The 144179-nt window shown below is 36.3% G+C and overlaps 2 protein-coding genes across 2 annotated transcripts; one reads left to right on the forward strand and one right to left on the reverse strand.

The window, feature by feature from the left end:
- The first annotated feature begins 8702 nt into the window (after positions 1–8702).
- Phip (PHIP subunit of CUL4-Ring ligase complex) lies at positions 8703–107802 on the forward strand. The gene is made up of 41 exons (XM_090338536.1): positions 8703–8773; positions 8885–8943; positions 9059–9088; positions 9271–9330; positions 22838–22988; positions 23069–23167; positions 33162–33322; positions 41699–41920; positions 42156–42256; positions 45160–45230; positions 47040–47140; positions 47232–47272; positions 47964–48062; positions 48598–48751; positions 49162–49296; positions 60711–60839; positions 61832–62057; positions 66107–66244; positions 67172–67355; positions 68840–68957; positions 71356–71496; positions 74262–74338; positions 74803–75031; positions 76845–76964; positions 79067–79174; positions 79569–79693; positions 79822–79904; positions 83481–83592; positions 83725–83786; positions 85917–86072; positions 87848–87968; positions 90578–90703; positions 92823–92892; positions 93579–93629; positions 94264–94413; positions 97052–97204; positions 97793–97956; positions 98412–98671; positions 98969–99169; positions 102489–105747; positions 107596–107802. The coding sequence occupies exons 1-40, from the start codon at positions 8734–8736 to the stop codon at positions 103127–103129; spliced, it is 5469 nt and encodes a 1822-aa protein (XP_090194662.1). The 5' UTR covers positions 8703–8733; the 3' UTR covers positions 103130–105747; positions 107596–107802.
- Positions 107803–122243: 14441 nt separating this feature from the next.
- Irak1bp1 (interleukin 1 receptor associated kinase 1 binding protein 1) lies at positions 122244–132223 on the reverse strand. Its single transcript, XM_090338537.1, has 4 exons — positions 131714–132223; positions 131181–131246; positions 123907–124037; positions 122244–123819 (listed from the first exon to the last, which is right to left on the reverse strand). Exons 1-4 carry the CDS (start codon positions 132017–132019, stop codon positions 123543–123545), a joined length of 780 nt encoding a protein of 259 aa, XP_090194663.1. The 5' UTR covers positions 132020–132223; the 3' UTR covers positions 122244–123542.
- Positions 132224–144179: the final 11956 nt, after the last annotated feature.

Below are 144179 nucleotides of genomic sequence, written 5' to 3' on the forward strand. Positions count from 1 at the left end.
CCTGACTGATCTGTTAACACATATTCCAAGCAAAAAGCCCACTGGATTTATGAAGTGCCTGTTAACTATAGTGAATCTCTTTCTATAATAACGATATAATCCAAAGCTCAAGGATTTTCCTTAAAAATTCTCGTTAGCTGGGGAACTCCCAAAACAGAAAACTCTAATATACCTGATTGCTGAACGATCTTGGAGACGCGTAGAATGTGTTGTAAATGTGCAAAAGATGCAAACTTCGCTCACTGCAACCGAGCCCCTTATTCTTTCTTTGAGAAATAATGTGTGACTGTGCTGCGTGTCTTGAGAAGTTCGGAGGAAGTGGCCTGATTTGGCATGAAGATTCCTGAGCAAACTGGATTACTTGGAAAGGCGAGGAAACTATCGGGACTCTGGAAAACACAATGTGTTCACGTGGAATGTGGTAAGATGACTGTGGACTAAAAGCATGGTGTGCAGAGAATCTTAGGGCATTGGGTCACAGGGGACCCCACATTTGTCTGGGGATCATGAAGCACCAGGAGTGGGGTCTGAGTAGTTAAACAATACGGTGCCATTTGTAAGAAGTTCGTATTTCTGGGGAAGAAGGGGAGGAGTTAAAAGTAATACATGTATATATGTAAATATCAAAATGAAACCATTTGTGAAAATTAATTCATGCTAATAATTAAAATATATCTATAAAACATAAAAACTTCCCACATTACAAGAAAGGCTTACATTTCCAATCATTAAAGTTGTTAAATAGGGTCCTTTTATTATTATCTTTAGGTAGTTGCACAAAGGAATTGTCTTTTAACAAAGCAGTTTGTGAATACAATATACCTTAATCATGTGGTTCAGCTAATAAATTTCCAAGGCTTAATACAATATCTAGAATATGATAAATCTCAACAAATGTTTAATATGAGAAAGAAAATGATTCTATTGATCGAGAACTAATTTATTTAGGAATTTCTTTCTGAACTATGCACCAAGTTTTCCTATAAGGGTAATGATGAATTTACATTAATTTTAAGGCAGGCACTGATGCATCATGCCTATAACCCTAGCTACTTAGAAGGCAGAGATCTGAGCATCACCATTTGAAGCCAGCCTAGGCAAAAAAAGTCAGAGTCTCTTCTTCTTTTTCTTTTTAATTTAATTGTCAAGGTGATGCAGAGGGGTTACAGTTGAGTACATAAGGAAGTCTGAGACTCTTATCTCCAATGAAAGGCAGAAGCAGAAGTGTGCTCCCGTGGTAGAGTACTACTCTTGACACGCTGAATGGAAACCTCTTTGTATAACTACTTAATGATTAAAGAAAGGAGAAATGGAATAGGCCACCTGAGTTAATGACTAACAATCTTATTTTTTTCTTTTAAAAATAAACTTCTATCCAATTTCAAATAACCAAATACGCATTTATCCAATATATCAGATAACAAAGTGAAATACTGTAACAATATGAGATAACCAAGGGAAAGCAAAAGAGATGAGAGATAATATAGTACATTAAGGACAACAATCACTCATTATATGGCTTTTGTTTCTATATCCGAGAGGCCCTTTCATTTAGCATCATACTGTATGGCCTTACGTATCTAGGTTTTGCTCTATTGTAAATCTCTGCTAGGACAGCCCAAGGTTTCTACTGATTATGACAAATGAGGGAAACCATTGAGCCTAAGTTCCTTTGAGTCTGGCTTACTTCACTTAAAATGATTTTTTCTAAGTCTTTCCATTTCCTTACAAATGGGGTGATGTCATTCTGACAGCAGCATAGAATTCCATTGTGCATAAATACCACATCTTGTTGATCCACTCATCAACTGAGGGGCATGTGGGTTGGTTCCATATCTTTGCTATGGTAAATAGTGCTGCAATGAACATCATTGTGCTAGTGGATTTAGTATGCCCTTGTTTCTGGACGGTTGAAATTGGATAGGGAAGGGGGGAAAACAAGATGAGGGATGGGGGTAGTGGGGAGGGAAATGGGGACCAAGACATGAGAAAGGGTATCAATGTATGTGAAGTAATGCACCTTCTATCTGGCGAATAAAACATAACCCTTCTATTAATTACAATAAAAAATGATAACAAAAAATAAATTTCTAGGGCTGGGAGATTTGCTTTTAATTGTAGAGTACTTGCCTAACATGCATGAAGACCCAGATTTGACTTCTCTGTACCACATATATGGAAAAAGCCGGAAATGGTGCTGTGGCTCAAGTGGTAGGGTTCTAGCCTTGAGAAAGCTGAAGGACAGTGCTCAGGCCCCAAGCACAAACCCAGGACTGGCAAATAAATAAATAAATAAATTTCTATTGAAATATTTTACTAGCTTGAAAAAGGAAACAGAAGGAAAACAAGCTAGGCGATTGAAAGAGGAAATAACATTCTAGTAGAAGAGTGACTATTAATAGGTATTAAGTAAAATATCCTCTGTCCTGACCCATGGTATTTTCCATCAAATATACAACACAAATTGTTTTCCATTTAAAAAAAGACATATGATTTACTTGAACTAGAAAAATGAAATGAATTTCTCAGTTGAAATATCTTCAAGAAGTTAAACAATATTAACTCAATAATATTAACTCATCAAGAAGTTTTTCAGCACAAGTCCTGAAAACTTTACAAATTAGTGTAATTTATAAAAATCCAGTAATTCCCCCAACTAGTAAAATATAATGTCAGAAGAGGCCACATTTACCTTGCTCTTAGCAAAAATGTTAGAATAAGAAAAAAATAATAGAAAGGGAAGGGGGGAAGCAAGATGATTGGGAGTGGGTGGGAGGGGGGAAATGGGGACAAAAACATAAGAAATATCAATGTGTGAGAAGTAATGCACCTACTATCTGCCAAATGCAACTGTAACCCCTCTATACATTACCTTGATAATAAAAAAATAAAAAAGATAATATACATTTGATAATATGTATCTATAATATACATATATACAAAAGATAATATACATAAACACTGCAAAAACAGAAAATGCTGACTGTTCAGTGTTTCGTTTTCTCTTATAGAAAATCAGGAACGAAGGAATGGAGAACTTTATACCTGTGTGCCAGTGGCTTACGCCTAAAATCCCAGCTACTCAGGAGCTTGAGATCTGAAGATCAAGGTTTGAAGTCAGACAAGGCAGGAGTCTGTGAGACTTGTATATTCAATTAAGTAATAAAACAACAAACAAAACAAACAAAAAACTAAGTAGAGCCATGGCTCAAGTTGTAGAGCACCAGCCTTGTGTGAAAGAGCCAAGGGATAGTGTTTCACCACTGAGTTCACAACCCAGTGCTGGCATTAAAAAAAGAGATATTTTTGACACCAATTGAGCAAATTATTTCTCTTTTGTATAATAACCTGAGAATAATAGATACAGACAATCCTAATTTTCCCTTCTACAAGAAGCAAAGACCAGATTTATCTTTATATGTTTGAGAGTTCTTAAGATATCTCCAAACTGATCATATAAAATGGGATTTGTGCTTCAGTTAATTACATGTCTTAGTTCCTAAATTTGGTTACCATTAGAAACTAAAGTGTCTAATAAAAGAGAAGGAAAGCTTTAAAGAAATTTTACTTTGAAGAAGCTGAAATGCTAAAGTACCAGGAGAATACGGATACATCCTGCACATTTATTTACTAGGAGATCTCTAAAACAAAATGACCAAAACGTATTTAGAGTAGAAACTCTTCAAGCCAGGGGATTGAGGATGGTAGAATAAAATACTAGAATGTCTCACTTTACAAACAAGACCACTGTCTCAAAATTCTTAGAAAAGTTATTCCCCACCAATATCCAGTGACATTCCTTCTGATAACCCCTCAGGATTGAATAATAACCCATTAAAGACTTTGTATATAAATCATATTCAATTGCTAAGCATGGATAGAACTTAAAAATTCACTATCACCATTTTATTTATGCCTATATTTTTATGCACTTAACTGTAAGTATGAAAATCAGCTGCAATGTATGTAGCATCCCAGAATAAAATAAGCTTTTTCTTAAATTTTAGCATACTTAAATCAACATTTATTAGCACATCTCACAAAGAATAAAAGTAACATGTTTTGGGAGGAGTCTTTGCCAACTGTTTACACACATATGAAAAACAAAAGTAATTCACAATTAAAAGTTGTGTAATGAGGTCTCTTAAAGGAATTCTGAAAATAGGAAGAGCATTTCTATTACAAACTCAGTTCGAATCTAGTACCACATACTCAAATTTTATTTAAATCCAACCTCATTCTGAACTTCTAAGTTTGATTTGTATGAGTCTCAAAGTCAGTCTGTTGGGCACTCCAATAGTTCAGGTTTTATTCTCACTCTTCTCCCTGCTGACTTTGGTGCCCTGGATCTCCAGTGTTATTAAGTAGAAAATCTCTCTCTCTCTCTGTCTCTCTCTCTCCATTGTTAAAATAATTTTCCTATCTGGAGGATTCTTGACGTTTATGTATTCAAGTACATGAAAGGCAAGAGACTATATAACTCCTGTCCTGAAAACCTAGATTAGAACATTAATAACTGCATAATACTTAAAAACATAGTACTTAAAACATGATCACCAGCAACTTTCCCCCATGTCTGCATCCTTTTCCACACTTCTCAGTACAGTCTAACCCATTTCAGTCTATCAAACACCTTCCTATGATAGAACATGCCTGCAGACTTCTTTGTATTTCTTGCCATCTGGAACATTTTTTCCTATTTCATCCAGCGTGTTGCTCCAAATCTTGGGAAGAATATGTTCTAAAACTGTTTTTCTTTAATCTTTGTAACTATACTTCAAAATTTATAAGTTCATTTTTTAAAAAGTATACTAATCCGTGAAGATATGTATTTCTTTTGGAAATTAAGATTTATTAAAAATTAAGCTATATGGATCATTGGAGGGGGAAAAGGGTGAGTTACTAACATGTGAATGCAGGGAAATTAGTTATGTCACAGATTAAGAAAAGGAAATATACTCTAAGAAAAATATGTTTCTGAGACAAGAAAGAATTGTTCAATGTTACTCAGCAGAAATGCATTTAATAATGGAATGGCTTACTAAAGTTGCTTATCTTTATTTTTTCCTACAGGAGTCAGATGTACTCCAAATTTGAAAAATACTCACATTTTGTGAAGGATATGTGCACTGAGAAAAAGACAGGCATGGACAAACACATATAATATTGGGGAGCAGGCCATTGGAAGAATGTGACTTATTATTGTTGATATTGTAATTTTTTATTCTGTCACTGGGTAGGTATTTTTCTTAGGGTATTTTGTGGAAAAGGTTTTCTACTTTTCTATTTCTATACTTCATAGGGCAAAATTCTTACTATAAAACTAGTACTAAATCAGAACAAGATTTAACACATCATTTAACAAGCTGTGTTTATAGAAATTTTTAGTATCGTGAATTTTATTTATCACAGGAATAGAGATAACCAAAATTTCACAAAAGTACAATTTTTAAACATTTATATTCTCTTACTTTAGAAAAGTTGTAAATGGCAGAAATTAACTTCTAGAACAGTAGCTGATCAAGATCAAGAGAAAGTTCCGTTATGTGGACATCTTGGTGAAGAATTTCAGCAAAACTTTCACATCTCAAAAAGTTTCTAAGTACGTCTTACGCTTCTCTTTGTTAGATTTCTCCTCTCAAGGGCATGGACATCTTTCTAAGCTGTCATTTCGTTTTTGAAGTACAAGGGAAAGTTAAAATAAAAGCACATAGACAAATGGTGCAAGTGTTTGCTGAGAAAAGATTTTTAGTAGTCACTGCTTTGCAATCTCCATAATAGATTTTTGTTTTGATAGTATATTTTGTGTACATATGTACAATAAATGACTTAATAACCTCTGTAGTTAATGGATGAGCCTAGAATTCATAAGTGTTTTATGTTAAAGAATTAAAAGGTTAAAAGTGTTATTCTTTCCTTTTTTTCTTAAGCATTTGAAGAGCTTGATAAAATTGTATTTAACAGTCACTTCTAGAAATAAGTAGCTTATTTGGCTGACTTTTGTTGTCAGACAGCCTATATTCTCATAATAAATTGAGATTACTAAGTTCAAAAGCAAGATTACCATAATTTTCAAATTAAATATTTTTAAATCAACTAAAAATACTATCAAAGGTTAGTCAAATGATAGGAATATCATATTTTGAAAGGAGACTTTCTTCTTATTTTTTTTAGAGATACTCATAGTACATTTAGGAAGAAATCTTTCATGGCTTCTAAATATAAAGCATGTATATATCATGTTTACATAACACCCAGAAGATATATATTGCAAACTTTATTCTGAGTATTTTATCTTCCATGTCATAATTTGATTTGTTTTCCTTCATAGGATAAGACACCTTGAAAGGATTAGACTAATATATTTCTAAACTAGAAAATCCCAACTAGAATTCTTAGTTCCCAAAATCTGGTTATTTGAAGATTACCACAATAGTGTAAGATAACACATTTATTTGAAGACCACAATACTTCTATAAAAAAAAAAAGACTATAACATCAGTCATTGGAATGGATACAATTGCAAAAAGACATACAAAGTATCTTTGTAAACCCTAACCATCTAGAAGCCAGCTACTATACCTGTAAGAATAGAATTCAATATTCTTAAAATGGCAAACACTGGCAGTATCTGTGCATAGCTATGTCAATAAACAGAAGTGGTTCTGATAGCTACACAGCAAAAGGACCAGTCATGGGAACCTCCCATATTTTATTGAGTTACAAAATGTAATTCTGCCATTCTTTCCCCCCCCCCCCCAAACAGTATAAGGCTTCAGACTTTCTTTCTGACTTGCGTTGACTATTTCTAGATGTTTTAGTGCAGGGCATCGCACCAGTGCAGGCTTGCAATCTGCCCAGGGCTGTTGCAGACATTTCTTAGGAGGAATGCAAGAGGCTACAATACAAGGACACAGGGCTTGAAGAAACAATCTAGAAAAACACCATACAGCTCACATGTGTGATTTCCTCACAAATAACCTTTTTAAAAACCAGACCCATAAAATACATCTTATAAGCTGAAAAATTTAAGGAGACTCTTTTGTTAAGGATTAACAAAAGAACGACTGTCCTACTTCTCTTTTAAAATGCCACGCTTCCAAAACACTGAACTCTCAAGTCTTCCTGGAAAGTGCTTAAATCATCTGGAGATAAATATCACTTGCTGGCCTTGTTTTCTCATAAATGGCTTTTTCCATTGTTTCCGTTAATTTCACCTTTTTTTTTTCCGTCTAAAAAACAAAACAAAAAAAGGGCTCTCATGCTCATCAGCAAAACACAGACGTATGATTGAGCATATAAAACCGGTAATTACATACTGATTTACGAAAGATTATTTTTTTTCCCTCTGTTTTCATCCCTTTTCAAGAAGTCATCTTGTGATTAGCTGTAAACAACAGTGGTTTGCACCTCAAATTAGAAGCCATTAATTGGCATGACGAAGCCAGCTGCAAGATACACAATTTATTTAATCACTAATCACCTTCGCTAAACTGCAGCCTACCCTCAGACTATCCTTAGGCAGCATATCGATCTGTCACTAATTTACCTCCAGACCACGGATACATATTCGTGTCCCTTCCTTCCCCTTAGGTTTACATGATTCTCGTAACCACTTATCAACAACAACAGCTTTAAGGTTCTTTCAATCCCCTCTCCCTCATTCGTCCTCACTCGCCCTTTTGTGATCGAGGAAAAGGCTACCTATAGATGAGGTGTCAACCTGGAGCTCGCCCCTCCCGTTTAATGATCCTGACGAGCACAGTAACACTGAAAACAACTCGAAACCACGCATGCCGAAGGCCGGGCTGTGAGCCGCACAACTATGTCGAGGTGGCGGCCGGCAAGTAACGGGTCTGCAGGAACGCCGGGGCTCGCCAACAAAAAGCGGCGCGTGCGTGGGTCTCGGAGGCACTCACGCCGCCGCCGCCGCCGCCGCGCCGCCGGCCCGAGGCGAGCCACACGGCCCGGCCGCCGCCGGCCTCGCGGGACGCGGCCCGCAGCCTCCGCACACACGCACATGGCACGTCCTGCGGCCCGGGCCGGGCTCGTCCCGCGTGAGAGTGCTCCGCGCGCGCGTGTTGGTGTGTGTGCGCGCGCGCGAGCGTGAGACCCATCCTGCGGGCACTTCCCCTCTCCGGGCAGTTTTGCTTCATTTGTTTCCTATTTCTGCTACAGAGAAAAACTAACTTCCATCTCCGCCGAGCCAGCGTCGCGGAGCGGAGTCGGTGCTGCGGCCCCGTGTGCGTCAGATCCCTCCGCCGCAGTGGCGGCGGCGGCGGCGGCGGCCTACGCCGAGAAGCCGGCCCCCAGCCAGCCCTGGGCTCTGAGTGCCTGCGTCTTCCTCCTCCGATTGGAAACATAAATAACTCGCGGGCGGGCGGGCGGAGGCGGAGGGGGAAGGCGGGGACGCGGGGTCGGTCGGAGGCGCTCTTTTCCACCCCCCCTCCCCCCGCCCCCGGTGGGCCGCGCTCGGCCGGGGCCGCGCAGGCGGGGACTCCTTTCCCGGCGGAGGGATCCGCGGAGGCGGCTGCGTCCGAGGCGGCGGCCTCCGAGTTGTTGTTTCCTCCTCCGCCGCCGCCGCCTCCGCCGCCGTCGCTTGAATGGTGGAGCCGCGGCCCGGCTCGTGAGCTCACGCTGACAGCCACAGGGCGGGCGGCGGCGCCGGGCCCCCTTCCCCTCGCTCGGCGGCGGCGGGCGGCCCTGCCGGCGGCCCCGGAGCCAGCCGGGACCATGTCTCGCGAGCGGAAAGGCCTCTCGGAGCTGCGATCCGGTAAGTCGGGGGGCTGCCGGGGCCGCCGGCTCCGGGCGATGCCGCCCGCGGCGCCCGCGCCCGCCGCCGCCCGCTCAGCCCGGTCTCCGGTCCCCCCTCTCTCCCGCGCAGAGCTCTACTTCCTCATCGCCCGCTTCCTGGAGGACGGACCGTGCCAGCAGGCGGCCCAGGTACGGGGCGCGCGGCGCGGCCGGGCCGGGCGTCCGCGGCCCGGGGGGCGGGGGGCGGCGGGCGCGGGGCCGGGCCCGGGGCGCGGGGCTCACTCGCCCCGCTTTGTTGTCGCAGGTGCTGATCCGCGAGGTGGCCGAGAAGGAGGTAAGGGCGGCGGCAGCGGCCCTGCGCGTCCTTCCGCCGCGCGGCGGGCCCGGAGCCGCTGCGGGGCGGCCGCCGCCGGGGCCGGGGCCGGGGTGCGGGGGGCGCGGCGGGGCCGGGGCGGGCGCGGGCGGGCGCGGGCGGGCCGGGGCCGGGGCCCGGCTCACGGGGCGCTCTCCCCGCAGCTGCTGCCCCGCCGCACCGACTGGACCGGCAAGGAGCACCCCCGGACCTACCAGAACCTGGTGAGACATTCGCCTCTCTCGGCGAAGAAACTTTTCCCCGAGTCGGATAAAAATTGAATTTCCCGCAATTTTTTTTTTTTTTAAACTGAGACAAAAACTTAGCCCCGGAACGTGAGAGCTCGAAAGGCCGACGGGGAGCGTGGGGAGGTCGGGCGGGGGGCGGCGGGCAGCGGCCGGGGAGGGGGCCCGCGCTGCGGGGCCGCAGGGGCTGCGGACAATTTATTTGTGATATTTGGTTAATGTGCTAGAAATAAAGATACGTCATGAGTGTTGTGCAGTGCAAGGCCCGGCGGAGGAGGGGCCGGCGCGCGCGGCCGGGCGGCGCGGGGGCGCGCGCGGCCGGGCGCGGCGCGGCGAGGCGGGAGGGCGGGCGCGCGCGCGCCCCGGCTCTCGCGCGTCCTCCGGCTCGCCGGCTCCGCTCGCGCGGCCGGCGCGGCTTTCTCCAGCTCCACACAATAGCTCGGTGCCCGGACTCGGCGGTCGCTCTTCCCAGGCAGGCAGTTTTCTGCAGCTGCCTCCGAACGGAGGCGTGAGGAAGATTCTCACTTGATCACGATGTGGCCCTCCCTTTCTCTTCTAAAGTTCAAACGCATTTTCTCTGTTCTGGGTTTTTTCATTTCTTTTTCTTTTTTTTTTTTTTGAGTTGGAGTTGAGCTGGTGGATGCGAATGACACATTGGCCTGTACAAAAAAGAAGCGTTTGCAGAAGTGCAGTGCTAGATGTTTTAGCAGGTTTTTGCTAATGGTGTTGTGCCTCCTGTTCAATTAGACCCGTGAATGAAGGACTCGCAAGTCTCATTTTTTTTTTCTATTTTAAACGCACGTTTTTACTGTGGGATGATGGAACTTGGTCAACGGAAGTTTTCCTGTTTATATTGGCATAGATTTTGTCTTAATAGCTTTAAAAATATCCTCTGCTTTTGTGGGCTTTCGAAGTGAGTCTTTTAATTATTTCTAAAATCGCTTTCCAAAAGTGGACCTTACTTTTGTGCATGAAAATGTGTCAAGTTTAAAGGAAATGTTTCCATAACATTCTCTTTGCCTAAACCGATCTTGGTTGGTTCTATGAATGCTTGTGTAGGACCACACCAAGCCTCTGAAATTTAGGTGTGCTTTGATTTTAGGAATGAGTTCTAACTTTATTGGGGGGGGGCGGTACTTAGAGTTACCAGTGTTTCTATAAGGATCAAGGTGTGTCAGTTCAATACAATTGTCCTCTGTGAGGGGCAGGCAAGACAGTAGTTTTGATGGTTTTTGTTTCATTTTGTACATTAGTACGTTTCATTTCGTACATAATTACATTGTTTAACAGGTATTTTATTGATGTTTGTTCATCGCTGATGAAATAAGGGTATCTAGGTTTTATAAATGCAATGGAGACTTAAGCAGATTTAATTTCCACAGAAAAGTTGTTACTTTTCACGTAGTGACTGAAGCAAATTTCATGCACTACTTGGCTGAAGTGAATGGGATTTGAATGTAAACTTCCACAGTTTACTTATATTTGAAATTAATTTTTAGGTTTACAAATACTTGACAAACTTTAGCACATGTTCCTATCTTTGTTATTTCAGAAAATTATAAATGACATGCCATTCCATTTTAAAGTTGGAGTAGGTTTTATTTGCATCTTTTTTTTTTTTAAGCCTATAAACCCAAGTCCTACAAAATTCAAAGATAACATAGCTAGGGGTTCCTTCCAATTCTATAGGAGGAGGATCATTTGTTTTTTTCTAGTCTTACTTAGACTTAATTATCAAGGGCAAGGAAGAGGGAAAAAAGGGATTCTCAGCATTTCAAGTATTAGTAAAGTGAACTTACGTTCCTCATCTGTTTCTCCAATTGAAGATGCAGCGCACATGTTATCTAGTATATTTTTTAATGGAAGTCATTTTTTTCTGGCAGGATTACTGATATACTTAAGAGACAGTTAAGAATTCTTACTAAAACTTAGAGATTCTTTGTTTTTGCTTTGATTTATTCTGCAGCAAACTGTCTACTGGGTATAGTGTACCATTTGAGGCAGTCATACTCACCAAACTATATTAGTGTATGGGTGAACATTATTTGACTTTGTGATAGTTTAGTAGTAGAATACAAAATTTTTTTATGTTAGGGTTTACTCAAAGTTTCTGTGTTTTCTGTTGCCTTTATCTCATGACTGAGAATACTTATTAGCATTGCTTTGAAGATTATTTGATAAGTGAAACTGAAGTTTCAGTGGTTTCTGCTTCTACCTGGAACTAATTTGTTGATATGCTTACTGATCAATAGGGGAATTGATGTGTCAGGTAGCACTTTCTACAAAACATCAAATCATGTACTTAGGAAGGAGTTATGTATTTGCACTAGAGTTTAAAAGTGAACATCAATCAGCATTTATAGTCTTCAAATGGAATCAAAATGTTTAAATTTTGGTCCAGAGGAAAATGGAGCCTTAAGAGTAGTTTTGAAAGTTCATAGATTTTTGGGGTTAGGGATTTGGCTCAGCGGAAGAGCCCTTGCCTGGCAAGTGCAAGGCCCTGAGTTTGGTCCCTGGCTCTGGGGAAAAAAAAATGAAAGCTCATAGATTTCAAAAAATAAGAAAGAGGGGCCGGGGGTTTGGCCTAGTGGTAGAGGGCTTGCCTAGCACTCTTGGTACCACATGCATAGAAAAAAGCTGGAAGTGATGCTGAGGCTCAAGTGGTAGAGCTCTAACCTTGAGAAAGTCCAAGGACAGAGCTCAGACCCTGAGCTCAAGCCCAGGACTGGCAAAAAAAAAAAAAAATGTATTTCAGGTCACTAAAAAAGGAAATACTCATAATCTAAGAGTTACCTTTGTCATTGGTATCATAAAACATGAATTATTACCAATTACATTTAAGATTTCAAATATTTTGACAGTAAAGGGGATTTATAGATTACTAAAATTGTTTTTGCCCCTATCCTGTTAAGTTTGATCATGTATATATACTTAAATATTTTAAAGGACACTTTTCAAGTATTTCAGTTCTTTTTAAATGGAGTAAACTTACTTTTTTTCCCCCCAGTTCTTGGTCTTGAACTTGGGGCCTGACCTCTGTCCTTGGGCTTTCCTAAGGCTAGCACTCTATCACTTGAGTCACAGCACCACTTCTGGCTTTTTCTGTGCATATGGTACTGAGGAATTGAACCCAGGGCTTCTCCTATGTGAGGGGAGCATTCTACTACTAGGCTGTGCTCCTGGTGTGGTACTAAGGAATTGAACCCTGGGCTTCTTGCATGCTAAGTGTGCTCTCCCAGTAGGCTCTGTGTTCCTGGTCCTGAGTAAACTTTTTTGGATAAAGATACTTTGTTAATTTTTTCTCAGAGTTAGACTGGTTAGTAATTCTAGTTTATACTAGTCACCTTTAGTGATGACAAGAAATCCAAAGGTAGAATTTTTTAAGCATTTTACCAGATTTGGTACCACTGATTGAATTTTTGCTTGCTTGCTTGCAAGTCTGTCTCCTTCCCCTAAACTGGGTTACTTGTTTTGCTAATTTGTTAAGATGAAAGTTTTTCTTTTTTAAGCAGTGACATTTGCTTTTGATAAAGTAATTCCATTTATTAGGAATCTTTTCAAATGAAAGGTGATACGGATTGTGACAGCTTGCAGGTAGTCTTGAACAAACTGGAATTTCACTTGCCCCAGTTATCTTATTTGTAAAAGAATAGATTGAATTTTTTTTACTGATCTGAAAATCTGATTTTGCTCTAGAAATGTAAATAATGTAAATAATAAGTAAATGTAAAATAGAAATTAATTTGTAGGCATTGTGGGTAGACTGTAAAAATTTTTACTAATTCTTTTTTTGTGAAACAATGACCACTAAGAAATAGTAGAGTGGGTGAAAATTGTGACTGGATAGAGACTTTGTAAAGCTCTTTTCTTTTGGCAGTGATGGCAAAGCAATGGAGTACATGAAGAGAGTCTTGATGTTGAATCTGGCTACTTTTAAAAAGAAATTTATGGAATATAAAACCATCATATCTTTGTGTTCTTTTTGCAAATTGTCTTTTTGAAAATGCTTTATTTTAGTTGCCAGTTTTAAAGATGCATGTATTCTGAATAGCCTTTAATAAAGATTGTTTTGCATTCCTAGGTTAGTTTTAGAGGAGATAAATTCTGTCATAATGTTGGTTTTTAAGTCCAGTTTGAGATTCTCTGTCAGGTAAGCCACCTGGAAATGCCTCTCACACGGTAACTCTTACTCCCAATAGCCAAATTTTGTGGCTATCTACTCTTTTTTTGGCCAGGCCCGGGCTTGAGCTCAGGGCCTGAACACTGTTCTTGGACTTTCTCAAGGCTAGAGTTCTACCACTTGAGCCTCAGCACCACTTCCAGCCTTTTTCTATGTATGTGGTGCTGAGGAATTGAACCCTGGTCTTCGTGTATGCTAGGAAAGCACTGTACCACTAGGACAAACTCTCAGCCCATCTATCTATTCTTTTGCTGTGGAATTATAGCAAATACAATTATATCCTGCACAACTTACTTTGGACAAACAATTCCGAACAAGTTACTTTTATTCTTGCTGTTCCTTTTTTTTAAATATAAGTTGCGGGATTTGGAGAAAAATAAACAACTTCAATATTAAGCTCGTGGGTAGTCAGCAGGTAATACCGAACATGCTCGTTTAATATACAAGTCTTCAATTATTTACTAGAGTCTCATTTAATTTGAACACAGACAAGGAAATGGGGAGATTTTGATGTTAAGGAAATGTCAAGGACAACATAGTTGATGCATCTTCTGCTTACGTTGAAGTTAAATTTAATGAGATTTATGACATACACCCTAAATCATCTTTGGCAGTATGGATTCCAGCTGTTCTTATCTGGGGTCATGATAGTGTGAGTTGTTTGGTCTCTGTTAGAGAGTACAAGTAATATTATAAAAAATGTAAGAAGTAAATCTTGTGTTATTTGAACCTTACTTAGTTTTTGATAATACTAAATTCTAGCAACTTGGTGAAACATGCCTTATTTGATACAGTGGTCTCAGGTGTAGTAATAGTTACTTTGAATACTGTGAAATGCACACATTAATGAAACTAGTATTAAGTCACATTGATGTGTGCAGTTTTAAAGATCCCCCCACCTGTGGGTGGGGTGGGAGGGAGGCTTGGATTCTATGCCTGGGCACTGTCCCTAAGTTCTTCAGCTTAAGGCTACCACCTACCCCTGGGTCTGGGCCTTGTCCCTGACCTCTTTTCCACAAGGACAATGCCCTACCCTTGAGCCACAGTGCCACTTCTAGAGATTTTTTTGGAGATTAAGTGGAGACAAGAGTCTCACAGAACTTAGTGTCCAAGCTGGCTTTTAACAGTGATTCTCAGATCTCAGCTTCCTGAGTAGCTAGGATTACAGGCATGAGCCACTGCTCCTGGCAAGGATTTTTCTTCTTTTTTTTTTTTTGCCAGTCCTGGGCTTGAGCTCAGGGCCTGAGCACTGTCCTTGGACTTTCTCAAGGCTAGAGCTCTACCACTTGAGCCTCAGCACCACTTCCGGCTTTTTTCTATGTATGTGGTACCGAGGAATCGAACCTGGGTCTTCATGCATGCTAGGCAAGCACTTTAACCACTAGGCCAAACTCCCGGCCCCGGATTTTTCTTCTTTAGGTAATTTTTTTACTGGATTTATGAGTATTAAAGTATACTAAATAAATCCTTTTTTTAAAAGTAAATTTCTTGTTGGAACTTAAAAATAAATGTCAAACTATATTTTAAGAAGTTAGTGTTTGTCTTTTTGATCATGTTGAAGTTTGAAATCAAGGCCTCACACACTGGCTTAGCTGGAACTCTGCCACTTGAGCCACAGCTCCAGTTTGGTTTTTTGCTGGTTAATTAAATATGGAATTTCTTGGACTTTCCTGCCTAGACTGATTTCAAACTACAATCTTCTTGTTAGTTGGAACTAGGACTATAGGCATGAGCTACCATAGTTCACTTTAAAATAGTTTTGATGTCATTCCTGCTTTTCCCCCCCTTCTCCCTTTTTTTAAACATCATGTAATCAGATTTTGACAAGTGAAATTTGGAAGTTATATTATCTTCGTGATGACTTTATGTTTGATAGTACAGATTAAATATATAAGTGATTTCTTAATGTTTTATTTTGGAAATAAGACTTTCGAGTTGTTTCATTTGTTTACTCACAATTACTTATGACTAGTAAACCATCAAGGTTGAATTTGGAACTTGATATTATTTTATATTAATCTGTTAAACCAGTCATACAGAAATCATAAGCATCTTAGGTTTTCTGAAAGTAGTTTAGCTTTAAGAATTTGACTTGGCATCCATAGATCTTATGAAGATTTTAATGCTCTAATGAGGGAAAACAAGTTTTGAGAAGGAAACAGTAATAAAGACAACAGTAAACTTGAAATTGGGTCGCCTGGAACTCATTACTTACTTTTTTATTTTCTAAATATGTCTTTAGATAAATATTGTAGTGGACTTTAGTTTTCCTTAGCTAGGAAATAAAGGAAGTCTTTAAATTTATTTGCTTATGAAGAATAATTGTTGAAACAGTGTATTTGTGTATTTTCTGTGCAAAACTATTGTAGCAGACTAGTGGTCAGGAAATACATGCTGACTTTGAAGATTATATTTGTTAAAACAGATTTATAAATAAGTGAGAATTTTAGCAGCTGGGATTTTAATAAACAGCATAATGAAATAGCAAATATGTTTAAAATTTATAATTTTGTTTATATACTAGAGTGGACATAAATATAAGACCTCCTTCACTAAACTGGTTTTTGGAATTTAAAATACATAATAGAGATCAGAAGTGATTAGACTTTTGGATCTGACAAAATTTATAAGATCAGTCTGGTATTGAAGACAAAAGGTTGAAGTATAGTCAAGACAGATTATATTGGTGCCAGCATTAGGTGACCTTTTTTTCATACAGAATGTTAGAAGAAAGAATGGTGCTTCTAAGCAAACACAAGCAAACCATTAGAGTAAATATACCAATCTAACTTGACTTTGAAAAATTTATGGAAAACATATTCAAAAACTATTTCCCTGGTTAAGTAAAAGGACAATGTATACTTGATAATTTGAAATGTAATTAAAGTAGCATTTAACTCCTATCAGGGACAGTGCTAAGGGCTCATGGTTTAAGGAGTAATAACTGCCTTCTAGGCAGTGACAGTTAGAATTCCATTTGAACAGATGAACACACTGAAGTTTACAATGTTTGCGCTGTGTGTACATTTAGTAAGTTTAAACCTGGAATATTTGACTTGATCTCTTCTTTTAAGCTACTTTTTCTGAAAAATGGAGCAAGAGAAGCTCTTAATGATTAATGATACTATGTCCAGTAGTTTTCAGATTTTTTTTGCAATGAATTTTTTTTATTATGATTAATAGAAGGGTTACATTATATTTACCAGATAAAAGGTGCATAACTTCACAAACAGTTTTCAGATTTTTTTATATATTTTTCTTCTCTCTAACACCTCCTGACAATGGCAGATTTTTCTTGGCTGGAAAGTATAACTGCTTATGTGGAGAAGCTTACTATAAGAAGGCAAGCACTGTAGTTCACATTTTCATGATATGTCGTTCAAGTTGCAACAGATTACTCTAGAAATACTTCTTATATGTGATCTGAGAAAGGAATTACATAGGTGTGAGAATGGACAAGAGATGACAAGAGCTGCTTCTCTTTCACAAGATTCTATTCTGTCAGAAACATTGCTAGTTATTTTTTTTTTTTTTTAACAGGAAAGATAGGTAAACTTTAGCTGCTTTGGATAAATCTTGTAAGAAGCTAGTTTAAGGCTTCTGAGCCAAGGGTTGTTATTACATGGAGATGGTATATAGACATCCAAGACTGAGATACAGTGTTCATCCCTGGAAAATGTTTTCTCTGTGCTGAATAATGTTATGGTTTTTTTGGGAAAGGATGTCTTTGCTAAATCCAGATTTTTAACCATTATGAACAGTTAAGTGATTTTTAGTTGATAGGAATAGAGAAGATACAGGAAATTTGAACAAGTTCTTCCTAACCTTCTAGTGTAGACAATAGAGCAATGAATCTCTGGAGTGAGTGGCAGATTCCAGGCTTGCATTCATGAAGTGTAGGCTCTGTCTGAGGTATATCTTATGGGAGGAGATAAAAGGATTTGTTCATTTCAAAAAGGTCTTAAACATTATTGCACTGGAATGGGCATTTAAGTTTCATATTGTAATAATAAATTTCATGGTATTAGAATTAATCCGTTAATCACCTTATTCATTGTGAATTGAGGATTGATCACCTTGATTTCCATAACCGTCTTGAAAGTGTATTGTTAACCTCATCATTGTAGATCTTGTACTTTTTTTTAAAATAGTTTCAGCAAGAAGTTATTTTAAAATAGGGAAAAATGGAGAAGACGGAAACACATTTCCTGGCTCCCTATAGGAAATGGGAGTTAAAGATTTCTTTCTTTTTCTTTTCTTTTTTTTTTTTTTGTGGCTGTGTGGCTTGAACTCTGGGCTGTCCCTGAGCTCTTTGGGTCAAGGCTACCTACCGCTTTACCGCTTGTGCCACTGGGCCACTTTTTAAAGAGTCTTCCTTTATCCTTAGATTTTTGTTTGTAGGGAGGTATGCTTTTATACTAGTTTTCCTAGTAATAAAAATGAGTTGTAAAATATTTCTTTTATTTTTTGGCCTACTATTTATTGAAAACTGTTCAGTGTCTTATTTTATAATTTATGTCTTGTTTACTAATACATTTATTTGAGGCAGTTGGTAAGTTTCTAGAGCTAGATTGCCTTATTGTCTCATTACTTAGTGTAATCCTAGGAAGTTTGTTACAGCTGTAGCATAATTTCTTTGTGGACTGGAAATAATGATACTACATAATAATTAGGGTTGTTAAAATAATTAACTAGGGGTTTTGTTGGTTTGTATTGAGACTAGATCTTCCTCTGTAGCTCAGGCTAAACCCAACTGGAGGTCAGCCTCTCAAATGCTGGGACTGTAAGGGTGTATGCAGGTAAAATTTACAATTCTTACCATAGGATCTAGCATTTATTCTGCAGCCAATATGTGTTTGCTATGTAAATATTAATATTGATCATTCTTTTAGGTTTGTGATTGGGTTATACTTTATATGTTATATATCTTGTGAGTTTGAAAGCTGGTGATTATTGCAGAAGTCTTTGTAAAAGAGAAAGGGTTCAATAGGGCTGGAGATTAATGAGACTTTTAAATATACATTTAAAAATACTTTTTAAAAGTGTCATCAATTAAGGTGAACTATTTTTCTCCTGTAAACTAGATGTACATTTTAAAGATTTTTTTTGGCACATTAAATGGAACATTGATAAACATGTCAGATAACAGAAAGGTGAATGTTTTCAGTGAAAGTTAATGTAGAGTGGATAGAGGTAGGGAGGAGCCCTTAGACAAATGAAACTGTCAATGGATCATTCTTTAAATGCTACCAGTAGAGAAGCTGTGAGATTAAAGTTGGAAGAAGTGGATAAGAGAATTCTGGTGAGATTTTTCTTTTCCCTCAGAAACAACATGAGGGTATTTATATGTAGGTTTGAATGGGAAGGAGCTGGTTGAGAATGAAGTTGGTTAATATAGGAAGTGTGGAGGACTCATTAATAGGTAAGGAGTTCCGGGAAGTTAGAGAAGATTCAAAGCATAGGCAGAGTCCCGTAATCTTGGGGCAGTTATGTTGATAAGAAACAGGCTAGTTACATGCATGTAGGTGTTTTTCAGGAAACAAAACTTGAACTTCCTGAAGTATGTGGAGAAAATAAGTTGTAGGAAAGGATTCAGAAGAGCTTGTTTTTGATAGCATTGTTAGTCTACTTTCATGGTTTGTTCTAGATACCCTTTTGTCTTGGTACTTTAGGGAATGCTAAGTAGCCATTTTCTTTCTGTCTTGCTTAGATTTTTGTTTGGTCATATGTGCCATGGTTTTAAAGTATAATTTCAATATAGGAAAACATTAAAATGTACATAAGTATTTTCTTGAATCTGTAAAGCAGGGATATGTATGCATATTTTGTGTCACACATTCTTAAGTCCTGTTTGTCTTGCTTTTCAGTTTTTGGATTCTAGTCAAGCACTCTACCACTTGTACCACACCTTCAGCCTTATTTATTTATTTTTGGGGGTATGGTGTCAGAAGTCTACTTCTCAAATATCTTGGGTTACCCACGAGCCACCATGACCAGCCAAAACCCTTTTTTTTTTTCTTGATACTCATTCTGCCAAGACTTAACTACAGCATACCAGACTGCTGTTTTAAATTATCATAGTAGAAGAATGTGGCTGTAAGGTATCTTCATCGTAGGAACAGTAACTTTAATGAGTTAAGCTTGGTTTCTCTTGTTGGTTCTAGCTTAGAAGTGTCTGTATTAACCAACTTTAAAAAAATCTATGTCCTACAATTTAAAAAAATTTAACAACAGTTAACCCATTATGGCATTTAATGTAAGAAACAAAGTGATCTACTCCCTCACATATCAGCTCACTCTCCAAGTCAGTTCCAGGAAGAATTCAGTTTCTATTACTTATTTGAAGTCAATATTCAAACTATTTTTTTAAATCACCCCCCCCCCCTTTTTTATTGGTTTTGTTTGTATGTGTTTGTGCTTAAACTCAGGGCCTAACTGCTGTCCCATTACTTTTTTGCTCAAGGCTAGTACTGTACCTTTTGAGCCACAGCTCCACTTAGAACTTTTTTTTTTTTTTTTTTTTTATAATTACAGAAAAGTGCCTCATGGGCTCAGCTGGCTTTGAACCGTGGTCTTCAGACCTAGCTTCCTGAGTAGCTAGGATGACAAGCTTGACCAGTGCTTGGCCCTTTGTGCTTTTTTTTTTTTTTTGTGCCAGTCCTGGGGCTTGAACTCAGAACATGAGCACTGTCCTTAGGCTTTCTTTAAGGCTAGCACTCTATGGAAACTGCAGCACCACTTCTGGCTTTTCTATATATATATATATATATATGTGGTACTGAAGAATCGAACCCAGGTCTTTGTGCATGCTAGGCAAGTACTTTACCACGAGGCCAAACTCCCAGCCTGGCCTTTGTGCCTTTTTTTTTTTTTTTTTTTTGGGTCAGTCCTGGGCTTGAGCTCAGGGCCTGAGCACTGTCCTTAGACTTTCTCAAGGCTAGAGCTCTACCACTTGAGGCTCAGCACCACTTCTGGCTTTTTTCTACGTATGTGGTACCGAGGAATCGAACCTGGGTCGTCATGCATGCTAGGCAAGCACTCTACCACTAGGCCAAACTCGTGGCCCCCTTTGTGCTTTTTAAGACAGTGTTGCACTATATAGATTAGATGGCTTTCAAACTCTTGGTTTCAAGATTTCTTTACGCTGAAAAAATTAGTAAGGTTTCTTTATTTACATGGTTTCCGATCTGCTGGTGTTTACAATATCAGAAATGTTTAACATATTAGAAACTTAATTAAATAAGCTAATTTTATATTAATATAAGTAGCATTTTATAATTATTGTCTGAAAGAAATTTATAAGAATAGCAGTTTCCATTTTTATGTCTTTGGCATCTGTCTTAAGGGTCCTGTATCTACTTTTATATCAACCCACTGTGACATCACAAGTTGTGTAGGTAGCCTCTGACACTCTCTGCCATATACTCATTAGAAAATGAAAGTGTAAGGAAGTGAAGTCTTAGTGTTTCTATTCATAGTTTTTACTGCAGAATCTCCCCAGAGGTTCCACAGTCATACTTGGAGAATACCTAACTCGAATAATTAGTTCCAACAAGGAGACATATTTTGTTGCTTAATCACTGCATTTCAAGTTGTAAGGCCTGATTTAATTCTATTTACATTATGATATGCACTATAAAAGATGCTGTAAGAAACATTAGCATTTCACATCATGATTTCAAATAATGGGATCAACTAACCAGTGTTTTGAAGTTGCTCCTAAGGTTATCTTACTCTTCTTAGTAGGTAGGCTTATTTTACAGTTGAAGTTTTTTAGAGCATCTGTTAGAATTTGGCTTACTTCTATAAGACTTGGTGGTTACTAAAATTTCGCATAGATGCTGTGTTGTGTTCTTAATGTTCTAATGAGAACATAAACTTGGTATTTGTTTTTCATAATTCTGGAGATTTTATCTTATCAAAGTTTTATTATTTTTTTTTTTGTCAGTCCTGGGGCTTGAACTCAAGGCCTGTGCACTGCTCTTTGGCTTTCTCAAGGCTAGAGCTGTACCAGTTAGTTTGAGATTTCTCCAATTTGTTCATACAGGCATTGGAACTATCAATTTTCCTCTAAGTACTGACTTGGCTGGGTCCCAGAGGAGCTGTTATTTTGTATTTCTGTTAAGTTCCATAAATGTTAGACTTTCTATTCTAATCTCTTCAGTGACCCACTGGTCATTCAGCGATGTCTTGTTCAGTCTCCATGATTTAAGAGAATTTTCTGTGATATTTTTTGATATTGAGCTCTACCTTTATTCCATTGTGATCTGGAATAATCAAGAAAATGTGGTATGCGCTCTCTATGCAATTCTGTGTTTCCATTAGAAAGAATGATATTGCACCATTCGTAAGGAAATGAAAAACTTGGAAAAATTATATTAAATGAAGTAAGCCAGATGCAAAGAAATGTAGGTTTATGGTTTCCCTCATTTATAGTAATTAGAATATGTCTATAAATACATAAGTAAACATGATGGGTGGTGAAAGACAAAATATTACACTTGGGTATGGTAAATTAAACAACTCTAAGCATTCATACAGTGAAACTAGAGGAGAAGGATATTCTCAGGAGAAGACCACAAAGGCTTAATGGCGATGTGCATATATGATCATATAAACGATGTTTATCTATATGAACTCTAAGAAATGGAAACGAAGATGTTTTTTGTTATTTTGCCTTTTTTTCCTCTCCTTTGTCACTTTTTGATTTCTGTATCTTTTGTATATAGGTTATCTGTTTGGGGAGGGTAGAAGGAGCAGAGAAATGGAGGGACAAAGGGTCTACACACGCAGCAGTGATGCCCACTAAAACACTGTACAACTGTAGGGGAGGAAGGTCAGGAGGAGAGACTGGGAGATAATGAGGGGAGAGGGGACTGTTCCAAAAAGAAAGGCACTCATTACCTGATGCCTGTACATCACCTTTACAGTAGAAATAAATAACCAAATGGTGAGGTTCCTAAGATATACAAGGTCCAGGGCCTGTGGTTCCCAGTATCTTCTCCTCAAAACCTAAATGTAAAGAAAAATAGACCATAGATAGTGCTGCATTTAATTGTTCATTATTCACATTGATCATCCTCTGAATTTATAACTTGCTACATGTAGAATACTATTAATAGCCATTTGTTTATTTCTCAGTTTACCTAGTGATGGTTAGGATAACTTTTGAGAGCTAAGTGCAGTGTGAACAAGTGTAAAACAAAATGTTGATTAGCTAGAAGAGATTACATATTTGAGAAGCTTACTGTACTTGAAGAATTACATTGCTTTAGCAAGGTTTTCTGCTTGTCCTTTGATACATAGGTGAAGTATTACCGACATCTGGCACCTGATCACTTGCTGCAGATTTGTCATCGACTAGGACCTCTTCTTGAGCAAGAGATTCCTCAGAGTGTTCCTGGAGTACAAACCTTATTAGGAGCTGGAAGACAGTCCTTGTTACGCACAAATAAAAGTATGAACATTTTCTAGTGGGATTTAGATATTCTGTTTATGTCTTGTTTTTGTATCCATAAAAACATGTGTGTTTAATAGGTTGCAAGCATGTTGTGTGGAAAGGATCTGCTCTGGCTGCACTGCACTGTGGAAGACCACCAGAGTCACCAATTAACTATGGTAGCCCACCCAGCATTGGTGAGTTGTTTTAAGTTCACTGTTGTAGTTGATATACTCCGTGTAAAGAATTGTTGAAAATACAAAGAAAAGCCAGACACAGTGCCTCACCTCTGTAATCCTAGCTACTCAGGAGGCTGAGATCTGAGGATCAAGGTTCAAAGCCAGCCTGGGCACAAAAGGACCTGAGATTCTTATCTCCAATTAACCTCTAGAAAATGGGAAACAGGGCTTGACTCAAGGGGGGGGCGGCAGCTGAAGAGCTCAGGGACAGTGGCCTGGGCCACTGACCCATCAAAAAGAAAAGAAAATACAAATTAAAAAGGTTTTAGATATTGTGACAGTAAAGAAGTACTTATTTATAGATATAATACTTGGAGAACAGAATTCTTTATTAATAGTTTTAATAATGAAGACATAATATCTAATTGTGGATTGTTACATATTGTTGCTTATTCAGGCTGGTTATTCCCTCCTCAGTTTTACAAAAAGTCCTTACTAAAATGGACACATTAGGTTAATGGACATGAATAATGGAAACTAATTTTAGTGATAGAAAATAGTTATCTGTTAACACTGCATGTATTTCTGTAAAGTTTCAAAGAAATAAAAGTATTCCTCTTGATTTGCTTTTCTATACTTACCCTTTTATTCGTTTCTATTATACCCTTGTTTTACTTGGACTAATCCTTTGAACTTGACTTTGCTCTATTGTCTTACCTTTCTTCTAGTTTACTGTGTAAGTTAGCAAATACTGATTTTACTCAATTCTACCTTTGTGTTTCTGCTTATGGACGTATAAAGAAGCTGATTTTTTTTTTTTTTTTTTTTTTTTTGCCAGTCCTGGCTTGAACTCAGGGCCTGAGCACTGCCCTTGGGCTTTCTCAAGGCTAGAGCTCTACCACTTGAGCCACAGAACCATTTCTGGGTTTTTTCTATGTATGTGGTACTGAGGAATCAAATCCCGGTCTTTGTGCATACTAGGCAAGCACTCTACCACTGGGCCAAACTCCCAGCCCCTGATTATATTTTAATGAGACTTCATCTCCCATACTTCATCCTCCATACAACTTCTGCTATTTAATCATAACTTTATCCTCTATTTTATTCTCCTGCCTAACTGGGAATGTTATTTCTTCCATCAATCCAAATTTTATGTCTTCCTTTTCTTGATATTGTATTTATAATCATTGCTAAAAGTTTGTGTATAATCATTGTTAGGTTTTGTATAGTTTTGCTTAGTGTTTGGATTTTTTTTTCACGTTTTTTTCTTTTTTGTTTCAGTCTTGGGGCTTGAACATAGGGCCTAGGCATAATCTCTGAGTTTTATGTTCAAAGTTAGTGCTCCTTCTGGCTGTGTGTGTGTGTGTGTGTGTGTGTGTGTGTTTAATTGTAGATATGGGTCCTTCTCTAGCTCCTTTGGAACTGTGATTTTCAGGTCTCAGCCTTCTGAGTAGCTAGGGTTATAGTCATGAGCTGCTGTCACCCTGGCAGCATTTTGTATCTTTTTATTCTCCATCTCTTAACTAGCATAGAAGTGGCTTTAGAAATACAATATTACAGCCGATAGTCAAGCCCTAGTTCTAGCATACAAAAACACAAAGTTTCCAAATAACATAAATGTGATCATGTCAGCTTATTCTAAAACCCAGTTAATCTCAGCTCCTTTTTTTTTTTTAACTTCTGTTTCCTTGACTATCTTGTGATCTAGCTGTGTATGGAGTTTGTATGTTTTTGGAATCAGCCATTCTCTTTTTTAATTCTTTGTATCTGTTTATTCATCCATTAAAGCTTAGATGTCACTGGGCAGAAAAAAATGGCTGTAGATAATTTCCTTCTTTTTCTTTTGTAGCTATGGCTGTGGATTTTTTTTTTTTTTGTGGCTGTGGGTGTCTGTTTACCTTTATTTACTATAATGTAGATCTTAAGAGATCTATTTAGGCTCACTCCTCAGCATTAATAATGAAAAGTAAAAGTAGGTAATTGGTGCAGTTGATAACATTGGAGAGGAACAATAAAAGTTAAGGGGTAAATTTGGGGCAGATAATTGGTAGGAAGAAGAGAGAAATAGTCAAGAGCAGCATTGAGATAAGAGAAACTGAATTTATAGATGTTGAATTTTATGAGTGAAATCAGGTTATCACTTCATTACATTGAGAATATTAAAACCCATACCTATTAAACTTTAAGAACCACTTGAGCTTGTCTCACTGCTTTTTAAAATCTTGTTTTATCAAGTGCTCGTAAATTCCAATTTCTTTTTTACCTCCTAGTCCTTTGTGTAAATTGTAAAATTCAAACTGCATTCGTTCAATTTAAGAACCTCCAATTGTTGAGTTACTGTCTAGCCTCTTAGAGCCTCCTTTAATACTGTTTTTTTTTTCCCCCCTTTTCTTTTTTTGGGTTGGTCCCAGGGCTTGAACTTGGCGTGGACTCTGTCACTGAGCTTCTCTTTGGTCAAGATTAGGGCTCTATCACTTTAGCCACAGCACCACTTACAGTTTTTTCTATTTATGTGGTTCTGAGGAATTGAACACAGGGCTTCCTGCATGCTAGGCAGTCACTTGACCACTGAGCAACATTCCCAGCCCTTGTTATAAACATGTAAGGCTGTGAGAGACAACGTGTTTGTTTTTCTTGGGGAGGAGATTAAGTTAATGTTCATTATTCCAAGTGTTTCTTTTCAAAACTTTGAAGAATGGTGGTTTTCTTAGGTTCGTTTAATGAGTACTTGCTCTTTGGGCTGTGTTTGTAGTTCTTTGCCAATAGTGGGATTAGATTTAATTTCTGGTATACACATAACGACGGACACCTTCCACCATCCCTTGCTGTGACACTGAGTGAGCAATTATAATAGTGACTACTAGGAAGCACTTATTATTTCTCCTAATCATTACGTAGTTGTGAAATACATTTTTACTATTTTTGAAACGTTTTCCAGTGGGCTTACCATTTCAGGTAATGAGTACACTTCTTTTTGAACAAAGTTCAGATGTTGCTTTCCTCTAGTCCCTTCTCACAGGTTGCGTAGTTCATTTTCCACATAGCATCTACTATCACTGCATTTGTTCACTTTTCCTACATTGCATATTTGTATCACGGAGTTCGATGTTGAATTTCCATACCTTTGTAAGTGAAGCATTGTGTTTTCTTACAAGGTCTCTTTGTCTTTTTCATTTCTTTAGAAATCTTTTTAATACGCAGCTCCTGCCAAATAGAAAGCTGTATAATTTTCTTAACCAATTGCAGTAGAGATCCTTATAACAATTTTTTTCTAGACACCTTTGGAAAATAGAAAGTTGATCTCCCTAAGAGGTTATATAAACAGAATTATAATTCAGAGTTTTAAGGAAGCTGCAGAAAAAAAAAAATGGTATCCCATGAAGTCTTCAAAAGTAAAGAAAAGTGAGTTATGATGGTGATGTGTTCTTTTGCTACTTGGAGTCAGAGTCGGAACTGAGCAAAAGCCTGAGAATTATAAAACAAAAAACAAAAAAAACTAGGTCTGTGGGTGTCCAGTATCATAATATATCTTTTATGGTATCTGCTGAATTTTTAAACACAGGGGGATTTTCAAATAGGAGACATAGTAAAACACAAACTTTATGGGTGAATATTTGGTGAGTAGTTCTATTGTATACTAGTAAGTTGGTAATAAAATAAGAAGGGCTGTCATGGGGTTTGGATTCCTATAATCATTTATTCCCTACTACCTGTCTTTTTTTTTTTTAATATATCATAAGGTGATTATAGGATTATCCTTTCCTAATATGGCAGTCTCCTACTTTGAAGTTGAAATTATTGGCTGTTAAGAGTTTCTATTAGTATTGTGATTTGCCTTACTGCAGTGTAGATGGTCTTGTAGGAATAAACTAATCTATATTGAATTATTTTCTAGATTATTTCTTGATATATATCTTGAGTATCTTGCTATGTCCTTATAATATTTGTATTTGTAACCTCAGGAGAATTTTTATAGAAGGCCTTTTCATTGTGCTTCTATTGAGTTACGTGTTCTTTAACGTAGTTTCCAATTAAAAAAAAATTGCTCCCAAAATACTTTGACCTATTTTTCTAAATTGCTGTAGTACTGTCTTATTATTTTAGGGCTTTTAAATTAAAACAGATGTGGTTCTTTGTAGTATATCATTTTTTAAATCCATTATCAAATTGGAAAGTGTCTTTATGACAAAAAATAGCTTCATATGTTTCATTTGCTTTTATTGTTGTAATTATTGTTTGCTTTTTTAGGACAGGGTTTCTTAAGCGGCAAGGGTTTGAACTATTTAGGTAGCCCAAGATGAGGCTTTATCTATCTTCTGTTTTCTTGCCCCAGCCTTTGAGGTCCTGCAATTACAGATATTTGCTCTTAGTGTTAAGTACTTGTGTCTTACTCTTGAGTCAGTTTTATATCAGACTTTGAATTTAAGGTAATCTCTGTAGACATTAAGATTGTTTTGTATTGCTTTAAGTTTCTTGTTAAATTGATCTTTACCTTACTTATAAAACTAGTAGAATAAATACATGACCCATAGAGAAAGTTTAGGGAACAGAATACTAAAAAAAAATCAATCTTACTGTATATTTATACTTAGAAAGTTTTCAGTGTTGGCCGGGAGTTTGGCCTAGTGGTTAAAGTGCTTGCCTAGCATGCATGAAGACCCGGATTCGATTCCTTGGTACCATATACATAGAAAAAAGCCGGAAGTGGTGCTGAGGCTCAAGTGGTAGAGCTCTAGCCTTGAGAAAGTCCAAGGACATTGCTCAGGCCCTGAGCTCAAGCCCAGGACTGGCAAAAAAAAGAAAAAGTTTTCAGTCTTTTTTTAAAATATTTTTCTTCCTAGTTAGCATGTGGTAAAGAGCACCATACTGTTGAATCAATCCTGAGCTCTACCCCTGGGAGAGTTAAAGTTGAACCTTCACTTTCTTAGAAGTATTAGTTCCTTACTGAGTTGTGATTAAATAGAAGAAATATAAAATGTTTTTAATAGGGTCTGACTTATAGAAAATTATTCACTAGATTTGCTACTTATCATTATAGCATTTTATATACCCTGCATCTTCACTATTGTAAGTTGTATTATATTTTCATATAATGTTATTAATTACATTTTTTGGTTGGTGGTGGGACTTGAACCCTGGGCATTGTCCATAAGCTCTTCAGCGCAAAGCTACCACCTGGGCCTGAGTGTTGTCCCTGAGCTTTTCAGCCCTTAAGCCACAGCCCCACTTTTGGTTTTCTAGTGGTTAATAGGAGATAAGACTCTCATGGAATTTAGTGGCTTTGAACTGCTGGGATTTACACTGGCTCCCTGCCAGGATTTTCTTAGAGAAAATTCTGCAGTAAATTTTCTTCTTTATAAATGAAATGATTTTGGCAGGATAATGAAGTGCTAGAGATATTTTTGAATCTTTTAATCTGTCAGATAAAGGTTATCTTCAACTTTTTGGTGGTAGTTGTTTTGATTTTTTTCAGGTAGCACATGGGCTTTTTTGTTCACAGTGTCATTCTACTACTTGAGCCCTGTCTCTTCACATTGGGCTTTTCCTGCTTCCTTGGAGATAGGAGTCACATACATGTTTAATTGGTCTGGCTTTGAATATGGATCCTCAGATCTCAGCCTCTTGAGGAGCTAGAATTGTTACGTGACCACCATTGCCTGGCGTAATTCACTGAATTTGTATTGATCTGATAAGTATCAGATATAACTGAGCTCTTAGGCCAAGCAAAGTACAAGACAGAAGAAAGTAAGATCCTGGGGCTGGGAGTGGGGTCTAATGGTAGAGTGCTTGCCTAGCATTCAGGAAGCCCTGGGTTCAATTTCTTGGTACTATATACACAGAAAAAGCTGGAACTGGTATTGTAGTTCAAGTGAAAGGGTGCTAGCCTTGAACAAAAAGTCCAAGGCAGTAAAATCCTACCGTATGGAGTTAATGTTGTAGTGGGAAGAGGCAGAAATAAGAACGTTGCGTAATATTTAAATAAATATATAGTACCAGGCAATAAGTTACAATAAAAATGTATTATATAAAGGGGTGTCAGGAACCATAGGTGGTGAGATCGTGGGAAGTACTTTGTTGCTTAAAAGGCTGTGCAAATAAAACAAAAAAAATTAAGATCTAGTAGTGAGATAAGATGCTGTACAAATGTTACATAATAAAAAATGTGAGTTCATTGAGTATGACTCAGAGTCCTCTCTGCTTTTATAAAACCTATGGACTTTACTCAAATTCAGTCTCCTTAGTTATACTTCAGCTACTGAACCATGCTTGCATTTTCTTTCTTTTTTCTTTTTGGCCAGTCCTGGACTGGAGCTCAGGGCCTGAGCACTGTCCTTGGACTTTGGTCAAGGATAAAGCTCTACCACTTGAGCCTCAGCACTACTTCTGGGTTTTTGCTATGTATGTGGTGCTCAGGAATTGAACCCCGGGTGTTCGTGCATGCTAGGCAAGCACTCTACCACTAGGCCAAACTCTCAACTCCCTCCCCCACCTTTTTTGAATTCTTTACTGGCATATATAGGTGGTAAACATGTTTTTTTTTTTTTTTTTTTTTTTGTACTATCCTTCTTCCTTTCTCCCTTTCACATTCCTACTAGTCTTAGTTTTCAACTATTTATTTCAATATCCAGGTACCAGTGGCTCATGGCTGTGTTCAGGTTACACAGATGGCTGAGGTCTGAAGATCAGGGTTCAAAGTCAGCCTGCACAAAAAAGTCTCCATGAGATTCCCCCCTCCCCCAGTCCAGTCCTGGGCCTGAGCACTGTCCTTGTGCTTGCTCAAGGCTCAAGGCTAGAGCTCTACCACTTGAGCCTCAGTACCACTTCTGGCTTTTTTTCCCCTTATGTATGTGGTACCGAGGAATCAAACCCCGGTGTTCATGCATGCTAGGCAAGCACTCTATACCAGGAGGCCAAACTTCTGGCCCCTTGCATTTTCTTTTCTAACTCCTGTAGTCAGAAAATTTTAAACACCAACTTATGGCTTGGGAGCTCTACATATTCTCTTCCTATATTATGTCTTAGTGCTGCCACACTGTAGATCAATTATTGAAAGTAAAGTGCCTCTCTATTATGGTAAGAGTTAGATGTATGGCAAATCAGTAGTTAGTAGCTAAGCATTTTGAAGGGTAGTGTGAAATACAGGTTTAAAATGAATGATTGTTGTTCTTAAGGTACTATGTTATCTCTCATCTCTTTTGCTATCCCTTGGTTATCTCATATTGTTACAGTATCTCACTTTGTTACCTGATATATCAGATATATTTGTATTTGGTTATTTGAAATTGGATAGGGAAAGGGGGAAAACAAGATGAGAGGTGGGGGTGGGGGGAGGGAAATGGGGACCAAGACATGTGAAAGGGTATCAATGTATGGGAAGTGGTAGAGCTCTAGCCTTGAGAAAGCCCAAGGACAGTGCTCAGGTCCTGAGCTCAAGCCTAGGACTGGCAAAAAAAAAAAAAAGGACAGCAGCAATATTTTCTTAAGTGTAAAAGGAATATAGTTTGACTGGACAATATTTTCATCAGCTGAGTTTTAAATTTTCATAGCATCTAGTTTTGGTTGCAAAATAATGGTTTCGATGTTTATGTACAACAGTTCAACAGTGTTAAATATTTTCATGAAATTTGACATTTTGAGAACTTAAGAACTTGAGTAGAAGGAATTGTACATTTTGGTAGCACAGTTAGTGTTTGTGTGATGTGCTTTGTTTCCTTAAAAGACAGAGACATCTGTGTTTGAGATGCCACTGGTCCTTGGTACCTAGATGCTTTGAATTCTCTTGGTAGGACCATTGATGACTGTGGTTTTAGTAGTTACAAAATTAATTGGGAACCAAAAATGTTAAAAATACATTAATCATATCGTGTCATTTCTGTGAATAAGAAGAATCTGTCCAAACCTAATGTGTGATGGCAACTTTGTAATCTCTGTGATTATGTAACTAGCTCTTAATATGCCAATTCACCACAGTCAGACCTAGCCTTAGAGATTTTAAGGTGTTAGCATAGGTTATACAGAATTTATTTTCTAACGAACCGAAACACTGTTGGAATATAAAATGTGTATGGTAGCAAAGCAGGAAAACATAATTTCAGCTTTCCTTTGAAATACTGCTTTAAACTTGAAACCATCTATATTCATGTCTCCTTAGCGTGACCCAAGATTAAAAAAATAAAATTCAGCTTGTAAATGTAGTGTGAGCCAAAGATATATTGGATATAAAGTTTACATTATACCTGAATGTTCTTTTTACTTTAGGAGATAATTTGAGGCAGTAAATCTGAATAAAGTAGTGTTTTTTTATGTATTTGATTTTTTTTGGAATAAATTTAAGTGAGAAACTGCAGTGCTATTCAATGTAGATGATATCTTGGTTGGGGGTAACATCTATTAAAAATAATCCACAGTTTATGAATGTTCAAAATGCAGTTGCTGTGTAGTCAGCCTTTGATGAAATGCACTTTTTTTTTTTTTTTTTTGCCAGTCCTGGGCTTGAGCTCCAGGCCTGAACACTGTCCTTAGACTTTCTCAAGGCTAGAGCTATACCACTTGAGCCTCAGCACCACTTCCGGCTTTTTTTCTATGTATGTGGTACCAAGAAATCGAACCTGGGTCGTTGTGCATGCTAGGCAAGCACTCTACCACTAGGCCAAACTCCCAGCCCCGAAACGCACTTATTCTTTTATAGACATAAACAATTTGCTACTGCTAATAAAACATTGAAATATTACAGTGATTTGCATGTTTAATAAATTACATTTTCCATCTCCTAAAAAAATAACCCAAAGTTTGATAATCAAGTGACAATACATTTTGAGCATTTTTCATAAGTTATCATTATAAAAAATAATTGAGTTGAAGGAAAACATGATATGCTAGGATATACTTAAGGTTTGAAGGTCTCAGCTCTTAAAGAATAGTTAAAACTAATTAGACAGCAGAAGCTTATGGGCTCTAGGGAAGGAAATCATGAAGTTTAGGGATAGTTAGTTTGCTGTTCTTTCTAGTCATGCCTTTACTCAAAGATACTTAAAGAGTGTCTTAAGTTACTTACTGTTCATGTGTTACTGATACATGAAGATAAACATTTTGATTTCATTTATTTCATTTTTAACTCTTTGTAAAAAAAAAATTATCTCCTAGGACGCCCCCCCCCCCCCCCGGCCATTTTTTTGGTCAGTTTTAGGGCTTGAGCTCTGGGCCTAGGTGTTGTCCCTGAGCTCTTCTGCTCAAGAATAGCACTCTACCACTATGAGCCACAGTGCTGCTTTCAGTTTTCTGGAGGTTAATTAGAGAAAAAAGTGTCTGCTGGACTTTTGTGCCCTTGCTGATTTTGAACAAGATCCTCCTCTCTCAGCCTCCTAACCAGTTAGGCTTAATGTGCATGAGCTCCTAGGACACTTTTAAAGAAATAGCATTGTGTATAAAGTACTTTCCTTGTTTAAAGAGTTCTAGACAAAGACGAAGTCTGGATTTTAATCCTAGCTTCACACCTTATCTGCATTTGCTTTCTTTTGTTTTAGTTCTCTTTTTTTTCTATTTTTGTGCCGGCCCTGTGGCTTGGGCTCAGGGCCTAGGCATTGTCACTTAGTTTTTTGACTCAGGCAGCTCCACTTCTTGTGGTTAGAGTAAGAGTTTCATGAACTTTTTTGTCCATATGGGTTTTGAACCTAGATCTCAGCCCACAGATTACTTGCTTTTAAAAGGAAAAGGACAATACTGAACTTAGCTTATTTCAGTTGAAGTCTGCATTTTTATTGATTATTTTGAAGGCTAAGAACCATATCAGTCTACTGATTACTTGCTTTTAAAAGGAAGAGAATAATATAGAATTTAGCTTATTTCAATTGAAATCTATGTTTTTATTGACTATTTTGAAGGCTAGGAACCATGTTACATAAAGATACTTTGTTTTTTGCAATGTGTGACAAATAGAAGTATAGGAATTCTTACATTCTGATAATTTACTAAAATTTATTTGAGTTATATTCATATTCCTGTTTTTTGGCAGCTGATACTCTGTTTTCAAGGAAGTTGAATGGGAAATACAGACTTGAGCGTCTTGTTCCAACTGCAGTATATCAGCACATGAAGATGCATAAGAGAATTCTTGGACACTTGTCATCTGTGTACTGTGTAACTTTTGATCGAACTGGCAGACGGATCTTTACTGTAAGCAATTTTTAAGTATTTTATTTATAGATAGAATTGAAGAAACATTGCATATATGTGAACTTGAAATAAAAGCATTTTTTAATAGGAAACAAAATTTAGGTGATTTATTTAGTATGTCAGAATAAGATTTTGCTTGGACATTATTCAAGTTTGGAAAGGTCATATTATAAATCACAGTTTTATGGGCTAACATTTTAAATAAATTTAATTCTTAACATTAACAAATTTTGTAAAATGTCATTTAATAATCAAAGATTGATAAGTAAATCCTGTACCATTTTATAGAAAGCCACTTGGTAGTTTGAAAAGGAATCCTTTAAAGTGATGATAGATGAAAATCTGAGATTTTTTTTTTTTTTTTTTTTTTTTTGCAATACAGAGCTTGAACTCGAGTTTCATTCACACTTGATATGTAGGTATTCTGTCACTGAGCCACAGCTTCAGCCCATTTTTGTACTGGTTGTTTTGAGGTAACATCTCTCCTTTTGGCATCATCCAGGGCTCTACCATGATCCTCCTCTATGCTTTATGCTATACCTAGGTACACCCACTTTTGAAATGGGAACTCACAAGTGTTTCTGCAGATAGTAGTTTGGAACCAAAACCCTCCCAATCTCAGCTTTCTGAGAAGCTAGGATTTCAGTTATATGTCCCCATACCTGTTTGATACTAGTTTCAAAGTTTTCTGGGTTTGTTCTTCTAACATGTTGGAGAATTTTTCAAGTTTAAATGAGGAAATTATTTTTGCAATATTTGGATTTATTTTCAGATACCTTAACTGTTATGTCTTGTGTATATTTATTACACTAGTTTGGTTATCTCAAACATTATTGTTTAGGCTGAGAGTATACAAGTATATCTTGTTTGTAAACCAAGATCTACTTCTCTTCCCATACATAGTCATCTGTCAAACAGCAAAGTAGAAGAATATGGGAAGGAATTTTTTTTTTTTTCATTTTTTTGCCAGTTAGGGTTTGAACACTGTCCTTGGGCTTTCTCAAGTCTAGCACTTGAACCACAGCACCACTATGTATTTGGTACCAAGGAATCAAACCTGGGCCTTTGTGCATGCTAGGTGAGCACTATATCACTAGGCGACACTCCCATCCCAGGAAGTGTGTGTGTGTGCCAATCCTGGGGCTTGAACTCAGGCCTGAGCACTGTCCTTGGACTTTCTCAAGGCTAGAGCTCAACCACTTGAGCCACAGCACCACTTTAAGCTTTTCTGTGTATGTTGTAACCGGGAATCAAATCTGGGTCTTCGTGCATGCTAGGCAAGCACTCTACCACTAGGCCAAACTCCTGGCCCTGGAGGGAATTTTTGTACATTTTATTACTATCTTTAATCTAGGTATTTGTAAATTTTATTTCATCAGATTTTTCCCTTTCACCTTATTTTAGTTTTCTACTGGTGATATATATGCAAAGGTGAGAGCAATTTTCAAAAAGTTCTACTTCTAAGATCCTTTTTAAATTGTTAGCATGGTAGGGTACATATAAGCTCATTCTTCCTGTTTCCTCATAAAGCAGAATGAATGTCGGATGGATTGTCACTCAACTAGCAGACACTAAATGCTAATGATTAAAAAATCAATTTTAAGCATTGATGGGATAAAGCTTTAGGACAATAGATTATGATTGACCATTTGGTAATATGTATTTCCTTTCAACGTATTTAGGGATTTAAGAAATTGAAATTTTATTTCTACGATACTTGTGTGGATATATTTGAAAAGTTTTTCTAGGGATTAATTGTATTGAGTTTTCTGAGCAGGCACAGCTGCAGGAAGTGTATGACAATGGTCAGGCATCATGACTGTTTGGCTTTCTAGTCGTGGAACGTTAGCAGATTACCTCTTAAATCTCCAGTTTTATTATGTTTTTTAAAAAAACAGGAATACATGATTCAAATAATTAAGCTAACTTTTGTGGTAGTGAATGGCATAATGTATGGTTAAGGTGTATTGAAAGAAATCATGAAGTTTTATCTGCTGTTGCTGTTAACTTTATACATTTATGAAAATTCTATTTTATATTTTTCCCAAGAAAACATTTATAAATGCTATACAAAATTTAAAAAGGCTATCATCCAAATTAGCATGTGAAATTCTGTATTAGGAAAATTTGCCCCTTATTTGTGCCAGACAATCTTATTAGTGAATGTGCCCACAAGACTGATAGGGGTAAGATAAAACCAGCAAAACTTAAAAAGCTTACAAAGGAGATAGAATAATTACGTCAATTATCACCTCTTAATTTTCCCTTAACTTTTAAAGAGTTTTTCACTTGGTTTCAGTATCATTCTCTTAATTTATATTATTTATTTAAGAAAATAGAATTAATGAATTGTCAAGATGAAAGAAAAAATGTGGAAGTCAATTACATCAAAGACAGAGCTTTCTCTTTCTCTTTCCTGGAAGGAAAAATATAACACTTTTAAATTAGAGCAAAGGAACATCAAGTATTTCTATTATTGTAAGAAGTTACAGTAAAGCATACAGTATAGAGATGAAATATTTTGATGGTAAATAGGCAGTATTGTATCTATCAAAAATTTTTTGAGAGTGCTTAAGTACCACAGAAAAGAGTTACTTAATTCAAAGTTCCAGAAAATTTTACAGTAATTTCCTGGAAGTGACACTGCTTGAGTTGGACAAAGCAAACTTAGAGAGAAAAGGGTTTTGATAAACAGAGAATATATATATAATTGAATGTTATTGGGGGTATGACATAGCCTAAATACAGGTCGTCATCTAGAGCTAGACATGTTCATATAGGAAACTAAGTCATTTTTAAGACCTCCAAGTTCTTGGTCTCTTTCCTCAAAGCCAAGGAGAACAAATGGTGGATCGAGATAGCACAGTAAGTAAAATGTATCGTTAATAAGACAGAGTGAGTCTGTTAAATAAAAATGACTTAAGAGTCTCTTAACTCCTTTTGTGCAGGTATGTGCAACCACAACAGGTAGAATGTCTTTAATGATACGATTGTTAAGGATAGGTTGAAATGAAGTCACCAGAGCTTGAACAGTCACAGTTGAAAGCATAAAATTAACACATTACAATATGATCTTTAAGATTTGAGAGAGGGCCAGGTGCCGTGGCCCACGCCTGTAACCCTAGCTACTCAGTAGGCTGAGACCTGAGGATTAAGTTCAAAGCCAGCCTGGGTACAAAAGGACCTGAGATTCTTATCTCCAGTTAACCTCTAGAAAATGGGAAGTGGGGCTTGGCTCTAGGATAGGGTGATTGCTTTGAGTTGTAGAGCTCAGGTATAGAGCCTAGGCTGAGTTCAAGCCCCATGACCCACACACATAAATAAAAAAAGACTTGAGAGAGGGCTTTGTATATGAAAAGAGGGGGAAATAAGTTATGAGATGACATGTTTTAAAGTTTTTCAGCAACTTAGAATGTCTCCTCATTTACTGTGGTAAGTATTTGAGTGGAAGGTTTTTAAAGCTTGAGAAGTGTGTTTAGAAAGGAAAATAGAAATGCTTAGTAGAGTGGGAACACAAGAGAGAGACCTCTTCTTGGCTAGAAGATGTAGCTTAGAATTCACTCATTAGAGAAAAAGGATATTTTACTTTGTGTATATGTAACTTAAAAAAAAACTGAACCTTCAGGCCAGGAGTGTGTCCTAGTGGTAGAGTACTTGCATAACACGCACAAAGCCTTGGGTTCGATTCCTCAGTATCACATACATAGAAAAAGCTGTAAGTGGAAGTTTCCAAGGACGGTGCATAGGCCCTGAGTTCAAGCCCCAGGACTGGCAAAAAATTATAAAAAGGACAAAAAATTGGACCTTCGACCTTTAATGCAGACTAAAGAGCAATTTGATAATAATTGAGGTAGAGTTGCATTAGAGGATTGGAGTAGGAAGTATGTCTTAGAAGCTAAGAGATGAGTATGCTATGAAAGAGAAATCCTAAGGGAGATTTAGGATTTGAAGATATGTGAAGGTCATTGATGAATGCTGTTGTATGAATATTTGTGTCTTTTACATCCCCAAAGTGATATTAAGAGATGAGTCCTTTAATAATCTGCCCTCATTAATGGAATGACTCAACTCATAGAAGAGAGACCCTAGAGAGTGTGTTGACCCTATATTTCATGTTGAGACACCGTTAGATGTTACTCAAGAAGCAGATAGTTATTACTATACATTCAATTGTTAGATTCCTTGATCTTCAATCCTACATCATATACAACTGTAAGGCATAGATTCTTGTTACTCATAAATGACCAAGTCTTTTTTGTTGTTGTTATAGTACTCTGACTAAAACAATGAGCTTGAAAAAATGTCTTATTTTAATATTAGGAATAGGAGTGACATACAAAGCATTGAGAAAAGGATGGGAATTGAGAGAGAGGGAGAGGGAGAGGGAGAGAGAGTGTGTGTGTGTGTGTGTACGTATGTACGTACATACATATACTTAATGTAGTCTAATAAAGCTTAATGATAAACAGTGATAGTCTGTTTTCAGTTGGATTTCATATTTTCCTGTTTTGTAGTGGGTGTATTATGAATTTTTTAATAGTAAAAACATACTTTTAGATTTGTAGAACTTTTGGGGGGGGTTGTGGGGCTTGAACGATTTGTAGTATATGTTGTAGAGTATATGGTGCATACAGTAGTCAGACACACAGATTGCCACTGATGTTTAGGAGAATTTGTGGGGGAAACAGTGGATTAATAAGAAAGAGTAGTGGTGGCCTCCTGTTGGAAAAAGAAATTGACAAAATATACATTGTAAGCAAGTTTAAATTCTGCCAGAAGAGCAAAGCACTTTTTATCTTGAACAAAAAATGAAATTGTGTTATAGGTGACAATGTAAATGATGTCTTTGTCTTGGCTTTCTGTTTCTGATAGGGAGGTGAGATTGATGACTAGCATGAACTATGTAATAATAGCAAGACAAGTTAGAAAGCAGTTTATTCTTCCAGGAAAGTAAACTTAAATGAATTCAGAATTCTTTTATTGATTTGAAGTTAAAACTCATGTAATTCTTTTATTTTTATGTCCAAATAGTAACATTTGATTTGACCATATGATTTGGGTGTATCTCAGGTAGAGGTTATAAATATCTATGTTTAAATTTTAAGATCATCTCAGCAAAGTAACCTATCCCTGAAGTATGCTGTTTTCTTCTTGTTAGAAAGGTTTATTCTTCTGCACTGTCTTTTCCTCATTATTCAACACCACATAGTTGTCATCTGTAATTTTTATTTTTTGCTAGTTCTGGGGCTTGAACTCAGGGCCTCACACTTTCCTAGGTTTTTCTCAAGGCCTGTACTCTACCAATTGACCCACGGCCCCACTTCCAGCTTTTTGTGTGTATTTGATACTAAGGAATGCATGCCAGGCAAGCACATCTACCACCAGGCCACCCTCCTGGCCCCCATCTGCAATTTTACAACTTTGTTTTGTAACCACATCCTTAATGAGCTCAAAATGTATTTATTTCAGTCATCAAAGTACATGTTCAATAAGCCAGAACAAAAAGAACTCTGAACAAGTTACTTTGTAACTTAATTTTCTGTTACATGAACACAATTTGAATTAAGCCATTAAAACTTGCCTTCCAGAAACTAGTTAAAGTATTAAATTTTGGGGCATTGATTTTAAGTTCTCTGTTTATCCATTAAATTTGAGTGATTTGTGGTTCTATGTTTGAAATTGTTTCTTGAGATTTTTGTTAGAAGTTGATGTTTTAATTGTTTTAAGGAAAATTTAGTTTGTTAAAGTTAGAGCCAAATCAGAGCTCTGTAGACCCTTTATTAGTTTTTTTTCAGAACAGTAAAGCCAGATGTAAACATAATTTATAGATGTTCACCTGCAAATATTGTTGATATTTGTGTTCTATCTGTTTTGTTTAACGTGTGTGTGTGGGGGGGGGGGGCTTGAACTCGGCCCCGGGCACTGTCCCTAAGCTCTTCAGCTCAAGGCTAGCACTAGCACTCTACCACTTTAGTCCTACTGCACAACTTCCAGTTTTCTGGTGGTTAATTGGAGGTAAGAGTCTCAGACTTTACTCCAGTCTTCCTTTGAACTACAATCCTCAGATTTCAGCCTCCTGAGTAGCTAGTATTACAGGTGTGAGCCACTGGCACCCAGCTTGCTAACTTTTTTTTTTTTTTTTAAAGAAACGTTGCTGTTCTAAAATTGGAACTAATTTTAGACTTAATAAGAAGCTAGGAATTATAAGATCTAATAGCATACTGGAAGGCATGATCATTGGGGCCATCACCTTTATTATATTAAAAGCTTTTGAAAAAAATAAGTGATCTCACTGTAAATGTTTTAAAAGCACATAAAAATTAATAGTATGTGGCCTTTGAGTATAGCAATGGAATAAGCAAATTCTTAGACAAAGACAAGTTTCGTTGGTTCTACTCATTCTAACCATGTATTCTTGAAAATACCACTGTATTTTCAGGATAATATATGTATATATATTATTTCTAGATAGGATTTTTTGACATTAAGGATAATATTGAGATAATACTGTAATTTTGCCAGTTTGAGGCTTTCTTTAACTCTGGGCCTGGACACTATATTTGAGATTTCTCAAGGGTAGTGCTCTAGCACTTGAGCCACACCACCATATTTGGCTTTATTTGTGTGTGATATCCAGGAATAGATTACAGGGCTTTGTGCACGCTAGGAAGGCATCTACCACTAGGCCCCTTACTTGGTCTTTGGTATGAAACAGTATAAGCAGGGAATAAAGTAATCACAAAAATGAAGCTTGTGTAGTGTTTAACCTTCATTTTAAATACCTCAAAATGGAATTCACAGGGTCTAGGAGCATGGCCTGCTGATCAAATGCCTTCCTAGCATGCACAGAGCCCTGGGTTTGATTATGCATGCACAGAAGAGGCTGGAAGTGGTACTGTGGCTTAAGTGGTAGAGCACTAATCTAGAGAAAGCCCAAAGACAATACCCAGGCCCTCAATTCAAGCCCTAAGATTGGCAAAAAAAAGAAAAAGAAAAAAAAGATGCAGTGTTCATGTGATACCATGGTTTCTTGCGTAACTTAACATAAAATAGTATAGCATTTGTATACAACTACCTACCGTAAATCATCTCTAGATTACTTATTTCTGTCCTAATATGAATGTCATTTAAGTAGTAAAGTGCTTATACATGTTTAGTGCAGGCACACTTATTTTTCAAATGTTTTTAGTCTACATTTAGAAAACTAAATTTATTATGTTACATTTTTGTAGTTAAGCAAATTAAGTGAAGAAATTGACTTTTATTTATGCAAGTTTAAAGAACTTGAGTTGAACAAATGTCTTAAAGCCTTCATTTTACTATTCAGCAGTTACCTGGTGTTCTCACGTGTGCCAGACATTTTTCTGAAATTTTTTTGTGGTCTGCTATAGTTCTTCCTACACACAAATCAACAATTTCTATCTCTTGTTTTCATTGTAACCACCTTCTGCTCAATATATACTGTTCTATCAAGGTTGAAATGTCTAACTTGGGCCCATGTAATAACAGATTCTCCTGGTACTCACTTCTGTAATACCCTTTATTAATTTACATTACCTGTCACATTGCTTCATCCTCCCACTTTTGTACACCTCATTCTGAACTAAACTTCAGGTTAGCAGTTCCTTGAATTATTCCTGTTATTTCATATTCTGATGTCTTTGATCATACTTTTGTCTAGTTTCTAGATGGACTGTTTGTTTTTTCTTACCTTTTTTTGTTGTTGTTTGTACTGGGACCTGAATTCAGAGCCTCTTGTTTTCACCCAGTTTTTTTGCTCACTGCTGGTACTCTACTACTTGAAATATATTTTCAGTACACCCAGAAATACATTTTCAGTAGAACATGTTTCTTGGCCTTTTCTACTTGTTACTTTTTGATACAGCTTCCCCCGTGCATCTCCATAGCTGGCCTTGGACAGCAATCCTCTTTCCCATATTTACTATATACAGCATTACAGACATGTAACTTTTTGCTTAGGTGGGCTGTCTGTCTTGCTATTTTTTTTCCTAGGCTGACTTCAAATCCTGATCTTCCCAATCTCGAGTCGTTTATAGTACAGGTGTGTACCATCACACCATACTTGGGTTCAAATTGTCCTGTAGGTCTCTATATGAGAGCCTCTGTAGGGGGATGGCATAGTGGCTTATAACTAATTGTAGCTACTCGTAAGGCAGGTAGTGGTAGGATTGTGGTTTGAAAGCCTAATGTGAACTTCAGTGATGGATGTGGTGGCATGTGCATGTCCTCTTAGCTGGATTGGGAAGTCTGAGTTGAACCTGGGTCACAATCAGGGCAAAACCATGAGATTGCCTAATAATATTTTGGGAAATAGGCATAACACACATTAATTTTCTTTATCTATTTTATTTCAAGGGTTCTGATGACTGTCTTGTGAAAATCTGGGCAACCGATGATGGGAGGTTATTAGCTACTTTAAGAGGACATGCTGCTGAAATATCAGACATGGCAGTGAACTATGAGAATACTATGATAGCAGCTGGGAGTTGTGACAAAATGATTCGTGTCTGGTGTCTTCGAACCTGTGCACCTTTAGCTGTTCTTCAGGGGCATAGTGCATCTATTACATCACTACAGGTAATTGTTTCAATCCTTATAGTGTTTTAAGGTGTTGCTTTTATAATCTAGAATATTAAAAAAATTAGTATTTTTGGCTTTACAAATTATATAGTCTTAAAATACAGTACTCATACTTCGAGTGTGTTTTTTTAATGTTAATTACTTTTAGTATGGTAAACAGTAGGTTTTATTATCTGGAACATTTCACTCTTATAAAGATTTATTTTTTCCCCTTGTGATTTTTTTTTTTTAGTTTTCGCCATTGTGCAGTGGTTCAAAGAGATATCTATCTTCTACTGGAGCAGATGGCACTATTTGTTTTTGGCTGTGGGATGCTGGAACACTTAAAATAAAGTCAGTTGCTATTTTATTTCATGTGTTTAATGATTAGAATTGCAAAAATAAATGAAATTAAGAATAAATTAATTTATTTTTTAAGTAAATTCTTTTTGTTCTCTTTACTGACCTCTTTTAGTGCTCCCCTTTTTTCATGCTTCACAGGAAATTTTCTTACATTAACTTACATGCTTTTTTCTCTTATCTTTGCCCTAGCTCTGTTCTTTTCTTTTAGAAATAGCTATTATCATTTTCTGTGTGTCCTGTAGTTTTGTTTGAATAGATTTTTTGGTGCTATTATACCTAAGTTATGAATTTCATTATCTGGAGGAATTTTAGTTGTTTTGTTTTTTTTTTTGTAGATCTAGAGAAAAAGGTAAAACAGAAGCCATAGATCAATATAGATATGTACACACATAGATGTGGGTACCTATTAAAATCTTGAGTTTATCAAAAGTTGGCTGGACAAGTGATAAAAGTCTAAATTGCCTTCCTGTAACTAAAGGAATTTTTCTTATCCTGACAGTATTTTCTTTTATTGTTTTGTGTACCATGTTTTTTAAGTAGATGAAGTCAGGTAAGACAGTGCTATATTTGGCCTGTAGGTAACATCTGAACAGGGAAGTACTGTACCTAGTGATTTCAGAGTTTAAATAGACATTTCTTTTTCTACTCTGAGTAGAAAGTTAATCAGGTTAGAAGGTATACCTCAGTACTTGTTTATATTTGTTAGCCCAAGTTGAGTTACTTAACAACATATGTACATATCTGCAATTTCCATAATGCTGTTTACACAGTTGCTTCCAATGGGCAGCTCATGTATCTTGAACTTGGTGTACAAATATTCCTGAAGAGTAGTTCTTAAAGCAGGGGCATTCGAGAACTACTACAGTAGCTTAATGCCATTATAAAAGTATCTTTTATTTCAAAAGATGTAAATACTATGTATTTTGGATTGGGACATGTAAATTCAGGACCTGGGCACTATTTTATGCGGAGTTCTTTAAAAAAAATACTGATTTATTTTTTTGTTTAGCACAAGGCCTGAGCCACACCTTGACTTCTGGGGTTTGGGTATTAATCAGATTGGATAGGCTTCTAACAGTGATTCTCACATCTCAGCCTGCTGAATAGCTAGAATTACAGTTGTGAACCATTAGCACTTGTTTTTTTAATTTCTCTTAACAAACACTTTTATCATAAAAGCTGGGAAATTTGCTTGTGGTATGGATTGAAGCTGACCATTTTTATCTCCTTGTGAGCCTTGATGGCCTTGTGTTTTTTCCTATTTTCTGAAAGTGATTTAGTAATTAGGTTACAAACAAAATGTTTTGCAAAGATTGTCACCTTGTTTGTGCTCCTTGAGGATTACCTTACTCAGTATAATATGTTTCTATACCCTTGAGAAGTTTTTTCATATTCATTAATGGGCTATGTATACTTTATTGAATATTATTATAATATTTATTGGGTGTGTTGGGCACTGTACTGACAACCTTACATGGAATAAACAAATTTAATATTTCCAACAACTCTCAAATGGTTTCTGTTATTATTCCCATTTTTCAGATAAGAGAACTAAGGTACAAAAACATGAACTTGACTAAGATCACATTCTTGATTCATAGAAGGACTGCAGACCTGACTCAGGAGGTCTTGAGTTAAAGACTCCTTTAATAATACTTCTTCAAATGTACATTTAAAAATATTTTTGTACTTGCCTACTTTTTTCCTTATAAACATAAAACCAATGGCAGTTTTGCAGGATTATTTGCATATTTGAAATAAGTTCCAACTAATGGTTACTTGGCTTTAAAGAATATTTCTGCCAAAGTTAACACGAGGTAGAGCTATCGTATTCCATAAGAATGGATGAATGGGCACATTTAGTTCTTTTCATAATTTCACTTTAATTTAGGTGAATTTGCACTTGAATAAAATTTAATCTTGATGCTTACCATTCCTGAATTGTAAGAAAAATATCAGTTTAAATGTTTATGTACAAATGTCTTTTTAAAAACTGTATTGTTACAAAGTATGTTTATTCTTAATAGAAGGATTATTGTTCCTCGTAATATAATTTTTGTGTAAGAAATACTATACTTATACTCCCTCCCCCCCCAAACCATCCCTGTGTTTAAAACTGTGCTGTCTTTGAATGCTGTGGATTGTGAAAGCTATGATATTTCGCTTATGGTTAAAGTCCTAATTATTTTTATACTTTCTTTGCAAATGAAGAAAAACTAGGTGAAAAGTTTACCAGAAGGGGTTAAAATGTAATTATATAGGAACATTATGTATACATTGTTAATGTGTTAGAGCTATTGTCTTAACTGAAATTGAATGTAGTTTTGTTTTAAATATACAACAATCAAAATTAACACAAAAATACTAATAAAAGTAAGCAATGTGAATGTAGTAGAGTATACCTCATTTCTGAAGATCCTTATTTTGAATTAACTTTCCATTTGACATAACATTTTGGCCTTCAGATTTTCACTAGGCTAAGCTAAGGTTCTTTGTTTTTGGCAGACTGTTTTATCACATTAGATAAAAAGAAACTCAATATATAATACAAAGGTGAATGTTAGAAATGACAGTTAATACCTGTTTCTTTAGTGTGTTCTGTTTACAAGTAACTTCTTTATGTATTATATATTTTTATTATGTTATAGGAAAAACCAAGCATGTTAGATTAAAAATAAATAAAACTAGTGTCTAGTGTCATGGTGATTTTGGGATTGTGTCCTATGTGTACATTTCTTTTTTAATCAATAGGCCCTACAAAATCATGTCATATGATATCAAAGTTGTTTACAGGAAGGGAGACATCTGTTGCTTATTATGTTTTTGTGGCTTTTAAAACTGCTTGTTTCTGATTCCTTTAGGTTATTTTTAATGGTCTGTTTTCTTTATTATAGTCCAAGACCTACAAAATTCACAGAACGCCCGCGGCCTGGAGTTCAGATGATCTGTTCTTCTTTTAGTGCTGGTGAGAGTCCCCCAGCCCTAATTTTCCACTTGTCTAATAGAATATATAAAATATGTTGAGGTTTTATTATAAATTACATCCTCATACATACTCTGGAGCTAATTAGTAAATAAGAATGAGAAGTAATCATTTTATTGGAAATAAGGTATTTTCAATTTGGTTGCTATTTCTGTGGATTATTGGAGTTATAGATTCATACATAGGTATTTGTTTTATTCAAGATTATTCTCGCTCTATAAAAAAGTACTGAAAATAAGTCTGGTTCTGGTGCTCACTTCTATTATAGTCAGAAGGCTGAGATCTGAGTCCTTATCTCCAATTAACGACTCAAATCCCCAAAACAGAACTGTGGCTGCAATTGATAGAGCACTAGCCTTCTGTTGAAGAACTGAGTGGCAGCACCCAGACTGAGTTTGAGCCCCACAACCAACAACAACAACAAAAATAAAAATACTAGCAAAGATAATGTTTATGCTTCAAATTGTGTACATCAGCACCTTGAATTGATTGGTTTTTTTTTAAATGATCTCTTAACTATTTGAAGTGGATAAGAAAAATATTGCACAAATGACTAAACCTATTTTTATATGTGTTTATTTTTTCATTGTGATTAATAGAAGGGTTACATTATATTCACCAGATAGAAGGTGCATAACATCACAAACATTGATACCCTTTCTTATGACATGGTCCCCATTTCCCTCCCACCCTCCCCCCGCTTATCTTGATTTCCCTTCTTCTCTATCCAATTTCAAATAATCAATTAAGCACATATAAAATATGTCAGATAACAAGGTGAAATATTGTAACAATATGAGATAACCAAGGGATGGCAAAAGAGATGAGAGATAACATAGTACATTAAGGCCAAAAGTCGGACTAAACCTATTTTTTTACATAGTTCTTCATACCTGTTTCTTTTACCTGTGTTTGAGGAATAATAGTAAACTGAAATGAATTTGCTTTGAAAAGCAAATGCAGAATTTTCTATTTCTGTATCCAGTTTTTGAATACTGACTTTCAGGACTGCTGTCATTAGACCATGTTTTTTGTAGCATTAACACAAACATAGATCTTTTTAATTTATTTTTTTGCCTGTCCTGGGCTTGAGCTTGGGGCCTGAGCACTGACCTTGTACTTTCTCAAGGCTCGAGCTCTACCACTTGAGCCTCAGCACCACTTCCAGCTTTTTTCTATGTGTGTGGTACTGAGGAATCAAACTCCAGTCTTTGTGCATACCACTAGTCCAAACTCCTGACCCCCAAACAGAGCTATTTTAATTTATTCATGATAGGTCAAATTTATGCTCATTCTTTTAAAACATAAGTTGTTTTTTAAGGTTCCAATGAATTGATCATATATAAGAATTTGACACTACCAGGTAGGTATTGCTCTAAAGGAGACTAAAATCGCATTTATAGATGATGATAAGTAGAATGTATGTAAGTCTAAAATGAATTTGGAGGAGAATAGGCTCATTTGATATCTAGGTTTGTACTAACAAGTTAGTAAGGGACCTAGTCTTAAAAGTGTGATAGAATTTTATTAACTAAAATGGGATTAGAGTGCCATCTTTCGGGGGGGGGGTTGCCTAATTTTAACGAGGTAAGATTACAGTTAAGTAATAATAAAATTTCTGAAAATATGAAAAATAGTCAAACCTGTATTATCAAGCTTTTTGGAGTTGTAATTCAATATACGTTTAAGGTAAATATGGTTAAGGGAAAATATTATTAGCATTTGATAATGTGGCTTAAGTGTACTTTTTAGAAAATTTTAAGGTTGTATGTGTGCTATTATTTTTCATAGGTGGAATGTTTCTTGCCACAGGAAGCACAGACCACATTATTAGAGTTTATTTCTTTGGATCAGGTCAGCCAGAGAAAATATCAGAATTGGAGTTTCATACTGTAAGTATTAATGAAAGTAGTTGGGTGAGCATAATTTAAATGAATTTAATCATATATTTGCAGCTACTGATTTTTGTCTATTTAAATGTAGGATAAAGTTGACAGTATCCAGTTTTCCAACACTAGTAACAGGTAAAATACTTACAGTTGCCTCTAATTCCTAGTTAAATTAGAAAATAGAGATAATTCTGTTATAATTTAGGTTGTGTGGGAATTAATGTAATCACATAATGTAAAGCTCCTGACCAAGTAAATGTAGCCTCCATGGAAGCATGTATCTTTATATCTTATTTGTAGTGTTTAATTAAATGCTTTTAATAAAGGAGCTTTTAAAAAGCCTAGGTTTTTTTTTGAAACTATTAATTATATTCAGTTATATTTTTAGGGTACCCTTGTATCTTTTTTGTTTTTTTGTTTTGCCAGTCCTGGAGGTTGAACTCAGGGCCTGAGCAATGTCCTTGGGCTTTCTTAAGGCTAGTGCTTTACTACTTGAACCACAACACCACTTCCAGCTTTTTTTTTCTAGGTATGTGGTACCAAGGAATCGGACCCAGGTCTTTGTGCATGCTAGGCAAGCACTCTACTACTAGGCCAAACTCCCAGCTCCCCTTGTATCATTTTTAAATGTTATTTTTTAGACTTGGTCATAAACCTGGATATATTTTTACAGAGTTTTCAGAGGACCTAATGTTTTAGAAATTCTTAGAACTACAGAGACTAGTTTGTTTATTGGAATACTATGTTTAAAAGAAAATCTTGGAAACGTGCATTTTCATAATAGAGGTGTAATTTTTCTTGAGTAACTGGGCATCTTTTAATGCAGGTTTGTAAGTGGTAGTCGTGATGGGACAGCACGTATTTGGCAGTTTAAGCGAAGAGAATGGAAGAGCATTTTGTTGGATATGACTACTCGTCCAGCAGGGTAAATGATCAAATTTCAAACTTAAATGAGATTATTTTGTGTATTATATGACAGATTGAAGTGGATAAAATCTTAAAATTGCTTCATACCATGTATAACTTACTTTTATGAAATAATTCGAAGTGCTATTGGAGATGGTGTTAATTTTTATTCATTGGCATATATGAAGAAACCTGTGCATTCGCTTGTTTCTTAAGCACAAGTTGCTTTACAGGAATAATATTTTGTTTTCCCTGTATTGGTGTTTTGTTGTCTTAGATGAGAGCACAGCAGCTGGTGTATGACAGCAGTAGCAGAAGTGAGAGGGCCATGTCAGAGTGCTATAGATTCAGTGAACCTGGATAATTTACAGTAGTGATGGTTGCCCCAGGTCATCTTTCCTAATGGCTTTCCAGTGCTAAACTAATGAAAGTCCTTGATTTTGTGACACATTGTAGTAGCTTTTACCACCATTCTGTGTTTGTTAAAAGTTTGTTTCAGTTATTGCCAATTGCTAGTTATCCATAAATGCAGGTATTGTATTTCTTACTTTCAGCCAAAGTCTTCAAGGAATAGAAGATAAAATCACAAAAATGAAAGTGACTATGGTAGCTTGGGATCGACATGACAGCACAGTTATAACTGCAGTCAATAATATGACCCTGAAAGTTTGGAATTCTTACACTGGTCAGCTTATTCATGTTCTCATGGTAAGGGGAAAAGACAACTACTGATTTTGTTTATGTTTATATAACTGAAACTGATGATAAATTATTTTCATTGAGAAATACAGTCTTTTATGTTAGGTAAAAGCCCCTCCTTACTAAGCTAAAAGGCTCTGGGGTTAATGGAAATAATTTTGAAAGGCAGTTTAAACAGTTTGACTTGGGTTGTAGTTAACTTTTCTTATTTTGGTATCTAGTGATATAGTCATGTTTCATTAAATGACATTGATACTGTGGACACTATAACTAGTCCATCTCATTTTTTGTATATTGATATGTTTAGTAGTTGTTAGCATTTAAATTTTTAGAAATGTTGCATTGTTGATAACAAGGTTAATTAAATTTTTCCCCTTTTTAATGTTAGTAAATCTTTTAACACTTCAAAAATATTGCAGGGTCATGAAGATGAAGTCTTTGTTCTTGAGCCACATCCATTTGATCCTAGAGTTCTCTTTTCTGCTGGTCACGATGGAAATGTGATAGTGTGGGATCTAGCAAGAGGAGTTAAAGTTCGGTCTTATTTTAACATGGTAATTATGTCATTTTTATTTTATACTTGTTATTTGGGACATTTTCATAAAGATACTCTATATCATAAAGGAAATCCATTTAAAAACAGCTTAGAACATTGTTTTTAATTTAAATTTCTTCCTTTGAATATTCAGAACCTTTAGTGCAATACTGAACTTAATGAACGTTACAATGATTAGAAATTTAGTGGTAACTGGTTCCGTTCTAGTTTACTTTTAGCCTTGAGACACTGACCATAAATTCACAAGTTTGAACTACAATGTTTAGAGGAAAAAGTATTTCAAAAACCACGTGGCTAAGTTGTTTTTTTTATGGCATTTCTCTAATAGTTTCCCAGAGCAACACAACTGTATTCAAATACATTGGTTTTAAAGTGAAAGCTCATGCCTGGTGCTGGTGGCCATGCCTTGTAATCCTGTCTTCTTAGGAGGCTGAGATCTGAAGATCATGGTTTGAAACTAGCCCTTTAAAGCCAGCAGGGTTAAAGTCCATGAGACTCTTACCTCCAATTAACCACCAGAATACTAGAAGTGGCACTGTGGCTCAAAGTGGTAGAGCGCTAGCCTTGAACAGAAGAGCTTAGGGATAGTGCCCAGGCTCTTGCATTCAAACCCTATAGCTGTCAAAAATAAAGGAGAAAGCTCCCGACTCAGGCAATTCTTACCTTTAATTGATTATTAGCACACTGTGTATTTATTGGGATTATGCTTTTTTGCAAATTTTGCCAAACATTTATTTGTAGTGGTATAAAATCCCATACAGCTTACTCTGTCCTGTTTGCTTTTCTAATCACTACGTGAAATATAAAGGGTTCCTTAAGTACTGTAATTTATATAGCATATATATTTTTATTAAAAATTGCTTCCTAGGAACACTAGTACTTTCAAATAAAAAAAGAAAGAAAAACGGTTCTTCTGTTTCAACATGGTTAGATATTCTAAAATGTAGAAATAAACCAGGCGCTGGTGTCTCAGGCCTGTGATCCTACCTACTTGGATCACATTCAAAGCCAGCGAGGGAAGGAAAGTCAATGAGACTAATAACTAATCACTGCTTAGAAAAAGGCATGAGTAGTGCTGTGGCTCAAGTGGTAGAGCACTAGCCTTAACCCAAGCCCAGATTGAAATATAAAAAGCTTTAAATGTAAATCACTAGACAATAATTTCGAGTCTTGTCATCATTACTTTGCGAGACAAATTATTTCACAAAAGTAGTCATTTATGAGCTAGAGATGTAGCTTAGTGGTAGAATGATTGCCTAATGTTTAAGGCAGTGAATTTGATTCCCAGCATAGTCAGGAAAAAAAAATGTCATTTGTGAAATGTAATGAACGTAATGACTTATTTTAAAAAAACATTGGATATCAGTGGTTCATATCTATAGTCCTTGCTGTATACATAGGGGCAAGCTTCTGAGAATTGTCAAAGCCAGCCTGGGCAGAAAAGTCAGTAAGATTCTTATCTCTAAACACCTAAAAGCCATAAATGGTACTGTGGCTCAAAATAGCAGAACACTCACTAGCCTGGGGCCCAAAAGCTCAGAAACAGTGCCCAGGCCCTGAATTGAAGCCCCAGGACTGAGACATACACACACATAAATTACATGAAAGTGATGCTGTTATATAAGGTCAATAATTAGAATAAATTTTTCCATAGTAATTAATCACAAAAAGTAGCAGTGTCTTTCATTATGGCCATACTTCAGCATAAGAATTCTAAAGTACTTATTTTTCTAGAGTGATACTGTTGGTTATTTGGGCTAAAATTGTTAGTGATAGATGGATTTCCTTTTTGATTGTATAGAGTTGGATTTTTCAAAATCATAAGTGTCCTGTTAAAGATTTTTTTTTCCTCTTCATGTTTTGAATTTGCTTCTTTTGAAAACATATCTATTGAGTAAGGACATCAGTCATTTCTCAGTTCGTCTTTGTAGCTTATAAAAGAAAATAATTGTATTATACACATATTAGTGGCTACAATTTGTAACTTGATATTTCAGAAAGCATTCATATATTGTGTATATGGGGGAAAGTTTTCCCATGATTGAATATTACTTTAAACTGTCAGTTGTAAATGTGGATTTTCCATTTTTAGGTGAGTTGATCACACTACTTAATCTTTTTGAAAGATAAAAAATTGGAACACTTAGAGATTGAACTAATATGCTTATAGTGCATTATAAATTTGTAATGTAGTCACTGTCATAATTAATTTTAAGCCATAATATACTGAACACTTTGAAATTAAGCAGTACTAAATAGGAGTTTGGCCTAGTGGTAGAGTGCTTGCCTAGCATGCACGAAGACCCGGGTTCGATTCCTCGGTACCACATGCATAGAAAAAAAAAGCCGGAAATGGTGCTGAGGCTCAAGTGGTAGAGCTCTAGCCTTGAGAAAGTCCAAGGGTAGTGCTTAGGCCTTGAGCTCAAGCCCAGGACTGGCCAAAAAAAAAAAAAAAATTATTGCTTAATTAGGTGAGCTATTCCTGTTCCTGTGGATAAAACATAGAAAACTCATTAAGGGGTAGTATATATATATAATCATGTAATTAGTAAAAGTGGACAATATCTACAGATCCTTTTAAACTGGGAGAAACAAAACATAAACAAAGATTAGAAAAATAGCATTCAACAAAATCCTGCATTTGAAAAGCAGAAAATGAACTCTGTCATTCAAGATGGGTCTTTTAATGTTTTGAATGATTTTAAATGATTCCTGATTTTTTAAAAAAATGATTCCTGATTTTCTTTGTTTCCAAAATACTTCCAACATTGTCATTTGGGTCTCATAAAACTTACCAAGATAGATTTTATTATTTATAATTTTATGAATGGAGAGATGGTTCATTACAGAGATTAACTGCTTTGCCTACAGTTTCCTAAATCACACAGCTATTAAGTGGAAATTTGTGATTCATTCCCATGCTTTTGTTGATTGCTAATGTGTTAATATATTTTTGTGTCATTTTAATGATATTACATAACTAATTTTCAATTACGTAATTAGGTAAATGCTGGGGTGGGGGTAACTGTTAAATGGATCTTTCTAGGTGATCATCTCTTTTTTTTTTTTTTTCCAGTTTTTAATTTGTAAGTTACTTAAATGTCCTACTTTCCCCCCCTTTATATCAATTGTCAAGAAGGAAATAATGCCTCTGGAATTATTATTAAGAAAATAAAAGCAATCTGCAGGAGGCAGAAACACCTGTGGTCTGTCTCACTGCCCACTGTCATGTGGGGAGCTTTTGGCTAGAGTTGCATACATTACACCATGTATAATGGTTAAAATAAAACTTGGAGTCCGAATTGAATCACTGATAAATTATTATTTTTCAATCATGGATGAAATTTAATAGTTTTGAGTATCATGTGAAATATCTAGTGACTTGATTTTGACAGAAATGAGGATGAAAAATTCCCATAGAATACTGCTTTTAGGTTAAAACTATGAAAGGCAGTAATATTTCAAGAGAATTTTTAATTTGAGGCTTATAAAATAAGTAATATTTTGCCATTCAGCCTAAGAAAATTTCACCATTCAGTCTAAGACAAAAATTAGAGACAAAAACACTCTACCTTTTAAAGCATGAATATTTTACGTCAGATGTGATGGCACATCCCTATTGAGATCTAAGCTGTTTGTCAGACAGAGATAGGAGGGAGTATTTTGGTTTCATGCCAGCCTAGGCAAAGAATTATTGAGATCCTATCTTAAAAATAACCCAGGTGTAATAGTTGGGACCTGTTAATCTCAGTTACTTGTGAAGCATGTAGGAGAATCATGGTTTGAGGCTTATCCTCTGTGCTCCTAAAAAAGTAAAAAAATACACATGCGGTGCACACATACACACATATACACATTTGGTCAGTCCTGGGGCTTGAACTCAGGGCATGGACTATGTCCCTTGGCTCTTTCACTTAAGGCCAGTGCTCCACCACTTTGAGCAATGGCTCTTGCATTTTGAGTGGTTAATTGAAAATAAGAGATTCACTGGGACTTTTCTGCCTGGGCTGACTTTGAACCATGATCCTCAGATCTCAACTTCCTCAATAGATTGGATTACAGGTGAAAACCACCAGTGCCCAGCTTGGTTTTTGTTTTTGTTTTTGAACAGGTTAGGGTTGAGAATGTAATACAGTAGTAGGGTACATAACTAACATATATGGGGCCTTGTGTTTAATTTCTAGCACTGCAAAATATAGACAGAAAGTAAACAATAACAACAAAGATGGGCAAGGGTTGTATGACTTAATGAGGGCTGAGTTCAAACCCAGGTGTATATCCCAAAAGAAATAAACCTGAGGTTTTTATTTAATCAGAACTTGACTTTTCCATTTTAAAATTTGTAAGATAATTGAGTGCATGTAATAATTCACTATCGTGTGCTAATTAGAATTAACACAAAATATTCTGTTTTTAAATTTTTAGATCTTAGATTTTCAAGTAAAAAATTAGATTTTTTAATGCCTGTTGATATTTTGATAAGTTTTAAAATATTTTACTTCATTATGAGACATTAATATTTCATGGTAGTCATTCATGCAAATCTTTTTATCTGTATTTCAGTATAATTTAATAGTTTTTCAAAATTTATTAAACCTTTTTAGGGTAGTCTAAATTTGTGAGCGGAAGATTTAAGACCGAGAATTCAGATAAAAATGTTTAGTTCCTTTTTTGCCTGTATACTTTCCTAATTGATTATTATTAGTGGAGCTTCAAGTTGGCTAGGGATATTCTTCAGGAAAACCTAATGGGATTCTTTTTTTTTTTGTTTGTTAACTTCCTCTTACAAGAGGATCTAAATGAAAAGCAGTTGGGAAATGAGCTATTGGTTTGTTTTTATTACTGACAAGGCATATAAGTATATGGTAAATGGTGTGATGTTTTAAAGACTCTAACATAGGGTATGTAATTTAATAGACTATATATTTTCCTTGCATTCCTCCCCTCTGTTTTATTTAACTAAAAAGAAAGTAACTTTAGCTTTAAAAGGTGTTGTGGGGAAAACATAAAAACCTTTGTTTCTCTCTTTCTGTGTCTCCCTCTTTCCTTTTTTTCGCTACCTTTTTCTTCCCTTCTCTCCCTTTCTACCCCTTCCTCTGGGTAAAGAAGCTAAAGAAAATGTAGATAAAATTACAAACATTAAGAATCATTTAATTTTTTTTCAAAACCTGAATTCCTGGACTTAAGTTTTTATTAGTAGTTATTCAAGTGTTATTCATTTTCTTTATATGACTGGGGAAAATGATATATTTTGATTTATTGATGCACCTAGAGTTTATTAAGAATGCTCCAAACCAGAGAAGATAGTTTAGTAAACTGATGCTTTTGTTCAGTTTTGACAAGCAATAAACTGCAATATATTTTTGTTGGAATTTTCCTAAAATCTGATGACTCTAATCCCCAATTTCAGATTAAAAAGCAGATGTATTATTCCCAGAAATAATCTGAAAATAATTTGAGCAAAATCTGTACTGATGTTTTTGTATTACTATTCCTTGAGAGATATAGGCAGATTTAGGAGTTTCTAAAATTCACATATTCCAAAAAACAAAGTTACATTTTTGGCCTTTTTCCCATATTGAATTATCTATCACATTGTACAACTAATCAATTAATTAACACATTTAATTAAATGAGCACTAATTTGAAAGACATAAAATATTAACATCTTCATTTCTTAGCATCAGACCCTTTGACATTAACAAATAAAAAGACATTTGGAGTGGAAAGTTTAGGCCTCATATTTGTAACTTTTCTCACCTCTTTGGTACTTTTCCTTTATCTCTTGCTTTTTCCTTTCTCTATGGTCCTAGCTGTTTCTGACTTTCTCTCCATATATTTCTATTTCTGTCGTACTATACTTGCCTTTTCTCTGGTTTTGATTTTAATTGAAGAGTACAGTGTCTTTTGTTAGAAAATGGTTTTACTAAATTTGATTTTTTTGTTTCATGGGTAAATTCTAAATAATGTTTTTTTTTGTTTAAAGTTTTCCTTATTTTTATAATTGTTCTTTTCTCTTTTACTTAAAAAGACAATTTTAAAAAAGTGTTCCAGTGTCCACTAATCCAGAACAATATATTTCTCCTTGCAACGTTTCAAACAAGCAGAGGCTGCCAATCTACCACTCAGAATTTTTGTACATGCATACTTCTTCTGACATAGCATGTTCTCAGTGTGACCTGTGTTTAATTTTAGACAGTTGTATCTCTAGGAAAGAGAGGAGGACGCTTAAAATAGGAATAGCACACATCATTTTATCTTTTGTGAATCAGTTAAAGTACCCTTTTTCTCTTCCCTTCCCCTCCATTTTCCCTTTCCGTTTTTTCCTCCCTTTTATATTCTACTTCCTACCTTCATCAATAAAATAGGTTATATGATGCTTCGAATGTTTCCAGTCTTTGTTTCATCTTCTCCAAATAAGGCATTCCTTCAGTTTTCTAGTCATGAAAGTTTCTAATCATTTCAAGTTTCTGGAGTTTCTTAGTCTTTTTTTCATCTGAATCTTGATACCAAACATAGATTTTAGGATTTTTTACTATAATGTGAGTTTGTCTCTTCAGTTTGTAGTAGTGTATTTTATTAATTACTTTGATGTATAATTTGATATTTCATGACCTGACATCACAAGTGTGAAATTATCATAGTAATAATAGGTAGAATTATTTAGAGTGTAAATAGAGACATTTTCATGAGTTATTTGATTGCTTTATTTTGTTTTAAACACATTTGAAGAAGAGAGTGCTGGCTTGGTTTTTAGCTCATTTATTAAGATTTCAGGCATTCAACATGCCTGAAAAATATTGATGAATAGTTTTAAATGAAGCATGACAGGACAATTGCTATGAGATCTGATCTGACTAGATTGCCAGAAAAGTCTGTACAAGTGAATAGAAATTGTGTCTTCAAAGGTAAATAGGAATTGGATTAATAAGACAGAATACATTTTATAAATGTAAGAAACATTGTAAATGTTAAGACATGTTCATAATTAACTTAGAATGTTTGTTTGGAATAGATTTTGGAAACAATGGATCAAAAATTATAAACCAGAAATTGAAGTGGATCATCTATTGCCCTTTACTCATCTTTAAACAGTTAACATTGGAGATTTTGGTTAATTTTAGCTTAGAGAACAGTAATTTCATTGTTACTAGTAATACTTCAGGTACGGAATTGTCAGAAACACTATGTTGGTCATTCAGATACAAAATAACACAGGTAAATAGGAAATTCATGTAACATTAGTGCTTTGAAGCAGACCTTGGGACAGGAGAGTGATAAGCATGAAGCATTTAATAAATACATTGAGGATGATGAGCCTCATCTTCACATCAGTAATATTGAGTGGAACTGTGTAAAAGAGAACTACTTTTTCAGTGTCTATGTTGATTGTATAGGTCTACCTATAGGAAAATGGCCACCCAGCATTTGGAGATCCACTAGAAGTGATAGGAACAGAGAGAAATAATGTTGATATTTTCCATGTAGATTGTTGATTGCTTCTTCATGAAAATAGGGAAGGCAGAATAAAAGGCATAGCACTAAACTTTCAGTAGTATTCATAAAAACAAAAAGGAGAAGAGATAAAGCTTTGTTACTTATATTAGACAAACGTGTGTTACCATGTCAGGTTAAAAGAGAAGGAAGTCTGAAGGGGAAATGTTTTTAGTGTTTTCCTTTGGATGAGAATTGAGCTGATTTTTCAAATCACTTTTATATAATACATGATTTTTTACTTCATATAGTTTAATCTGATTTTATCACATACCCCATCAACAAATACCACCGCCTGATTTATTAACTGCCCTTCATTTATATATAATGTTGTCCCTATAAACTAAAGAATTTTAGTACTAAAAGAAAGATTACGTTCAGTAACAAATCTTACAAAGTAATCATATCCCATAAGATAGTATTCTCTTTTGCTGATGCCAGTGGCTTAGCTACCTGTAAAGCCTAGCTACTTAGTTGGCTACGATTTGAGGATCTCACTTAATTCAAAGCCAGCCCAGGCTTGGAAACTTTTGACAATTTATATTTTTGTTTTTATTTACTTTATCTGTTGTATTGAACTCAGTGCCTGGGTGCTGTTCCTGAGCTTTTTCACTCAAGGCTAGCGCTCTACCATTTTGAACCACCTCCAGTTTTCTGCTGGTTAATTGAAAATAAGAGTCTCATTGACTTTCCAGCCTGGACTGGATCCCAGCCTCCTAAGTAGCTTGGTTATACAGGCATGAGCCACTCGATAGTCTTATTTCCACTGAACAACTAACAGGCTGTAGGGCACAGTACTAGCACAGGAGTAGCATCTGGGCATCGAGTTCAAACTAGTACCAGTTTAAAAAAAAAAAATCCAGCCCAGCACCTGCTTTACGTAGAACAATAGTAAAGATTGAAGGAAGTATATAATCACACATATGCATACTAAATTTTTTTGTATTTTTAGATTTATTTTTCTGGTTACTGAAAAAGGATAATACAAACTTTCCATTTCCCATGTGCATTCAAGCAATGATTATTACTTTTTGTTGTTTTTTTGTTTTTAAGTAAAAGAAAAGTAGCCCTAGTTACAGATGTGAAACTTTCCTAATAGGATGATTCTGCGATGGACTAGACTAGCTTTCTTCTTTGTATTTTGAGTTGAGATCCTCTAGAAGTATATTCTTCTCATCATATTCAGATCTAAACATCTTAAGTTCCTCATGATTGGACATCTGTATTTCTCATGATTGAAATATTTAGACTAGTAAGTGGCACTGTGGTTCAAGTGGTAGAGCCGTACCCCTGTGTTGAAGAGCTCAGGGACAGTGCCCAGGCTGAGTTCAAGTCCCATGACCCATGACTGACTCCCCTCCCCCTAGCCTCTTCACCTCCCCCCTTCCCCCTGATTTTGACCTACAGTTTGAGTCTGCATTCCAGGCTTTTTTTACACTCATGTTCGTATTCATTCAGGTCTTCTGATAAGCCTTTCAGAAACAGCAAATGCTAGGATTTGGAAATGGATTAGACTCTAGTGACTATTTAAATGTTTTTAATTGTTCTGTGGAAATAATAGGTTATTTACCCATTACTAGTAGAGACCATTCTGTGGTCTTAGCATTTTGGTCAGTTCTGGGGATTGACCTCAGGACCCTGAACACTGTTGCTGAGCCTCTCTGTGACAAATGCTAGCACTCTACTACTTGAGCCACAGTGCCACTTGTGGGTTTTTTTGTTTGTTTTTGTTGGTGTTTTTTTTTTTTTTAATTAAGACTGGCCCTCTACCACTTGAGCCATATCTTTCTCTACTCCAGCTTTGTGCTGGTTAATAGAAATATGAGATTCACAGACTCTTTCTCTCTCACTCTCTGCCTGAGCTGATTTTGAGTGACAGTCTTCAGCTCCCTTTTTCTGATTAAATCAGAATGTGCTTTTTCTTCATATAAAATTTACTTTAAATGTAAAACAAAAACCTTAACTCTAAGAAATTAGTAATATACTACTATATTCACAGTAGAATATAATATAGGATTTAGAGATATTAAATGTTTGCTTATTTGAAACTTTATAAGTTGTTTAGCTATCTCAAAATATTCTTTCAATGATCTTTGAACTTAAGTGTAGCTACATTGACAGCTGTGATGTATCCTAAGTATCACACTGAAGTCTGTCAGATTTCCTCTGGCATTACTGAGTTGGGCTACTTTCTGATATTTTTCTCTATACCATCAAACACTTAAAATCATAATACTTAAAAAACAATGTTGTAGATTGGAAAACTATAGATCTATAAATAGTTGCAGTTTTTGTTTTTTTTTTCCTCGCAAAAAAGTAAACTATTACACATAAGAAAACTATCTAGAGGAAATGTTTGTTCCCCTGAGTAGCTATTTGTAATAGCTTGTGTAACTTGGTGAAATCTGAAAACTTCAAAATCTTGAACTCTTAACATTTCTTATAGTCTTTCATTTCGGCATATGGAGAAAAGTTCTGCATCTTTTTCTTGTTTTTGAATTTTTCTTAAGTAGAACAATTCAGATCAATTACCTTCTTCTGCTGTCTTATCCTGCAAACTTCTTTATACCTGAGAAATCCTGTTTCACTTATAATTCATTTTCTTGCTTATCTATACTTTTATGGTTATAAGACATTAGGGGAGTTTACTAGTTTTATTTATTATAATTATATTTTAGGGAATTGGCCCCTTTTCATTATTGTCTTACAAAGCAGTGTTTATAAATACCATTGTGCTTATTTCTTCTTTTTCATTGAGTCACAGGAAAGTTAGCTGTCTGTTGGACAGTCTTCTCTCTGGTATTACATTAACTTCCTAGGCAGAGGCTTTCTTATTTTATAGTGATGCTTTCTCTTTCAACCAAAGTACATACCTTTCTTGAGAAATTGACCATTCTTCTGAATTTTAACTCACTTCTCCATTTGGTGAACTATACTTCCATTCTTACACCAAATTTTTAATACTAAAGAAAATGACTACTTTCTCTTTTAAAGCATTATCTGAGATATTACTAATAAAGCTGAATTTGTTCTAGATCAGTGGATACCGGAACAGAAAGGAGGTATTTCTTACCTGATAATGTGTGTGTGTGTTCCGATTCTGCTAATCCAGAAACCCAGTCTCATTTGTTGAAAATCATCCTTAGTGATTATTTGTTAGGGAGGCAACTCCCTGTTTAGTTGTTTCTGAAATTCAGTCCCTAGCTGTGCTTTAGATAGGGTAGAATTTTTACCTCTTTCAGAACACTGCTAAAGAAGTTTTCAACTGGAACATAGTCTGAAGAAGCACTGAGAGCATAAAATTCAGAGTGGTGATTGGCCACCTCTGTTTGATTGACAGGTTGCAGGGAGAAACCCATTCGTTCTGGATTAATGGAACTGGAAAACAGAAAACAATTATCAGGTAAAGAAACCCTTTTCTTTAACCTTTGAAATTCATCATTTAAAACATGAGTCAGACCACTAGAGAATTTGTTACCAACGAGAAAAAAATTTAGTGTCATATGTAAGAAGTGTTCTCTGGCTACTACTTTGACAAGTGTCGGAATTTGCTACAGTTACTCATTGTTAATATTTACAGAAAGGACATGAATGAGTGGAAATGATATGGATTATAAGGCTCAGCTATGTTTTAAATTTGGGACAAAAATATGAAACAGTTCTATGGGTTGGGGTGATTGGTGTTCTTTCATTTCTTGATTTGTGTCTGATCTGTGGATAGAGTTCTTTAATTTTCAAGTCTAATAATCTGGCACTTTTCATGAATGCTCACTTTTTTTATTATACTGTGCTTTTTGTGCATCATATTCCTTTTATTAAGATGTGTACATTCTTTATCATAAAATTTTAGTAACAGTAGTAACCAGATTTTAAATGTTTTGATGACAGTTTTCTGATTATTGATTAAATATATTTCAGATTGAAGGCCAAGGACATGGTGCAGTATTTGACTGCAAATGCTCTCCTGATGGTCAGCATTTTGCATGTACAGACTCTCATGGACACCTGTTAATTTTTGGTTTTGGGTCCAGTAGCAAATATGATAAGGTAAAGTATGTTTAAATATTATAGTATTTCTTGTCCTTTTTAAAAACTCAAATATTATGAGCTATCAGTTTTTGAAATAACATAAAGCTTGAAATGCACATCATTTTAAATGGTGTAAACTTAACTTTTCACATATAGAAAAGAAGAAAATAGGGCTGTTGAATCTCCTTTTTTTAGTAAACAAGATAATTAGACCTTACTTAAAAATCTGTATATTTGGAATAGCTCTTTTCTTAGCTTGTTAGAGTAGTTGTGCTTAGGATATTGTAGACTGGACTCTTATATAAAATATTGTGCTTATGTAGATAATACACATTCAAACAGTGTTAGTCTTCATGTGATTCTCAAAAATACATGACCTACTGGTGATTTATATTTGAAGATCCTATCTATACAATGATTAAAAGAATTAACTTGCTTATTATAGAAAAGTATAAAAGTTTATAATTTAAAAATATTGCAGATTAAGCAATGATATTTTAAAGTAAGTTACAGATCTGTCATGGTTGAGTTGTTAATAAATTGGTATCACAAAATTTTAGTGAAAGAAATACTTAGTTTTTTAATTATTTGTTATCTTTATATTATATAAATAATGAATAAAGTACATGCTTAGCTAGAGTGGAACTCTTGATTCAATCTCAGCACCCAAAATAGTGAGATACTAGGTAAACCATGCTTACTGTATCTAAGAATCCAAGATAAACCATATGTTGCTATAAAAAGTACCATTGAATGATGAGGTTTAATTATAATTTAAGAAAAGAATGTTTTTTTTTAAAAAGAAATCTTTCAGTGCTGGGGTTACAAGTCCTCGTGGTTATTAAGCTGGCAATATACAACTGAGCTATATCCGCAGACCTAGAGTATTTTTTAAAATTGTTGTTTAATCCTACAACTTACTGTATAGTGTTTGTGTTTTCATTAGAATGTTGTTCTTCATAGTGATAAATTTTTATTTTCCAGTCTTTTATTGACCTTTCTTTTTACAGATAGCTGATCAAATGTTCTTTCATAGTGACTATCGGCCCCTTATCCGTGATGCCAACAATTTTGTATTAGATGAACAGACTCAGCAGGCCCCTCATCTCATGCCCCCTCCTTTCTTGGTGGATGTTGATGGCAACCCTCATCCATCAAGATACCAGAGATTAGTTCCAGGTCGAGAGAACTGCAGGGAGGAGCAGCTCATTCCTCAGATGGGAGTGACCTCCTCAGGTAGGTATAGGGCCACAAGTTTGCCTTTTCACAACTGCTAATTAGTTAAAATTTAGTTTCATTGTTCTGAACAACAGAGAATGAAAGGTGTTGCTTTATACTTTCCTAAAGTTCTTGAAGTAATGCTTTGAAATTTCAAAATGATTATCTTGCAAACATTAGAGATTCAAACCAGTAATTTTGAATTGCATCAGTTTATAACCTGCATAATAATTTGGTCATCTCTGTATCTGGTGGGAGAACAGCTCATTTATTTACTAACTTAGCATTTATGGAGCTATATAGCATTTAATAGGGAGTTAATTATGACCTTTGTTGACAAGAATTCAGATGATCATTATGGTAAAAATTACAGTGAATATTACAGTATGAAAGAAACTAGATAGAGTGACTTCACATCCAAGAGTCTTTCAAGGTCAGAAAGTACTAAGAGCTAGTTTGTTGACGTATTATTAAAATCAAGTGAGTTGAATGAACAGAAATTTAGATGAATTTCTACCCCTTATTTAATAAATGTAGTATATATCATGTGGAAATAAGGAGAGGTCTCTCAAGAAGATGAGGCAGCTATGAGTTGTGTTATATTTTAGAATAGAAAAGTTACGTGGTATTTTATATTTTAGACTGGTGTAATGAACAAAAGAAGCCCTTACAATTTTGTGGTGAATAACCGATTTAGATTAAGCAGAAAATTCGAGACTACTCTTAAATTGAGAGAAGTCTATTTAACATGAAGATTAAGAAAGACATTAGAGAAATTGCCCCTACTGTCCCCAAAAAGAATGATATAGACTAGAATATCTGGAATACATGAAATTATTAGATCTTAAAGCATTGTGACTGTATGAACTAAGAACAACTGTACTAAAGAAGTCTAAGATGATACTTTGACCAGGAAAATTCTTAGACAAATCCTGATTCTAGCACTACATTTAGAAGGAAGGCTTTCGTGTATTGTGGTCTAACAGATAAAAATCAAATGTCCAGGTCTCATGAAAGATACCTTTTTGGATTTTCAGGCACAGGGGGCAAAAGAAAGAGGACCCATTTATTAAAATGACAGTGTTGGGGCCAGGAGTTTGGCCTAGTGGTAGAGTGCTTGCCTAGCATGCACGAAGACCCGGGTTCAACTCCTCGGCACCACATACATAGAAAAAAGCCGGAAGTGGCGCTGAGGCTTAAGTGGTAGAGCTCTAGCCTTGAGAAAGTCCAAGAACAGTGCTCAGGCCCTGAGCTCAAGCCCAGGACTGGCAAAAAAATAAAAATAAATAAAAAAAAATAAAATGACAGTGTTCCATTTAATATTTTGGAGAAGCCATTGTAAATACTCAATTCTCTATTATCTATGATATTTCAGTAGTAGAAGTTAAAAATAATGAAAGTTAAAGGCCTGACGTATGATTTAAGTGGTAGAGTGCTTGCCTTGCAAACCTGAGTTCAAATTTAAGTACCACACACAAACAAAAGAAAAATAGAGATGAAAACTTAGCAGTATTGTGTGACAGAAGTATAAAGATTCTAACTCATTCACTGTTCTTTGCTTCCACAACAAAATGTACTTAGAAATGTAATGTGGCAGAAATAGATACCAGTTATTAGTGTTAGACTATGAAAAAAGCCCTGAATTCTGCCTTCATTGTTACAAATTTTTTTAGTACTAGCTAGGTGCTGGTGGCTCATGCCTATAGTTCTAGCTACTCAAGAAGCTTGAGATCTAAGGGTTACATTTCAAAGCTAGCCCAAGAAGACAAATATGTGAGACACTTACTTCCAATTGACTACAGAAAGCTCAAAGTAGAGGTATGGGTCAAGTAGTATAAAGCCAATCTTTTTTTTTATTTTTATTGTAATTAATAAAAGGGTTACATGATATTTGCCAGATAGAAGGTGCATTAATTCACATACATTGATACCCTTTCATATGTCTTGGTACCCATTACCCTCCCCCCACCCACCACCCACTCCCCGTATTGGTTTTCCCCCCTTCTCTATCAAGTTTCAGATAACCAAATACAAATAAATTCAATATATCAGATAACAAAGTGAGATACTGAAACAATATGAGATACCCAAGGGACAGCAAAGGAGATGAGGGATAACATAGTACATTAAGGACAACGATCATTCATTCTGTGGCTTTTGTTTCAATATCCTGGAGGTCCTTTCAAATAGCTTCATACTATATGGCCTTATGTAACAAGGTTTTGCTCTATTGCAGATCTCTGCTAGTAGAGCCCAAGGTTTCTACTGATTATGACAAATGAGGGAAACCATTGAGCCTAAGTTCCTTTGAGTCTGGCTTACTTCACTTAATATGATTTTTTCTAAGTCTTTCCATTTCCTAACAAATGGGGCGATGTCATTCTTTCTGACAGCAGCATAGAATTCCATTGTGTACAAATACCACAACTTGTTGATCCACTCATCAACTGAGGGACATCTAGGTTGGTTCCATATCTTTGCTATGGTGAATAATGCTGCAGTGAACATTGTTGTGCTAGTGGATTTAGTATGCCCTAGATTCTGGATGGTTGGGTAAATGCCAAGTAGTGGAATTGCTGGGTCATAGGGGAGTTCTATGTTTAGCCTTTTGAGGCACTGCCATACTGCTTTTAAAGCCAATCTTGAGTGAGGAAGTGAAGCAAAAAAGCAACAAGATACTGAGTTCTAATTTTAATAATAACATAAGCTAATATATATATTATATGTTGTATGTGTATTTACACATATATATACTTTTTCAGTATTTCCATTCATAGATTTAATAGTTAACTTTTCTCATAATACTATTTATTTATCTGTTTATCTATATCTGTCTGTCTGTCTGTCTATCTATCTATCTATCTATCTATCTATCTATCTATCTATCTATATTTAATGTCTGGTCTAGGGCTTGTACCCAAGGCTTGGGCATCATTACTGAGCTTTTGTGCTCAAGGCCAGCACTCTCCCACTTCATTAACTAGCTTTTTGCTAATTAAGAGACTAGTGTCATGGACCTCTTGGGATAGCTTCAGATCCTCAGATCTCGGCCCTCTGAGTTACCATTGCTGGCATGAGCCTACTGGCACTTTATTTTACATAACTAATGTGAAAATAGAATAAAACAAGTGTTTTAAAGACAAACTTAAGGATAGCATCATTATGTATTTTATATTCCTGTTTCTGTGTTTAGATCCATCATAGAATTCATTTTGAGAAATCTTATGGAGCCAAGATAAATATGTGTTGATTCTTGTGGGAATAAATGGATTAATATGCAGTTTTGATACGTCACTTTAGCTAAGTAACAGATCAGAAAAGCATGTAGAGCCATTTCAATTTTATTCTTACTGTATTGTAGCTTTGTTACTTTGTAGCAAGTATTTTATCCTAGACTTACAGCTTTCTGATATAAAACAAAATAACATGTGCTTAACACATTTCTTTTACTTGTAGCTTTCTTACAGCATTTATTTCAGAGTATTCTTTGTACCTTCCCAATCTTAGTCTACCATAAAATTCTAATCTGATCAAATCTTACGTACCTCCATGCTTAGTATTAATCCTCTCTTTATTTTTGTGGCAATATTTTCCATATTTCATTCTCATATATCTTACATTTTTATTCACTTAGCAAGATTGAACATGTTTATATGCCTCATAGTGTAATAGATTTAGACTGCATTAAAATTTTTAACTGGGTAATAAAATTAGTTTTCTTAAAGGCTTAGTGAACTTAGTGAAGTAAGTGTTTTGAATTGGAGCACTAAGTAAGTGGTTTGGTTTTTTTGGTTGTTTTTAGCCTGAAGTTACCAAAAGAAGTATGAGAGTTAGAATTATGGTGAACAGTAAAAGATGGCATACATCTGCTTATCATTATTAGTGAATTAAAAATAAGGATATTTTTCAGTTTGATTTGTTTCCATCATTGTTATTTTAATTATATTTATTATTTTAAGTCTTGTATCAAAGAAAGTTGAGGTTTCATATGGATTCATAAATGAGACTATGAGTAAGTTTTTAAATGACTGAAATTTTCTTAGCTTTTTGTGTGGTACTTTACATAGGGTTGAATCAGGTTTTAAGTCAGCAAGCAAACCAGGAAATCAGTCCACTGGACAGCATGATTCAAAGACTACAGCAAGAGCAAGACCTCAGACGTTCTGGTGAGGCTGGTATCAGTAATACCAGCCGTTTGAGTAGAGGTAAGATGAGATTATAAGTGACATTTAAAAATGTGAAATAATGTAAATCTCCAATAATAGAGAACAAATTGAAATATGAAATCATATTTTAGATTACTGATTAATGAGCTAAAAAGAGTTCACAAGATTAAGTTTTAAATTATAGATGAGTTTAAAAACTCTTCTTAAATTCCTGCAGTAAGCATTATTTCCTGTCCTGTCTGTTTTGCATTCTAAGTATGCATTCTGTACCCTCAACCCAGAAAATCCATTTATTCAATAATTTTTGGAACAAAATTATATAGCTACATTTATAAACTTTTCACTATCCCACTTAGTCATATACTATTAAATGTTAAAATAAGTTTATGGGCCATAAATGAATATTAGCTTTTTATTTTTTAATTTTCTCAAAAATAGCTGTAATTTTTGGAGGGCTTAGAATCACTGGGGCTTAATATTCCATACTTATTTAATAACTTAATTGATTTAATAACTATGCTTTGTTTCCATTAAAGTTACTTATTTGTAGCAGTACTAGGGCTTGAACTTATGGTTTTACTGCTTTTAGGCTGGTGCTCTACCACTTGAGCCATACTCCTAGGTTTTTTTTAACTAGTTATTTTTTAGATAAAGTTTTTGCTTCAGGTGGAACTGAAGACTATGATACTCTTATCTATGCCTCAGTAGAGGGGCCAAAGCCAAGTTCAACCATTCCCAACTTACTGGTTGAGATGAAGGTCTCATTGACTTTTGCCCAAATGACATCTACCTCTGACCTCTCGCTGTCTCTGCATCTAGTAGCTGCAATTTCATGCAAAAATTGCCATGTTGTTTCATTAAACTTTTGCTGTTGGTTTAGTTTCTGATTTGGTAGTAAACTGTTTTTGTTACAGATTAATGAAGTGTCTGTAGGATCTGTCCATTTTCGTTATACTTTTTACTTAGGCTCTATAAGTTCTACCCCAGAAGTTCATTCACCACCAAATGTGGGACTAAGGCGTAGTGGACAAATTGAGGGTGTGCGACAGATGCACAGCAATGCTCCAAGAAGTGAAATAGCCACGGAGCGTGACCTTGTTGCTTGGAGTCGAAGGGTAGTCGTGCCTGAGCTTTCTTCTGGGGTTGCCAGGTAAGGAATTACGCATTGGTTTATGCCATTGTTGGTTCTTTTCATTGTGAACTGTATTTTTCAAATAGCTTTTCATTCCTTTTTGCAACTGAAAAGCTGGTATTTAAAACAATTTGAAATTGCTGAAAAATTAAACCTTTAAATGCGGTTTTCTAAAGGATTCAAATAAATTTCTTAAGAAGAGGTATCTTAAGATGAAGGAAAATAGTCACTTCATATTGACCAAATAGATTTTATTGGGTAGCAAATTTGAAATCTTAGTTTGTCTTATTTAATACACTTTTTATCATTTGTTGTAAATGTTCATGATTTTTAGATTTCACTAATGATTTCTACATAATCATCATAAAGAAAATATTTTGTTTATTGATAAATATATAAATATTTTATCTCTATATTAATTATTTTCTCTTTAAATGTACACATAGTACAGTCTGATAGTCCATCTGAGGTGGAAGCTTTATATTTATTTTATTTTGGTTCTTTACCAAGTGTGTAAAAACCTAATGAGGTCCTTAGGAACCCAAATAATCCAAAATTATATACTATTTACTATCAAAAAGCATTTCAATCAAAATATGGACCCGAGCTTTAAATTTTTCAGCTAATAAACTCTGTAGATGATATCACTATATAATATTTTCCAAACTTTTTCTTTGTTTTGTTCTTTGGGGTGGGAGGGACGTGTGGTACTGTGGATTGAGCCTAAGGCTTTTCCTGCCATTAAATTTCTTCCCCTTTAATACAGTTTTTATCATTATGTTTAACCATTAAGCCTAGGGTCAAGCAAGGCAGTGGCTCTCATATAAGAAGGTCATTTTTTAACCTTCCACTTTCATTTTCATACCTGAATAGAGCAAGTTTTGCAATAGTAGAGCCTCACTGGGTAGCATGGAGATATTTTGTAGCTCCAGGAGTGTATTGGCTCAGCCTTCCGCTCTGTCATGCCTCATGTATGGCACACAAGATGAACAAAACATGGCCTATGGTGATGCAGTTGAAAAAAAAAAAACAAACCCAAAACTATAGCAGAAATACTAGTTTCAAGTTGGAAAAATGAAAGTTAATCTCATCTGCATTGCAGTTATTTAATGCAAATGTCTTGAGCATAAGAATTTAGTTTAGAAATCTTTACTACATGCTTCCCTCTGTGAAGAAAACATCAGGAGTAGGAGTCTGTCCCTGATAATTTGCAGTTCTCTTTGGGGAGAAACCAATTGTGAAATTCTAAATTAAGCTAACTGCCAGTGACTCAGTGTTTGTAATCATAGCTTCAGAAGAGGTTGAGTGCAACCTGGAGGATATCAGTTAAAAGCCACTCCATGCAGAATTGGTTAAAACTCCAGTTCCAATGAACCAAGAAAAAGTTAGGCCAGAATTGTGTTACAGAGGAGCAAAGAAGGAAGTGTGAGGTCCCTGAGTACATGCCTCAGTATTGGCAAACAAATTTGTAGATTAACATGACTTTTAATACTGCTTTTCAGTAGGCAAGAAGAATGGAGAACTGCAAAGGGAGAAGAAGAAATAAGAACTTATAGGTCAGAAGAGAAAAGAAAACATTTAACTGTTGGAAAAGAGAATAAAATTCTTACTGTTTCAAAGGTAAATATTTCTTTGATACGTAGTGTTTATTATATAATAAAGGCCATTTTGAAGGCCATTTATTATTTTATAATAGGCCTTTTTAAAATAAATTTTGATGTTGTTGGATGCTCGTGGCTCACACCTGTAGTTCTAGTTACTCACAGGGCTAAGATCTAAAGATTATGGTTTGAAATCAGCCCAGAAAAAAAGTTCTTGAGTCTTTTACCACTAGTTAAGCAGCAAAAATGTTGCACTGGCTCAGTTAGTATAGCACTATGAGCTTGTGAATATAAAAGCTGAGTAAGTGCTCAGGGCCCTGAGATCAAAACAGCAATACCTATCTACTTGCCTATGCACATAACCACATACTACACACAAAGAATGTTAATATTGTAAATAGAATAATAGCAACTTAATCAATTTATCTAATGCTGTTATAAGTAAGTTTTCCAGTTTGGATTTCTCTGTCATCCTAGTCTAACAAAAATTGGACCTAATTTCATTTTGATACCCTGTAATCAGATTTCTCTGTCCTGAGGTCTAGGAATGGCGTATCTCATCTGTTCTGTTCATCATGACCACGCCCCCTTCCTTCACCACCTAAGTAATGAGCTAATCAAATAATGAGTAGCTTTTCCGATCATCTAACAGTGGCTTGAAAAAGTTGGAAATACGTTTTTTGGTTTTCTTTTTCCACCTATTAAAGCCTTGTAGGTCACCCAGTCTAGACTGGTTATAGTTCCCCGTAGTGCTGAGGATGAATATTTTTCTTATCCTTCTGGATTTGACCTCAAGCCTTAAGATACTAAAATCTTTCCTGGAGGTTGTAGGATGAAGAGTCAGTAAAAGAAGAGGATGCAAAGGACATATGTGCTCTCCTGAAAAAGGCACTTTGGTGTTGTTCAGGAAAGTTGTCCCATATTTCCCATTGGTCCAAATATCACATGACACCTCAAGTAAACAGACTTTTATAGAATCGTTGAAGGAAAGAACAAATTTATATGTTTTGGTTGATAATTGATAATCTTCTTTAACTTTATCACTTATCAAAACATTAAAAATATTTGTATTCTGTCCTTTGGAATTTGTTTTCTATAAGTGTCTGATTTCAGTTAGCACTTTATTAAACAAATAGTTGAATGATGTAGATTTGCATAGATAGAAATGATTTTTTCCATGAGTGGAGCAAGATATACTAAAATGTTAACAGATTAGTCTAAATATGGCAGCATAGTTACACTTGTTTCTTTCTTACATCTTTATGTATTCTTGTAAATTATGTGTTTGTATGTAAACATCTATTTTTACTTCCAGTACTAACAATATAATTTAGATTCTAAGGTATTTCCTGTCAAGAGCAATGTTTTTTTTTTTTATTGTCTGATAATGTCTGATTTGAACTTCATTGGTTGAAGATCATCTTTGTATATGTATTTTTGACTCACTGTTATATGTCCAAGTGCATAAAATTATTGTTTGGAGCTTTTTTCAAACTAGTTTTTCATTGAAGTTTTGAATAATTGCCTCTGTTTCGTCTTTCAGGGATTTCTTTCCTCTTAGTTCCCAGCCCCCTAAGGATCTGTAATGGATGCTTTTTTGTTGTTGTTGTTTTTCATTTGGTTTTTCTGTGATAAGACAATTTGTTTCATGGGAATAGTATTGTCATTTATTTTGGAAGTTCTTTATTAAATTTTTTCTCAGGTATATACGCTTAATGTTTCCTGAGATATGGTCTCTGACAATGTCTTGGACTTTGTCAAGTTTTGAGGGCCCATTGATTATATTTTGATCTGGTGCAGGGTATTTTTTCTGAAGTTAACTCCAGCACAAGAAAGACAAGGGTAGTAGATTCATGATTACCATTTCAGTTTCTAGTTTTGCTTTTGTGTATACATAAGGCTCTTAGCTTACTCTTATGTGTATATTTCTGTAGATTTGGTGTTAGAACAGAAACATTTGATTGGCTTAGTTTTTTGTTTTGTTTTTTTTTTTGGTGGGGGGGTGGGTTGCCAGTCCTGGCTTGAACTCAGGGCTTGAGCACTGTCCTTGGGCTTTCTCAAGGCTGATGCTCTACCACTTGAGCCACAGAACCATTTCCAGTTTTTTTCTATGTATGTGGTACTGAGCAATCAAATCCCTGGTATTCGTGCGTGGTAGGCAGGCACTCTACCACTAGGCCAAACTCCCAGCCCTTGGCTTAGTCTTTTATCATGAATCTTCAAGTATGGCCTTAGTCAGAAAACCAATTAGTTAATCTCAAGAGGTAGTTAATATTACAATTCTGGAACTTCCCTTACTATGTTAATATATGTAAATTGGTGCTATAGTTGATTGATGTGTTGAATATGATCTTTATAGTTAAACTATTAAGCCTCTACTCTAAACATGCACTGTAATTTATTCTAATATTTTATAGAATCATACTCATGAACATTTTCTGGACCTTGGGGAATCAAGAAAGCAACAGACAAATCCACACAATTATCGTACAAGATCTGCACTGGAAGAAACTCCTAGGCCCTTGGAGGATATAGAAAATGGCACAAGTTCATCAGATGTACGGTCCTAGCAAATTCACGAATTTCTTTATTAGTTTTTTACAAAAAAAACTCAGGCAGGCGCGGTGGCTCATGCCCGTAATCCTAGCTACTCAGGAGGCTGAGATCTGAGGATCATGGTTCAAAGCCAGCCTGGTCACTAAAGACCAAGAGACTCTTACCTCTAATTAATCACTAGAAAATGAAGTGGGCTATGGCTCCAGGGCTAGGGTGATAGCCTTGAGCTGAAGAGTTTAGGGACAACACCCAGGCCAAAGAGTAGGACAGTAGCCTTGAGCTGTAAAGCTCAAGGACCGTGCCCAGGCTGGGCTCAAGACCGATGACCCATATATATATATATGTGTGTGTGTGTGTAATATATATAATATACATATATATATAACTTGCATTCTTTGTATTCATTGAAGTGTAATTCAGAAATAGCATGTTATGTCTTACAATACCATGATCTATAACTTTGATAGTTTCCAGGCATGGCATATGTATTCATGATTGCTATTTCCCAATATTCATAATCCCAGATAAATATGAATCATTCCCACCTTACATACAGTTTATCAGGTTCACACTTACTTAATAATAGTTACTTATTAAATGGTAGACCTAAGATAACATCCATGCTTCTTTTACTTTGCAGGTAGAATTTTAAATTGGTATTACAGTAATCTGATAAACTGTAACTATAACAACTCATCAGTAGGCATGTGATTGTTTCAGTTAGTTTATAATCTCCATATATTTATTGATTTCTTCATGCAGTTGTCCATTTTCACACATAATTATTTCCATAAATATTGCCCTACTAAATCATATTCTTTGAGCAAAGATGATCAACTAGTAGGCAGAAATCTTTATTAGCCCTTAAAAACATTTTCCTTGTTCATCCCATTCTTTTCGTGATAAAAGTCCAAGATGGATTCATATTTAATAAAGATTGCTATTTGGAATCACTGTGTCTTACAGTGAAATATACCACATTTTTCTTAAGTGTTTTGAGATTGCAGTTTATATGTCTTTCATGGCTGGGTATGATGGAATGACACTTGGGAGGACCATGCAGGAAAGCAGCTGTCCTCAGGATTGTGGGCCAGCCTGAACAATAATAGTGAGGCTCTTAAAATAACTCTGAAATACTAAATAATTTCAGTTCTTGTTTGGCCAGGTAAGAATATTTATTCCGGCAAAACACAGACTGCGTAAACCAGACCAGTAATAGTTTTGTTTAAGATAGGATCTGTTTTATTTTTTGTTTCCGTTTCTCTACATTGTCCAGTTGATCCCCAATTCATGGGCTTGGTATTCAGTCTGCTGAGTAACTAAGCACTTTAGTATAGTTAAGAGTGGTGGGAAAACCATCTAGTAGACAGGAACCATTGCAAGTAAAACACAGGAGGCTGAGATCTGAAGATAAGAGTTCAAAACCAAGTCTCATCTTACTACCTCCGATTAACCGGAAAACAGCCAGAAAGTAGAGTTCTGACTAAAACGGTAGATTTTTAGCCTTGAGCAAAACTCAGGTTGAATGCCTAGTCCCTGAGTTCAAATTTCTGTACTGAAGCATATATACACACAAAGCATAAAGTTTTTAATTTTAAAATATTTATTTGAGTCTTAAATTATAAATACTCATAAAGTATTTTAAGTATGATTCAGTTTTATATATATACATATATTTGTATTTTTTAATAGTTTTTTTATTGTGATTAAGAGAAGGGTTATATTATATTCACCAGATAGAAGGTGCATAACTTTACAAACATTGATAACCTTTCTCATGACATGATCCCCATTTCCCTCCCACCCTCCCCCCTATATTCGTATTTCTAGGGTTTTGTTACATGAAATTTTACTAAATGTTTCAATTCTCTTTATAATGAATTTGATGATGCTTTTATCTTTTCAGAGAAGCTACATGAATTTCTAAAGGAATACCTTGAGTAGAATATATCAAATATAATTTTTATATCTTAGTATTTTGTTGTCTAAAGGCATAACATGAAACATTGGAAATCTATTTGCTAGTTATAGTTATGTTGAGTAAAGATTAAATTTGCTTCACTATGTATTAGTTTTTGATCTTTTTATACTTGGCTTAATTTTCAAAACTTTACAATAATCATTTAGTTCATATTCATTAAACACCAAATTCTTCCCCAAAACATCCTGTTTTCTTTAAGCTACAAAAGAATGTTCTTTATTCTCATTTTGAAAAGTGGTTCAGTGTACCCAGAAAATTAATAGAAATTGAGCCAGGCACTGGTGGCTAATGTCTGTTACCCTAGTTCCTAAGGATGCTGAGGTCCGAGAATTGTGGTTTGAAGCTAAGTAGGAAAGAACATGAGTGTTGTATTTTCATTTAACTACCAGAAAAGCTAGAAGTGGTTCTGTGGTAATGTACTATACTTGAGCATGAAAGTTCAAAGGCAGTTCCCAGGCCTTGAGTTCAATCTCCCACAACTGAAAGACAACAACAACAACAAAAATACAAGTAGTTAACCATTTCTGCAGAAATATTTTAAGATTTTGAAATAAAATGAGTTGGGTTTAACTTAAGCATTGTTATTTATTAGTTACCCTGCCTTTTTTGGCAAATTTCTTAATGCTTGTAACTTTAGGATTTTTTTTTTAATGAAATAAATTCTCTTCATTGCTAATGTTGTTAATTATATCCCCGTATGGTTGACATTATAAGATAGCCTTGATTCTGTAGCCACAGGATATTCTTTTATGAATGTATGCAGTAATAATCTTGGATGTCTCTTAGGAAGGAGAGGTGGTTGCTGTCAGTGGCGGAACATCTGAAGAGGAGGAGCGTGCATGGCACAGTGATGGCAGTTCCAGGTGGGTGACAACTTTTACCTCTCCCAGTTTTGTACAGAAACTCTAGAAAGTGAAACTTAGTTCATTCTTTTTTTTCTTTTTCCTCCAGTTCTGGGGCTTGAACTCAGGGCCTGAGGACTGTCCTTGGGCTTTCTCAAGGCTAGAACTCTCACTTGGGCCACAGCACCACTTCTGGCTTTTTCTATGTATGTGGTACTGAGGAATCAAACCCAGGTCTTCATGCATGCTAGGCAAGCACTCTTACCACTAGGCCAGTCTCCTGGTCTTGCGGAGATTCTTTAGGCTTTCTCTTCCTTCTCCCTCTGCCCTCCTCCTTCTCTTCCTCTTTGTAGAGAATTTTAAAAAAAATTTTAAATTATTGGTTTTGTACATACTGTTTAAAAATGTGGTATTTCTTTTTCCATTTTATAAAAGTCTTAAAGTTGTGTTTTATGTATGGATATATAAAATTCTTTCTCCCCTAGTGATTATTCCAGTGATTACTCAGACTGGACAGCAGATGCAGGAATTAATTTGCAGCCACCAAAGAAAGTTCCTAAACATAAAACCAAGAAAGCAGAAAGCAGTTCAGATGAAGAAGAATCTGAGAAGCAGAAACAAAAACATATTAAAAAGGAAAGGAAAAAAGTAAATGAGGAAAAAGAAGGACCAACATCCCCAAAGAAAAAGAAGCCTAAAGAAAGAAAACAAAAGGTTGTTTAAAAAAATTACAAATTCAATATTTTCTTCTGTGAAAAATCGCAAAGCATATCTTTTATAAGCATAGTTGATCCAAGGTATATTAGTTTTTAGCCAGACCAGATGAAATTTTATGACACTTCAATGTCAGCTATAGGAAGCTAAGTACAGTAGTACATATGGTGTGTGAGAATCATAAATGGGAGCATTGGAGTCCAGGCCAGCTGGCATAAAAAGCATGACACTGTTAGAATAGGAAAAGCAGGAAGGACTGGGTAGTGGCTCAGTAGATAATATCAAGACCATGTAGTTACTTTTTGAAGAATAAACTTTGCTTGGTCATACTTTTATTTTTATCCACGGCAGTTAAATAGTAAAGAATTTGTCTTGACAATACTGCATTTATTTTAAAAAAAAGTTATAAGTAGCTAGGTGATAAAGGAAAGAAGCATTCTTAGGGTATTTGTAACTATGAATGCCTACTTGGTGTGAAAATAACTTCTGTAGTACTGCTTTTGAAAATAACATTAGCTCTTACTAAGAATGGAATTTAAATTTTATTTCTTGGTTTGTTACTTGTAAAAATTAGGCAGTGTCTGAAACCTGTAATCCTAGCTGTTCAGCAGGCTTAGATCTGAGGATCAAGGTTTGAAGCCATCTTGAGCTGGAACATCCTTGAGACTTACCTCTAATTAACCACCAGTAAGCCAGAAGTGGACTGTGGTGCAAATGGTAGAGGGCTAGCTGTGAGCCTTTTTGCTAAGAGAGAGGGCCCAAGCCATGAGTTTGCCTCTGCTATATACATGTGAGCCAGGCCCACCCACATATACATTTATAAAATGTATTTTAAAAGAGTAAGCTCACAGAGCTTATCATTTGGGGTTTGAATTAATATCTTAACCTGTTTGTGAATGTTATCAGTAGAATTTTAGTTATACTGTATCTTTTATCAATGATTTAGATAACTTAAAATAACTACTACTGGCTGGGTGCGGTGATCCACTCTATTTCTAGCTACTCGGGAGGCTGAGATCTGAGGATCTCAGTGCAAAGCCAGCCCAGTCATGGAAGTCTGAGACTCTTACCTCCAATAAATCACCAGAAAACCAGAAGTGGTGCTGTGACTCAAGAAGTAGGACGGTAGCCTTGAGCTGAAGAGCTCAGGGATAGTGCCCAGATTACTACTGCTGCCATATTTTTAGTTGTTTTTAAGTTATTTAATTTTATTAAGTGTCTAAGGAGGTTCCAGAAATAAGGTTATGAGTACAGTGCTCTCTGATAAGTGTCATCTGTTCCATTTTTCTCCATCCTGTGTCTGCCCTCAAGTCACATAGCTCAATATTTATGTAGTGTGCATTGAACAAAATTATTTCAAGTTTGCTCACCCTTCCTCCCTTCATTCTTATGACCTTCTTCCAACTGCGTTCCTTCCCCTCCAGCATGTTTTAGCTTTCTAATATTCATTTTGTTTAACAGTTTACTAGTTGGTCAGAGGCAAACCATTGGACTCCTCCCTTTATTTTAGGTTTTTACAATGCTTAAGAGATCTGGCCAGTGGTGCTGGTATTTATCTGTTAACCCCAGCTAGTTGGCCATGAGGATTGCAAATCCAGGCCACTCCTGGCAAAGTTAGCACAGCAGTATGGCTGTGGGGCAGGAGGAGGTAGTCTCATCTAAAAGAAAAAGGATATTGCACCGATTCTAGAGCCACTTGTCACAGAAGGCCCTGAGATGACACAAATATGAGAAGATTCTTGCTCCCTTAATTATCTCTGCTGTACTATTGTGGTAATGTATTATTGCTTTATAATGTTCCATATTTTCTTAGAGATTGGCTGTGGGAGAACTAACTGAAAATGGTTTGACATTAGAAGAATGGTTGCCTTCAACATGGATTACTGATACCCTTCCTCGAAGATGTCCGTTTGTTCCACAGATGGGTGATGAGGTACTTTTCAGTTTTTTTTTTTTCCCCTTCAGGGAATAATCTTAAAATAATAACATACGTTTTAACTTGAGCATAACTTTTTATTGCTTTTGACACACCACTAGAAAACTACGAAAAGTTTACAAAAGAATCTTATTCTGGACATTCATAGCAGTGTATGGAGAAATTACAACTATCAGGAAAGATGAACTAATAATCTTTCATAAGTCAGTTGTAAAATTGTGATAATAAATTTAAGTATTAGGGAAATATTTTCATTTAAAATTTGCATTTTTTGGATAGGAAGGAATGTTTTCTTGATAGTTCTTATTTCTAAGTTATATCTTAAGGAATAAGTGCATGATATGTTAAACGAAGATAATTGATCGTTTTTCATTTTATTTTGAAAATATTTATAATTCATTCTTAAAACATATAATCTTGAAGATTTTTTTCCTGTGGAGCTGAGTTTAAACCTTCAAGCATTCGATGCTGGGTTATATTCTCTAACCGATATTCCAGAGCCTATAACTCTAGCTGCTTGGTAGGAGTGGTTGAGAGGTCACTGTTGAAGATCAGTCTGTTCATTAAAGTTCACATTTGAATTATGGGCTGGACAGAGATTATGGCACTTACCTGTTATCCCAGCAACTCAGGGAAGCACAGATGTAACACTGAAGCCCTGGCAGGCCCTAGCATCAAAGAAGACCCTACCTTTGGAAGTCAGCAATGCAACAAAGGGCTAGAGAGCATGGATGAAAATTAGAATGGCTGCCTAGCAAGTATAAGGCTCTGAGTTAAGTAAATAGAATTGCAAGAGGGTGTCAGACTGATAGATTAGCACTAGAATTTAGAATGACTTTAAGAATTTAGATAATTCCCTTGTGTGATATCTCATTTGATAAACAATTTAACCAAGATGTTATCTGGTATCCAATAGCATAATCGAAGAATTGAAGTAGAGGCTTCCTTAGCCAATGGTTATTGACCATTTGAAAACCAGGTTTTAACCCAGGAGTGACCAAAAAAACCAGTTTAGAGTTTAAAGACTTATTGCCTAAGAAGATTTGAGTTACTCAAAGCATTGCTACATTGTTGTATAATGCAAGATCTGTCAGCACCTATCTTTGTAACAGTAAGAGATTAAATTACTTCTATTACAGTATTGTAAAGGAGCCAAAAAATTAGTGCCTCTTTATTGAGTCAGTCTTTTGAAGTTGTGTTTTTTAGTTGTTGGTATTTGGTACTTGACTATTTTATAGTCTTATTTTTTATTCAGTACCATTACTATATTTTCCTGTCTTTTTGCTGGGTTTCAAACCCAGTGTCTCACTTTCACGTGCCATACTGAGCTACATCCTCTCTTTAGGCCATTCTTTTCTTTGAAATCCTACATAGGTGGACCAGTAATGAAGTATGTGATGGTGTCTATTCCACAATGCTAATAACAGATTTTAATAAACTGTCTTATTTTTTAATGATGGGAACCGTACTTGGCAGAATGTGTTCAAATAGTAGTTATGTAATTTTTAGCAGATATTTACATTGGTTCTTCACGAAACAAGGATAAATATGATGTCTTATTAAGACTTAGGAGTGTACCTAAATTATATACACATAATGAAAATTAATGAAATTTAAAATGACTCATCACAAATTTCTAATATACTCAATGTCCTGTTACTTAGAATACTTTGATTACAATTAACTGGCTTTTTTTTCTTCTTTTTTTTTGCTAGTTGTGGGGCTTGGACTTGGGGTCTAAGCACTGCCCTTGGGCTTTTCTCAAGGCTAGCACTCTGCCACTTCAGCCACAGCACCCCTTCCAGCTTTTTCTAGTATGTAGTAGCTTTTTCTGTGTGTGTGGTACCGAGGAGTCGAACCCAGGTCTTTGTACTAAGCCAAACTCGCGGCCCAAATAACTGGCTTTTAAACAGCTTGAAGAATGGAGGTATAAAAAGTTAATACAGAATTTCTAGGACTACTTGTACACCAATTAGACCCACAGTTCTGCCACAAAAGGGGAAGTTCTATAGCTCAGAGGATATTGGATTTTATCTTCAGAGTTAGGTAAATCTTAGAAATAGCTACATTTTAAAATTGTGATTTTATTTGCTTTTTAGGTTTATTATTTTCGACAAGGACATGAAGCATATGTTGAAATGGCTCGGAAAAATAAAATTTATAGTATCAATCCTAAGAAACAACCGTGGCATAAGATGGAATTACGGGTATGCCACTGACTTATTCCTTAACTCAAAGGACACATTACTGTTCTTAAGATAAGAAACTATATTGTGAAAATGCCTTATTGAATTAAAATAGCCCTAAGTATAGGTGAAAATTAAACAACACTAATATCTACTTTAAACCTTATGAATTCATTGAGCATGTCTAGATTTATCAACTATTGTTCAAAATTATCTTATTTTTTTAGTTGTATTATAACCTGCAGATTATGAGGTATACCAACATAAGTACATTGTTCTGTAAATGTTTTCTTATACCTATAGTAATTATTATCTAGTTCATGATCAAAACCAAGGAATGTTTTCCCAACTATGTTTAATATTGAGGTTTTGTTTTTAATTTTGTAAAGGTTATGCTTTATTTTCTATGTCTCAGGAACAAGAATTGATGAAAATAGTTGGCATAAAGTATGAAGTGGGATTACCTACCCTTTGCTGCCTTAAACTTGCTTTTTTGGATCCTGATACTGGTAAACTGACTGGTGGATCATTTACCATGAAGTAAGGACTGTTGAAAGAGGCAATGGTCTCTTAGTATTGTAGTATTTTTCAAGATTCTTAAAAATTGGAACATATTTTAGATAATTTTAAGTATATAAACTAACCAGTTTGTTTCTCTTTGTAATTAGATACCATGATATGCCTGACGTTATAGATTTCCTAGTCTTGAGACAACAGTTTGATGATGCAAAATATAGGCGGTGGAATATAGGTGAGTAATTTATTCAGAAGCCATAGATGTTTTTAATCTTTTTTTACTGTAAGAAGTGATTTCTTTTTTTTCCCCAGGGTTTCTAAAATGATAATCAGAACACTTCCATTCATAGTAATGTTCATGGTAAAGTAGTAAGATACAGTTTTAGAGGTAGTTTTTTTTAAGTTTTATTAAAACTTAAAATTATTCAGTTTTTACTTAAGTTTCTTCTGTTACATTTGGTAACTGTCATAAAGCACTTAAACATTTGGTAACTGTTAATAAAGCACTTAAAATTGTTGTGCATATTAAGCTAAATTGATATCTATACACTGCCATTTAAAATTTCATTAATAATTTTTACTTTAGTCTTCCCTTGTGTTTATATGCTATATTATTTTCTTAAATTTATTGTTAAAGTACAGGCATTACTCATTGTGCTTAATCATGAATTATGCAATTAATTCTTTGTAGTTTCCATCTGTGTAGGGTCAAGGGTTTATTCCTGTAATCCTAACTACTCAGGAGACTTAAGATCTGAGAATCACAGTTGAAAGCCTACCCAGGCAGGAAAGTCTATGAATCCTTTATCTCCTATTAACCACCAAAAGCTGTGGCACAAGAGAGAGAGTGGTAGCCTTGAGGAAGAAAACCTCAGGGACAGTGTCCAGACTCTTGAGTTCAGGCCCCAGGACCAGCACCAGAAAAAGAAAAAAGCCTGTAAAAATCATCATTATGTCTACATAAAAGTGATGGTGTATGAAGATTGCTGTTTATTAACCTATAGTTTTAAGTTGGTCTCCAGTCTGCATTTGGGGACCATGTAGAACTTATCCAGTACACTGTATATCATGTTTCCCTATTAACATTGCCTCTTAGAAGACTCAACCTAAAATTTGGATCCAAATGCTTTTTTTTTTAAAATGTATTTTAGTGTTTGGGTAATATATCGAAGGATTACAGTTAAATTTGTCAGGTAGTGCGTTTATTACTTCTTGAACATTGGTACCCCTTCTCATGTTTTTCCTCCCTTTCTCTCCCCCCCGCCCCCTCCCAATTTTCTTGTTTTCCCCTCCCCTTCCCTATTTCAAGTAAACATATATATAATATACTAGGTAATAAGGTTAGATAAACTGTAAGGGGGAAAAAAGAGAAAAGAAATAATTTCACATTGTACATTAATTTCACATTGTACATTAAGAGCAATAATAACAAAGATAAACCTCTTGTTTCCATATCCTAGAATTCATTTCCTTTAGGCGTATCCTATATGACCATGCATGCATAGCTTTTGAACTGTTGGGCTCCTCTGCGTGGTTAATTTCTTACAAATGAGAGAAACCATGGAGCCTATGTTTCTTTGGGTCTGGCATGCTTCACTTAAAATGACTTTCCAAGTCTTTCCATTTCATTACAGATGGGGCATTGTCATTCTTAGTGATGGCAGCATAGAATTCCATTGTGTATAAGTACCATATCTTCTTAATCCAGTCATCTACTGAGGAACATCTGGGTTGGTTCCATACCTTAGCTACGGTGAATAATGCTGCAATGAACATTGTTGTGCTAGTAGCTTTAGTATGGCTTTGTTTCTGAACATTTGGGTAAATGCCCAAATGTTGGGTCATAGGGGAGCTCTACATTTAGTCTTTTGAGGAATCTCCATATTGCTTTCTAGAGTACTTAAAACCAATCTTAATTATATGTATATTTAATTAATCTTAATAGATAATTAATCTTATATAATTAATCTTAATTATATGTGTATGTATATACATATTTATGTATGTATGAGCATTACTTATTTTTGTCCCCTCAGAGATCCAAATGCCTTTAACTTCCAGTTCCAGTTTTCTTTTTATCATATTTCTTTGGTTTTTCTCATTTAAGTCTTTTTACCCATGCTTCTATAAATGTGTGAATTATTTGGTAAAAATGAGAAGGTGGTTTTCTCTTTTATGAGTTTAAAAATAAAATATCGTAGTTTAATTCATTATTCCTTAATGGTGTGTTAAAAAATAGAGTACCATAATTGAAGGCATTTATTAAGACATTACCTTTTTTAAGGTGGAAAAAAATAAATAAATGTAAATTAATGTATTCAAAATCCTACAGATAACTGTATTTGAATCCAAGTCTTTCAGATGAACCCCTATGCTAAGTAGGAGAAAACAAAACCAAAGATGAATAAACCATAACACAATTGAAGACAATGTCTTCTTGTTTCCTTGAGACATAGAGGAAAACTGAGAAGATATAGTTAGAAAATGCTGTAGGATTTGTAGTTTATTTGGGACTTTTTAAAGCACTGTAGTAGAATATAATTGCTTTTTATTGTTGCTGCTGGTCCTGAAGCTTGAACTCTGGGGAGGGGTACTGTCCCTTCAGCTTCTTTTGCTGAAGGCTAGAGCTCTACTACTTATGCTACAGGTCCACTTCTATTGTTTTCTGTAATTATAATTGGAGCTCAGAGTCTTATGCACTGTCCTGCCTGGTTTGACTTCATACCACAATCCTCAGATCTCAACCTCCTACACTTGGCTTGAAATTATTTTTTGATAAGGAAATAGACCAAGGAACATTCTCAGCTTTACAAAATAAATTTTATTTATCTATTTAATTTGTAAATAAAAGGGAGAGTGGAGAGTATGTATATTATGACCTAAAGATGATTTGTGATGAGGAGGGCATGTTGGAGTTTTCTTTTTGAGCCACATCCACATGCTTATAAGGCTGACATCCTGATAGCTGTGTGAAGTTAAATATAAAAAATAAAAAATTAGACTATAAATATTTATTGAGTCGAAATTACCTAAACTGGGTAAACCTAAACATGGGTAAAATGTTTGGATATAGTCCTGATGAAGAAATTAAAATGCCATGTCTGAGCCAGTTCATATCATCAACAATTGACACGACACCTGTAAATCCCACTGTGCTGTGATTCAAGAGACCCTATCCAGTAACCAGCAGAAAGGGAAGAAAAGATAAGGGCTGAGTGACTTAAGGCCTCAATTTAGCCTTTTTTTTTTTTTTGCCAGTCCCAGGGCTTGAACTCAGGGCCCACTGTCCTTGGGCTTTCTCCAAGGCTAGAGCTCTACCACTTGAGCCACAGCACCACTTCTGGCTTTTTCTATGTATGTCGTGCCAAGGAATCAAACCTGGGTCTTCGTGTATGCTAGGCAAGCACTGAACCACTAGGACAAATCCCCCGGCCAAGTTAGCCTATTTTATAGACAAGTAAGGAACTTGTATTACTGCAGTAGTTTCCAATCAAATATTGGGTTTTTTATTCTGAAAAAAAGAGAAATTAAAATGCTGGATTTGAAAAGGTGCTGAAGTGAATTTCCATATGCAACAAAATCTAAGAGATAGAATTTGAAATTAAGTCATTCTTCATGTGTGCTTATATAAGTATTTTCTTACCCTCTAAGTATTACTGATTATCCATATTTATTTATGGAATATGTGAGTTCATTTTTTGTCGTGCAAAATCACATGAAAAGTTTAAATCCTTCCAGCTATATTTTAGGGAAAGGAAGCAGCAGCAACAACACACTTCAAAATAATGATATGGTTCTTGTTCTTGGCTAGGTGACCGTTTCAGATCAGTCATAGATGATGCCTGGTGGTTTGGAACAATTGAAAGCCAGGAACCTCTTCAACCAGAATACCCTGATAGTTTGTTTCAGTGTTACAATGTTTGGTAAGAAAATATTTGCATTACTTTTGGTTAGGCTAGACTTACTTTCAGCATTCCCCCCTTACATTGAGGAAGAAATACAGATACATTTCTCAAACACTAGGGTTTTAGCCATTTTTTTCTTATTTCTTAAAGCTGGGATAATGGAGATACTGAAAAAATGAGTCCCTGGGATATGGAACTTATACCTAATAATGGTAAGTAAATTTGGACCACTACTTGAACCTTACAGTTACTTTCTTAAATAAAAGAGATTTACTAACTTTTACTACCATGTAAGATTATCGAAAAGATCAAAGAAAAATTATTCAGTAAATATTTATTATATACCTGTTACTGACCCGAAAGGCATATGAGTGAGCAACATAGAATAAATTCCTGATCTGTTGGAAATTTTTAGTCCAGTAAAGAAGACTGAAATTAGTACAGTGAAAGTACGTTTACCAGTACTTGGACTTGAATTCATCTCATGTCCATGGTTGACTTTTTTGCTCAGGCTGGCATTCTACCATTTCAGCTACACTTTCACTTCAGTATTTTGCTCATTAATTGGAGATAAGAGTCCCATAGACATTTCTTCCCTTGCTGGTTTGAACCAGGATTCAGAAGTCTCCTCTGTGTTGCTGGGATTATAATCCTGAACTGCCAGTGCTTGACTTGTTTCACTTTTTAAAAAATACCTAAAGTAGATTGAACTGATATATATTATCAATTATTGATGATGATTGTGTGTTTCATATTTTAAAATTTTAACAGTGTATTCCTTTGTAGTACTCAAATCTTTCAAAATGAAGGTTTTTATTAGTAGGAGTTTGCTTGTAAATCATTTTAAAATGGAGTTCTTGTAGCTAAAATTTACAGAAGAGGTAATAATTGGAAAAACTAAATCTATTCTGAGAAACTAGAAATGAAACTTTAGAAATGTTGATGTTTATCTAACATTCATTCCTTACAAAATAATCACTTAAATTTTAATACTAATACATTTTTTTATCTCACTGCTAAATTAGAGCTGATTAAAACTCCAAGCTATCTTGTAACTGTGTTAAATAACTTCTGGATTTTGTCCCATTATGTAAGTTGAATTTGAAATCATTGAGTTATGAGGTTAATACTTTAGGTATTGTAAGAGGAATAATACTAACTGGCCTTGCTATGGTACTTTTTCTTTTCCAAATAAATAGTTACATTTGATTTACCAATTTGTTTTGTAATCTACATGTGTATGTCTATGTACATGCTTGCCTGTAAATGTTGATGGGAAGGTTATTTTGATATATGTATACACAATTTAAGGAAGAATACTTGGTAGTACATAGAACAGTAAATTACCTAGTGTTTCATAGGTTTTTCTGTTTCGTTTTTTAAAAACAGTCCTGGGGCTTGTACTCAGGCCTCAACATTGTCCTTGGGCTTTCTCAAGGCTAGTGCTCTACCTCTTGAGCCACAGCACCACTTCTGGCTTTTTTTCCTACGTATGTGAGACTGAGGAATTGAACCCGGGTTTTCATGCATGCTACACAAGCACTTTACCACTAGGCCAAACTCCCGGCCCCTGGTAATAGATTTTTTTGTTTTTGTTTTTGTTTTTTAAAATAGTAATTAATAGAAGGGTTACAGTTACATTCACCAGATAGAAGGTGCATTGCTTCGCTATAACAATATGAGAATAGCCAAGGGACAACAGAGATGAGAAATAACATAGTACATTAAGAACAACAATTACACATTATATGGCTCTTTTTTCCATATCCTGGATGTCCTTTCATTTAGCCTCATCCTTTATGGCGTTGTGTATCTAATTTTGAGCTATTGTAATCTGCTGCTAGGAGAGTCCAAGGTTTGTACTAATTAACGTAATAGATTTTTATACCTGTCATCACTCTCTTGGTTGTCTTAACTAAAATGTTAAAGATTTAGACATGTGAAAAAAATACTAGCTTCATCACCTAAGCAAAAAGCAAAGGAATCATTTATCTATGTGGCTACATTAGGAAATTTCAGACTTTTCTGTAAGTGTTCCTGAAAATTACTCTCTTCAGTTCAGTTTCACCTTATCTTTTATCAAAGTATAAATATTGCAGTTAGATTTTAAAATGATTCAGAAAATGTTTTTCATTTTAAATTATGCAGTAATTTTTCAGTTGTAATATTGAAGACGTAATTACGTAAGGAATTAATTTTAAATATCTTTTTGAAAATTTTATTCTTGAAACATGTTTTACATTTTGTTATGAAAAGGGATATGTTTAACAAGTCCTCACAAAATTATGCTTTATTTTTGTGAAAGATTAATCCTATCTACTCTAGTCTTTTTTCTATTTTAGCTGTATTTCCTGAAGAACTAGGTACCAGTGTTCCTTTAACTGATGTTGAGTCCAGATCATTAATCTATAAACCTCTTGATGGAGAATGGGGTAGTAATCCTAGAGATGAAGAATGTGAAAGAATTGTTACAGGGATAAACCAGTTGATGACACTAGGTAAGTAACATGACTTTAGATGATGGTAAGACAAAACTAGAAAGGAGGAATGTTAGTCAAATATAGTACCATGCCTATAATCCACCATTCTTAATTGGAATCTTTCCTGATTTACTGTAATTACAATGTGACTTCTCTAGCTGAATTTCAGAGTAAAGCTTTTCCATAAATAATGGTAATATATGAAAAATATCTTCAACCAAATTTGTAAGGCTTTATCATGAGTTGTAAGAAGATTGCTGATCACCAGATTTTAACTATATGGATAGCTTGTTTTCCAAGTTTCTTACATATACACACAGGAGAATCTCAGAGGATAGAAGAAATAGCTACTAGTGTTTTCTTATTTTTCTTTATTTTATTTTTATTATTGTTGGTTGTGGGACTTGAATTCTGGGCCTAGGCACTGTCCTTAAGCTCTTCAGCTCAAGTCTATTGTTCTACCACTTGAGCCAAAGCGCCACTTCTGGTTTTCTGATGGTTAATTGGAGATAAGAGACTCAAATATTTTGTGTTGCCATGGCTTTGAAGGGTGATCCTCAGACCTCAGCTTCATGAGTAGCTTGGATTACAGGCGTGAGCCTACAGTACCTGGTTACTAGTGGTTTCTTGATCAAGGAAAACTGAAAAAATAATGACCACAAAAGTTGATTATCTAAACTCCATGTTCCCATAAAGTAAAATTAATATGAGAACTAGAGACAACAGATTATAGCACGTTTAAATTTGAAGTCTTTAAAACAAAAAGAACTTTGTTGTCTTGAGGGTGCATGTGAGTCAAATCTAGGGTCTTAGATCATAGTTGACATTCTCCCACTGGGTTATATCTAGCCTTGAAGTCTTATGAAGTGGAAATCCTATAAAGAAGTTGTTTCATGCACACATAAGTAAAGAAAAACAGAATGAGTAGTCTTAACTATAATGTAGATTTTCTTCTATTGCTTTACTGAATCCAATAAGCCTGTGATACAGAGTAAAATGTCTAGATCAATTTCCTCTTCCACCTGCCTATTACATAAGTTAACAGTGACATAAGTTTTGAGAAACTGAAGAACTTATGCTTGAATACACTGTTAATGACAGCTTTGCCAAAAGATTCATGAAATGTCTATATGTCCATGGTTGGTTAGTTTTGTATTTAACCTATTATTTCCTTCTGTGATAAATTCATGAACTAGAACAATTTAGAATTTTTATTGTGAAATATAGAATAGATCTTTTTTATGAATAAACAGTAATATAACTACATAGATTATTATGATTTACTGTGGGCTTTTGTTTTTGTGCTGGTCCTAGGGTTTGAACTCTTGAGTGCTGTCCCTGAGGGGTTTTTTTGCTCAAAGCTAGTGCTCTATCACTTGAGCCACTTCTCTACTTCTGGCTTCTAGCTTTTTTTTTTTTTTTTTGGCCAGTCCTGGGCTTGAGCTCCTGGCCTGAGCACTATCCTTGGGTTTTCTCAAGGCTAGAACTCTACCACTTGAGCCTCAGCACCACTTCTGGCTTTTTCTATATATGTGGTTCCAAGGAATCGAACCCGGGTCTTCTTGCATGCTAGGCAAGCACTATAACCACTAGGCCAAACTCCTGGCCCGCTTCTAGCTTTTTTAATAGCTAACTGGACATAAGAGTCTTGCATGCTTGCCTACTGGCAGTTCCTCAGATCTCAGCCTCCAAAATAGCTAGGATTACAGGTTTAAGCTACTGGTATCTAGCAACTTACTGTTTTTTAAGTCAAGTTGAATTATTTCAAAAATAAATTTGTTTGTTTATTTTAGATATTGCTTCAGCATTTGTGGCTCCTGTGGATCTACAAGCTTATCCCATGTACTGTACTGTAGTGGCATATCCAACGGATCTAAGTACAATTAAACAGAGACTGGAAAATAGGTTTTACAGGTCAGAAATGTTTTTTTCTTGCTAATATGAAAAGCCTTTTTATTGTTAATACAGCATTTCTCAATTTGAGTTGCAGGGAGTTTGAGTTAAATTGATGTGAGTAATCTGGTTTGGAGTAGGATTTGGTTTTATATACTTCTTTAAAATTACGTGTAGTGCTCATTTTAATTAGTAGACTGTAACTTTAATATAAACCCTGCAGAAAATTTTTTCTAGTCATGAAGTGATCAATGTTCACTCTTTCATGGATATTTTATAAATCAAGTCAAGAATATTTAATTTTCTTATAAAAATGCCATACTTGTTCACAGATTTTTCTTTAGATACTAAAATTTTTCCGTATTATTTTGCTTATATTTGTTCATGAGTGCTTAATGAAAATGTAATCAGAAAAGATTCAGTTTTTCAAAGTTTAACATGAAATAAGACAGTTTCATTGATTTTTTTTTAACTTCTAGTTAACAGTTTCAGTGCTTATGCCTTGCCTGGGATTATAATGTTATATAATACTGTATTAAAACTTCATTTTGGGGCCTGGAAGCATAGCTTAGTGGTAGAGACTAACATGCACAGAGCCCTGGGTTCAATTCCCTGGTACCACATGCACAGAAAAAAACAGAAGTGGTGCTGTGGCTCAAGTGGCAGTTTGCTCGCCTTGAGCAGTAAGTATCCAAGTTTTCAAGGACAGAGCCCAGACCCTGAGTTCAAGCCCCAGGACTGGCAAAAAACAAAAAACTTTATTTTTGTAGCCAGTTTTATATTACTGTTTTTCTGTGTGTGTGTACGCTATTTTCTGTTCTATTTTACTAGTGTTCCACACTTACGTTTCTGTATAAAATGTAACATTGGTTCTTTCATTACTTAAATCATATCTACAATGTACAAAGAACACCATTTATTATTTCTTACGAACCCAGGGTTCGTATCTGTCTTTTTATTTCTTGCCTATAAGGAGCCAGTAACAGTCCTGATTTGTAAGAAACCAAAAATGCTGAGGCCCCAGTGTTGATGATTCCTAATTGAGAATCATTAGAGTAAATATTAAACCAGATTTTAAATATTTTCTCTGTTCTTGTTAGATGTATTTGTTGGATTATTGATAGTTGGTCAAAAGCATTCAGAAGAAACTCCCTAGGTTGTGATCCTCCTACTATCCTAGCCTCAGAACATATTTCAAATCTTTTTCAGTATCAAATGCTAGAAGATGAAAACAAAAATTGGAGAATGGCAATGATATTTGAAGACCAAAACTGTTAAAGGATAGAATTTACACCTAGAGACATGTGGCACAATTCATGGTTAATTGAGAACTAGAAAGACTTCATATATCCTGATAGTCAGGCCACAGCTACAAAGATAGTATCTAATCATCTCTAACCAACTGTTGCTGTGGATATTCTTTCTCATGGAAACATTGCTGAGCATGCTCATTTGTTAACATATACTTTATCTCAGGATATATCATTGCTTGAGGAGACTTTTTGACGGTGACTTTAACTTCGAAATGAATTTAGGGGAAACAGGAACAAAGTATAAATCCTTCATCTTAACTTAATCTTGAATATCTTCTAAATACAATAAAATGTGTGGTGTTTTGTTTTTTGTTTTTTGGGGGGGGGGGCAGTCCTGGGCTTGAGCTCAGGGCCTGAATGCTGTCCTTGGCCTTTCTCAAGGATAAAGCTCTACCACTTGAGCCTCAGCACCACTTACGGGTGTATGTATATATATATATATATATATATATATAGACACACACACACACACACACACACACACACACACACACACACACACACACACACACACACACACACACACACACACACACACACGGTACTGAGGACTCGAACCTGGGTCTTCGTGCATGCTAGGCAAGCACTCTACCACTAGGCCGGGAGTTTGCCCTGTGAATCTGTTTTAAATACACACTTCTTTTATATGCTTCTGTATTTACAGTTAACATACTTTTTATTCCAAATGATTGTATTTCTCTTTATAAAACATTATACTTTTCTCATACTTCTAAGTGGGCCCATAATTACATGTCGTGAGAAGTAATTGTTATGTTTTTATGTTTGCATTCACAAATCAAATAACCAGGCATGGTGGATCATACCTGTAACCATAGCTACTCATGAAGCTGAGATGGGAGGATTGTGATTTTAAGCTAGCTGTAGAAAAAAGAAAAAAATTAGCCCTGAATATTTTTAGCATTCCCAATTGTTGAGAATATATTTCTCATTTAGGTAGCTTTCTTATGAATTAATATCATTCTCACTTTTTTCATTATATTTGTAAGTCTCATCAGTATGCCATTACTACTTTTTCATATTATATGTTATTTGGTTATTGGTACTATTAGATTACAATTATTTTCTTAAAAGTATAAAAGTCAGGACAGTGATAGAGGAAGACGTATAACAAAAACTAAAAATTTATATCTTTTCTGCCATTTCTCCTGTGCACACTTCTTTTAAAAAGCATTGCTAATAGTCTCATCTGCTTCACACATTTTAAGATAGGGGTGATTTGAAATTTAAGTTGCAAAGTCAGAATGACTTAATTCTAAATGCAATGAGGTGTAAGACTACTGCTTGCTTTTTTTTTAGGCGGATATCTTCCCTAATGTGGGAAGTTCGATATATAGAGCATAATACACGAACATTTAATGAACCAGGAAGCCCAATAGTGAAATCAGCCAAATTTGTGACTGATCTTCTTCTACATTTCATAAAGTGAGTTATCTATTTATACTCATAATACTTGTACCAATTTGTAAACCATTTTCAAAATGTGAAACAATTTAAAATGTAAAATGAGCACAGTGGCTCATGTCTGTAATCCTAGCTACTTAGGAGGCTAAGATCTTAGGATCATAGCTCAGTGCCAGCCCAGGTACTAAAGTCCATGAGACTTATCTCCAATTAACCACTCATCTCCAATTAGCCACTGGTACTGTGGCTCAAGGGGTAGGGCTGTAACCTTGAACTGAAGAGCTTAGGGAAAATGCCCAGTCCCAGATTTCAAGCCCCATGACTGGCAAAAACAAACAAAAACGTGCTTGTTACTGCTGCCATACAACATAGCTCCTGTAAAAGTAAAAAGCCTGTGTTGAAATAAAAAGATTAAGACTTATGGGGCTATAATCTTAGCTCTTCAGGAAGCAGACATGGGATAATTAAACATCTGAGAAGATCAGAGATCTCAGATCAGAGATTTCTAGGGATGAGAGCATGTAAAATCCCAGGGTGCAAGGCCCTGTATTCAAACCCCCAAAAGTTGAATTTGGGGTAGACTGTATAAATAGAAAGTCACAGGGCTATGCTCTAAATTTTGGGGTTAAGGCTAGGTCATGGAATGTCTTAAGTGCTAACCTTCAGAAAGTAGGAGCTCTGGAGCAATGCCTTAAAAATATCAATAGCAGGGGGCTGGGAGTTTTGCCTAGTGGTAAGAGTGCTCGCCTAGCATGCATGAAGACCGGGGTTCGATTCCTTGGTACCACATACGTATTTTTTATAAAAAGCTGGAAGTGGTACTGTGGCTCAAGTGGCAGAGTGCTAGCCTTGAGAAAAGCCCAAAGGCAGTGCTCAGGCCCTGAGTTCAAGCCCAGGAGTGGAGAAAAAAATGACAGTTGGATTATAGTCCCTAATACTTTATAGTAACAAACCAAAAAGCAGAAAAAGCAAATGAGAGCTAGGCACCATTGGCTTATACCTGTAATCATAGCTACTCAAGAGGCTAAAATCCGAGCATCAGGGTTCAAAAGAGTCTATCTGGGGCAGGAAAGTCTTAGCCAGTTAATTATTAGCTGGGAGTGGACTTGTGGCTCAAGTGGTAGAGTGGTAGCCTTGAGCAAGCAAGCTCAGGGATAATTCCCATTCCCAGGACCGGAGTTCAAGCTCCAGGACTGACAAGCATACTAAGCAAATTGGCTGCAGCAACTGAACAAGTAAGAGATGATAATAAGACTCAGTTGAAGTAAATAAGGAAAAGGCAGTTACGAAGAGACACTGTATGCACTAGTACGTGTATATGTATGTGTGTGGGGGGGGAAGGAATGTTGTTTTGAGACACCTTCTGTGTAATTTAACCTGGCCTGAAATTTGTCTGTCCCTGCCATAGCCTCCCAAGAGCTGACATTACAAACTTGAACCACCATACTCACTTTCCTTCCTGGTGCTTTAAGAATGATGCACTGTTAAAGCTGTTTGATCAAGATTTATTTTACTCATAAACTTAACACGGTGAATTGAATCCCCTTTTATAGCTAATAAATTCGAAAAAGAGAGAGAAGGGAGTGATAGGTTTAAACCAAATTTTAGGCGATGATGTCAAGAGAACATAACTAAGAACCAAATCTTATGGAATATGAAAGAAAGAAAAAAACTGAGCTGGGCATAATGGCTTATGCCTGTAATCCTAGCTGCTCAGGAGGCTGAGATTTGAAGACCAAGGTTCAAAGCCAGCCCAGGCACGAAACAATGTGAGATGCTTGGCTCAAGGGTAGGGTGGTAGCCTTGAGCTGAAGAGCTCAGGGACAACGCCCAGGCCAAATCAAGCCTTATGACCTACAAGAAAAAGAAAGAGACAGACAGATTGGAAGATCTGAAATATGTTAACTTTATCTTGAAGACTAAGAAATACAAGCACAGAAGCGAATTGAGCAAAGACTAAGAGATTAGAATTGTTTGAAGTGTACTAGGCCATAATAAAGGCTCTAAATAGAGTGAGAAGTTAATTGTGTTTGCATAGAATAGTTGACATTTGAAGTTATTGTTCATGAGGTCTTAAAGTCTGATTTTAAAGTAAAAAAAGTTCATGAGTCTAATATATTAACATTGTCTTATTCATTAGAGATCAGACTTGCTATAACATTATTCCGCTATATAATTCGATGAAGAAGAAAGTTTTATCTGATTCAGAGGTATGTAATGTTTTATTGTGATTTCTACATTGATATAAGTTGTATATAAAAATTTATAAATTACAGTTTTCAGGTAATGGTTCTTACTAAAACAGATTTTTAAAAAATACCTAAGTTTTTAAAAAAAAAAAAAAAAAACAGGTACCAGGAGCCAGAAGCATCTCTTAGTAGTACAGTGCTTGCCTACCATGCAGGAAACCCTGGGTTTCATTCCTTGGCACCATATATACAGAAAAAGCGGGAAGTGCTGCTGTGGCTCAAGTGACAGAGCTCTAGCCTTGAGAAAGCCCAAGGCTAGTGCTCGAAGCCCCAGGACTGGCAAGAAACAAACAAAAAAACAACAAAAAATACCAGTGGCCCATGCCCATATAATTAGCTACTTCTGAGGATCACAGTAGAAGTAACCCAGGCCAGAAAATACATGAGAGTCTTATCTCTGACCATCAAAAAGCCTGAAGTAGAACTGTAGATTGTTAACCCTACGCAGAAAAGCTCAGGGACAGCATCCTGGCCAAAACCAGGGGGAAAAGAAACCAACCAGGTAAATGAAAAGGCAGAACTTTTGTTTGGCTCAGTACTGTAACTTACTACACATTTTTTTTTTTTGTCACGATATTGGCAAGTAATCTATTGTGTTTAGTGAAATCTAAAATGTTTTATAAATCTGATACATTCTTATCTCAAAGGAAGAAGAGAAAGATGCAGATGTGCCAGGGACTTCTACCCGGAAAAGGAAGGTAATAGTTTGTTTTTGTAGAATTACTTTGCACAAATTAACCAAAATTAAAAATCAGACCAATTTTAAATCAGGATTAACTAAAAATGTGTGTTTTTCAGAACTGGGTGAATTACATTTTATTTGAGTTAGTATATTATTCAGGTTAAGCATCACTATTGCCAAAATTCTATAGTTCATAATTTTCTAACATTTTGAGGACTGATATTCAATAAACTTTGAAATTTGAAGCATTTCCTTAGATTTTTCAAGTTATGGTTACTTAGCTAGTAAAGTCTGAAAATGTTTCAAACTACCAAGTACTTAAGGTAAGGGATATTCAACCCTTTACTTAATTGTCTAGTACCATATTAAAAACACAAATTGTGTGCCAGGAATTCGGCCTAGTGGTAGAGTGAGTGCTTGCCTAGCATGCATGAAGACCCAGGTTTGAATCCTTGGTACCACATACATAGAAAAGGCTGGAAGTGGCACTGTGGCTCAAGTTGGTAGGGTTTTGTCCTTGAGAAAGCCCAAGAACAGTGCTCAGGCCCTGAACTCAAGCCCAAGACTGGCAAAAAAAAAACCAAAACCCAAACACACAAATTGTGTTATTTAATAGCAGTTACAAACATACTAGAATATTTTTGTTTCAGGACCATCAGCCTAGAAGAAGATTACGGAACAGAGCTCAGTCATATGATATTCAAGCATGGAAGAAACAGTGTCAGGAATTGTTAAATCTCATATTTCAGTGTGAAGATTCAGAGCCTTTTCGCCAACCAGTAGATCTCCTTGAATACCCAGTATGTATTTCTGAAACTATTTTTTAGCTGTTTGATATATATATAGTTTATTTCTATAAGTTTGTGTTTCATTATCTGTTGAGTTGTATAGAGAATTTAAGTAAATGAAATAGAACTCTGAATGGTCTCCAGAGGATTATGTGCATTCCTAGCTGTACTTTCCTTAGTTTCACCTTAGTTTCGACTTTTAGCCTATAATTTTTTTCATCTGCATTTTAATTTTACTAATGCTTTTTTCCCCTCATTAATTCTAAGAATAATGCCAATTTTGCTGTAGAATTATGAAGATAAAATGAAAATACAAAGCAGTAGTTCGAAATTGCAAAACACTTTATTGGTGATTATGAATGGATAAATGGATGGATGGTGAGAAAGAGGTGTAGGTTGGTAGACAGATAATATAAATATATGCATATTGATGGACTACATAGTAAGAGTTTAGTAAACATGATCTAAGTATTTGTTACTATATTTAGGCATAGCTGTCTAATGCAGGTTGGGGATTTCCTTTAATAAGTTGCTATAGTTTATTAATGTTATAAAAAATGTACAGATTTGTTGAATTGAAACTTTCTATAAGTACTTAAAAATAAATAAATTTTAAAAATGGGAGAAGAGTAATAAGTTTAAATGATTTATCATGACCCAGATCTTGTATCATCTGACTTTACTGTATCATGTATATTCTAATTTGTAGTGATAAAAACAGAAAAGCGGATCTGGGAGTTTGGTCTAGTGGTAGAGTGCTTGCCCAGCATGCACAAAGACCGGGTTCAATTCCTTGGTACCACATACATAGAAAAAAAGCCAGAAGTGGTACAGATGCTCAAGTGGTAGAGCCTCTGACCTTGAGAAAGTCGAAGGGCAGTGCTCAGGCCCTGAACTCAAGCCAAGACTGGCCCAAAAAAAGGAAAAGAAAAAAGAAAAGCTTTGTCATGAGACGTAAAATGACTATCATTTGAAAAAAAAAAAACTAGAAAATGTAAAAGACAAATATTTAATTCTAGTAGTGTAGTAAATTGAGTCAATTTGAAACTAAAAATCTAAAACAATACTTCGCCGAACAGCATGCTTCAAACAAGTCTGGGGCTTGAGGGCCTGAGCACTGTCCTTGGACACTTTTTTTTTTTTTTAATTGTAATTAGTAAAAGGGTTACATGATGTTTGCCAGATAGAAGGTGCATTAATTCACATGCATTGATACCCTTTCACATGTCTTGGTACCCATTTCCCTCTCCCCCCCCCACACCCCCTACCCGTCTTGGTTTTCCCCCCTTCCCTATCAAATTTCAAATATCCAAATACAAATAAATTCAATATATCAGATAACAAAGTGAGATACTATACCAATATGAGATAACCAAGGGACAGCAAAGGAGATGAGAGACAACATAGTACATTATGTCCTTGGACATTTTTTTTTTTTAATTGTAATTAGTAAAAGGGTTACATGATGTTTGCCAGATAGAAGGTGCATTAATTCACATGCATTGATACCCTTTCACATGTCTTGGTACCCATTTCCCCCCACACTCCCTACCCGTCTTGGTTTTCCCCCCTTCCCTATCAAATTTCAAATATCCAAATACAAATAAATTCAATATATCAGATAACAAAGTGAAATACTATACCAATATGAGATAACCAAGGGACAGCAAAGGAGATGAGAGACAACATAGTACATTATGTCCTTGGACACTTTTTGCTCAAGGCTAGCACCCTGCTGCTTGAGCTACAGCGTCATTTCTGGCTTTGTGTATGTGGTTCCAGAGAATGGAACCCAGTGCTCCCTGCATACTAGGTGAACACACTATCACTAGGCCACGCTCTCAGCCCTCATGAAAAAAATCTTTAAAAGTACATTGAAATCAGTGAAAACAAGCTTATGCCTGTTATCCTACCTACACAAGAAGCTGAGATAAGAGGATCACAGTTCAAAACCAGCCCAGATACTAAAGTCCCTGAGACTCCAATTAACCACTAGAAAACTGAACGTTGTACTGTGGCTTAAGGGGCCTTGAGCTGAAGAGCTCAGGGACAGCGCCCAGGCCTAGAGTTCAAGCTCCAATACCAACATACACGATTAGTGAAAAGATTAAAATGTAGGATTCATGTAACGCAGGAAAGTGTCTCATAGAAGAGTACATCAGTAGTCTTAAAACTATATGAGCTCACTCTTCAAGAAAAAGAACTGTGAAGTCCACCAAAAGTAAGCAAAAAAAAAAAAAAAAGAAAATAATTGGTGTCAGTACTACTGAAAACAGGATAATTTTTTAATTTTCCATTGCTCTTTTTTTGTTATACATATGGCTTCTTTCTATTGCCGTTTTTTTTTTCTCTCTCTTTTAGTATACTTGACTAAGTTGAAACCATGAGCAATTTTTTTTTCCTCTGTAGAAGATTTGGTAGCAGCTGTTTGCACTAATAATTCTTGATCTGAACTATTGTACAGTTCTCAGTTGTGGTACTGAAGTTAATTAAGCCTTCATATATGCAGCTTGTATTTTCATTTTTCTCAGTTTCTCACTTCATAGTTGAGTGATTAGTAGTGATAGTTCTGTGAGTTGCACTCATTATAAATGATTGTGTTGAAGTGTTTGTATCAGGAAGGATATTAATACCACCTATTTTCTCGTAGGACTACAGAGACATCATTGATACTCCAATGGATTTTGCTACTGTTAGAGAAACTTTAGAGGCTGGGAATTATGAGTCACCAATGGAGTTATGTAAAGATGTCAGACTTATTTTTAGTAATTCTAAAGCATACACACCAAGCAAAAGATCAAGGGTATATAATTAAATTACTTATGTTCCATTAAAAGTATTTAAACAGCAAAAATTTAGTTAAAATTTAGCAAATTTAACTTTGTTATGTTACCATTAATGCTTATAAATAATTACTGTTCTTAATGTGGTATTGTTTATCTGAGATTGTGTAGAAATTTTCTTGACAATGTACTAGTGCCATCTGGGTTTAACTTGTCTAGCTTTTTCCACATTAATGGAAAGATGAAATTTTCTCAAAGTAAAATTATAAATAATATTTTATGTTTGGTTAGCCACATGAAACTTGATTAAAGCAATATGGTCCCTGTCAGTGAATTGAGAGCAATTTACATGCTCGGCATAGATAAGGATACAAACTAGGTTCAGACCCTCAGAGAAAGTTTTGTATAATAATTCACAGTAATAACACTTTATATGAGTCACCTGAATTCAGAGTTGCAGCTTACAAATCCTAAAGTAAACACAAAAGTAATTTAATTGTAAAAATAGTTTATTTTTCATTAGAAAGTATTTAACAAAAAAATACAAAAAGCAATACTCAGATTCTAAACCTTTTTAACACAGATATGTGGGGTTTTTCCTTTCATAGATTTACAGCATGAGTTTGCGTCTGTCGGCTTTCTTTGAAGAGCACATTAGTTCAGTTTTATCAGATTATAAATCTGCTCTTCGGTTTCATAAAAGAAATACCATAACGAAAAGGAGGAAGAAAAGAAACAGGAGCAGCTCTGTTTCCAGTAGTGCCACATCAAGGTGTGTAATTTCTTTTAAGTCACATTCACTGATCTATAACTTTTGTCATCTAAATAATAGAACTTGGTGGTTTTTAATACTTACTTTACTATTCCCTATATTGCAGAATGATATATTTGACATGCAAGTTCCTATGGTGTGGAGGATTTTTAATCTTTTAAACTAAAGCTTTACTAGTGTAAGTGCTTAAATTCAAACTGCTAAATCTGTACAGTAAAACAGCATTTTTAGGGTAGTGATGGCATCATGCTTCCTGTCATATAACAGCAGCATTTATGGCGATCCTTCACTAAATAATCACTTTCCAAAGGCTCACAACCATATGAAATTCACTACAAATCTCATATTTTAACATATTTCATAATAGTACAAATATTGAATCCAACAATATTGTAAAACTTTCTCATATCTACATTTAGTGCTGAGAATAACTAATAATATAATCTCTCTTACAGCCCTGAAAGAAAAAAAAGGAACTTAAAACCCCAGCTAAAGTCAGAAATCTCTACCTCTCCATTCTCTACACCTACACGATCAGTACCACCAAGGCATAATGCTGCTCAGATAAACGGCAAAACAGAATCTAGTTCTGCTGTTCGGACTAGAAGCAGCCGAGTGGTTGTAGACTCAGTTATCATTGAGCAACCATCAACTTCATCAGCCACAAAGACTGTAATTTCAAAACCTAATACATCTGCAATGCCAGCAAAAGCATGTAAGACTTAAAATTTCTAAGTTGAAGTGTGTGTGGCAGATTTTTTTTTAAGCTTTTAATTTGCTGTGGATTTTAGTAATCTGCAGGTCCTAGTTTTGCTTTCTTTATATTTTTCTTTTTTCAAATGTGTTTAATTTTTTTAAGTTCCAATTTAGGAGTGTCAGTGTAGAATAGTGCTTTAAAACAAAAACAAGACTGCCTAAATATAAATGTTGAAAATCAATGTCAGACATTTTCTTTTATTTTTTATTTGAAATGTCTTACTAGCTTTTAATCTTTTGTATATGTATATTTCAGTACTAGAGAATTCCGTGAAACATTCCAAAGCTTTGAATCCTCGTTTAAGTCCTGATCAATCCACATTTAGTCATGGCACTAGAAATAACTCCACAAAAGAAAACATGGAAAAGGAAAAGCCAGTCAAACGTAAAACAAAGTCATCTGTACTTTCAAAGGCTTCCTCCACTCTTTCAAAGTCATCAGTTATCAGTGATCCAGGTAATGTATTACTTTAACTATAATGTATTACTATAACTGTACATGATAGTCTCACCTGTAATTCCCAGTACCAGAAGCTACGTATCATGAGTTCAAGGTCTGCCTAGACTATGTAGTACATTCCAGACTAGCCTTAGCTGTTACAGTTGAGCTCCTGTCTCCATATAATAGTATTAAAGGTGCTACTTTTATCTTCCTAGATACTGTAGATCCTTCTTACAAATGAGGCTTTTGTTGGAAATTAGCCTCTATTCACTGTTTCCTCTTTATTCACTTTTTTATTTGTCTGTTTAAAACTCAGACTTTTTACATTGTTGATAAATAAATACAGTGATAAAGACAAAAACAATTCATACAGTGAGCTTCATTAAATTCTAATTTAACATTCTGATTTAAAGGCTTCAAATGTTATAATTAATTACTGACATTAAAGAAAACTAAAGAAGTACATCTTCAGAGGTTAAACTGGGCTTTGTTGATGCAGTGTAGCAATCATGATTTTTCTAAGACAAAAAAGTCATGTAGTAAATGGACCATAGATCACAAACTATATCACACAGCAGCTCATAGTATGGTAATTCATCACATTTGTCCATAGTTAATGCAAAAAGCCTATTTCTATTCAAGAATAAGAGACCTCCAGGTCTCTTAAAAATAGGTGTTTGTCTCCCAGATCCATTCCACATTGCTTTTGTCTCCGAAATATCTCTTAAATTCATTTTTACTGCCATGGCCTAAGTCCAGGCCCCACCATTTCTTGTTTCTACCTGTTCTTCTAGGTTTGCTTGCTGCTTTGCTCTTGCCTAGTCCATTTTCATGTTGTAGTAATGTGATAATTTCCTACACAGAATTCAGAATTTTAGTGTCTCAAAGATCCTCAAAGAATCTTTTGTTGCATGTATGAATTCTTATTTTAAGAGAATGGCATTAACACAAAATATTAGAAAGTTTCAAGGGACTCTTGGTCCTTGAAGCCAATCTGCAGAATTTCTATAGGAGTGTGTGGAATGAATGTTTAGAAGCCTTGTCAATGATAGAAATGTACAGCAAATACAGAATGCAGGCTGAGAGTGCTTGCGTACTATGCATGAAGACCTGGGTTTGATTCCTCAATGCCATACAGCGCGGAAGTGGTGTTGTGGCTCAAGTGGTAGAGCGCCAGCTTTGAGGAAAGCCCAAGGACAGTGCCCATGCTTTGAGTTCAAGCCCCAAGACTGGCCAAAAGTAAAAAAAAGAATGCAGAATTCTCGGGCAGTTCAAATACTATTTGTACAAAATACTTTGGGTTATGCTTACATTGAACCACCATCGTCCCTGCCTGTGTAACCATGAAGGAAAATCCACCCACCCACAATTAAATGAAAACTCAGAATGGAGGAACAAAGGACTTACTGGTGTATCTGTGGTACGATTATGATATTTCATGTGAAATGGTCATATATCATCTTTTTCCATTATAGGAAGGAAGGCAGTTCATCTTTACATACTGCAGATTTGTAATTGATCTTCTACGTTTCCTTTTATGTTTTTACGAAGCATAATGATTTTTTTCATCAAGTTATTTGTTAATTATTAAGGAGTTAGGACTAATGAAAGGGCAACTTCATTAAATAATTAAGAAAGAGCTGGGTGCCAATTGCCTGTAATCCTACCTATTCAGCAGGCTCTAAGGATTGCGGTTCCAAGCCAAATCTGGACAGGAATTCAGCAGGCTCTAAGGATTGCGGTTCCAAGCCAAATCTGGACAGGAAAGCCCTCAACATATTTAGCCAGTTAACCAACAAAAGATCAGAAGTGAGGCAGTGGCTCAAAATGGTAGAGTACTAGCTTGAGCCAAAAAGCTCATGGATAACACTTAGGCCCACAGTTCAATTCCCATGACCAGCAAAAAATAATAATTATAATTTAAACTGTGACTTATTTCTACTTTGTATGATATAAATTACTTCCTTAGATACCCTTCCAGATATGATACTTTACAATAGAGGAATAGGAGGGAGGGAGGAGTCTTTGTATATTCACAAAATTTAAAAACAGTTAGGGCCGGGAGTTTGGCGTAATGGCAGAGTGCTTGCCTAGCATGCACGAAGACCCAGGATTGATTCCTCGGCACCACATACATAGAAGAAAGTTGGAAGTGGTGCTGTGGCTCAAGGGTAGAGCTCTAGCTTTGAGAAAAGTCCAAGGACAGTGCTCAGGCCCTGAGTTCAAGCCCCACAACTAGTACACACACACACACAAAAGTAGACTTGCTGGATGCTGTGGCTCACACCTGTAATCCTAGCTGCTTACTCGGGAGGCTAAGATCTGAGGATCTTGGTTTAGCGTCAACCGGGTACTAAAGTCCATGAGACTCCACTTGACCAATAGAAAACCTGAAGTGGTGCTGTGGCTCAAGGGGTAAGGAGTAGGGTGGTAGAGGTAGCCTTGAGCTCAAGAGCTCAGGGACAGTATCCAGGCCCAGATTTTAAGTCCCATGACTGACAAAAAACCAAAACTTAGACCCTCAAAGCTCTATTCTTAAGACTGTACCCTTTATTGTAGTCATATTAAAAGGGGCATCAAATAAGAGCTAGGCAAATTGGAAAGTGCTGGCTAAAAAAACCTAGTATTAGCAAAGAAAAAACAAGTATTATTTCCGTTTTGTCTGTTACTCTTCCTCTTGTTGGTATTAGAAGTATTAATGTGATTATATTGAAATTAGCAGATTAACAGGTCATAAATTTTAGACTAAGATTTTTTTTCTATAATCCCATTGCTTAAAAGTAGCAATACAGAAAAAAAACAATACTAATAGTTACGATTAAACTAAGTTTATATCATCATTCTATGTAGTTAAAGGCTGTTATACGTTAGATATATAGTAAAGGCAGTAGGAATAAAAGGGATTCACTGATCATCAATTACAGTGTTGGCTTAGTCTCTTAAGACTTATTTTTCTGATGAGATTATTACTTCATTAAGTATCTTTCTTGAGTGATTCGAACCCACAAGTCTAGCTACAAAAGCATTGCATTTCAAAGCCAGCCTGGTCAGAAAAGTCCGTGAGACTTTTATCTTCAAAATAACCAACAAAAACAGGATTGGAGACATTGCTCAAGTAATAGAATGCCAGCTGAGCATTTAAGACCCTAATTCAAACACTAGTTACTACCAAGACATTTTTTTTAATGCTTCTCCCAACTTTTAGCTTTTTGTCAGTTATTTTTCTTGTTTTAGTCAAGTAAGTTGGATTATGTTCTCCTATTCTTATTGACTAGCTGGAGGGTCAGACAGAAAAGCTACTTCATGTGTCAAGTGTGCTGTTTTTACCTTTCAGGAGACTGTAAAAACAGTGCTCTGGTACCAGGAACCATTCAAGTAAATGGCCATGGGGGACATCCATCAAAGCTGGTGAAGAGAGGGCCTGGAAGGAAACCCAAGGCAGAAATGAATGCCAGTCGTGGCGAAATTATACACAAGAAAAGGGGTCGAAAACCCAAAAGGCTACAGTGTGCAAGGCCAGAAAATTCAGAGCAAAATAATATTCATCCAATTGGAGATGAAGTGGTTCCTTCTTCAACATGCAATTTTCTCTCTGAAAATAATATTGTTAAGGAGGATCTGTTACAGAAAAAGAGTCGTGGTGGCAGAAAACCCAAAAGGAAGATGAAAATACAAAAACTAGATTCTGATCTCACAGTTCCTACAAATGTTAAAGTACTTAGGAGAAGTAACAGGAAAAAGACAGATGACACTATAGAGGAGGAAGAAGAGGAGTTTGAAGAACTCAAAGGCTCTGAACCCCACATGAGAACTAGAAACCAAGGTCGAAGGACAGCTTTCTACAACGAAGATGACTCTGAAGAAGAGCAGAGGCAGCTGTTGTTTGAAGACACTTCTTTAACTTTTGGAACTTCCAGTAGAGGACGAGTCCGAAAGTTGACTGAAAAAGCAAAAGCTAATTTAATTGGTTGGTAACCTGAACCAAAACTATTTTACTTTGAAATCTATAAAGCAGGTACAGTTAAGGAATTGGTGGAAGTAAGGCTTCTGCTTCCTTGCTGCTGTGATGGACTAGGGAATGTTACCATTTGACTTACAAAAAAGTTTAGAAGACATTTCAACTTCTTTAAATGAAAGTATATACATATATATAAATATATACATATATATTTTAAATGTTTGCTATTTATTGCCCTTAGATAGATTATGCATTTCCACATTCATTTCACTCACTGTCTACAACGCAAGAAATATGAGACAGTTTTGCTACACTCAAAGGAGCATAATATTCCTAGTGATAGAGCATTTCATGAATTATTTTTGACCAAGCAAGGTACATTTTTATTGATACAGAAGTCATGGCTTCATGCTTCTAGGAAGACATGTTACTGAATAGCAGTAAATTAAGAAATGTGTTTCCTCTAAAGTAAAAATTCTCACCATTCAATATATTCAATACTACTCTTAAAAAGTTTAGTATCTAGAGGAAACTTCTGCTTTATTCCATTTCTGCCAAACTTAAGAGAAAGTGTACTGATGGAAAGGAAACATATCCACATTGGAAAACACTGACTGTCTAATTTTTCAGACCTTGATTCTTATCTATCACTCAATCTCTGTTTATTGTGCCAAAGACTGAGAATCAGTGCAGTGGAAAGCCTGTTTTTGACTGTCAGGACAGCATATGTGTTTCAATACTGGAAAGGCTATATATTCTAAAGAGCAAGTTATTAAAGAGTTATGCTGAGATATATCTTTTTTTTGTTTTGTTTTGGTACTAATAGAAAATTATGCACTGGTGGGTCCTTTGACAGAGATATCTTAGAGAAAATGTTTTTAAATGTTTAAAGGATTCAAGGAAGATACAGGAAAAAAGGTATGGGATTTGATGTTTACTTATTGATCTGGATTAATTTCTAAACTTCAGACGTGTCTGATAGGCTAAAATGACTGATTAAGAAACATGTCTCTGTATGTATATATATTGATCAATGGGTATAATTAAATATATATACAGACACATATACTATTACCCAGGTATAAATTGTTTTTTTTTTTTCTTTCAGGATTTTTTAGTGGTAGAATACAAATAATTTTAAATTGACATTTTTTATAGTTTAATTTTAAGAGGAAGATTGGTTATTTTCAATTATTAAAGGTTAAAGTAGGCCAAATCTCTTTTTATGCAATCATGTTTTATACAGTGGTCTCATTGCACATTGTGTTCTTTCTGCACTTTTTACGGAATCCTTATCACGCTGGTATGTCAATATACACCCTAAAGAAAAACTCCATTTAATGATTGTGCCTTGTATTCTATTATTTTTTGCATCATTAGTATAATTAAGTTGTCTATTGTAAATGATAACTATATGACTTAGGAGAATGTATTACTATATGTACTATATATACTGCTATGGAAAAGGAAAGCAGTTATTTATTTGTTTATGGTACAGTTATTTTATATCTTAAAACCAACATAAATACCATTTTATTGTTTAAAAATTAATGTCCATTTTTTAAACGTAATTAATGTAGTATTTTCTGAAGACTGATGGTACAAAAATATAACCAAAAATTGCAGATACTACATTTTTAAAAAGCAAGGATTGGGAAGGTATATATCGGCATGAATGATCCTGGTGCAGAAAAATAAAATCTTTAATTGAACCTTGGCAAAATACTTATATAATTATTTCTTCACTCATTTCTGATAAGGATAAATGTTAACTGTCATTTAGCTGAAGAATGAAAAATGATGCATTTGGGATTTTTTGTATCTAAATTTGTATAGAAATCCTCTTGTGACATTAAGTGAACCATTTTCCAGATCTTGACTGGATTGCTGTGATTTTGCAGTTGAAAAATAATTTCAAAAATTTTCAGGTTTTTTTTGTATATTTATTTTTTTCTAACAAATATATTCAAGTATATAATTCAGTAAACTCTTCATAATGCAGAAATGAATAATGGCTTTGTTGTATAGAAAAATTTCAGTTCTGAATATTAAAAATAATGTGTATGTTTGAAATTAAAGTCATTAAACTTATTTGTTGCTTTTGAAAGCAATCTATTTGAAATATGTAATTTCCTGATGTTATCTGCATTTTATTAGAAAAAAACATTAATACTCAAGTCCACTTTTTTATAACTGTCTATAGTTTTAAGTGTGTACAGAAAATAATGGAAGAGAATACACAGTCTTAGTGTGGAATATCTCTAGTAGGGTGTATGAAACTAGTTACAACTAGCAAAGAAGTGAGTATTCACCATCTTTCCTATAACAAGTAATTATATTCCTGTTCTAAAACACTGTATATTTATGACCTTATTTGGACATTTTCAGACACTGGTTTCTTAGTAAAGCAAAATTACTTGGATCATATTATTTGTAACTAACTGAAACTTTAAAATGTACTAGTAATACCAGATATATTTAGATTTTATATTTTTATAATTTAGCTTCTATAGATTGCAAAATTGAATTAAATTTAAATCCATCACTATATCCTTGTTTTGTTTTACCAGATGTGACAATAATATCATGTATGTACTCTTTATAGGCCAGAAGGAAATATTGACACTTGTCTTAGGTAAGCAATAAAAAGAAAATAAGTTTGCTGAAAGTTTCAGATAGATAACTTGTTATTTGCATGGGATATAGAAAGCTACTTCAATATTTCTAAGCATCAAATCATAATGTTGTTTCCTCTTCTCCAATGTTGTCGATCACTAAGTGAAATTTTGAAAATGAAAATGTTGCCACTGAGTGATTCCAATATTTAGTTGCTCAACCTTTGACAATAGGTAACATGTTAAAATTTATATTTTGCAATATAGTATAGCGTTGATCTATTTTCTGCATCTGTTTATGAACTAAAGACTTGGTGGCCTTGTTTCCATGGTTTCCATCAAACAAATTTAAAGACTTCTATGGCATTATTACAGACCTATCTTCCTGAACATCGACTATAAAACACAGTAAACAGAAAACTTCCTTCTCCAGAACCACCCTTTAACATTTTTATCTTGTTTGATGTTGATGTGAGCAACACTTAAAATATAACATGTGACTTGTAACCAGTTAGTGTTTCTGATCTTGCAGTTGTTACATACTTACAAATTTCTCTCACATGTACTCTGGAAGCAGTTTTGATTGTCAGCTTTCTATCTTAAGAAAGCAAATGTGTTATGAATGCTTTTGTTCACCTAAAATTTTTAGGTTTGAGTGGTTGATAGCACCAATGTTGTTGCTGATAACAGGGCTTTACATGTTCACCGTAGATGCGGGAGATAGGTTTAAAAATCATAATAGAAGAATTGATTTCCTCATTTCCCTCAGCTTATCTAGAAAATATATTTTTGTTTTGTTTTTGTTGTGGGACTTGAACTTAGACCTTGAATGTTGTCCCTGAATTCTTTTCACTCAAGGCTAGTGCTCCACCACTTTGAACTCCACTTCTGATTTTCTGGTGATTAATACCATGAGATAAGTATCTTAATGGATTTTGCTGTCCAGACTGGCTTTGAACTACAATCTTCAGATCTCAGGCTCCTGAGTAGCAAGAATTATAGGTTTGAGCCATCAGTGGTACCCAGCTAGAAAATAGTTTTATCAAATTAAAAATATGGTTGAACAGAAATTTATAGTTTGCAGACAATTTTGTTTTCGTTTTTTCACATCCACTTAATTCCCATAACTTCCAAGTGATTTGAGTTAAATTTACTAAGAAATATTTTCTTAATTGTACTAGGCAAGCACTGAATGTAATCTTGTAGTACATACGGTAGCCAGGAAAAAGTCAAATTATGACAAGATTTTAAGTACCACTTTGAGCACTATGGAGATAAAATCTGTACACACACAGAGCAACAGTGAGTAGAAAATCTGAGCTATAAATACATATATATATATATGCATATATGTTTGTACAGCTCTGTTTTGGGATACTTTTTTAATGCAGATAAAAGAATCAGGAAATTAACATTATATGGTACAAACCAAATACTTAGTGTGTGTCTTGAGTTTCTGCATTGGAGTTTCTAAGAAAGATGGTATATAGTACACAAGCATATAAGGCAGATGCACATGCTGGTTAAGGAATGCGTGTGTTGATTTTTTAGTGATAAAATGAGAAAATACAAAGTCACATTTTTGGACCATATTAAAACTGCAAGAAGACACATCTTACAAAAGATGTTTTAGGAAATTCCTGTCACAGGCCATTTAGACATGTAGAACGTAGCTCAGGTTTTTTTGTTGTTGTTTTTTAAGTACTTACCTAGAAGGTTAAAGTTGAAACTGACACATTTTCAAATTAAAATTATGCTTATTTTGTACAGAAAACAATGTTTAAAACCCAAGAAATCTGTTGTATGTATTAAGTAACAGTTACAAACAAGTTACTTGGCTTTACTGAGGTTTTGTTCTGTTCCTTCAGGACCTGGAGTACTATGCGAATACACAGCAGTCTCAACGCACTCGCAGTGCTCTTTCTTTTTGTACATATTGATTGGACCTTTCTTTACTGTTATGTGGACACTTTCTATGTTAGTTTTGATGCATAATTCTTTGAATCCTTTTATACAAACTAGAATGTATGTGTTAAGAATTCCTGTCCCTGCAATGTAGTAACTATAAACTTATTTTTAAATAAATAGAAAACTTGTTTTTCTAAGCCTTTGTGGAGTCTCATGATTTCTTGATACTTTTTGTTTGCTTTTTGGGGGCAGTGTATAAAGACTTATCCATAAATTCAGCAGGCAATTTGCAAAAGTGATATGCAGTTACATATGACTGGTTCACTGGACTTTGTTAGCATATTAAATTTAGTTCTTGAATATAGTAGTTTCATTCATACATGGTGGGAGGATAAAATACTTGTCTTTTTGTATCTTAAAGCAATGTATGGGTTAGATGCTCAGTAGTAGATGTGTTTCAAAGGAACACACATTTTTCTCAATTATATTTAGTTTCTGGGAAAAGTTAGAAGATTGATGAAAAGATATGCTTGCAGTTTTAGAAATTTCTTTTAAAGGGTACATTTTAAAAACTCTCTTTTGTGCTTGGAGTTTGGCCTAGTGGTAGAGTGCCTAGCATGCACAAAGACCCGGCCGGGTTCAATTCCTCAGTACCACATACACAGAAAAAAATGCCAGAACTGGTGCTGTGGCTCAAGTGGTAGAGCTCTAACCTTGAGAAAGCTCAACAACAGTGCCCAGGCTCTGAGTTCAAGGCCCAGGAGTGGGGGGAAAAAAAGTTGTTCCCTCCCTCCCATCCCCACCCATGAGTTGCTTGGTTCATTTGTACCTTCCACTGAATCTGTGTCCTCCCCCCGTATCTTCCCTTAAGTGTTCACTGTTAAGCACCACCTACAAGGTGAAGAATATGGAGTCATCTAAGACATTAAAAAGAGGTCTCTTGTTTCCTGATCTTTGGTATTATTTTCAGTACATATATCATTTTAAATACATATGAAGAGGTACTTGTTTGTTACAATTTGGTGCTTTTCTCCTAAGACTCCTCTTGGTCTCACTGCCTGTGTGTACCTTGAGGCCTATATGCTTTATCATCAAAGCTCATTGAGTTTTAAATCTAACATACGCATATTTGAGAACATGTGTCATGTATCTCTCTGATCTTGGGCTTACCTTGCTCAATATAATTGGTTCTAGTTTCATCCATTTCCCTGTGAGTGCCATTATTATATCCTTTCTAATGGCTATGTAAAAGGTATATTTTTTGGATCCATACATCTGTAGTGATATATCTGGGTTGTTTCCATATCTTGGCTGTTGTGAACAGTGCAGTAATGAACATGGATGTACAGCTATCCTTGACGTGTCCTGATTCATGTTGCTCAGGGGAGATACCCAGAAGTGCTGTGGCTGGGTCATAAGGAATGTCTTTGTTTACTTTTTTTGTGTGTGTGTGTGCCAGTTCTGGGCTTGAGCTCAAGGCCTGAGCACTGTCGTTGGACTTTCTCAAGGCTAGAGCTCTACCACTTGAGCCTCAGCCAGCACCATTTCCGGCTTTTTTCTATGTATGTGGTACCAAGGAATAGAATCCAGGTCTTCATGCATGCTAGGCAGTCACGCTACCACTAGCCCAAACTCCTGGCCAGTATGTTTACTTTTTTTTTAAGGAACCTCCAGACTGCTCTCCAGAGTGGTTGTACCAATTTATATTCCCACCAGCAGTGCAGTAAGTTCCTCCTCCAAATCCCTGCTAGCATTTGTTATCTGAATTCAGTTTTGTCCCATCTAACTGGAATAAGATGATATCTCAGGATTTAAGTGTGCATTTCTTTTACAGCCAGGGAAGATGAACATTTCCTTATGTGTATCTGCCATTTTTACCTCTTCTTAGTAAGAAGTCTCTCTTTAGCTCTCTTGTCCATTCAGTAATTGGTTTATTATGTTTGGGAGGAAATGATTTCTTCAGCGCCCTGAATATACTGGATATTAGGCCTTTGTCTGATGTATTGCTGGTAAACATCTTTTCCCAATTGGCCTTCTTTCTGGTTTTCAAACTTTGTTTAAATGTAGTCTCATTTGTTGAGTCTCCAATCTGAGCCTGTGGGGCTCTATCTATAATATAGTTTTATTGTCTCTTACTCTGTCTTGCAATAGTTTCATACTTTTGGGTGGTGTTTTCTACATACAGTTTTCTACATACAGTTTTCTACATACAGCTGCCCAGTTTTCCCAGCACCAGTAGTTAAAGAGGTTATGTTTTTCCATTGTATGACTTTGGATCCTTTGTCCAATATCAGATGGGTGTAAGTATGTTGTTTTATTTCTGGGTCTGCTAGTCTGTTCCATTGATCTTTGGGTCTATTGTACCAAGCTGCTTTTGTTATGGCTATATAGTAGAGCTTGAAATCTGGTATTATGCTACTACCTGCATTTCTGTTTTCACCTAGAATTGGCTCTTTTAGGTCTTCTGTTGTTCCCTGTGAACTTTTGGTTTTCCTATTTCACTAAAAAAAATCATTGGGATTTTAATAGGGATTGCATTGAATTTGTATATCACTTTTGGCAGCCTGGTCATTTTCACAATATCCATGAAGAGGGAAGGTTTTTCCATTTCCTGGTGTTTTCTTTCTTTGTTCAGGTTTTTATAATTTTCACTAAATAAATCCTTTACATCTGTGGTTAGGTAGTTTATTCTTTGAGGCTATTGCAAATTAGCCTATTGATTTTGAGTGTCCTCTCTTTTTTTCATTAATCTTGCAAGAGGTCTGTCAATTTCATTATTTTAAACAAAATAGTTTTTTGTTTCACTAATTTTATGCCTATTTTATAGTTCTATCTCATTGATTTCTGCCCTAATTTTTATCTCTCTCCATCTAGATTTACATTTTTGTTGCTTTTTCTAGCACTTCAAATTCCATCATGAGATTTACTTGAGCTGCTTCTGTTTTCTTTATGTGTGGGCTTAGGGCTATGAACTTTCCCCTCCACACTGCCTTTGCTGTGTCCCAGAGGGTCCATCGTGATATATTTTTTTTTTTCATTGAGTTGTAAGAACTTTCTAATTTCTTCTGTGAACCAGGTGTTAATCAGTAATGTGCTTTCAGCTTCCATGTATTTGAGTAATTCCTGCAGTATACTTAGTTGTTAAGAACTCATTTAATTCCCCTATGGTCAGTTAGGATACAGTAGATTATATCAATCCTGTTGTATTTCTATGAACTATGACATGATCTATTTTGAAGAATGTTCCGTGGCCTGCTGAGAACGTGTATTGGGTCATTGTTGGGTTGCAAACTGTAGATATCTGTTAAGTCCATTTGAGATATAGTGTCATCTAATTCAGGGGCTTCTTTGCCTATCCTTTGTTTGGTTGGCCTGTCTTTTGGTGAAAAATGTGGTGTCAAAACCTCCACTTGAATATATTTTGTTCTGTAAGTCTGAGAGTATTTAACATATTTAGGTGTTCCATTGTTTGGTGCATATATATTGACAGTTGTGATGTTGTCTTCATTGTCTTTTTGTTTTCTGGTTATGAGGCTTGAACTCAGGGCCTGGGTGCTGTTCCTGAGCCTCTTTTTGCTCAAAGCTAGCACTCTGCCACTTGAGCCACAGCACACCACTTGGGCTTTTTCTGTTTATGTGGTGCTGAGGAATCGAACCCAGGGCTTCATGCATACTAGGCAAGCACTCTACCACTAAGCCACATTCTCAGACCCTTCCTTGTCTTTTTGTACTGATTTTAGTATTTTATCAGATATCAGTATGGGTACAACTGCCTTCTTGCTGGGTGCATTTGCATGGAAGATCCTTATGCATCTCTTCACTTGATGTTTGGTTTTATCTTTGGTTGTCAATTGGGTCTCTTGGAGACACATCTTGTTTTCTAATCCAATATGCAGTTCCTTTTCTTTTGACTGGGGGAGTTGAGTCTGTTAATGGTTATGGTCGTGCCATTTCATTGCTTTTCTGTATTTTGTTTCTTTACCTATGCTTACTAAATTGATCTAGTGAGTTCTGTCTGCTGTGATTCCCTAATTTTGGTTGTTTTCATTAGATAATATGATAATATTGCTCCTTTCAGTTTTTTTTGAAGTACTGTTTTAGTGTTCTGAAATTCCTTTTTTTTTTTTTTTTTTGTCATGAAAGGTTTTAGCCTCACTGTAAAGGGTAAATGATAGCTTCTCTGGGTTTATCAGTTTGGATTGGCACTTGTTCTTCTTAGCCTGCATAGATCCTTTCCAGGCTCTCCTCACATTGAGAGTTTGTGTGGAGAGCTCCACAGGGATTCTGATTTTTCTTTCCATTGTAATCTAGGCCCTACTTTGATTTTGCAGCATATTTTAGTGAGGTATATGCTATATCTAGTTTTGTCTGCATCTTTTGGAAGTGTTGCAATTCCTTTGGTGGTTCTTTTTGTGCTCTTGAAATTGCTTTTGCATCTCCTCTTTTTGCATCTCCCCTTTTAGTTCTTCGGCAAGTTCTGTCATTTGTTTGGTGGTTCTCTTGTCCTCCATTTCTTCCACTCTTATGGGTGTTCTTTCCTGGATTGCTGCTGGCTTTTGGGTTTGGTTTGTTGTCTTGATTGCTCATGAATCCTGTAATCTTTCATTGTGTGATTTACATGTTTGGGTTTAGGGACTGTCAGGGCCATGGCCTAAGGCTTGCCTGTTGGTTCCCATCAGGTGGCAGCCTTCTCTTGTCCCAGGCTGGTTCACACTGGGAAGCCTGTCCCAAACCGGTGCCTGTGCATTGTTTCAGCTCAGGCTAGCTGAAAGGATCTCAGCTGGTCTGCAGTGTGACTGGGAAGGTTGGATTCGGGCTTCCAGAATAGATAGGCATTGGTTTCAGAAGGCTAGGCTCCCAAGGGTGCACAGAGGTCCTTTTGTTTTTTTCGATACATATATATATAAGTGTATAGAGGAGTTAGTTATATTTGCCAGATAGAAGGCGCATTACTTCTCATACATTGACACCCCCTCTCATGTTTTTGTGCAGAGGTTTTGTTAAGTGTCTTGGCCCCAGGTTGGTTCTCTCCTGAGGTTGATTCCTGTGATTCTCTGCTTGTTCTCTGTTCATTTATTTGTTATTGTCGATCTTTGGGGAAACTGTGTGTTGGGACCCCAACTGTATTTGGTTGAAGAAAGCTAGGGTGAGTCCCTGTTGTTTTGGTATCATCTCCAACTCTCCCAAAAGTACATATTTAGCATTCTTAGAATCCCCAATTTTAATATGAATAAAACTAGATAAGAAATAATGCTTTGGTGGGTTATTAAAGTTAAGCACATGACAACTTAGTTTGTGCTGTTTTCATTTTTTCCTAAGGAGCTGTGTTTAAATGATTAAATTTCTCATTGGGAGGTAGATAACAATTCACAGGTACATTTTTCTTCCCACTATATCTAGTACATGTGTGGAACTGGCCAAGAAAAACCGTGTTTAACAACTACTTTTTACTGATTCCCCTTTTGTTACCACATAATCGTGTCCAACTTTCTTAGTATTTGATAAAAATACCATAAGACTAAAAATCAACAAAATAGACTATTTTAGAGAAAACAATAGTGTAAGCTTTTCTACCTGGTTAGTTACACCTGTAAGTAACAGAAAAATGAAAAGTCCCCTACTGGGAGTTAGAAAATGAGTCAGTCATAGATTAAAGGGGTCATGCAAAGGGGTTTCACTGTATAGAGTACATATACAATGTATTTTGATCAAATTTACTGGGTTTTTTTGCCATTCTTTTTTTTATTGTAATTAGTAAAAGGATTACATATTTGCCAGATAGAAGGTGCATTAATTCACATACATTGATACCCTTTCACATGTCTTGGTACCCATTTCCCTACCCCCCCCACCCCCCACCCCTCTTGGTTTTCCCCCCTTCCCTATCAAATTTCAAATATCCAAATACAAATAAATTCAATATATCAGATAACAAAGTGAGATACTATACCAATATGAGATAACCAAGGGACAGCAAAGGAGATGAGAGACAACATAGTACATTAAGGACAACAATCATTCATTATATGGCTTTTGTTTCAATATCCTGGAGGTCCTTTCAATTAACTTCACATTATATGGCCTTATGTATCAAGATTTTGCTCTATTGCAGATCTCTGCTAGTAGAGCCCAAGGTTTCTACTGATTATGACAAATGAGGGAAACCATTGAGCCTAAGTTCCTTTGAGTCTGGCTTACTTCACTTAATATGATTTTTTCTAAGTCCATTTCCTAACAAATGGGGTGATGTCATTCTTTCTGACAGCAGCATAGAATTCCATTGTGTACAAATACCACAACTTGTTGATCCACTCATCAACTCAGGGACATCTAGGTTGGTTCCATATCTTTGCTATGGGGAATAGTGCTGCAATGAACATTGTTGTGCTAGTGGATTTAGTATGTCTTTGTTTCTGGATGGTTGGGTAAATGCCAAGTAGTGGAATTGCTGGGTCATAGGGGAGTTCTATGTTTAGCCTTTTGAGGCACTGCCACACTGCTTTCCATAGTGGTTGAATGAGTTTGCACTCCAACAGTGTAGTAGTGATCCCTCCTGGCCACATCCCCTCCAGCATCTGTTGTTATTCGTTTTCCTGATCCTGGCCATTCTAACTGGAGTGAGGTGGAATCTTAGAGTTGTTTTGATTTGCATTTCTTTTATGACCAGAGATGTTGAGCATTTCTTCATGTGTCTATAGGCCATTTTTGTTTCTTCTTCAGAGAAGACTCTGTTTAAGTCTTTGGCCCATCTTTTAATGGGATGGTTGTTACTGTGGAGATTAGTTTTGGATTGATTCAATTTTTTGAGCTGTTGATATATTTTAGATATGAGGCCTTTGTCCATTGTATGGTTGGTGAAGATCTCCTACTCTGTAGGCTTCCTAATTAATTTACTAGCTATGTCCTTTGCCATACAAAAGCTCTGCAGTTTAATGCAGTCCCACTTATCCAGTCTTTCTCTGATTTGTTGTGATTCTTGGTCCTTATTAAGAAAGTTTCGACCTGTGCCAAGGAGGCCTAGTGTATCTCCTATTCCTTCCTGTAAAGTTTTCAGTGTGTCAGCCTTTACCTCCAGGTCTTTGATCCATTTGGAGTTAATTCTAGTGCAAGGTGACAAAGAAGGATCCAACTTTAGTGCGGGTGCTCCACGGTGGTGGGGAGTCTTTCACTCCCCTCGGGTCTCCGCTGCCGCCTGTGTTCTGCGTCTGGGTTCTGCTGCTTGCTGTCTGGTTCCGCGTCTGGGTTCCGCTGCTTCCGCCGTTCGCTGGCCCGGTTCTGTGCTGGTTTCTGCAGCCGTTGGGCTCCCAGCCTGGCGCCCTCCACTGCTGCCGCTTTTCGTGGATTAGATCCGGGCCCGCCGCCACTTTCCCAGCGTGGAGCTGGCACCCGCTCAAGCCGCTTTTCGCGGCTTGGTCGGGCGCCAGCTGCCACTTTTCGAGGCTTTCTGCGGCTTTCGCGGCTTGGATCCAGCGGCAAGAGGTGGGGGAAGGGTCTTCGCGTTACGAATTCTTTGAGAAAGTTGGATGTGAGCTTTATCTGGATTTCTTTTCCGGTTTGAGTCCGTCTCCGTTGCTTTTTGAGTTTGTTGTTGTGGATTTCTTTAGGTAGTTGACTCGTGGGATTCCCTGGTTCTTTTTGTCAGAGAGAGCTAGGCTGCGTCCCTATTGTCTCGGCGCCATCTTCCTTCCTCTGCCCCTCAAATTTAGTTTTATTACTTGTTTTATTTGCTCCCTTTGAGCAATTTTTAACCTTTGATTATCCAATATTCTGACCTTGTGTATGACATACATTGATTTGAACTCAGGGCCTATCACACTTGCTCTGCTTATTTCACCCTTAGCTAGTTCTCCAACACATGACTAACACCTCCATTCCAGTGTTTTTTGCTGGATAGTTGGAGATTGAGTCAGTCTGTGACTTTTCTGCCCCAGCTGACTTCAAACCTGGATGCTCAGATCTCAGCCTCCTGGGAGCCACTGGCATTCAGCTTAGTACATACCATTTAATGTAGAAAAGTTCCATTACAGCTGTGACCATTGTTGATAGTAGTAAATGTGACTGTTATTGAGACCTAGCTAGTTATTGCAATATTATTGTGTTGTTATAAAATTGTGAGTTGATTTGAAATATTTACTGATTTAAAGTGTGTGCTTGTGTGTTTGTGTTTTAAGAGGCTCTGAGAATTCACAAAAATAGTTACAGTGTGAAACATCCTGAAACTTATATTACCTAAATTTAAGATGCAGTTTGTAGGAAAGCAAAAATAACCACTTTGTAAAGAGGATCACAGCTGCATAAGAATGAGTTGCTTTTCTGTTGAAAGAGAATGAAATAAAGTATCCTTAAAAATAATGCAGAAACAAGCTGGTCATGGTTGCTCACGCCTGTAATCCTAGCTACTCAGGAGGCTGAGATCTAAGAATTGCAGTTGAAAGCCAGCCTGGACACTAAAACAGGAGACTAATTTCCAGTTAATCACTAAAAATCAGGAAGCGGGGCTGTAGCTCAAGGGGTAGGGTTGTAGCCTTGAGCTGAAGAGCTCAGGGACAACACCCAGGCCCAGAGTTCAAGCCCCACAACCAGCAAAAATGCAGACACCAGCTTATTTTTTCCTTTCAAAAGTGAAAAGCATTTGTTTCTGTTGTTTGGGAGTCCTTTAGAAAGGGCACCGGCCTAAAGCAAACTTCTGAGCAGAAATTGAATCTGTTAGCTATGCAAATAATTCAGATTACAGAGTAGCATAGTTTGCAGGCACCGGATGGATCAAGTCTGTAATCCTACCTATTCAAGTGGCTGAGAGCTGAGGTGGAGGTTCAAAGCCAGCTTGGGCAATGATTTAGCTCCCATATACCACTCAGAAAAAGCTGCAAATGGTGCTGTACTCAGAGTGGTAGAGGGCTATCCTTGAGCACAAAGGGACTCAGGGTCAGCACCCAGGCCCTGAGTTCATGTCCAGAAAAAAAAAAAAAAAGCAGCATTAACCCTTTTGAGTACTGGAAGAACTAATGTGACTTAGAACCCTAGCACTAGGTAATCACTTTTCCTACTATGATACATCCCAGCCCACTAAGTGTTACACTTTATTAGTGTGTCAGTAGGAAATCAAATTTTAGTAAGTAAATAGTTCTTGGTTAAATACCCTTTGCTACTCACTCCAATACCCATTTCAGTTCACTTTTAGTGAATAAGTGCTTCAGGTTTAGAAAACTGCCAAATTTGGAGCATACATTGGGTTTTGATGTTATTTAGATCCCTATAATATCAAATTTTTGGTATTTTGGAAGAAATTCACACAGTAGGACTGTCCATTCCATTGAAAAACAAAAACGATTCCAATGGTACACTGTGTATTCACTAACAATTTTAAATGTTTCCACATCTATATCAGTTACAAATTTTAACCCATAGTAATGACTTCTAGTTCCCAGAGGCAGCTGAAAGGAAGGCAACTTAAATTCCGTACCAGCTGTATGCTGGTAATGTGGGTCTGCTAGGTACTCAGAAAGGTGAGCTCTGCATATAATTACTATTATTACAAAACAGATTTTGTCACCAAAATTTTGGTTAACATCCTTTTTCCATTTATCTGAAAACAATTTGTGTGTTTGTGTTGGTGTGTATAAGCTGTTCTAAGTAGTGTGTTAGTTTTTTTTTACTCACTGTCTAACATAAGAAGTTTAATGGCTTCAGAGAAACCTGTCTCTTGTGAAAAAAAAAAGATCATTTTATATGAAGATTTAAATGAGGATTTAAAACTCTTTGTATTCCTCACTGACAATTAGCACGAGACCCTAACTTTAGCCCCAGTACTACAAAATGAAGCAAGTTTCTTCCACAAAAAAAAAAGAAAAGAAAAAGAAAAAACAATACTGGCCAGTTGAGAGTGAAATTGTATTGTTAACGTTACCACTAAGCTAAAAACTTGCGTTCCATACTCAGTGAAGCCATGTTTCAAAATGAATACAATATAAATAATATTCTAGACAAATGAAAGCTGAGAGATTTTACCACAACTGTCCCTGAACTACAAAGTGCTAGTAGTTCTTCAGGTAAAAAGGAATGATTTTAAAAGAAAGAAGTACCAAAATGGGATGTATATGAGTAAATCTAAGAGACTAATTTTTTCACTGTTCTTAATCCCTTTAGAAGGAAATGGAAGTGGGGCACTGGCGGCTCATGCCTGTAATCCTAGCTATGCAAGAGGCTTAGATGTGAGGATTTTGGTTTGAAGCCAACCCAAGCAGAATAGTCTGAGACTCTATTTCCAATTAATCAATACAAGTTAGAAGTAGAGCTGTGGCTTAAATGGTAGAGCACTAGCCCTATATCTAAGGGCCCTGAGTTTAAACTTCAGCATCAGCACACACAAAGGACAAAATAAATCAGGGTGATTCTTGAAGTAGGCACATTGTAACTCTTAATTTGTTTCATTCCCATATGGATGTTTGGAAATGATGGGAATATATCATAAATGCTATTTTCAAGAAGCTTATTATTCCTTAACTGCCCCTATCTGCTCCTTTCTGAATGCTATAGCTCTGTAGACAGTGTTGGTGTCTCTCTCTCTCTGTACCAGGACTTCATGAAGTGGAGCCACAAGGACTGAAATCTGTCAACAGGTGTGCATTAGCCCTGTGACTGTAACCACCAGCTTCTATTATGACAAGTCATCAGGAACATTGGTAAGTGGAATATCTACTCGTTTCGGCAAAACATTTCTAAAGTGTTAGATTTAATATGAGATAATCAGGTCTCTTATTGAAACTTAAATAAGTGAATAGTTTAAATGAGTGCAATGATTAAAAGAAGTAATAATTTGGGATATCATGAATATTCAATACTACTACAGGATAAAAATCAATGAGGTTTGTGTTGTTGTTTTAATGCAGGTACTGAGGCTTGAGCTCAGAGCCTGAACACTGTCCCTTAGCTTTTTCATTCAAGGCTGGTGCCTGCCCCCCTTCCCTGAGCCATACCTCTACTTTTAGGTTTTTCTTGCTTAATTGGAAATAAGAGCCAGCCCACAATCCTTATAATCCTCAGATCTGAGTCTCATAAAGACTTATAGGCACGAGCTACAGGCATGAACTACAGGCACTTGGCGGTCATGAGGCATTCTTCAAGTACATGCAGACCTTTAGGATTTGTAAACACATTTGTTTTACATTTAATCTGCATATATTGAGACTTGTGAAATACAGAAATCTGTCTTTCTGAATTCTGACGATTTCAGGAATGGACACAACAAAGGAGAAGAAATCCATATTTACTTTGCAGGTATTGAGCCAGAAGGTATTTGATATATTTAAAATAACTTGGTTGACATTCAACTTTAATTAATTATAGTTCACTCCTTTTTCCATTTAAAATATATATCTTGAATTTCCATGATTAATTTAGCATAAACCAAAAAATACTTTTCATGTTATTTCTTTATTTTGGGCTGAAGTTAATTTACTTGAACCATTACCCTAATTCTTTTTAAATGGAATTGAAATATCTATACATGACTTAGTCAACAGAAAGAAACACAACTTTTTTGTGTTGTACATTTACTACTGCTATCAAGTACAAACAGGAATGTCTAAAATAAGCTTTCAAAGTAACAAACTAATGTCAATGGAAATAAACCACAGTATATGCTTATGTTATAACCTAATCGAGTTTAGTAGGTGCCATTTTGTACTGGTGGCAGTGAGAACTTAAAAAGCAACTTTGGGCAGTGGGTTATGGCCTGCCTGCTATTAAACATGTGCACCACATTCACTGGCACCCTTCCCAGCAACACAACAGGCTAGGAACAGATTAGGTTCTACATGCTTCTGGACTGCCAGACACTGGGGCCATCCCTGAAATGGTAGCTTTTAAGAAGGCTGAGACCTCACTAGATCCAGGTCCACCCCATCAGAAACATTTCTGAAACTCTTTTTTTCAGTTACCCAGCTAAGTGTGGAGGTGTTGCTCAAGTAACAAACTTGACTGAAAAAGAAACAAGTGAGATCCTGAGTACAGTCCCCCAACCTGTGATAAAAGGACATCTGAGTGCATCCTATGTGGTGGCCCAAAACTATGCTGGGGTAGAAGAGACTGTGCAGGCAGGCAGGCACTCTCTGAGTAGCCTCAAGGGCAGCAGCACCCCATGGCAGGACCTGGACAGCCATGAATGTCATGACTGCTTTAAGTGTGGCAGTGAAACTAGGAAACTGAATTGTAAATTCAATTTACAAAGCTGCACACCTAAGCTGGGCGTGGTGGCTCACGCTGGTCATCCTAGCTACTCAGGAGGCTGAGATCTGAGGGTCATGGTTCACAGCCAGCCCAGACACTAAAATCCCTAAGACTCTTATCTCCAATGAACCACCAGAAAACTGGAAGTGGTGCTGTGGCTCAAGGGGTAGCCTTGAGTTGAAGAGCTCAGACCCAGAGTTCAAGACCTATGACAGACAAAAAAAAAAAAAAAAAAAAAAAAAGCAGTACATTTGGCCCAGCTGGCTGGTTCTTTTAAGAATATGTAAAGCCACTTGGCTATGTGAATCTATTTTCTTAACTGCCTATTTTATAAACTTAAATACAGGCCATGTTTCTGGTACAAATTTAGTATCTGGATTCAGATTTACTGAAATACAAAATATAAACAGGATTTTAAAAGACCATACAAAAATGGAATATAAAATAGTTAATTAATAATTTAAATTAATGATTTAAAGCTATTTAGTATTTGCTGAAATAGCAATATGTTGGAGATACTAGGCTGCATAAAATGTTATAAAAATACTTTCAACTTTTTTTGTTTTTGCCAGTCCTGGGCTTGAGCTCAGGGCCTGAGCACTGTCCTTGGACTTTCTCAAAGCTAGAGTTCTACCACTTGAGCCTCAGCACCACTTTCTGCTTTCTATGTATGTGGTACTAAGGAGTCGAACTAGGATCTTCGTGCATGCTAGGGCAAGCACTCTACCACTAGGCCAAACTCCTCACCCTACTTTCAACTTTTTAAACATCTTTTTATATGTGAGAACAGGAATTTTTTTTCTTTTTTTTGTCAGCCATGGGGCTTGAACTCTGGGCTTAGGCGCTATCCCTGAGCTCTTCAGCACAAGGCTCGTCTTCTATCTCTTTGGATCAAAACACCATTTCTAATTTTCTGATGGTTAATTGGAAATAAGTCTTGTGGACTTTTGTGCCCCAGCTGGCTTTGACCCTCAATCCTCAGATCTCAGCCTCCAAAATGGCCAGGATGACAGGCGTGATCCACTGCGCTGGGCTACAAGGAACTTTTACTTATGTAGATACTCACATTGTACTTGTATTGCCAGGGTAGGCTAACCTAAGGAGTACTACAGAAGAGAGTCTGGTCCCTATATTAACTCTTTTATCTTTGAAAGATGAGGCAATATCCCTTCCAGGATGAAGAGTATCTGTATCTGATCATGAGAAAATGGTTGTTCTCAGTGGCTTAATAGCTGCCACATGTGTATAGCCAAGTTGTGTTACCCTGAAACCTGGGACAAAGGAATCAATGAGCATAGGCTGATGCTCAAGAAAATCCTGGTGCTCTGACTGAAAGCCCTGCCTTTTTTTTTCTTTTTTTGGCCAGTCCTGGAGACTGAACTCAGGGCCTGAGCACTGTCCTTGGACTTTCTCAAGAGCTCTACTACTCGAGCCATAGCACCATGTCTGGCTTTTTTTTTTTTTTTTCTATGCATGTGGTACCGAGGAGTAAAACCCAGGTCTTCATGCATGCTAGGCAAGCCCTCTACCACTAGGCCAAATTCCTAGCCTCTCAATGCCCTGCCTTTCTATCCTGGGAGTTTTACATCTTTTGCCAGGACCCACAAGACAACAACAGAATGACTTATTAGCTTGAAAGTAGCAAAACTGCATCTCAAACCTAACAGTGCATATTTAAAAAATCATGCATCCATCCTCATCATGAATTTTAGAAACTACAGGTTTGATAAGACTCAACAATTCCCCCCCCGAAAAAAAATCCTGAAAGAAACAACAACCCAATTAATAAATGGGCTAAAGACTTAAAGACTTCTTAGAAGAAAAAGTAAGAATGACCAATAGACACAAGAAGAAATGTTCGAAATCTCTGGCCATAAAAGAAATGCAAATCAAAACAACATTGAGATTCTACCTCACTCCAGTTAGAATCATTATTATCGAGAAAACTAACAATAATAGATGCTGGCAGGAATGTGGCCAAAATGGAATGCTACTATACTGTTGGTGGGAATGTAAATTTATTCAATTATTCTGGAAAGCAGTATAAAGCTTCCTCAAAAGACTAAACACAGAGCTTCCCTATGACCCAGCAATTCCACTCCTAGGCATTTATCCAAATGACCACAGACCATGCCACATTAAATCTACTTGCACAACCATATTTGTTGCAGCACTGTTTACCACAGCCAAGATAGGGAATCAACCCATATGACATTCATAAGGACACGAAAAGACTGGGGGAAAAATGAAGCGAAGTAAACTAAATTCAAAGGAACACAGGTTGCATGATTTCCCTCATCTTTAAAAATTAGAATGTGCCTATAAATCTACAAGTAAACACAATGAATAGTAAAAACCCAACAAGTACACTTGGACAGGATAGCTTAAATAGGATTTAAACATTCACACAATGAGACCAAAGGAGGATAGTCTTAAGAGAGGATCATAAAGGGGGGGCCAGGAGTTTGGCCTAATGGTAATGTGATTGCCTAGCATGCACAACGCTCTGGGTTTGATTCCTCGGTACCGCATACACTGAAAAAAAGCCAGAAGTGATGCTGTGGCTCAAGTGGTAGAGCGCTGGCCTTGAGGAAAGACCAAAGATGGTACTCAGGCCCTGAGTTCAAGCCCTAGGACTGGAAAAAAAAAAAAAGAGGATCATAAAGGCTCAACAGTTACGTGCATATGTGATCATATAAAATGATACTTAACGAAATGAGCTCCAAGAAATGGAAACTTTCAAGACTTTTATTTTATGTTTTGTGTCTTTTTTTCCTTTTTTGTTTTGCTCTTTTGTTGCTGTTTTTGATTTCTGTACTTTTGTATGTAAGTTTATCTGTTTGAGGGAGGGAAAGGGCAAGCATAGAAATGGTGAAACAAAATGTAAACAAATGCAGCAGTGATACTCAGAGATACTGTGGTGAAAATGAAATATACAACTTGTGAAGGAGGCTGTTATGAAGGAAAAAAACTGGGAGAAAAAGAGGTGACACTGTTCAAAAAGAAATGTACTCATAACTAGACTTGTGTAACTCTGTATATCACTTTACAATAAAAATAAAATACTCTTCTTACCTAACAAAACTTTTCTTACAATAAAATAACTTTTTCTTACAATAAAAATATGTATCTTATCAATGCTTATTTTTATAGAAAACTTAGTTTCACATAAAATTAAGACTCAAAATATGTTAAACACCCTTAAGAACTAAAAAATGAAATGTAAAAAAAAAAGTATTTCTCTCTACACTGAAAATATTACATCTCTTCTGGTATTGCACACCTGTAATCCTAGCTACTCAGGAGGCTGAGATCTGAGGATCCTTGTTCAAAGACAGCCTGGGAAGAAAAGTTCATTACATTCTGATGACCAGTTAACCACTAAGATGCCAGAAATGGATCTGTGGCTCAAGCGGTAGAGTATTAGCTTTGTCCTTAGTTCAAACCCCAGGCCTGAGATACACATATACATATACATATACACACACACACACACAGTATACACACTAAATCTTCATTTCCCAAGAAAGTCTCAGAGAACAGAAAGTGTGTTCTGTGGGACTATATTTAAGAAGTGATAGCCTTCTCAGAGAAAAAGGTTTACTATACAATATACATGTCCAGAACAAAAAGAAATATTATAAAAAGTATAAAAATAGATAAAAAGTTATACAGCATTTTAATTTCGGAGGTGCTTCTTTTTCTTCTCTTTTCCCTTTACCTCAAAGGTTATGAAGACTTTGGAAGCAGCATATAATGTTGCACTTTTTATTTTCTGTTGTACAGTTAGTGAATTTAAGGGTCCAGATGATGGATGCTCTTCCATTTGTCCTTCCCATTCTTTTGTTTGTTCTTCTCTGATAAGTAAAGGTTTTCCTAGGGTCTGGCCAACGAGACGACAGACTTCTTGAGCTTTGCGCCATGCATTCTCAACAGCAACCAGACAGGCTTGCCGTCTTGGGAGGAAAGCAGAGGTCATTAGCATGGCAGTCAGTGAACTGACTCAAGAATAAGGGACTTAGTTACTGAGCTGCTGCACTTACCGCAGGTTCTCCGCAGCACCTGGAGTGTGATAGAATTGTGGTGGTCCAATCACAACAGAGCTGTCCAGCTTTTCAACAAGGAGATTACAAATATTTTGCATTTTTTCAAATTCAGTAAATGTAACACAGACCTGTAAGTGAAAGGACCTTGGTATTATTTTTACGTGTGATGGACCGTTGTGAAATTCCTCTAAAGTAAAGCTGGACGGTCTTAACAATGCCACAATGATAATTATTATCCTGCATGTGGTGGAAATAACTGCACTGTTCTGTTGACTACTGTTTCGGATTCTTATCCGAAAGGGATATTCGGGTCATTTGTCCTTGCAGACGCAATCCTCTTGGAAGGCTACAGAGGATGACTTCTAAAGTACACTTTCCACACCTGGATTCTAGACATGTGCTGCTTCAGATCTACTACTTCTCATCTCTTTGTTACTTACATTTGGCCAGAAAGAGGCTTACTGCTACAGACTCCTTCCTGAATGTCAAACCCACACCCCACCAAATGTGCACCCGGACAAAGCCTCCTGCTATCAACTAAAGGCCTTCAAAAAATAGCTTATCCTCACACTCTGTGCTCAGACAGGAGGGGATGGCAGCAGAATACAAATGATGTCACTTGGGCTCACTCTCTGAAAAGTAACTCAAGACAAAAGGTTGAGTAGTAGCTTATAACTATGGTCACCCATAGTGGACAGCTCATGGCTGTCCACCTTCCACCTGGACAGGAACCTGCAGCTGTCTTTCGTTGCCCTCTACTCTGCCTCGACCTTCATTGCTCATGTTTTAGACAAGTTTGTTTCACTGGTCTCTAGATTATGAAACTACAAGAAAGAGAGGAGGCAGACAATGCATCAGCACAGGATGACTCTGGGTACCCTATGGGAGCGTAAGGTGACATATGTTGTAGTGAAGACTTAGTGTGTGCTTATATTTCAGACAATCCAGCCAGGAAAGTGGAGCTGCTGTAAACTTGGGGAATCTCCTGTTCCTGGTTCTCTGGATCACATGGTGAGGGACAATAGTGTTTTCTGATGGTTCTGTTTATAATCCATTTGTGGACTATTAATCTGTTTCTGCATTTACCTTTCGGCACCAAAGTGTTCCCTGTATGCTGATCCTTAGACATCCAATCCCTCCAGTCTCAAAGGATGTACCCCTTCTACAGGGCAACCCTGGATCTCCCATGACTTGCAACCTAAGCTCTTCCAGCTGTCCCCATGAATAGAGAACAACAACTTGAAACTCCAGACACTAGGCTTATGCCTGACACTAGAGGGAAGGAACCAAAGATGGATCTCAATGAATCTCTATAACTTTTCAGTCTTGAGTCCTTAAGTGGGAAATGACAAGTAGCAGTTAGCCAGGGGTAACAGGGAATGCAAAAAACAAAACAAAACAAAAAAACCCCCTAAACCAGAGATGAAACACTGTGGTTGAATTTTCCAACAGAAAGGGGACCAGCTAATTTTGCCCACTAATGTTAAGGAGCTTCACAAGATGTGATTTTCACTGCCTCACCTACTTAAGCACTAATAGGACTTACTGTTGAGCCAGTGAATAGGAACTGTTTCTAGAACAATAGATATTGATTAGATAATAATATATTCCTTTCTTAATAAACGTTCCTATCACTCCAAAAATATTTAGAAATTGTTTTGCTATTGAAGTTCATATTTTTGCTTGACAAATTTTAAATGTAAATTTTGACATCTCATATGGATGTGATATTTAAAAATTCCTTTTTTAAACATTTTAAAATTTACTCTTTTTTTCCATTGGAGTACTTCCCCTTAATCTTTGTTATTTGGCTCAAGCTTAAGCCTAATAACCGTTTTCTCTCCTTTTTAAAAAAAAAATACTTTATGCCGTTAGATTCCTGGCTGGTAGTAACTGCATCATTTTTCTTTATTACCACTGAAGTATGTTTCATCTTCCAACACTTCTTTTTAAATCTATAGGCAGAAGCAAATCGATTTTGTTTTATCCCTTTGAATATTCAGCTATAGTCCTCCTAATGCTATAGTGCAGAGGCAGCTGTCTTTCATCATAAAGATTTCTGTGTGTGCACATGAACCCACAGGCTGGTCCCGGGTCTTGAAATCAGGACCTCTGGACACTATCCCTGAGCATTTTTTGCTCAAGGCTAATGATCTACCTCTTGAACCACAGCTCCACTTCTTGCTTTTATTGTGGTTAAATGGAGATAAGTCTCATGGACTTTCCTGCCAGGGCTGTACTTGAACCAGGATTCTCAGATCTCAGCCCCCTGAGTAACAGGAAAGAGTCACTAGCTCCTGGCACATGGAGACTTTTTGAAGACTTATTTCCCACCTAATTTCAATACTTATAACTGACAAAGCAAATAAATAAGAGAGAAAAGATTCCATTCACCACCTTAAATTACAAAAGACTAGGATATTCTAAAACATGCAATTTTCTCTTTTGTGAACTAGTCTCTACTTCCAATGAATCTATCATCTTTCAGCCTCATTTCTGCAAGAACATCTTCTGTTCTCATTTCACCAATTCTTCATTTCTTCAACATATAACTGCAGTTTACAAAGCTACTAGGGATCTCCTCACTGTTTCTCATGTTTCCAGGAACTTCACGCTGCCAGCACTCATTCCTGTCTACTCCTACTTTCTAGATCCCAGTTCCTTTGCTACTAGGGCAGTTTTCATGGAAGTCCTTTCTCCAGTCTTTTATCCATTTTAGTACAGTTTGTAGTTTCTCTTCCTGGACTTTATCCCTAGCCATACAGTATTTAGATTTTTACACTTCTTGTGAACATCTTTTACTATAAGTTTATGTATTTTAGCTTGTTAAGATGGAAAACTTCTAACACTCACAAAAGTAGAATTAATAGGAAAGGAACCCACAGGCATAGGGAAAGGAGTTTGGCCTAGTGGTAGAATGCTTGCACAAAGACCTGGGTATAATTCCTTGGTACCACATACATAGAAAAAAAAAGCCAGAAATGGTGCTATGGCTCAGTGGTAGAGCTCTAGCCTTGAGAAAGCCCACAGTGCCCAGGCCCTGAGCTCAAGACAAAGGGCTGGCAAAAAAAAAAAAAAAAAAACCAAACCCACAGGCACCTATTATCTAGCTTCAAAAACGACACTTTTTTACTTTACCTAACCACATGTATTCTACATCTTGAGTATACATTTCTATTACTTTTGATAAATACTATGATGCTCTGTAACCACAATAACAACATCTGGACCTGTCCCATCCTGCCTCCAAATTTCCTCTCAGGATTCTGCCGTCTCTGTAGTCATCAGTTCCACCCCAACTCCCAAGCTCTGGCAGCCACTGGTCGCCTGGTATGGCTTGCCTCTTCCAGAAGGCTGCATAAATGGAAGCCCACAATATGTTCTTTTGAGACTTCATTTGACATAATGTATATGCAATTCACTCATGCTTTTGCATATCTGTTTGTTTTGTTCTCGGTAGTAATCTGTTATATGGATATAACCACAGTGTGTTTGCAAACCATTTCAAGTTGCTTCCAGCTTTTCACTATTATGAATAAACATGTCTTTCCAAAGTAGTTCAAGATCCTTTGCATTTCCAAATATATACTGTATTACAAAGTTTGTCAATTTCTATTATAAAAGCCAGCTGGATTTTGACTAGGAATGAATCAAAACCACACTGAGATTCCATCTCACTCCCTTGGAATGGCATAAGCACGGTGGGGGGGGGGGGTGCTGCACATATCTTCCTATCCAAAGGCCAGCCTACTGTACTACTGTATCTTGGATCTTACTAACCTGGTCTCCGCTGACTACTAGCACTGAGTTACTGAGCTAAAGGCAATCTTGTCTTTGGTGGTGTGATATAATGAGAGCCTTATAAAATATAATCAGATCTTAGCCATCAATTTATATTTATAATTTTAGATATCAGAAGGCTGAGAACTGAGGATTGAGGTTCTCCAGGCAGAAGAGTCCAGAAGGCTTTTCATTTTCAATTAATCATCAAAAAGCAGGAAGTGATGCTGTGGTTCTAATAGTAGAGTGATATTGTTGAGCAAAATAGATCAGGGACAATGCTTAGACCCTGAGTTCAAGCCCCAAGTTCACTACCAGCCCCACAATATATAACATATATTCTTTTTTTCTATTTTTATTACTTTATTGTTATTATAAAGGTGATGTACAGAGAGACTAGAATTACATGAGTCAGATGATATTTTTCCTTTCCTACAGTGTTTCTGTGCCCTCACTCTCTCCCAGGCCCTTCCTCCCTCCCATCTCCACCCTCATGTTGTATAGTTCACTTTCATCAGTGTCCCATGAACTCTACTGCTGCACTTATTTCCCCTTTTCCCTTAGAGTTCCGTACCCTCTCTCACACTGGCCTGAGAATATACATATTAAAAGACAGATCACCAAAAAATGATTTGATCTTATTTCCGTATGTGGGAGTTCATTTTTTCTCTTCTATTTGTGTATATATTTGTTTTTACATAAAGAGGCATCTAGGCATTGCTTTTTTTATGTTTGACTCCTAGGATCCTTTTGATCTCACTGTATCTAGAATCCTGTATAATTTAGCGTATCCCAGTGTATTCTAGATCTAATTTCCACATATCCGAGAGAACATGTGCCATTTGTCTCTCTGAGCTTGGCTTACCCCATATAACATGATTTGTTCTAGTTTCATCCATTTCCTTGTAAAAGATTTAATTTCATCCTTTCAAATAGCTGTATAAAACCCCACTGTGTGTAAGTACCATCTATTGGTTTATTATGGAGAAGCTGAGCTGTTTCTATAACTTGGCTATCATGAAATATGGCAACGAACATGGAGGTACAGGTGTCTTTACCATATCCTGGCTGAGGATGTTCAAGGTAGATGTCCAGGAGTGGTATGGCTGGGTCATAGGGAAGGTCTATGCTTCGTGTGAGGAACCTCCAGAATGCTGCCAGAGTGGTTGTGTTTGTTTTCATCCCCACCAACAGTGAAATAGGGTTTCTATTTCCCCCCATCCCCACCAACATTTGTTGCTCAAAATTCAACAATGTTGGCCAATCAAACTGGGTTGAGGTGGAGCCTCAGAGTTGTTTTGATTTGCACTTCCTTTGTGGACAGGGACAATGAGCATTTCTTCTTCATGTGTTTCTTTGCCTTTCTTACCTCTTCTTCTGAGAAGTCTCTCTAGTTCACTTGCCCACTTGTATTGGTTCATTAGGTTTGGGAGGGGTTGGTTTTTCAAGTTTCTTGTATATTTTGGATATTAGGACTTTGATGTATTGCTGGTAAATATCTTCTCCTAGCTTGTTGGCTCTTTTTCTAGTTTAGTATAACTATGTCTTTTGCTGTGCTGAAACTTTTTATTTTGATGTAGTTCCATTTGTTAAATCTCTCACCTACCTGCTGTAACCTTCGGACTCTTTTCAAGAAGTTTTTACCTATACCTATGAGTTTTAATGTTTTTTTCCTACACTTTTGAAGTAATTTCAGTTTCAGGTTTGAGATATAATTATGTGTGTGTATATATATATATATTTGTATATACACACATAGTTAAGAAATTAGAATACAAAACAAACTAGAAAGAAAAGGAGTACAGGCTGCTCAAGTGATCAGTTCTTTTAGCCTTGTCTCAAAACAAACAGCTCAAATGTACTTTCTCTATCTGAAAGTCCAGCCTATAAAACAACTCTGTGGTCATAAAACTTTCTACTTTGGGGAAGTCTGGCTGTACAATCCAGGATGTATTTCGCTATCCTGTTTATTTCCTGGTGTGCCCTCATAATAAGCCTCTTAACTAGGATAGCCCTTCCCTATCTATGCTCATTAAAACCTGAGGTCCTGAGTAACAAGTACTGATTGGTAAAAGACTACTTACCTTAACCTCTCCAATTTGGAATGCTAATCTTTGTCCTGTTTTGAATGGTATTTTGCAGTCCCTATCACTACCAAATAACTTTTTGCCAAATGGATCCTTAAATAGTTTTATTTTTCTTGAAATCACAAAATTGTTATAGGAATCACTGGGGCAATAAACAGAACTGTTGAACTTACTATCGCAAGTGAAAAGATAGGAGAGTTCTAATTTTCATTCTTATTGTGTGCATGCCCTCTAAAAAGCCTAGGTCCAACTTATCTAAACCTAGTGTTAAAATTAGAAAAAAAATGTAATTAGAAAAAAGGTAGTATCTGTTTACTGATGGCTCGAGGTGAGTTACCTCTACCGATGTCGAATTTCCTGACTAAACAAATCTCACTTTTGCTTCCCAGGATAGAGTAATGGTCTAAATACATACACAAAATGGTGGCAGTCAAAGCAGTTTTGGAACCTAACACAATTTGAACAGACTTGGATTTCAAAAAGCCCTAACTAGCAGATCTTTAAAGGTAAAAGGACAAGGGGTTATGCAATCAAAATGGTACCATTTTTCAAATGCAATGAAAATACTTTTCTACTTTTTAATTTCAGTGGGTTTTCATTTTTAATTATATTTACCCTAACATAGGAAAACTGCATAGTGGAACAAAAGAATGTTAAGAGATAAGCTTATGGCTTTGTTTATATAATATTGCATTTCACTGTGACATCTTCAAATACTCACTCCCAATCACTGTTATCTTCTTTTTCTTCTTCTTTTTTTTATTTGGCAGTAGTGAAATTTGAACTTAGGGCTCTGTGCTTCTCTTTCCTAAACACCTGTTTTTACTAATGAGTTCCTACTTTGAGCTAGGGTCTCACTTCCTGGATGGTGCATGCCTGGTCAAACTTCACTTATGTTAGGCTTTCCATTAACTAGAATAACAGGAGCCCACTACTATGTCCCACCTTCTGTTAAGAAGGGGTCTTAAGTACTTTCTGCCTGAAGCTCATCTCTACCCTCCACCCCCAAATCACAGCCTCCAATCTGCTAGAATTACAGGCAATTACAAGGCCACTTTCCATTTACTTGTTACCTAAGAGAAACTTGTCTCCTGTAGTGTTTTGTGCTCATTAGGTCGTAATAGTGTTATAATTCTATTCAAGTGGTATTTAATTGCTCTTTCCCTGCTGCTACCTTTATTCCATATAAACAATTCCTCTGAAATAAAGCTCATTAATTTATCTGAAAAGACCACCCGAGGACCTTCAAGTAAAGCAGATGAACATTCAAGTGATTTTGAGCAAAATAATCTTCTATCACTCTCAGGAGAAGCATTTCTCTGATACATTTCAACTCTAGATGAAAACAAAACAGCAAGTTGTCCCCAGAGTGAAACTACTTCCAGGAATTTGTTCATATCATACCTCTGCTTCCATGTGATATGCATTTTCCACTCTTCTAAAATCCTTTGTGACAGTTATATTTTCTGCCTGCAACAGAAAGTACAAGAATGAGTATTATGATGTTTGGCTACCGAATACAATTACTGTAAAACACACTAAGGTTATACAATAAACCTACCTTTTCCCTGGATTTAGATAGTTCTGACCAAGCACAGCCAACATTAAAAAAAAAAAAAAAAGCTTAAAAATCAAAAGTTCTAAGAAAAAGGTTCAATTCTTTGTATACACTACTGCAAACCAGTTAAGGCTTTCAGTCCGTCCAGTGTTGTCACCTGTGTTTAAGTCACTTAAACATGGGGCCTGGTGTTTCTAGCCCGCCCCCCTCCCCAAACAACAGGCAGGCGGCCTGAGCCCCCCCTCCCTGTCCACCCCTCCCACCCCCGTGCCCCTCACCTGCACCCCCTAGCCTCCCCAGCAGCCCTGGGCCCCTCGCCTGCAGCCCCGAGTCCCGCCCCGAGCCTCCCCCCCCCCCCGGCCCGCCCCGCGCCCCTCACCTGCAGTCCCTGCCGCCGCAGGCTCTGCGTGACGTAGTCCAGGCGGCGCCCCACGCTCTTCTTGGCCTCGGCCGCGGCCTCTTTGGTGCTGCGCATGCGCACCGTCACCTGCGCCCGGTTGGGGCCGGCCGACACCTCGGCGGTGCCGCTGACGTGCACCTCCCGGGTCACGGCTTGGGCCTGCGTGGAGGCCGGCCGCCGGACGTCGGGCAGCACTTCTCCCCCGGAGACTTCATCGTGCTCCCGGTCAGCCCAGGGAACCAGCTGCACGAACACCCGAGACGGAGGAGCCTGCGGTAGGGACATAGCTAAGGCAGCCAAGTTTCCATAACAACTGCAGGCCGACGGTGGCCAAGGAGGCCCAAGAGTGCCGTGAGGGAACTGAACTGGGCGTGCTAGGCGTGAAGGATGCCGGGATGGGAGGGAGTGGCGGCCTTGGAGGGCTGGGCGCGGCGGCCGCCGCCGGGGCGGGATGTCGTGGAGGAGGAGCCCCGGGTTTTGGTGCGGGCCTTGAGCCCCAGAAGGAGGGAGCTTTGCACGTGGAGGACGTGGTCGCCTCTTCTCTGTGAGGTCAGCCGGCTTGGTTTTTACCACGTTTCTGTGGTGGCCTCCCAAAATCCTAGCAGGCCTCCCCAGGGAACCTCCCTCCTGGCCTCCCCGCCCTGCTCCCGCGCTGCCCAGCCCTGCAGCCTTCCTGCAGGTCTGTCTGACTTGAGGTGTTTGAGCTTTGCACAGGATCCAGCTTATAATGTCCCCTTGAGGAGATCCCAGAGCAGAAGAAAACAAAGCAGCAAACCAACTGTCAGAAGGGGATGAAGCCATGTATTCCAAATACTGAGGGAACAACAATTAAGATAAAAGTAGATATTCAGCTGTTCCTCAAGAATGAGACCAGACTAAGGATGTCTTTGTGTGTGGGAAGACGGTAGGGACTTTTCCATCCTCAAATTCTTACCGTAGGCCTTTGTAATACTAGTCATCTAAAAAGAACGCATATCAGAGGAAATAATGACAGTTTTAGAAATGCTAAGGTACATTCACATTTATTGAATATGACTCCAAGTTTATGTGTGAGTGATTAAATAAAAAGTAAGACTAAGCTGAGGACTGGGGGCTCACACCTATAATTCTAGCCATCCAGGATGCCAAAGTCTGGTGATTGTGGTTCAAGCCAGCGGGTTCGGGAAGTCCATGAGACTTCTACCTCCAAAAGGCCAGCTTTGGCCGGAATGATAATGCCTGCCTTGAGTAAAAATGCTCATGGACAGAACCTGTACCCTGCATATAAGCCCCGGAAAGATAGAGATCGAGTCATAGACAGACATACAGAGACAGAGGTGTTCTTAATCTTAAATAATGCAGGCAGATCAATAAATTAAGGCTAGACATAAGCAGATTGAACACGATATGAAGCAGATACGTACTGGATCTTTCAAATTTTTCACCAGGAACTTGAAGACAGAGGGTTAAGTGATGAGTGAATGACTAGAAAAATGGAAAAAGATAAATATTGGTTAATACTGTCTACAGTGAGTTTTTATTTTTTAAAGAAAAAAACGGTTTATGGAAGGACATAAGATTCTATCTCCCGCCCACCCCAAATACCCTAGACTCTCTCAATAGTTCTTCTTGCCTTTTTTCATTATTTCCTGTTTGTTTCTTGCTTTCTTATGATTTGCAGACATTTACCATCTAGTCCTTTTTAGGAAACAAGTAGGGTAGGATAGTCGATATAGGGCCTACCTGTGTACCACAGAGACTTTCTCCTTTACCCAGGTACATAGACTGTCTCATGATTCTCTCTTCACCTTGAAAGCTGTGACATCATCCAGAAAACCTACTCCAAATTCCTTACAGAATGGAGATAGACACATGTCAGCCTCTCTTGTCTCCTGGTTAGCCTGGGCTGCTCTCTGTTTTGCTTCTGGATGGGGTATGTGGACACTAGCTTGATGGACCTTTTAGACATTTCTATGCTTCGGGTAAGCTTTTGGCTTACATATTTTCTCACTTTGTTCATTATTTCTCCATCATTTAACACCCCTGATTGTTAGTTATCTGATTTATTGTTCTTGGATTTCATCTTGTAACTTCAACATTTTAATAGCTTATGCAAGGCACTGAATGCCTCATTTAATTAGCGAAGCAGTAACATTTATAAACCTACTGTAGTAACAGAAACAATCATTAGTTATATTATAGCAGATTAACACTGTATCCAGAGAATAAGATTATGTCTGACAGTTGTTTCCAAATATAACTTTTTGATATTCACTCTTTTTGAAAACATTGAATTAGACTTAGCCTTTCCCATGGATGGTTTAACCTCCGAAACTTAAATTTTAAGTTCTAGTACGTTCCCAAGTAAACAGGACAACTCAGGTACATAAAATACAAGTACAAGAATTAAATCTTATTTAATTTCTTGAGTTTGTAGCAAATAAATAATTAAGCCTATTCTGCAACAACCTGTGAAATTATCAAAAAATAGAAGAGGACTTATTTACAGAAATTGTTTATGTGCTCACAAATACTATAGTAGATGTTTTTGAAAATGTAACTAATTCTCTTAAGTATTATGAGAGGAAATGGAAGAATCAAATAGGACATAGACAAGCCAATGCAAAATACTTTAGTGAAATATAGAAGATTAAAGACCATAAGCAAAGTTGATTATGAAGCTGGAAGCTAGCGAGCAGCTCATATTTGCAATTATTGCTACTTGGAAAAATAAGATATGAGGATCAAGGTTCCACATCAACCTGCACAAAATTCGATAAGACTCATCTCCACTTGACCACCAAAAAGGCCAAAAATAAAGTTGAGGCTTAAATGGTAAGGGACCAGCCTTGAGCAAAAATGCTAAGAATAGTGCCCAGGCCCTGAGTTTAAACCTCAATATTAGTGCACCACAAATACACACACACAGAGTTGATAATATAAAAGAGCAAATGCTATAGGAAAGCAAACAATGTAGAAGTTTGAAAATACATAGTCTTGTTTTGCAGAGGAGGAAACTAAAATTTAGGAAGTTTTTGAAGTCCTGTGTCCCAGGTTCCGGATGAAAGCAGTCTGCTTTTGCAGTCTTGTCATGTCATTTGCCAGCGTTTGCACTACTTATAAGATTCCTGTGTTTGCTGCTGGCAAAGCTGTTTCTTGAAGCAATGAACACTGCTTCATGTTTGGCCTCCTGTGATGCTGTTGGTGTTTTGCTTACTTGTCTCTAGTTACTTATTTTCTGTTTGTTTCACTAGGTTTGCAGTTTCTTCTTCTAAATTTGTGGCTACATCTAGGGTTTGGTTTTCATTTTTATAGACACATTTTCCTTATTTGCAAAATGGAAGTGTTGGAGTAGAATCAACAAATAATACAACATAATGGATGCTAAAAATCTTAACTAAAATAATCTCAGCATTATCCAAAACAGATACTTCACTAAGGGTAATTCACAGATTAGAATTAGACATAGAATAAGTGTTCACAACAAAAGACCTCAAATAGCCAAAGCAATTCTATGCAAAATAAATTAATTAATTAAAGAATGCTGATGGTATCAATCCCAGGCCTCAAGCTCTACTACAGAACTATAGTTAAAAAAAAAAAAAAACAGCTTGAAGTTGGCACAAAAATGGACCTGAAGGTTAATAGGACAGCCAGAAGACTCAGAAATAAAACCATATACATTCAATGATCTGATATTTGATAAAGGAGCCAAAGAATATCATGGGAAAGAATGATTGTCTTTTGAATAATTGGTGTTGTGAAAACTAGGCATCAATACGCAGAAAACTAAGAGTGGATCCATTTGTCACCATGCACAATATCAAATCTACGTGGATCAATAACCTCAGCATTTGACCTGAAATTTTGAAATTACTGCAAGAGGGAGTTGGAGAAACACTAGAACTTCTAGGTATAGGAAAAAACTTCTTTTTTTTTTTTTTTTTTTTGCCAGTCCTGGGCTTGAGCTTGGGGCTTGAGCACCGAGCTCAAGTGGTAGGCTAGAACTCTACCACTTGAGCCTCAGCACCACTTCCGGCTTTTTGCTATGTATGTGGGGTACCGAGGAATTGAACCCGGGTCTTCGTGCCTGCTAGGCAAGCACTCTACCGCTAGGCCAAACTCCCGGCCCAGGAAAAAACTTCTTGAAGAGTCACGGGGGTATCAGCAGATGGGAGAGAGTCTTGACCAATGGGATTATATTAAACTAAAAAATTTCTGCACAGAAATGGATGTAGTTAATAAAGTAGAAACGCAGCCTGGGAGAACGTATTTACCAGTAATATCTCCAGAATATAGCAGGAGCTCAAGAAACTAACCCCTCTTAAAGCTAATGAACCAATCACTAAATGGGCACGGGCACTAAGGAGAGACTTCTGAGAAGAAGAATGGCAACATATGAGGAAATGGTCATCATCCCTGGCCTTAAAGGAAAATGCAAATCAAAATAACTGAGATACCATCTCTCCCCAGTTAGATTGGCCAACATTGTGAATTCAAACCACAACAAATGCTGGCAGGGATGGGTGGAAAGGAGCCCTAGTGCACTGTTGGAATATAAACTAGTACAACCATTCTGGACAGCAGTCTAAACATAGATCTTCCCTGTGAACCAGCCACACCACTCCTGGACATTACACAGAACATCACAAGCTGGGGTACCATAAAGACCTTTGCATATCCATGTTCATTGCTGTACTACCACAGTATGGTAATAGCACAGATTCCCCACAGTAGATGAGTGGATCCAAAAATGTGGTACCATCACACAACAGAAGGTTACACAGCCATCAGAAAGAACAATATGAGCATTATTCACCATAGCAAAGATATGGAACCAACCTAGATGTCTCTCAGTTGATGAGTGGATCAACAAGTTGTGGTATTTGTACACAATGGAATTCTATGCTGCTGTCAGAAAAAACGACATCAACCCATTTGTTAGGAAATGGAAAGACTTAAGAAAAAATCATATTAAGTGAAGTAAGCCAGACTCAAAGGAACTTAGGCTCAATGGTTTCCCTCATTTGTCATAACCAGTAGAAACCTTGGGCTCTACTAGCAGAGATCTGCAATAGAGCAAAACCTTGATACATAAGGCCATATAGTATGAAGCTAATTGAAAGGACCTCCAGGATATTGAAACAAAAGCCATATAACGAATGATTGTTGTCCTTAATGTACTATGTTATCTCTCATCTCCTTTGCTGTCCCTTGGGTATCTCATATTGTTACAGTACCTCACTTTGTTATCTGATATATTGAATTTATTTGTATTTGATTATTTGAAATTTGCTAGGGAAGGGAGGAAAACCAAGACGGCGGTGGGGGGGGGGACAGTGGGGGGAAGGTAAAGGGTACCAAGACATGTGAAAGGGTATCAATGTATGTGAATTAATGCACCTTCTATATGGCAAATATCATGTAACCCTTTTATTAATTACAATAAAAATACCAAAAAAAAGAAAGAACAATATGTCATTTGCAGGAAAATGGATTGACCTAGAACAAATGTTAAGTGAGGTAAGCCATGCTCAGATGAACAGCTCCTGTTTCATAGTAAAGTAAACAGGTGTCCAGGCATTCACACACATACCAAAGGAGGATATTCTTAAGAACAAGAAAGGGGCAGCTGATCATAAATATTATATTTAATGAAACTTATTTATATATAATTTATATTTATTGAAATGAATTCTGGGAAATAGAAATAATGTTTTGCTATTTTCTTTTTGTCTTGTCTCTATGTCTTTGGGGGTGCAAGGAGGGAACAGAGAAATGGAGGGACAAATAGTGAACAAATGCAGTAATGGCACTCACTGGACACTGTGTTGGAAATGAACTATACATTTTATGGGTGAGAATGGGAGGGAAAATCTGGGAGAGAGCAAGGGAAGGGGTGTCATTGTACAAAAAGAAATGCCCTCTTTACCTGACCCATGCAACTGTAACCCCTCTGTACATCATCTTTATAATAACAATAAAAGTATTTTTAAAAATGTGTTCACATGTCATTAGGTATTTCAAACTAGAACCGCAATGAGGTACCACTGCACAGATATTACAGCAACCATAATTCAGAATACCCATGATGCCAAATGCTCGTGAAGACACTAACAGCTGGGTGATTGCTTATCAAATTCATCTATTCTTCCATAGTGATCCAGCAATGGTATTCCTGTGTAAACCCTGAGAATGAACCCTAATGCAAATTATGGATTGTAGATGAAAAAAAAAGCCAATATAAATTCACTGGTTATTGACAGTGTTATGTAATGTATCAATTGTTGGGGCATTCATACTTTTTGCTCAGTTTTATTATGAACAAACTAATAACAAAGTCAGTACATTAGAATATTTTAAAATATTTTAAAATTTATTTAATAACTTTTTTGTCAATAACTATAAATTACTTAAAGGTTATTTAATTAAAAAAAAACCTTCCAGGTGTTGGTGGCTCATGCCTGTAATCTTAGTTATTCAGAGCCAACCTGGGATAGGAAAATCCATGAGACTCTTATTTCCAGTAAACTACTCAGAGAAAGCTGGAAGTGGAGCTGTGGTTCCAGTGGTAGAGCACTAGACTTGAGTAAAAGAGTTCAGAGACAGTACCCAGCCCCAGAGTTCAAACCCTAGGACTGGCACACAAAAAATACATTTAAAACTTCAGTAAACAACAAAGGCATTCAGACTAAAATGGTCTGGTCTGAATGTGTGTGTGCACACATGTGCATGCTCATATACCAATACCAGGATTTCAGTTTCATACTGTCCCTCAGCTTGCTTGCACACAGCTGGTGCTGTCACCATTTGAGCCATGCCTGCAGTTTGGCATTTTGCTGGTTAATTGGAGATCAAGTCTCAGATTTTTCTGCCTTTTAATTTTCTCATTTCTGTTATTCATTTATTAATACAATGTTCTGGGGACTTAAATATTTGTATAGAGCTGTGGTCTATAATAATAAAGATTAAATTTTTGGTAGTTTACACGGATCATGCTAGCAGTGTAGTTGTGAATGGCAGGAGAGGACATTTTGATCTCCTGTCATCCACCATTCATTTGTCTAAGTCCATCCAATAAGGTATGTTTAGCACATGGTAACAATTCCTGAGCACTGCAAGTTTTCCAAGAATGGTATTGACTGACAGGGCCTGTACAACTGCAATTGGATGTGTTTTCATTTTCTTTCTTCTTTTTTTTTTCTGATCAGTCTTAGAGACTGAACTCAGGGCCTGAGCACTGTCCTTGAACTTCTTTTGCTTAAGGTTAGCACTGTACCCCTTGAGCCACAGCATCACTCCCAGCTTTTGATTTTTATGTGGTACTGAGGAATAGAACCCAGGGCATCATGCATGCTAGGCAAGCACTCTACCACTAAGCCACATTCCCAGTGTTTTTCTAGATCCTTGAGTAGAGAATTTAATATTTCTGAGACTCAGTTTGACCACCTATATATTAGCATTAATATTTGCCAGTGCAGAATGATAATGCTCACCACTTGCATCTTCTCTGGGCACAACCAATCTACTCACCGAGCCTACAATATAGATAGATGGATAACTTCATTGCTGGCAATAGACTACAGGTGTAAAAGTAGTATACTAATTCCTGGCTTGACCCACAAAAACTTCTATGTGCTCTTTTGTTTTTCTGAGGTATTTCTCATATAGATTTTTTTGGTCCTGTTAACTTGATCAGCACCCTAAACTCTTGTTTAGCTTTTTTTGTCCTAAGTTGGTGCTTTATCACCCAAACCACACCTCTCCATTTGCCTTTTTTCCATATATTTTTTTTATTGTAATTAATAGAAGGGTTACATTATATTTATCAGATAAAAGGTGCATTACTTCACAAACATTGATACCCTTTCATGTCTTGGTCCCAATTTCCTTCCCCCCACCCCCACCCCTCATCTTGTTTTCCCCTCTCCCTATCTGATTTCAAATAACCAAATACGCATTTATCCAATATATCAGATAACAAAGTGGAATACTGTAATAATATGAGATAACCAAGGGACAGCAAAAGAGATGAGAGATAACATAGTACATTAAGGACAACAATCATTATATGGCTTTTGTTTTTATATCCTAGAGGTCCTTTCATTTAGCGTCATACTGTATGGCCTTATGTATCTAGGTTTTGCTCTATTGTAAATCTCTGGTAGGAGAGCCCAAGGTTTCTACTGATTATGACAAATGAGGGAAACCATTGAGCCTATGTTCCTTTGAGTCTGGCTTACTTCACTTAATATGATTTTTTCTAAGTCATTCCATTTCCTTACAAATGGGGCAATGTCGTTCTTTCTGACAGCAACATAGAATTCCATTGTGTATAAATACCACATCTTATTGATCCACTCATCAACTGAGGGGCATCTGGGTTGGTTCCATATCTTTGCTATGGTAAATAGTGCTGCAATGAACATCATTGTGCTAGTTGCTTTAGTATGTCCTTGTTTCTGGACGATTGGGTAAATGCCAAGTAGTGGAATTGGTGGGTCATAGGGGAGCTCTATGTTTAGTCTTTTGAGGAACTGCCATACTGCTTTCTATAGTGGCTGAAGGAATTTACACTCCCACCAAAGTGTAGCAGTGATCCCTTCTGGCCACATCCCGCCAGCATCTGTTGTTATTAGATTTCTTGATCATGGCCATTCTAACTGGAGTGAGGTGGAATCTTAGAGTTGTTTTGCTTTGCATTTCTTTTATGACCAGAGATGTTGAGCATTTCTTCATGTGTCTATAGGCCATTTTTGTTTCTTCTTCAGAGAAGACTCTAAGTCTTTGGCCATCTTTTAATGGGATGGGTGTTTCTTTGGAGATTAGTTTTGGAGTGATTCAATTTTTTGAGCTATTGATATATTTTAGATATGACTGCCTGTTTTTGAGTTAGAGATAAAAGTTTCTCAGATTTGTCTGCCCCAGCTGGCTTTGAACTGGGATCTGCGGATCTCAGCCCCTTGAGTAGCTAGGGTTACAGGAGTGTATCACTAGTACCTGGCAGAGGGTTCTTATTGAGAGCTATCAGTGAGGACATTGAATTATGTGCTTCATAGTCATAAATTTATAATAGTATAACCATTATGGAAGGCCTAACATTCTGAATACATATTCCAACAAAGCCATGGGATTCAAAGGCTAATTAAGCAACAAAGAATTTTGTTTTGATAATACTATTCACTCCCCTAGGCTCAGAAAAGTCTGAATTATGTTTGGTTAAAAAAAATTATTTTGGGGCCGGGAGTTTGGTCTAGTGGTAGAGTGCTTGCCTAGCATGCATGAAGACCCAGTTTCAATTCCTTGGTACCACATACATAGAAAAAAGCCGGAAGTGGTGCTGAGGCTCAAGTGGTAGAGCTCTAGCCTTGAGAAAGTCCAAGGACAGTGTTTAGGCCGCTCTGAGCTCAAGCCCAGAACTAGGAAAAAAAAAAAGTTATTTTTTCAGCTGGACGTCAGTGGCTCACACCTGTAACCTCTAGCTACTCAGAAGGATAGGATCTGAGGATCATGCTTCAGAGCCAGCCCCAGTACTAAAATCGTGAGACTCTTATCTCCAATTAACCACCAGGAAACTAGAAGTGTTGCTGTGGCTTAAAGTGGTAGAGCACTAGCTTTGAGCTGAAGAGCTCAAAGATAGCACTGAGGCCCAGAGGTCAAGCCCCATGACTGACAAAAACCATTATTTTGTCTAAAGAAGCTCTAATTACTGCTGCTCAATTAATTTGCAAAAGAAACATAATTCTTCTGCATAAAATATAGACTGTGTATTATAGTGCAAATGTATCTTTATTTCAGCAAAAACTCAGGACCTAAGCACTTTATGGCATACAAAATGCGAAATGGAGTTTAGTTCCAAGACATTGGGTTTACAATGTAAACAATGCTTGAATAGTCCAGTTACTTGAGGGGTGATGGGCAGTCATGCCCAAAGAGAAATGAGATGTTGCAAAGTTGAAAAGAAATGGGTTATTCAAGATGTTATATTGTGAAAGGAAAATAGCATATTTGATAGTCAAAGAACCAAAAGAGAATTTAACACATTGTGCTGGGAAAATCAGAGATCCATTTGATGCTTAGAAAAGATGAAGTTTTAAGAAAAATAAATGAATTACTGTATTTTCCTCTTTTATCGAAGAATGGGGTTTGAATATATTAGGTAAATGGGGGGAAATTCAATGGAAAGTAACATTTAAATCAGAAGATATAGAAAACTACAGCAAAATAAATGTAAATTGTTAAGTGACAATGGAGAAAAATGGGTCACATTTCACTTGACTACATGTTAGAACATGCAAATTGCTTCTCTTTATGAGGCTAATCTATCTTGTAATTCATTCAAAGAGAGAAAATTTTCATAGATACATGTATAAAACTTCCCTCATCTCTCAAACCATTGAAAAGCTGAAAGATGATTTCTCTATCTTTTCAACATATCTGTTCTGGTAGTCTTGTAGGTATGATGGTATTTGGTTCCATTTCTGAAAAGAATAATCTATTTTTTTCTCCCCATCAGAAGCAAAGCCATCTGGTCAATGACCTATTTAATATATACCTATTTAATATATACCTATTTAATATATACCTAATACAGTATATAAATAACAAAACTACTCACTAGGTAACCCAGTATGCATTTTTGATTATTTATATTTAGAAGATAAAAGTTGCACTTCTAAAATTTGACATTCTATAATTATCATACTAATCATTATAATAGGACCAAGATGAATATCTAGTCTTTAACATTTTTATGAGTATAATTTTTAAATTTGCTCTATGTCAGAATTCTTTTAAATTTGTTTTAATACCTATCTCTCATTTCTGTCTCTGTGATGGTTTACATTTTCTGAGATTTAAGTATAAGATTAAAATTCTGTATGTTTTATGCGTATAGTATGATATTTTAATGCATAATAAATTGCAGCATGATATACATATATCATAAAATAATTACCACAATCAAGTTAACTAGTACATTCAACACCTCACATAGTTACTCTGTGTATGTGATTCTTGATATATAATAACAATCTACTCTCAACAAACTTCAAGAGCAGGGTACAGTAGTAACTACAGGTGTCATGCTGTACCATGTAGAAAAGCACAATTGTGCAATTATATGGTTTGAGGCCAAGAATTTATCTTCTAGCAGTTAAAGTTTTGTACCTTTTGACCAACACCTTTTTATTTCCCTCACTCCCAAGGCCCTAGAAACCTCTTATATGCTTTGTTTTTAGCAAATTTAAGTTTTTTGAAGCTTTCAAATATAAGTGAAACATATAGTATTTGTCTAGTAGTGTTTGCTTATTCCACTTAGTAAGTCTTCATTTCATTTATGTGTGTGAGTGTGTGGGCTCTTAAACTTAGGCCTTATGCTGTGATTGGCTTTCTTGCTGACAGCTAGCTTCCTTCTTTGTAAAAGGCTGAATAATATTCCTCCCTCTCTTTGTTTGTACATGTGTCAAGGAACACTTAGTTGTTTGTACATCTTAGCTGTTGTGTGTGACAGCAATGACCAGAGCGGGGCAAAGATCTCCAAGATCCAAATCTCATTGCCGTTGGAGAAGTATTTCTAAAGATGATTCCTGAGTTAGATGGTAGCATCCATTCTGTGTTCTGTTCTGTACACCATCCGTATGCAGCTTTCCCTTCCTCATTTTATTTTTTATGAGTATTTTCATAATTAGATAGGGATGTTAAACATGTACCAGCTGGCTATTTTTATGTCTTTTTAAAAAAAGTGTCAGTGTAGGTCCCATGCCCATTTTTAAGTTGCAAAGTTTAAGCTTTTGCTACTTAATGCCTTGCATATTTTGGATTTAACTCCTTGTTAGATACATGATTCATTAGTATTTTCTCCCAATCTGTAGTTTACCTTTTCATTCTGTTGTTTCCTTCACTATGCAATGGCCCTATACTTGTTTATGCTTTTGTTGTCTGAGGTATTTTTTTTTCCAGGCTGGGCTTGAGCACTGCCCTTGGGCTTTCTCAAGGCTAGAGCCCTACTACTTGAACCACAGCACCATTTTCAGCTTTTTTCTATATATGTGGATCGAGGAATTGAACCTGGGTTGTCTTGCATGCTAGGCAAGCACTCTTACCAGTAGGCCAAACTCCTGGCCCAGCCTGAGGTATTTTTGTTATTGTTAATTATAGTAACTGATGGATAAGATTGCCTGAGTTAGATGAATTCATAAAACCTTAAAAATTAACCCATGTAAGGTAACTTCAGCATACATTACTAAAAATGTAAATTTGGTTCTCTTTTCATATATTTTTATTGCAATTAATAGAAGGGTTACTTTATATTCGCCAGATAAAAGGTGCATTACTTCACAAACATTGATACCCTTTCTCATATCTTAGTCCCCATTTCCCTCCCCCCCACCCCCTCCCCTCATCTTGTTTTTCCCCCTTCCCTATCCAGTTTCAAATAACCAAATACGCATTTATCCAATATATC

This window comes from Megascapheus bottae, chromosome 8 (genome assembly GCF_031878675.1).
Source record: "Megascapheus bottae isolate mThoBot1 chromosome 8, mThoBot2.hap1, whole genome shotgun sequence".
NCBI classification, from domain to species: Eukaryota; Metazoa; Chordata; class Mammalia; order Rodentia; family Geomyidae; genus Megascapheus; species Megascapheus bottae.

Excerpts from the sequence above, each read along its gene's own strand:
- Irak1bp1 (XM_090338537.1), bottom strand. The coding sequence starts at position 132,019 with ATGTCCCTACCGCAGGCTCCTCCGTCTCGGGTGTTCGTGCAGCTGGTT. Across the intron at positions 124,038-131,180 it reads CATATCACATGGAAGCAGAG|GTCTGTGTTACATTTACTGA; the intron begins GTATGATATGAA and ends TTTCACTTACAG. Across the intron at positions 123,820-123,906 it reads GGTGCTGCGGAGAACCTGCG|ACGGCAAGCCTGTCTGGTTG; the intron begins GTAAGTGCAGCA and ends TTTCCTCCCAAG.
- Phip (XM_090338536.1), top strand. The coding sequence starts at position 8,734 with ATGTCTCGCGAGCGGAAAGGCCTCTCGGAGCTGCGATCCG. Across the intron at positions 68,958-71,355 it reads AAATTCTTACTGTTTCAAAG|AATCATACTCATGAACATTT; the intron begins GTAAATATTTCT and ends AATATTTTATAG. Across the intron at positions 74,339-74,802 it reads CACAGTGATGGCAGTTCCAG|TGATTATTCCAGTGATTACT; the intron begins GTGGGTGACAAC and ends TTTCTCCCCTAG.